This window comes from Strigops habroptila, chromosome 1 (genome assembly GCF_004027225.2).
Source record: "Strigops habroptila isolate Jane chromosome 1, bStrHab1.2.pri, whole genome shotgun sequence".
NCBI classification, from domain to species: Eukaryota; Metazoa; Chordata; class Aves; order Psittaciformes; family Psittacidae; genus Strigops; species Strigops habroptila.
Genome location: NC_044277.2, coordinates 49929558 through 50039137, shown reverse-complemented (window position 1 = coordinate 50039137; position 109580 = coordinate 49929558). Strand labels below are relative to the sequence as shown.

The window sequence follows — 109580 nt, the reverse complement described above, 5'->3', positions numbered from 1 at the left end:
ATTTTTGCAATTTTAAAATATTTTTTTAAAATCAGTTTCTATAAAGGGCTAATTTTATGATCTTAATAATTTAGGAAAAAAAAAAGTAAAAATCCAGATTTAGATCAGATTTATGATTTATGACTTACCAAAACGTTAGCATGCGCTTAACTGCATGCATGAATAGTACCACTGGTTTCAAGGAAGATGTTAATTTTATCTGGCATAAATCTTTTGTTCCAGGATAGATTTCATATCATAGGGATTTTTAACATGAAATTATGTAAAATTAATGTGTTTTCAGCATTTCATTTATCTCCTAAAATAGTTAAAACTCAAGTATCAAACTCGATGACACTATTGCAATTTTAAGGTTCGAGTGTGTAATTATGTACATTAGCGAATCTATGTGTGTTATTGAAAAAGTTCAGACTATTTGGTCACAACAGCTGCATATCAAGCAGCTTAATTTTAAAATTTCAAAATACAATCATGAGAATATCTGCAACTTGAGATAGAGCAAGATTCTTCTGAGTTTAAAGAACTCATGTAAAATTAACTGAGAATTTTGCTTAGTATGACATGAAGCCAATTCAAGGATGATAAGCAGGTGCCTCCATCTTGGCCCCAGGACAACATACACCTGAAAAGCAAGTGTCACATCTCTTTCATCCTCAAGAGAGCAAACAAGATTACGACTTGCTCTTCAAAATACCTGATAATTTATGTTTATTACTTAGTATTAGCATATTTTTACTACTGATTGCATTTTGGCAGCAGTTTATTTCTGCTACTTTATCTTCAAAAATCTGTCCTCCTGCCTCCCTCCTTTTGGGAGAATTGTGAGAGAATACAAGTGGGACATTTCCCAGATAATAGCCTGAATTCTACTTCTCTTTGCTTTGAAAGATACATGTTTCAAATCTCTGAATGTTAGAGAGTAATAGCTGCTTCTAGATATATTCCTGTCAGGGATTCTGTTGTGGTGGTTTCAAACTGAATTTGTGATGCATCCACATTTCTCGCTTGTGCCCTTTTTGTTCTTGGTTTGCTTCAGGTGATTGTGATTTCTGTGTCAGGACAGACTGACACAGTCCAAGGACACGATCAAAATAATGTAACTGTATCTAAAAAGAAAAAAATGACGACAGCAAGCAAACGGAAGGAAGGGGAAAAGAAAGGTAAGAACACTTTTATCTTTATGGTCTTCTACTCCAATGAACAAACAAGCATTATGCAGTTAATAGTCTGTGCCAATCAATATTTCTCAGATCCCAAACATCAAATTTATAGTATGTCTGTTCTTAGTCAACAATAAAAGCAAAGTTAAACCTCTGTGGAAGACATTTAAATCAACACTTTTAAATCACCTTTCTACTGGGTTGCGAGTTCTCACCTTGGCTCACCTGGCTGATAAAAGTTTTTTAAGCCATAAAAAATACTTTTAAATTTCTGGATGCAGAGGAAAGACCTCCTAAGCATGTATATATACACAGATGGTGTTATTTTCCAAAGTGAGACTTATTTCAGCAGCTAGATGTTTGACAGTTAACAAAAAAAAAAACCCCAAACTCTAAACCAAAAAGGGCCTTGCTAATTAAGGGGCCCTAAATGCCAAAGTGTTTTAGAAAACCCTGACTGTATAGCTACTATTTGAGATTAATCAATTACTCTCTTAGTTTTATGTCCATATTGAATGGTAAAGTTGGAATTATGAGTGACCATTTCTTTTGTCCAATTTAGAGAAAGGGTAGAAAATGAAAAGCTCTCTGGTGATTCAGCATTCTTGTATATTACAGAATTGTACTGTTCCTTTAGACTTTTACTATATAATTGCTACTTGGACATTGATTTATTCTGCACAATTACAAGTCCCTCATGTAGAGCATTTTAGGCTCCCAAATAAGGCTTAAATTCCAACATTATCAGAACATCTGTTTTACATATTTTTGCCTAAGTATTTTTTCTGTGTATACATGTTATATCATTGCTGACAGAACATTTTATACTTTTACTCCCCTGCCCTTTCTGCTCCTAAGGGAAGAACAAATATTTAAATACATTTCTTTCCTCTCTTGCCTTACTGGTATGGGTAACCTAGACACTTTTGAGTAGTCCCGTAAATTAGGTGAGTTATGTGAGAAACAATTATTTACACGTCTTTTTAATTAGAGACCGTAAAGACTTGCGCTTGCTTTTGGTTCTGTAAAAAGTAGTAACGTCATTTGTGATACTGAATCCCTTTATAAGGGTATGGGAGGAGGAAAAGAACATGATAAGGTCATAACCAATGTGAAAGCAAATCTTACTCTACATACCTCTGCGTTGCTGAGCATAGGAAGTGAAGGGAAATTTTATTACTTTTCCTAAATCAGATTTTATTAAGCCACTTGTAGAAGAAATTATTGCTACAAAAGAGACACCTGATCCAAATGAAATCTGCCCTGTGGAAAAAGAAAAGGATACAAAAAGCAACCAGCGAACAGCAAAGACGACTGGTGGAAAGGCAGCAGTAGCGGAAAAGGTTCCTCAGCCCATGGAACGCTTAGATAAGCAGGGAAAGAAACCACTGGAAAAAACAGCCTTGAGTAAACCCCTCTGTTCTTGAATGAAGAATGAATGGGATCTTGTGATCTGGATGACAAGTTGAAGCTGAGATTTCATGGGTGGTAGACTAGCCATAGTATCTTAACACAAAAGTTTATTAGTGTTTTTTTGTAACATTTGTAATACTTCATAACTTTAAATGTATAGTAGATGGGCACTTATGCCTCAGTACCACATTAGTTGCACTGCAGTCATTTCTAAGTATCTAAACAACGATCCATGTACTGACAAGGTGATTTTACTTACTAAAAAATGATAAGCAGAGCTTAATAGAACAAATCCTGTCCAGAGCTGGCCTATTTACTACTCTGTAAAAGAATGGTGATATCAGTTATGGGGATCTGTTAACTGATATTTGTAGGCCATCACAGCTTGAGGCAGACCCTGCTTACTGTCTCAAGGAAACCATACGTACAGTCCTCTTCAGTATCACATGGGCCATACTTTCCATCATGACCAATTTGGCCACGGGGCAAGATCCTCAGAAACAGAACCATTTTCCATGGATGCAGGGGGGTCATAAGTAGGTTTTCTTTTGATCCAAGTTTCTTTCATGCAAACCTGTTTCATCAGGTGAATCAGGATGACATCTGGACATTTCTTATCATCCAGGTTCATATGACTGCTTTTCAGTCCTCTCCATTAATTCCCTCATGGCCTTGGTGAGGTGGATATAGCATTAACCCATAAAGTATCAGCTGCTCTACATGCTCATTTCTTTCCACACTTTTTGCTACAGCAATCACACTATGCAAATCAAAATGTGATTTATGCTACACAAAAAAGTGGTGGGAGAAACTTTAAAATACAGACTGAACTACAGCTAAGATCATCCTGCTAGACTTAAGTACTGACACACAGAGGTTGATTCAGTTCTACATTACATCTTGTTCTACATCTATATATTATAGTTTAAATTAGTAGGAGACTGGAGTAGCCCAGCAGCGAACGATGTGAGCGTAGGTCCCATAAAGAAATGCAGTAAGAAGCATTTCCACACTAGACTTTTAAAATGAGAACCTTAATGCATGTAGGTTCTCATGCAACTGTTACAGAAAAGGTAAATTTCTAAAGATGCGAGATTACATCACTCTGTAGAGTTACAGTCCGGCCTTCCAAAATGTTACAAAGCTGTAGGTTGTTTCACAAAATTCTTAACTCCCCTTTGCCATGGCACTTATTTCAACCTGCCTTACCTCTGTAAAAATCCATCACTTCCTACAGCTCCTTTGGGTTGGGAGCCTATCTATCTCCCACAAACACTAATGGCAGCATGTAAGTTATATATAGAACAGCCTGTACCACTGAGAGCCTGATCCAATTCCTGCAAAATGCCACAGGGGTCTTTTCATTAGTTTTAATAGAAAACAAGATGGATCTCAGAAGAATGTTCTAAAAATGTCTCAAATCTCAGATTACAAAGCCCATTTTGCTCACTGTGAAGCCAATGGCAGATCTCCCTTTTGTGTCATTGCAGCAGAATTGGGTCTTAGCTTTTTACTGAAAAAAAAAAAAACCCCAACCAGTATTTTCCCGGTATTTCAATTAAAGCCAACTGGAAATACTTAAACTAAAAAGTACTGGGGTGGAGGTTTTGGGGGTTTATTTGTGTGGTTGGTTTGTTTGTTAAGTTTTGTTTTGAGGATGGTTCCTCAAAAAGCTGGAAATGCAGTCACATCAGTATTGTTCTACTGGAAACTATTTGCTCTCCAGAAGCACAGTGTTGTTACGCACGGTAAAAGAAATATACACAAATAAACATACCAAAGAATTAAAAACCCATTTTTTTATTATTTAAGCTGTAGTTGCTCACAAATGTATACCAAAATGATCAAAATTAGTATTATCAGAATTGTTCAGTATATTAAAGTTTAATTATATTTCCATGGTTGAATATTTTTTCTTGCAATCTGCATATATAATTTATATTTTATTCTCCATGATAACTATGAAAAATTGTTCCAGTCTCTGTCCATTACATGATGATAGAATGCAAATTATTTCTGAAGCAACAGAATTGACTATCAAACAGAACCATTTGACTACATTTAAAAGCAAACACTTGTTCCAATGTTTATCTGAAGTGCTCCTTCTGGATAATATCTTCTTTCTTGCCTACATATTCCACTCCAGCATGCATTACTCTCTATATTCAAATTTATAACTCTATTATAAATTCATATTCTTCTGTTACAACAGAAGAGTATTTAAGAGTGTGGGAAAGTGTAGCATTAAGCTAAATTATCTAATCACTTTCCAAAATTACAAAGGGTGATTTTTGAAGATGAAAGAAGATCTGAAAAAGAGGCTTTGCCTTCCACTGTAATAAAGGCATTGTGATTCCAGGTGTCCTTGAGTTCTTCTGAGAATTAGTTCTGGATTTGTGACTCAATTATTGAGGAAGATCTGTCTGTGGTCTGAGAGTGACAAACCATAATTTGGTAATACCTAAAGCCATAATCTTTGAAGCAATTAGTTGCAAAGTGAGATCATCCCTGAACTAGTGTAGCACTCTGTATCCTTGAACTGTTCAAGGATAAGGTGAATACATGAATGATATTCCACATAAGCTGCACTTACACTGACTAGACAGACATGTAAACCACATCTTTCCACACCAGTTTTTTGCCTTGCTGAAAGGACAGTAAGTTTTAAGAATTGAAGCAAAATGTTGGCCAGGCTAAAGAGCCACAAAAGCTGTAAAGAGAAAAATGTTAGAGAAAACTGTTCCTTTCCACAAGGGCTTCTGGAGATGAAGGTACTGTGAGAGAGACAGCGGGGGGATGAGACCGATGGCAAGGAGAGGAAGGAAGGCACCAGATTTGGCTGCAATCTTCTGCTGACTTCTCCCCTTGTCTCATTTCCCATTTCATTACACAAGATGTCTTTCCTGTAATCTTTCTCCTTCCACATATTTTCAAATGCGATACCTTTCCTTCCCTCTTTCCCCACCTTGCCTTTTGTACCATCCATCCAATTTGGTACAGTCATTTCCACTTCACTGTATCATCACTCATACTGACAGGCGCAGAATAAACCTTACTTAATTAGGCTGTGATTTTGGCAAGAATAAGGAGCCTCACAGTAGGAGGCCTGCAACCCTATTGTATCTATTATCAGAAAATGGTTTGTGAAACACCTGCTAATGATTGACCAGGAATGGAGAAATATCGCTCACAGGAGACTTGATCCAAGTGTGCTGACTTACTTAACCAAATATCCTAAAGCTACAAACAAGTCCATCAACTAAAGCAGGACTATTGGTGTGCTTAAACATTTTGGTGGCCCGGGGTTACAGGTTCATACAGCCCTGAATCTGGCTATTGATGTTCCTAATTTTTTTCCAACTGTTGAATGGAAACTAAACCAATTTGTTACATCCTGTCATAATGCCATTCTGATCTCTGAGAAGCTACTGAAACACTCCTGAGAGGAAATATGCTAGTTATGACTAAGATGCAGAGATAAAGAGTCTCTCAGGTTTACTAGGAGTGAGATATAACAGAGACTAAACAACAATTAAAAAAAAAAAACATTTAAGGATATCCTGACTGCTGTAATATGAGTAGGGGTGATGGTGGGTATGGAATAAATGACTGCTCCGAACAATGGTTTCTGGGTGTTGTATGCATACAAACAGGCAATATGACTCAACAATGTCTCACTGATGATGTCAGCTTTTTTTGGGGTTTTTTTGCCTTATTTGGCCAAAGACCTTTTTTTTTTTTTTTTGATACATATGTATATTTAATTGTTGTAACAACTAAGCAAAAGGCCTTTTTTTCTTTCATTGACAAATCTCAGCAACACGTTGAGCTCTCAGGGGCCGATTCAAGTTGTGGGTCAGTGCTACATCCCTACACTTACAGCTCTCTACTCTCTACAGAACCACGCTTCTGAGTCTTCACCAAAGCCATGCCTAGCACCCCGTATCCTCCCAGACCTGTGATTTACCCCTGGCACTCTGTATCCTGCTGGAGACCCCCCATCATTTCTTGCCTACCCCTAAGCGGGCTCCCTCTCTCACACACTGTTGCTGCTAGACATGATCGGGCAGTTGAACAGCCAGAGAGCCACTGATATACGTATGATTTATGCTTTCAAATTATTTCCCCTTCAGCAAAAAAAACCCCAAAAGTAAGCAGTTGCTCTTATCACACCCTCTCCTGTCCCTGATGGGGAAAATAATAGTGACATTTGTGGTGAAAAGGCAAAATGAATGTAAATGAGGTGGCAGGTTTCCTCTGGCCTGGAGGCCCTGGTTTCACTACCAGTGAGTTATGGTTCAACAAGGACTGCAAATCATGCCTAGATGTAGAGAGATCCTATCTACACCACTACACGGTGTATAACTCCACACAATCAGAGTGGAAACAAATCTCACTTGATGCAGCTGTGGAAAATGCAAGCCTTTTTTACAGCTTGATTGTAATCTATGTGTAAGTGCAAAAGAGCGGAGAACACAAAAGGAGAACACTGAGGGCTGTCTACTTTTGTAGGCTTCTGATTGTCTGCAGATAATTCTGGAATGGAAAAGGTTACCTAAAGTGAAAACATTGTCTTTTCAAATAAATGCTCTTTAATCAGAAACACCCATTCCAGGTCTGAAATAGACAAGTAAGACTTACCAATTTGTTACCCCTTTACAAGTAAAGATTTTTCTGCCACCTAAGAAGCTAGCCTGCTTTTGGATTAGGCTTAATTTTATAATAGGATCTAGCTTAGAAATTATATTTGAGGACATATGATAGATTGAGCCCCTACCTCTTATCTTCCTGTGAACAGGGCTGTCTGGTGCTGGAAAGGAGAATCCCCTCAACTAAAAAAATCACTTGCTGTCACGACCAGCAAAGAGAAGATCACGGGAACACAAAAATAGCGTTAAAGCAACTGCTGATGTGGTTGCCCCCACTAACTAAGCAATTTAGATGCCAACTAAGGAAGGGAAATGCTCTATTCGCTGAAGCGCAGACGGTGTGCTTGCAACAGACGTTACACTAATGTGGCTAGGTAATTATTATTACATTATATTCAAACGAGAGGCCTCTTCAGAAAACTACTGCAGCTGAAACATGGTTGCACTAAAAGGTAGAAAACTGCTTCATTAGGCCACGTTACATCCTTGTATTCCAATGCCTGGAGAGTGTTCCAAAACCAACTCCAAATTTCTGACATGACAACATCATCAAAATGGGCAGGCGTGAAATCTGACCTTTCTTTCTTTTTGCATATGCATAAGATAGTCACCCTACCCGTGTAATCCTGTGTTTGTGTCTTCTTCCACAAACTGCTTCCTTTAAGCGTCCAGCCTGCATGCTATGCAGGGATAGATTTCTTTCAGTTACATCTCAAAGGGATTTATGTTGTTTGCAAATAAGCAAACTCACTGACTATAATCTTTTAGGCAGCTTTGTCCCAGGAGGTACAGACAAATAAAAAGATCTGATCTCTGTGTAGGACTGGTACAAAAGATTATTAAGGATTTTTTAAAGATACATGGACTATCACAGTAAATTCTGCATATACACTGCTTTGCCAGCTAGCACAACTTTGTGTCAATTGCATTGAATATGCTGTTAACTAGCCCAATTTCTTATGTGACAATTATATTAAAACTATGCGAGAGCTGACAGTGGCTCTAGCACCCACTGAGGCAAAGCCAGTTCTTAGCAAAACACTTGTCAACAGATTGGCAGATGACAAAGTAATTGGTAGACAAATAAAAGTCCAGTAAAATAAGTCACACTGATAGTGATAAAAAACTTAATCCACATTCATGAAACCTCAACTGTATTTCCAATTATGCTACTTTTCTTTCCCGTTTTTTATACTGCAAGTTTTTTGGTGTGAGAATATTCTCCTGTTTTAGTACATACGATGTCTCAATATAATCCAGGGCCTCCGGGCAATACTGTGACTCAAGTAAATAGTAACACATAATCAAGCCAGCTTCAGTGAGCACCAGCATGAATCACAAAACCTATGGGCACGGAAGCTGCTGACCTTAAATGCATACCCGGCCCGCTGGACACGTTCTGATTTTGCAATGCTACAGTTTCACAAAAAAAAAAAAAAAAAAAAAAAAAAAAAAAAAAAAAAAAAAAAAAAAAAATACTATTTTCCAGACTCCCCCGGATACACTGATAACTTCCACCAGGATGCAGCGCAGATATATAAAGCGGCGAGCACCCTGAACGCTGCTGCTTCTGAAACATGCCAGTCACGAGGTGTTAATTCTGAGACAGCTCAGGCTGCGGCTATAAATAGCCGCAGAGCGCAGGCTGCTGCGGACGGCCTCACCCCGCGCCTCACGGAACGGGCGGGTGCCCGCGGTAGGTACCCGCGATGCAGCATCCGGGATGCAGCTTGCGATACCCAACACAGCCTCCCCTCGAGAGGCTCTGCGCCGCAAAGGAAAGCGAGGAGAGGAGCGGGTGGGCGAGCGAGTCACCTCCGCCCGCACCCCGCCGCGGATGGCTGCCTCAGTAAGGCCGCGGTCGCTACAGTCTCTGCTCCTCCGTCCCCCTTCGCCGGTTAAAACACCCGCGGCCGCCTCCTGCCCCACACGGCGCAAGTTACGCGGGACGGGCTCCGCCGGCTCACACGCCCCGGCGGCGGCTACGTGCGCCCCGGCGCGAAGGGACGGGGCCGCGCCCGCTCACCCGGCGCACGCACTGAAGGCCGCGCGCCTCCTGCGTCTCCCCGAAGGTCACGTGGCGCCCGGGGCGAGGCGAGACCGCGCCGCTGAGGTGGCGCGCGCTCGCCCGCGCCGCGGCGGCGCGCCAACCCTTCCCCCCCCCCCCCCCCGGCGCCAGCGCGCGCTCGCGCGGACGTGCAGGCGGTGCGCCAACGGCCGCCGCTTAGCGCAGCTCGCGGCCAGCCGCCGAGCGCGGCTCTCCCGTGCCCCCAGCCCCGCGTCTCCTCCCAGGCTGTTCCCTTCCCCCGCCATCCATCCATCCGCCGCCCGCCCGTCTGTGCTCGGCTGACGCCGGGCGCCGCTCAAGGTACGCGAGAAGAGGCCGACAAGTCGGCTGGGGAGGGGGCGCGCACGGTGTCTGGCTGTGTGTGAGGGACAAGCCGGCGGGGGGGGTGGGGTGGCACACGCCCGGCCAGCCCGGCCGGCTGCAGGGGAAGGTGGGTGGCAGAGGGCCCGGCCAGGCCTCGCTCCCTTTACCAGAGAGGGCTCCGAGCAGCCGCCGCTGAGCCCCCCACACCCGCCTTGACCGTCGCTGTGAAGCCGGGCCGGCTGGCCTGCCCGCCGCCGGTGCCTACGCTCCCAGACGCTGCCCTGCGATACGGTGTGCGGAATGGGGCGAGGGGGGGAAGGGGGACCATCCGCTCCCGTCCACTGGCCGCTCGGTGCGCGGGATAGTCCGGGGCTGGGGGGCTGCGGCTGTGCCTGTGCCCGTGCGGGCTGTGCCTGTGCCCGGGCAGCGCGGGGTGGCCGCCGGCGCTGCCTTCCAGCGTTGCGGTGACAGGAGGGCGGTGTACCGTTTTGAAACGTCGGGTTTACTGCCTCTGCTTGGCGGTGCGACTCTCAAATGTTAAAAATCGCGATACGTGCCTCGCTGCCCGGGCGAGCTCCTTCCGTTTGCGGATATGCATTGCTTGAACTCAGGCTGTTAACTTGCGTACCTGCGGGGCACTGCTCCTTTGTGTGTTCTGCTTATCCCCGCTGGAGCGGGGAGTATAAAGTGCTAATCACTGGAAATGCGCTGGGCGGTTTTTGTGTACGTATTCGAGTTTTTCCCAAGTGCACGTCTGAATTTGTGTGAGCTGCATGTTTCCTCTCGTTACGTGGTGGGTACTGAGTACATATAGCAGACAGGGATTTTTAAAAGATCAAGACAATACGCCGTTTAAACATCTGCATTTCCATCCAACAAAATGTCATAAATATACCTTGGTTTTGTATGGGCACATCGTTTGATGACTTTTTTTTTTCCCCCCTTCCAAAACAAAATTCCATTGTGGTCACAAGAAAATTTGTTAGCCATAGTATATGGCTATACTGCATAGCTATACTACATAGTGTATGGCTATAAACAGTACATTTGTTAGTATGTGGTATTATTTAGGATATGGTCAGAGATGATGACAGACGGTCCTACAGAACTCAGTTGTTTGGTTGTTGGTTTTCTTTGGTTGGTTGGTTTGGGGGTTTTATACTTTATAATAGCATTTCTCAGGACAATTCTGGATACTGAGTTCTTAATGTTTGCAAAATATATTGAAAAAAGGAAAATGTGTAGTGTTATACACATTTTAATGTGTATTCATTTTTAAAATACATTAGTCAGAATGAAAAATTGCAAGTCACAAAATGCCTTCTTTGTGTTACTGAAGTGCGGGCCTGTCACTCAGTAGGTACCTAACCATGCTGGACCACTAGCTCCAGCCAGGACTATCAGTTGTGGCTTCTCTCCTAGCCTCTGCTATTGTTTCTTTGCATCCCAGAACACACAGGAATGTAAACAACTTCGCCGTCTCTTACAAAAAAACAAGATCTCTACTTGAATGGAGTAAGACAATAACTGTGAGGTGCTCTGTAAAAACATATTACTATTCTATGGCAGAATATTAAACTGATAAGCCAAAGTTTAAAATTTCTAAATGAACTCAGGATGTCAGGAACTTTGAATTAAATGCTTTATTATCTGATATTCTTACTTACAGTAGGAATAACTAGATAGTGCCGAAAGGCTTTCATAAGCAGTTAGTATTCATTTTTAAGCTTGTAGCATAACTTCAGTTAAGCATATCACAATGTTTGGGTTTTTTAATGGCCTGTAAGACAGGTGGTGTATGAACTTGTCTTATGCTTAGTATGTAACATTTTGTCTTCTTACAAAACTGAGTTTAGTTCTTCATTATTATATACTTGGAAGACATACATATGAAATGTTCCAGTTTCACAGTGCAGAGAACTTTTTGTCCTTTCTCCCTACTTCCAGCATGTAAAGTCGTGATCAGTTATGGGGAAATACAAACTCACTTGACACCTCCTTATGTATCCTGAGGTCCAGAACAGCTGTTCTTTGCACTACATGCCTTGGTCTCTGCCCCAGAGAACTTGCAATCTAGATCAGATAAAGCTGAAAGGATTTCGTTCACAGCCGCATTGGGAACCTCTGTCAAAGCTAGACGTTAAATCAGGTGCATTTGTTTCTCTCTTACTGGAAGTAACCATTCACATGGTTGATACTCACAGTTTTCTTCTTTCCCAGTCTTGCATCTTAAGTGCAAGGTCACAGAATATAGGAAAACACAGTTCTTCACAGTTTGTGTGTGATCATAGAATATCTGTGCTGAATTAGAAAGCCACTTTTTTTGGTGGTTTTTTTTTTTTTTTTTTTTAATAGCTTTGGCTTGTGTATAAAGTAGCTTCTTAATCATTGTTCGTTTCATGAATTGCAAGTACGTTGTATGTAAGTGGCTGAAAAGGGATGAAAGGACACCTTTTGGTATGAGATTCAGTGCTGCATGTTACATACATCCACAGTGAAAAAGCTGTCAGGCTTATACAAAACAGTGAGTGATATGTTTGTGATCAAATTCAGATCTAAGGCATATGCATTAGATGTCTTCATCCCATCCTGCACAAATTCTGAGAACATAACGTAGTAGTATACTGTATCCCAACGATTTTTGCATCTGGCAGTGCTGATGAGAGTATTTCTTTATGAACCTTTGATCTTACTGAAGTTGCATTTTAAGGTTTTACAGTAACCCAAAAATGTCAGCTCTGTAAGTGTCTCACTGTTATATAGATAAGCAGAGATTTTAATTATTTAATTGTAAATAAAATTATCCACTTCAAGTGCAGTAAAAATTTTGCTGCTTTTGCAAAGGATGTTTTACTTAAAAAAATGAGGGTTTTATTCTGCATAGCTGCTATCTCAATCTTAGTACAGACTCTATTATGTAGTAACATTAGTGTTTACATTTCAGTTTGTGCAGGTAGGCTGATTTAATATGAAACTGTCATGACAAGTCAAGCCAGACTGTGTTTGAGGACAGAGCTTAAGCACATTCTTGGGGGATTTTTTTTTTTTTTTTTTTTAAATAGAAATTTATTTTTTTCTTGTCTACATTTCAAGGGAATTTCCAAGTAAAGGATGCTAGCTTCCCCTTCCTAGTTAAGTGTTTTGTTGTTATCAGTTTCTTTCAGCTTTGCAGTACTGTAATTTGATATTAACCACCAGAAGTTGTTCTGAGTCACTCTTTTTCCCCAAATTAAGGGACACTTCCTCATTGCAGCTTTTTGTACTGAGTGAACAGAGAAGACTTTTAACTGAGGAACTGGCCCATTTCTTTATCCAAAGTGCTTAAGTTCTGCATCAGAAATGTAAATATGCAAAGTAATAATATAAAAGCCTCCATTGTACCAGGTGACATTTTTGTGTTGGTCTGCATGGCTGAAGGCAGCACATGCTAAGCCAGTCTTAGCCCATGCCCTTAGGTTTACTTGTCTTTTTTTAGACTGCGTAACTGTCTCCTCAGGAAATGTACTTCTTCTGGTTTGATGGTTATGAAGGGCCCTTTAAAGGAAATGTTTAAAGGATTCTTTGCAAGATTCTTTGAAAGAAGCACTTCTAATAATGAATTGTAGCTGAAATTTCCATTAGAAATCGAAGTAGTTGTCTCTCACTTGGCTGACAATAACATTTAGTTTGTGCTGTGAACTGAAATACAATGATTAAAAAAAAAAGTAGAAATTACCCGATGCTGACTTAAAACTCTTCATTCCACAAATGAAAAGTGTGCATGTTAACACAAAAAATCTGCGAGGCTACTTTACAGGTTCATCATGTCCCATATAGATAGTGCAGATGTGCTATGGTGTGCTGGGGGTGAACAGATAGATCCTTCAGACAGATGTGATCTTTGTGTTCATTAAAACTCAATAATGCAAGTAGATTGTGTTTGGTGAATGAGTAAGCATATGCTGCTGTGCTCAGCTATATCTAATTTTCCCTTTCCCAGCATTTCATGCTATAAATACCTTTGTGTGGGAATTCTGTAAGACTAGCATTTTTACCCAGTTTTCTAATAAAAAAGCCAAGTCTTGTGTGCAAATCAAATTTATGGATGTTGTTCTATCTTGGTACATGTTCATCATCAGTTCGACAATAAGGACAGTCTATCAAGTAACAAAAGGTTTTTTGTTGATATACACTGTATTTAGAACTTTGGGGATATTCCATGTATCTGTTTCTCAGAATAACTATATTTCTGTTCTTGTCAACCTGAAGATATGAACTAGTTTCAGATCTTATATTCATGTATACATTCTAAAAGTAACCAAATTATACACCGGTAGTAGATGAAGATGCATTTCATGCTTAAATACATGACTGTGTTCTTTTTCTTTGACTTCTAAATCCTGGAAGGTTATCAGAAAATATAAATACACCTGGGGCAGACCAGTGCCTGGAAAGAAACCTTTTTAAATGGAGAAAATAGAAAGATAAGGGATTGCTCATTAGGGAAAGGCGTAGTGCTTTCTAGAAACATGCAGGAAAAACTTCATCTGCTTTCTCTCATCTCATGTAAAAATGAGATAGATGGAATGTCTATTCAGAAACTTTGGTTTCTGTGGTATGTGTCTAGAAGTAAGTTCAACCAAGGATGTTGTGTGGCAGTAGAAGAGCCTGTGCGGCTGGAAATAGATACATGAAGTGTGTCAGGCACTTGCGTGGGATATGCCCATGCAAATTCCAAAGTGCTGTGCTTTTGGATTAGCCACTTCTTTTAAGTACCTTGAAAGAAGTTAAGGTCTTAACATACATGGAAATTTTGCATGCATGTAACCAAACTTTTTGATTGAACTGATCATTTTAACAGTAAAATTCACTTTATGGACTCTTAAAAGTATTCTTTGTTCTTGTTGAAGTTCCTTTGCAACCAGAAAAAAAAGGTGACTTAAAAAAAATATATATATATAAAAAAATACTTAGATTAATAGAAGGAAAGGTGCCATAATACTGGAATCAGGTGATTCATCGTAGACCATACAACTATAACTGTTGACCCATTACAAAAGGACCAAGTCCAAATAAACTGCGGATTTCCTGTCTTGCTATCTCTTCTACCCCCACCCTTGGAGATTAAATAAACTACTTAAGCTGCCCTGAAAAAAATATCCTAATTTTAAGGGCTACTGACTCCACCTGACAGGAGATCTTAAAAGTATTGAATATACCATCGTGTATCTTAGGTGGAGAACTAGACATTTGATTTTATGCTATTTTCACCACCAGTTTCGTGGGCAATGAACTGCTTTTGTATTACTTGTGTTTTCTAACATCTATTAACTTGTGGGATTCTTGTACTTGGATTCTATTATTACTTGTGATAGGGTATTTTTAATTATTTTTTGTTTTTGGACAGCCTGGAGTTGCAGGTAAAAGCAGGTAACTGCCCTTCAGTCTTTTTTGGCATTTTTGAGCAGAACTTGATTTTTATAAACTTTACTAAATAACTTTACTTTACACATAACTTTACTAAAATGGAAAATTTCTTTCCAATTTACGTATTAGCCACCTTCAGCCTTTATATGGAAAATTTTATCAAGTTTGTTCGGTTTTTTTATTAGAAGCAAAGCTTGGTGGTATGTTTCCACTCTACTAGAGGAAAAGCTCTAGCTGTTTTCTCTTAGAAGAATTCTTGTGCCCCTTTCGTAAGGGATCTGAGGCAAATAGTCTTCATTCAGTATGTCTTCTGTCATTCATGTCTGAATTTATTTTAACTTGGCAAAGTTGCTAGCCTTTGGATTAGGCTTTGGATAGACTTTTGCAGTTAAAAGTAGCAGGTGCTATATTGACTATATTTTACCACAAGCTGGGATGTGCAGAGCTTTATATCCAGGGTCAGTAAGCAGATGCTTCAGACCAGGGCTAGGATCAAGAACTTGGGCACAGGAAAGTGTTTTCAGTCCCAGTCTGATTTTCATAATCTCTATAGGAGAATTAGGAACTCTTCTGCTTTGTTTGCACCCAGTAGAAAAAGTGTTAAAAAGTGCATGAAAGTGTGGTGGAATTTAGGAATCAGAGTTGAGGCTTGGGGAGAAGGGACCTTTTCCGATGTCAGGCTGGGGTGGGAAACTGACAACTGTGGTGCTTGAGTCATAGCTGACCAGTAAAATGATATGAGGCGGGATGGGGTGAAGGAAGCATAGGGGACATGAATATACTTGCTGTATCTATTAGATATGTTAATTAGAGAAGGAGTTGTCTCATTCTTTCTAATCTCCTGGCCTGAGTTTTCCATTGCATAGCTGGAAAAAGTAATACTGTGTCTCTGGGATGCTGTAAAACTAAATGATTGCAATCAAATTCATTATGAAGGTTACTATAGAAAAGTAGTACTTAAAATGGAATCATACTTCCCATCAGGGATTTTGACTAATGAGCAATGCGGTGTGTAGACCCACAAAGAGCAGAGGAATAAAAAAGAACATAGGATGGTGACTGATCTTTCTCAGCAGTATTAACTTGCATGAAACTAGTGAAAAAACTCATATGTGCTTTCTAAGGCTAAACGTCAGTAAAATCTACTCGCACCAAAGAGCTGATTAAGGTTGCATGAAAAACATTGCTTCTGGTACTTCCATATTGGTCTACTTGCTATTCAAAACTAAAGCTAATTTTCCTGTGTAAATTATAAGCAAATAACATAGAACTTAAACTTATTCAGATGGAATTATGTTTTATTTACCTTATTAATTTTGAGAAATAAAAGACAAGGAAGCTTACTAAATGTGCAAAGCTTATTACCTGGCTTAATCTTACCTTAGTGCAGTGACTGCAATTTTGTCTGTATTATAGAAAGTCTGTCTTCTAAAATGCTTTTAGATGCTTTGAAGAAAATAATATCAGTCTGAAATACTGAACAATACTGAAATAGGATAGAACATTGTACACAAAAAACCCCAACAAACCAACCAACAAACATAAAGCTAAGTAAAAAGTGTTTGAAAAGAAGCACTGTCTCACAAAGCTGGCTTCCATTCTGCTCATAACTGTGTGGTTCTTACCATATTTTAACGGAACACTCATGATAAAGAAATGATGAACAAGAAGAGGGAAATTGAGTATGTCTAGTAATTCTTAATATCCTATGAAAATATGTGTCATGCCTTCTAACAAACCCGGTAATTTTTCTTGTGAAAAGCCACATTAAACATTCAGTGTATAGAAAAGGGTCCAGAGGTGGTAGCAGCTTATTGCAGCCTTACTGCAGTTGTATGGATCCCAACGCTGAATTTAGGAGTGTGTCATCAAGGCTGGTTTAGTTTTGGTCTTGAGTGTAGGTTCTTTAATTATTTTGGAAACCTGCAAGCCATTTGGCTTCAGCTAATAAATACTGTGTTTCATTGTCCTTGCATCAGAGCCTAATACATACATGTACAAAACTTAGAGGAGAATAGAGTGAAGGTTGTAGTAGGATCCTGGGTTATTTTTTAGATTGTAATTCAAGCAGCATTCCTTCAGCATCTTCTCTAGCAGATGCAAAGTAACACCTTGGGGGTGGGGAGGAGATGCTTGGGTTTAAGGTAATGAAAATGTGTCTAAATTGAGGGAATATTAATGGTCTTGAGAGAATGTCTTTCACATTCAGGGTAGACTTATTTCCTTATACTCCTACACTCCCTCAGTTATTTCACCTATCCCTAACACTATTTTGAGAAGGACTGACATTTCAGAATTGCTCAGATTGAAAATTGATTCTTGTTCTCCGTCATGGAGCTAGGTATACAATAAGCATGTGTGTATTGTCCACACACACAAATTGTACTGCTTTAACAATTCAGTTTAAAGAAAGCAGGAATATTTCTCAGGAAAAAATACTTAATTTTGTAAGCATTGTTTTTTTGTATGGCTTAATACAAACTTGGTATCAGGTCAGTTAGCTCTTTACTATTGTAATGCGATTTCAGAAAGGGGGAAAAATAGCCCACAAATACTAGACCCTGAAATGTTGTCAAGTTTGTCCTATGAAATGTGATTAGCTAGCCCAGCGAAGCCATTAGAGGAGGGAGCAGGCACATGGAGTGGGAGCAGGCATTCTTGAATTAGGTGTGCAGCAGGCTGAACTAGGACTTTGAGTGCTGCTACAGGTGCTAGAGTTGCACCAGTGGGCAAAAAGTCTCCAAGTGAGCTAATGTAGACTTTGCTTAAGAATCATTAACTAAATCCCTGTTTCTTTCCATGGGAGCTCCAGCTAAAGTCACGTGACCTGGTGTAAAACAAGATCATTACCTATCAGCGCAAACATATGGCGAGTGTGGTCATGTTATTACTTATCTCCAAGAGCGCAAGGGGGCTGTGACATTTCAAGCAAAGCCTATTGGTGAGGGCGTTTCTGTGTGATCTTTCTTAAAGAAGTGCTTCCTTTTTAATCTTAGTACTGCATGGGAAAGTATACCCAACACTTTTCTCTGAGACCAGAAGATTTACATAGTTCTTCTGCTTCGATGGAAAGGGAAGAAATGCTGATACAACATTCTGTTATGGCTGTAAGCTTTGCATTTATCTGTACTTTGGAAAGTTAGTTTCCTGTCTTCTGAGATGCATTTCTCGGAAAAGGATGGTTTTGAAGATGACTTTAGTAGAAGAGTTGTTGCTGCCCATGAAAGGGTTCCTTCTGGAATCTTGGTGAGTTTGACAGATTTATTGTTAAGTCTGGGTATATAATTTCCTATAGCATAGTTAAAATGCATAAAAATTGACAGCCTATATTTAATAGTATGTGCAAGACTTTAATTAGGCATTGAAAAGACTTACTTTTTTTCCCATTTTTGTTCCATAAGTGCTTTGTGCAGTACTAGGAGCAACCCTAAACACAAATTAAAATCTTTACTTAGAAGCAAAGATGTTTTTGTTTGCTTGTTTTTGCCAAGTAGTCCTGATGGTACCATGGTCCTGTTTCACAGTTATTCTGGCTAAGGAAAGCTCCGAACTCATATACACATGCAAGTATAGGCAAGATGAGATAAACTGAGGGAAACAATTGCTGTGCATGTTTTTATTTTGTTTTCTACGTAATCTCTTGAAACAAATGCAATGTGTTTACTGTTTACATCATGTGGCATTAGACTATCTTCTAATCCTCTAAATGTATCTTAAATGGGATGTATAAACATCTACCCTCTTACAAGCTAAGAGCTGCATTTAAGTAACTTTTTCTTGCAGTGATAGTTGAAATTCATTCCCTCTAAAGCTGTACGTCTTTAGAGTAATCTGACAGCTTGTCTTTGAGTAACTTGCACTCTTTTTTGCTTGTTGAATTGGGTATTTGTAGTGTTCATGTTCATATGGGTGCACCTGTATAAAAGGTGTTAGCTTTCAGAACATGAAAATGTAGCTTACTTTTACTAAAGCGGTACTCCAAATGTACAGAAAAAAGAAATTTGTGGACAGACTTTGGTTATATCTCGCACTTGTATATGGATATTACTGAATAACATTAAAAATCATTCAAGAAAACACGTTGGTTTTGTAGCAGCCAAAATAACATCTTTGTTAATAGTACATAGATATAATTCCTATCCACAAAACCTCCCGCTCAGGTTATGTAAACATTTCCTGGTGATGAGCTTTGAAAATTTGGCTGTCATGTAGAGCATGTTAGATACTTAATCTGAGCTGTGTTACTGTTTGATTGTTATTTCTGAGACCCATTCTATTAATCATTTCTGTAACATGAGGAAGTCAACCAACATGTGCAGGCTTAATTTTAGTTTAACTGATTTGAGTATTTTATACATGAAGGCACATAATTTTATGTTTAGTTCTTAAACTTCTGAACTAAAGATTTTCTTATTTTATGTTTACTTTCATGCTTGCTCTCAAAAGAAAAGAAAAAGGGCAGTTTCAGTGTCTGACTTTTGTAGTGTAATGGCTTCTTGCCAGAAAAAAATCTTTTTTTGTGATGTAGGACGGAGAGGTCCTTTCCACCATTCCAATTGCCATTGCACTTACCTTTGTAGTATTTACATATTCATCTGTAAGAATTTTTGCAAACTAGGTGGTATATTAGGTATCAATAGCCTTTTAATTTGCTATCCTAGAAGAAGAAGTAATAGTGAGCTACATTAACTTTAGCAGCATTCTGGACTTTCACTGCTTCAGGTAATATATATACTCTGGATATCAAAATAAATAAAACCTAAAGAAAACCTAAATCTAAACAGTATTGTGAAATATTGCTGCATTGTCCTTTTTTAGCTTGTCTTGTCCGTCAGACTTGTCTTGAGTTGCAGAACTGGAAATTGGCATGCCTTTTAGGTTCTTCTAGCAGGTTGTGAAGGCATACTGCTCTCTCCTTTTGTCTGCTTTCAGGACAATGTTATTTAATGAATGCTTACTAAGCATGAAATAAATAGTGTTATTAAGGAAATACTTTGTCTTACTAGCTATTCTGTGATCAGGCTATTTCTATTGTATTTGCAAGAATCAACACAATAACATTTTACCCTGTTCCTCGCTATAGCTCTGTAGTCAGGTTCAGTACTGCTTAGCGCAAGTTTTCCAACAACATACAATAAAACTTAAAGCAATTTCGCTCTCCCCCATTTTAAAATCTCCTAGCTGCAATTTTATTGACATTTGAGATAAATTCAACATTTCATGTTTATCAGGTATGTAGTGGCACTTTATTTCAGTTTGATCCTTCTTAAATAACATGTTTATCTTACAAAGTGAACCCTTATGTTAAAAGCTGAACTACCACCTGATAAGCAATAATGTACACTAGTTTCTGATCTACAATTTTGTTTACTTACAATATACAAAATGATGTTTGTGTTAAGACTTGGGTCATAAAAAGCTTCTTTCCTTGTAAAGTGTTTTTAATAGTAGGTTCAAAAGTTCATAACTTCTTCACACTCTGTTTATGTATGTTTTGCGGCTGTGCGGTGAGCTACAGAAATGTAACTGAGATCTATAAAGAGAGAACTTTTGCTACATGAAAGCAAGAATATGTGAAAAATAGGTAAATGTTTCAGTCTTGTAAGGGTTTTTTTGTGATTTTCTGTGATTAGACAAGGTTGGTTAGCATGTATGTGAGGAAAACTAGATTATTTATCAACTGAACTCAATTCTTAGCAGTTGGTGTGAAATTCTGATCTTTTAAACAGTTGCTTACTGAAATGATAGAGCGTTCCTTGCTAATGTCCACTTCTCAAGTCCTAAAATGAACTATATGGAATAGAGACTCTATTAAGGACTTTATTACTGATTATGCCAAGCATTTCTTTTTAACAAATTCAGTCTCCTTGGTGACATGAAATCAACTTTTCTTAGTAAGCTGATACCATAGACTACTCTTGGAAGCAGCCAAGGTATAGCCATGAGTGATAACGACTGTGTGTTAGACAATTTTTCCTAAGATTGAAACTAAAGATGATTTTCATTGTAGAAGAAGACTAATTGCTTAAACAGTAAAGCAAAGATGTTACTAGCTTTCTGTCTTGGGATACAGTTCCATGAGATGCAGCAAATATCTCGCTTGTTAGAAGGAATGATGTTCAGTTCCCTGTTCCAGCCGTTTTTTTTTAAATCTAGCTTTCTGGTGCTACCATGTGCCTCGTGACTGATGTTTGTCATGTTCTTCTTTGTGAGCTAATCTAATTTATTAACCCACTGAAACAATAATAACAAAAACTAAGTAGACTTTTGCCAGGGAGCTAAAATCAGCTCATTAAGAGGGTCAGGTGAGGAAAGGTTGAAGTGAGACCTCTCCTTATTCACCCAGTTATGTATCTTATTCACCCAAAGGTGAGCTATTATTTCATTAGCAAGCAGTCAATTTTATAGTTATCCGCAAAACTACTTAGAGATGAAATTGAATTTTATTAATCACTAACATTGACAGGGAGTCCATTCTGCTAATCTCATTAGTCACTCAGTGACAGTCTGTTCTGTCTTCATCAACCATATTGTACAAAAGCTACAGGAGAAAATTCTCTAGCATGTTACCTAACATAGTAATTCTGTGGATAATTTCAAAACAGTTTTAAATCTATATTGTCTTCCTTTTTGAGTCTTGTAAAGAGAAAGGATTATTTATTCTTTCCAAAAGCCTAAATATGATTAGGTAATACATGTTAGGCTTGAGAAGCCTGAGATGAAGAAAAATGCTTCCATAGCTGCTCTTAAGTCTGTGAAAGCAGTTTTGGATCTCCTGCATGTTTAAAATTGTGTTTGGTACCGTTAGATGCTACAAAAGTAGCTTCCTTTTGAGTGAATGCGGTATACCCTGTATTACTGTAAGGAAGACTTTGAATTCTCAGAACAGAAATAATTAATTACCTAGATAATGAAAGCAGGATCAGGAGGAAGAACTCTTGCAGTGCAATATTGTTTTGTTTAAAGGTATTAAGAAAAACTTTAAGCCTTGTTTTTCTTGTTCAGAGACTAATAAAAATAGATTAGGAAATAGACATTCACTGCAGATTTTTTTTTTCTTTTAGGAATATTATTCCAAAATAGAATTTCTACAGTTTAAGCCTACTGTTTTTTTGCGGTGGCTGATTGATCTTCCAAATAATACCCTTAACTTCAGAGGCAAGTAATTGCTTGGATATATTTGAAATGAGCTTGTTAGCAGTCTTTTGAGTGGGAGGCAGGAGACAGCAGAATGAGGAAGGGTTGCTCTTAGGTTTCCATTAGAACAGTTTTCTCTCCTCTTTCTATTAAAGCTTAGATGTTGTGAGAAATCTTTGCACTTCATCTCTTGGCAGTCATAGTTCACATTGTATTCTTAGTCTGAAAGACTTGCAGTCATTCAAAATTCATTTGTTCAATTGAGTATTTTTATTGGAGTAGGCAGAATGTTTGAGAAGGGATTCTATGGGTTTTTTTAATCTTGTTTGACTATAACATAATCTTCTTACTGCATGCATCTTCCTTTCCTTGTATTCTGTTCTCAGCTCCTTACTCCCATCTGTAAGATTCCTTCACCTAGAGTGCACGTTGTTATTTTTCAATTTTCTGATGTCCAGAGTATGAACAATCACAAAAAAACTGTAAAAAGATTTGTTTTCTCTTAACTGAAACGTTGAGAAACCTGTGGAAAGTAGGTAGTGGGTAAGATAACTCTTTACGCTTAATGTGTTGCATGAGTGTGTAAACTTGATATAAAATTGATTTTAAAAACTTTGATTTTTAAGTTTATTTACTTTTTTTCCCCCTTCCTCTCTCATAGTCTCAGACTATGAACTACGTAGGACAACTTGCGGGACAAGTGCTGGTTACTGTGAAGGAGCTGTACAAAGGTATTAATCAGGCCACCCTTTCAGGATGCATTGATGTCATTGTGGTCCGGCAACAGGATGGTACATTCCAGTGTTCTCCTTTTCATGTCCGATTTGGGAAGCTTGGTGTACTGCGCTCTAAAGAAAAAGTGGTAAGTTCAGAAAGTGAGCCAAACCAAAGTTTTGAATACCAATGCATTCCTTTATTTCCCCCACTCCCCTTTCCTTCCTTCCCCAGCCCCCCACATACCCAGTTAGCAGGCTAATCTAGTACAGAGCAGTTTCTCATATGTGCTGCATAGAGTGATAGTTTTGGAATAGAAAACAGACTTCCTCTGGTAATCTAAGGACTCTGCAAAAAAAAATACTGTGAAAGAAAAGATTTGACAACTCTTGAGCTATGCAAAAAGAATAGTACAAACATAGATACTTCACAGTCTTAAAATGTTTACATTGCTATTTATTTAAGTATGCTGGGAAAGAAATGCTTAACGCCAATTAACCGATCCCTGATGTTGCAAGCAACTCTTTGGAATGTCTGAAGGACAAATAGAGCATATCTTAAGGGTTGGTGACCTATCATAAATATTGCTCCTTGCTCGCTCTGCTCAAGGCTGATATGCAGTAGAAAATGCAGTTATTAATATCCACAAACATTCCTATGTGGGCATGTTTGAAAGAGATCCTGGTACAATTCCGTGTCCAGCCAGTCTGAGACTGTAGCACTACCTGACCAGATTGTCCTGCCATCCTCTTTCCCTAGGCTTTAGTAATCATGCCTAGGGAGTGAGTTGGATTGGATTGTAAATATGACGGAAAAATGGGCCTATCGTGGGGGGGACTTTACGTTACTGTCAGTAGGGAGTACTGTGTATGACGGTATTGCCTGTGGGTGTGCTATCCAAGAGTGGATTGATTCAAACAGATCATAAACCCTAAGGATTATATGCTGCTTTTCTCAGAAGTGAGAGGACACTGCAGGAAACTACCCCTATCTTTATATTTTGGTTGTAAAAGGAGATTAAAGTGCAACTAAAAGAGTGGTTATGTCAGGGCCTTTTTTTGTTAATGGTCCATACTGAGAGTTACATGCACTAAACTTATAAGTTTATCGTAATAACACAGGCTAGCAGCAGTTTTCTTGTCTCATTTTTTTTTTTGTTTTGATTTCCCACTTGCTAGTGTTTTTCTTAATGAGCATGCTGATAACAGTTAAAGTACCTTTTTATAAGAATAAAAACATTCTTCCTGTGATGAAAAAGCTATGGTTGCAGAAGGATTGTGGTCCTATGTCATATCCCCATAAACTCACCAGCAGGAAAGTCTGAAACAATGTTAACTGGGTTAACTGAGTTGCAGAAATAATTGTGTCAAAACTCTATCCCTTTGAAACAAAGCCTGCCTCCAGCAGGCTTCTAGTTTCTCATCTTAAACTTTTGGTATTCAGGATTCATATTCACACCAGGCCACAATTCAGGTTGAGCTTTAAACATATGAACATGAAAAGTCTCAATCATTCTTCTCAGAAATAAAGACTAGATGAATTATTATTATTTATGTCTCTATCTCTCCAAATTAGTTGAACAAGATTCAGTCTTCAGATTTTTTTTTTTCTTGTAGGTGTTAGGCTCTCTGCTAGGAGCATGGTGGATTTTGCAGGTTAAGAAAATAAAGACCATTATGATAATAGACTTCTTTCAAAAAGCAGAGGGAGGAGAAAGAGGCATGGTCATACAGTGGAAGAAAGTTTACTCTGAGATAAGTGGGCCTTAAGGTCAGTGCTTTTCTCTTATGATGAATTATTTACATTAAATTGTCTTCTTCCACAGATTGATATAGAAATTAACGGCGATGCTGTTGATCTTCATATGAAACTGGGTGACAATGGGGAAGCTTTCTTTGTACAAGAAACTGAGGAAGAAAATGTAAGTGCTTTGTGCTTCATGATGGCTACAATGCAATATTAACAGAGTAATGTGTTAATTATTAATATAGTGTTGCCAATATTGTAACTTTTATGAAAGCTAGATTTTCTGTGACTGAATGGTAACATCACTTTCATATGCTGCAAGATGCTTGGTGCCTTGTACAATTCTGCTACCAATGGTAACAAAGTAACTACTTTTTGTTAGAGCATTATTTGAAAGGTCTGTTGAAATTTTTTTTTTTTTTTTTTTTTTTTACTTTGTTTTAGTAAATTTTTTCTTGTTGACTACAGTTGTATGGATTACGGTGCCTTATAAGAGTATTTGCCTTAAGTTCTTATAGCTTGTGCTACTGATCACCGTTTTGGCATATTTTTAATTTGTCTTATTTTTAGCACAGTTTTTCACAATTTTATCTGTGAAATCTTCTCCAGTTAACAGTAACTTCTTCAATTTGAGAATTTTTCTTGTATTATAATACAGTAATTAATTTCCCAAGAACCTATTGCAGCTGGAAGCGGGAAACCCCTGAAAAACAGGAATAATGGCTCATTTTCACTCTGATTTCGTAAGGATGTGGAACCTATGAATTCACAATATTTGTCAGTCCTGAGCTTTGGTTTTGACAACTTTTGAATCTGTTGGCGTAGTTCAGCAAGAAGAAGGAAAGAAGTACTAAATAGAACGTTCCAAACAGTTTAATGAAAATAGTCAGAGGAGAGAGGAAAAAAACTTAGTGAAGTAAAAGATGAAGTGCAAACTTCCTGTTGTTATTAGGAATCAGAGTCTTTCAAGGAAATGAGCTTGATCCACTTTTTAGTTTAGGGTGCTACTTGTTTACTGTGAAGGATTGGAGGAAGCTCATAATGTTGAAAGGAGTTAAATATAATTTAAAGTGGAAGGTGAAAATAAGCATTAAGACCCTAAATGGTAATTTAGAGTAGGGATTCATAACATCTAAGAAAGGAACGTTGGGTTCTGTTTTAGCATACATCATGATTAAAATCAAAACTGAAAGTCGTGTCAGCCATTGATGATTCTTAAGACTTTCAGAAAGAAGAGTGATAAGCACTAACTTTGTCCCCAGTACGATGTTTTAAAAGAACTATTGCACTTGCTTAATATATTTTAATTTATAACAAGAGCGTGTAATGTGTTCTGGAAAGCTAGTAGTTCATGCCAAAACTAGTTAGCTACAAAGCAGAGGACTGATTTGTATTTAGTGCTTCTAGATATTTTTTTTTTCCTCAGTATTTCTCCTTATGGTCACCTCTTGAAGCAGCGCTTAAGGTATAAATGTTAAAGCTGTCACTAGTTCCTGATGGCTTCAGAAAAGTGCTTTCAAGTGGTCAGTGTTGTCAAGATGTGAAAATAGCAAACGTTCAGAAGTAACACCACATGCCTCAATTAATGTAAATTGGGACTATTACAATGTACTTTCAGGCATCATTTTTTTGCCAGCTTTCTTCTAACTTCTCTGTGACTTTTTAAAATTTTCTCTTGTTATTCTGGCTTATTTATCACTAATTGTATATAATATTAACTTTATGTGCTATAATTTTTTTGGAGGTTTTTCACAATGCAAAATCCCTGTGCATCATTAGTGCCGTATGAAGTTGTATTTTGCTCTCCTTTTTCCACTTCTCTCTACTTTACCACCAGTGGAACAAAACATGTCTATAACTCAACTCAGTGGAAAAATTGAATTTAATATTAAATAATAGCAGTTAAGACTTTGAACACATTAAAAGTAGTATCAGTGATTTGGCTGTTTCTGATCAAAGTGTAGTTCCTGAATAATCTGCAATAGTCCTGTAAAATAACAGGCATCTTGTAATTAGTTCTGTTCTTGCCATGAAATTGGGCTCCATAACTCTTTCTCTTTCTCCTTGCTATGCAAATTCCATTCATAGAATCGTAGAATCATAGAATAGTGAGGGTTGGAAAGGACCTTAAGATCATCTAGTTCCAACCCCCCTGCCATGGGCACGGATACCTCACACTAAACCATGTCACCCAAGGCTCTGTCCAGCCTGACCTTGAACACTGCCAGGGATGGAGCATCCACAACTTCCCTGGGCAACCCATTCCAGTGCCTCACCACCCTCACTGCAAAGAACTTCTTCTTTATATCTAATCTAAACTTCCCCTGTTTAAGTTTGAACCCATTACCCCTTGTCCTACCACTACAGTCCCTAAGGAAGAGTCCTTCCCCAGCATCCTTGTAGGCCCCCTTCAGATACTGGAAGGTTGCTATGAGGTCTCCACGCAGCCTTCTCTTCTCCAGGCTGAACAGCCCCAACTCTCTCAGCCTGTCTTCATACGGGAGGTGCTCCAGCCCTGTTATCATTCTCGTGGCCGTCCTCTGGACTTGCTCCAACAGCTCCATGTCTTTTTTATGTTGAGGACACCAGAAGATTCTCTTCTAGTTTTGCTCCACTTTGTTCCCTTCTCAGTGTGTTTCTTTCAGTTTAGGTGTCAATATCTTAAGTTTCTTGTTTTGATGTAAATAAACCCCAGGCAGTCCATTGGTAAAGCTTTTCCTTCATTTGAATTGCTCCTTCAGATAATTAAAGGTTATTTGTTGGTTTTAAGGTAAGTTATAGTCAAGTTTTTCTTTTTGAAAGATACTTTACATAGATAATGTCTGACATGGATGACAAGACTGACTGCACCTTCACCAATTTTATGGGTAACACTGAACTAGGAGGAGAGGTAGACAGGCCAGAAAGAGGGCCATTGCATAGAGCCAACTTGGCAGGCTGGAAGACTAGACCAACAAGATTCGACGAGGTTTAACCAAGATGCATGTGAAGTCTAGCATCTGGGTTGGAAGAATCCCACACAGCAGTACAGGTTGGGGTCTGACTGGCTGAAATGCATCTCTGCTGTAAAGGCTGTCACTGTGGCAGCAATGAAGGCAAACGTGTCCTAGGCTGCATCACCAGGGGTACAAACAGCAGATGGAGCGATGTGGGATTGTTCCACTCACCCTAGAATATGTTAGGCCAAACCTGGAACACAGCTCTGATCTACCAAGATCTGGTCTCCCCAGTTCAGGAAAGACATGGAAAATTGGAGGGAGTCCAGTGGAAAGCCACCAAGATGATCAGGGGGTTAGAGAAGTTGATACAAGAAGAAGAGCTGCTGTAATTGGCTGTGTTCAGCCTAGAGAAGATCAAACCAGTCTTGCAATACCTAGAAGGTAGTTACAGGGCAAACAGAGGCACTCTCTCACAAGGATGCCTGGTGGTAAGAGAAAGGGCAAAAGGGGGGAATTCCAGCTACATATAAAAAAAATCCTTCACTATAAGAACAAGACAAGACAGGAATAGGTTGCCTAGGGAAGTGGTAGACTCTCCCTTACTGGAAATACTCAACCTTTGGCTTGACAAGGCCATGGATAACCTAATCTGAGGCCCTACTTTCAACAAAAGATTGGTCCAGATGAGCTCCATATGTCCCTTCCAACCTATACCTTTCTGTGAATCTGTTTCAAATGAAGTAGACAGCAGTGGATTTAATTAGCCTATTTTTGTTAACACCTTTAGAACTAGTGTGCTCGAGGGCAGATAATTTCAGAAACATTCCACTGACTGGGTTTTTTTTTTGCTAGTAAAATCAATCATTTATGTCTGAAACTGTAAGAGTACTGACATTCATTTTTCTGAGTTTTTTGTAATCGCTCTAGTGAACTTGGTTCCTTTCTGGATATCAGCTTCATACCACTGGGCTTGTTGTGTGGTTTTGTGTCTAAATATAGATGCAGGAATTAATCTGTAGCTGACAACTATCTGGTATGCAAAAACAAAGTAAAAAAAAATAAAAAAAAATCTTGTTTTATTTTCTTTTTTGTTTAGGAAAAAGTTCCTGCATATTTGGCAACATCTCCAATACCCACTGAAGACCAGTTTTTTAAAGACACTGACAATCATTTGAAATCAGGTGAAAATGAGAGGACATGTGCAAACTCTGAAATTCCACACTCTGTGGAAACAGAGATAGTATTCACCCCAGGTTCTGTGAAAAAGAAAAAAAGAAGAAGAAAGAAATACAAACAAGATAGCAGGAAGGAAGATCAGATATCTTCTACTGGGACGGAAGAGATTTTTGAAATGGAAATAAGCTCAGATGATGAAAAAAGTGTTCAACCCCTAAGGTAAACTGTCAGATACTTGCTGACTGCTTTCAGTGTTATCACTGAAAATTTAGAGTGTGACTTGTACCTTTCCTCTATGCAAGTAATGCATGTTTCAATAGGCTCAAACAAAACTCCAAACCATTATCTTCCACGTCTTTCAGAATCCTTCAAGATTGGCCATTTTCTTATGAATATGAAATCCAGTTAAGCCCATTCTGGTAGAGAAGTGTTGTCTCTCCTTCAGTATGGGTTTTCAGGGGAGTCTTAAATTTAGTAAGTACCAAAGACATAAGTGCAACAAAACCATTGAATCTGACTGTTACCTCACCTGTGACCAATAAAACACAACAAAGAAAATTTGGATTTTAACGAGGTTTTTTGTATGTCTTGTGGCTTTCTTAGTTCATATGCCCTTTTTTTTTTCACTGTCATTTTAATGACAATGAATTGTCACTTAGATATTCACTGCTCTATGTAAGCCTGGAAATGGGTATTTTGCTTAGTTTGAGATTTGTCTTTTTTTTTTCAGTTTAAGCAAGGTCTTTGTTCAGCCTTCAGTGTAAGAGTATTAAGACAACAGTAACTTGTCATAGTGAAACCATCAAAAATAAAAATAACCATCGCGTACAGGAAGAAAGAAAATATAACCCATGAATTGTTTATTCTTTAATGAATTATTACAAATGCATGAAGAATTTGGGAATGTCCCCCTAATAATGGCTGTTTTCATCCAGTGTTTAGAATGCGAACTACTGTTCTAGCAATTATCTTAATTTGACTAGAGATGAATAAAAAATTGTAGGTTTGATTGAAATGTCAAATGTTTAGTCATAGCTGAACAGACATGGTGTTTCCATAAAGGTTACTCTGGTTTTATATTTTGTACCCTTTAGAATGAAAGATTGAAAAGGCCACATTTTTTTTTACATATTTATATATGACCAGAAACAGCAGTAGAAATGCATTCTCAGTCAGAGAAGAGTGTTATGATGTGAAAGGAAGATCATTTTGTAAGAGAATGCTGTTTTCTTGTCACTAGCAAGGAGTGATAAAAATACATTGTAGTAATGGAAACCCGGAGACAGTACGTTTGTGGCTATGTATCTGTTGGTGGAGTTTGTATACAGCCAAAACATTGGGTACTAAGGCAAGAAATAAGATAGCTTGCAACAGGAGTACACTGTTTTCATAAGGTTTATTTTTGCATCCTGTAGGGATGTAAGGTGATATCAGCAGGTTTGTTTCGGTTTGGGTTCGAGTTTTTTCTTAGCTATAAATGTATGGCTCTGAGAAAGAAAAGAAAGAAAAAAAAAAAGGAAACATAACTAACTGTTATTCGATGTAGCTTCAGATTTCAAAGTGAAACTGGGAAAGGGAGGCTGATGTTCCAGCAGGAAGGTCAGAAATTCAGCCAGAGGTACCAACATGTCATGTCTTATCTACTTCTATTCTCATAAAGTAGAAAACAAGCTGTTTCCTGTTCCTTGGGAAAATCCATTTCCAAGCATTTTAAAATGCAGCTTTTTAAAAAACATGCCCTTTGTCATTCCTAGCTATGATTTAGGTATGTTAGTGGTGCTTGACTTACCAGGAGGACTGAGTTGCAGAGTGTACAACTCAGAAATTGAGGGTATTATTTCTCCAGTGCTAGCCTGTTACAGTTATCTGTCTCTAAAATTTTACATATTTATTTATACCATGTATAAAGTGGGTAAGGATGAGAAGTGATAGTGCTGTTTATAAATGTTGCAAAATAAATAGCTTAGAATTGATAATGCGACTTGAAGTTGTAAGTTGATGTGTACTGATTTTCCCCTCTTATTTTCAGTAATCTTTGACTGCATTTGGATTTTTAACCTGCAGATTCATTCACTTATGGATGAAATCTGATGGTTTTGATGCTTCACGTGAACTCGTTTGGTTCACATGCGAATAAAATCTGTTCAGTAGTGCCTGTGTGTCATCTTGCTTCCCTCTGAAGTGATAATATTGAGGACTTCTCTGTAATATTATTTTTATGTAATTTTTTTTTTTCTTTTTTTTAAAGAAGAATACCTCTTTCTTCTTTTGGAGATAGCACTGCATACAGACAAACGTAGTATGAAATATTTTTGTTATAGTTAGCTTGGTTTACAAATACAAAGGACATACAGTCTCTACAGCTCTCATCGCAAGTCAGGCTGTCATCCGTAAGTTTCATAAGAATGCTACTGATGACTAAGAAGAGGAGCTGTGAAGACATTTTTAGAGTTCAGTATTTAATACAGTCTAGACTGTCTTGCAAATGAAAGATTTGTGCAGATGAGGTGCTGCTGTAACTGCTTGGGGTCTAATGGGCTGTACTGAGTAAGCATGTAGATTCTAAATGTTTATGTAGTTTAATAGATGTCTTGGTTTTGCCTGGGATAGAGTTAGTTTTCTTCCTAGTAGCTGGTACAGTGCTGTGTTTCAGATATAGTATAAGAATAATGTTGATAACACACCAGTGTGTTAGTTGTTGCTAAGCAGTGCTTAGTCAAGGACTTCTCAGATTCCTATGCTCTGCCAGTAAGGAGGGGCACAAGGAGGATGGAGAGAGGAGGTGGTTGGTCTCTTTTCCCAAGTAACAAACGATAGGACAAGAGGTAACAGCCTCAAGCTGCGCCAGGGGATGTTTAGATTGGATATTGGTAAAAATTTCTTCACAGAGAGGGTGATCAGGCATTGGAACAGGCTGCTCAGCGCGGTGATGGAATCACCGTCACTGGAAGTGTTCAAAAAATGTGTAGATGAGGCCCTCAGTGATGTGGTTTAGTGGTGGTCTTGGCGGTCCTGGGGTAAAGGTTGGACTTGATGATCTTAAAGGTCTTTTGCAACCTAGTTGATTCTATGATTGTAATATTTCACTTTTATTTCAATTATTAAACTGTTCTTAACCCATGGGTTTTACCTCTTTTTTTCAGTTCTGCTCCCCATCCCACTGTGAGAGGGCTTGGGAGGGGGAAGTGAGTGAGCAGCTGCATAGTACTTAGTTGCCAGCTGGGGTTAAACCACAACGATAGATAATGTTAAAATCTTTTCTCCATCCATGAGAGAAATTAGTGTTATCATTCCAAAACAAGTCCAGTGCAACCGTGTTGTTAATGAAAGAAAAATACTTCTTTCTTTCTTAATGGCTTAAAATAACGTGCATTGCATTTTATACTCAAATTCCAGGCTTATCTTCCTTGTATTCTATCCACTGTATATTCATAATGCCCTTGATCTAACCTCAGAACAAGTTGTATCCTGAGAATAGCTATTTACTGAATTAAATTCAGAAAGCTGTAAAAAGATCTGAAGTATTTATGATGGTAATATTCAAAAGGGACTTCTGCGTAAAATAGAGTGCATGCCTGCTCAGTGGGTTTTGCTGTTTATTGGTTTGGGTTTGAGTTTTCTTTTGTTATAAATATTGAGTAGACTTCCCACTGCAAAAAAAACCCCACTGTTCAGGAAAGTGCAGTACTTCTAGGTACCTGTAGTTTATGCTTATTTATAAACTCTTGAGTAAATTCTGAGGCTAGTACCTCAAAAGAGGTACTAGAAAGGTTATGTATAAATCTGTATGTTCATCTTTGGGTTTTAGTAATACTAGCTTGCTGTATAGTGTAATACCATTTATGCCATTTTGAATTCTTTGATATTAAATTACTAAGAATAATTGTGTAAGAGTAGTGTTTTTTTTAAAGTTGTAGTAATTCGAGTATTAATAATAATTTTTATACACATTTTAGGTTATATAAAGGTGTGTTGCAAACAATGAATTCTTGAAGTTGTACACACCTTTCTTTTTATCTTGGATTTTTAATAACATATAAGTAACTTTTCTAACTGAATTAGTAATGCAGATTTCTTACAGCTAGCTTAATGTCTTGTGTATGTTCACAGAGGATCCTCAAATTCATCACCTAAAGGTGAAGAACAAAAAGAATCTTTGATTTATCACTCAAAGGATCATTACCCCTTATCCGATGGAGACTGGTCCCCCCGGGAGAAGTAAGTAATGTAATGTCATCGTAGTGTAATAGTGAATACTTGTTAAAAAAAAAAATGTGCCTTATAATTAATCCCACCCCACCCCCCCCCCAGTCTGTAAAACTATCACACATGCCTGACTTTTGTGATATCAAATGCAGCATTTGATACTTACTTGGAACTTTGGGAACTTTTGTCTCCATTGTATGTATTGAACAATATTTGTGTCTTTCTTTTTTTCCCTCAAATGAAAAAAGAAAACAAACACCTTTCTTGTTAAAATTCATTATTTAAAAAAAGAAAATAGAGTTGATAAGATTTCCTTAGGTTGAGAAGTGTGTGAAAGATTACTATGTTCTCTATGATTCACCCTAGCATAAGCAACACTTGATGTGCCATAAAGCAGAAGTGTTTAGTATGTAAGATTTTGCCAGGTGAGGTAATGCAAATTACTCGAGGTAAAGCTAGGTGCTAAACTTGAATCATATTCCGCTTCAGAACAGGGGATTTGCTAGTTACTGGATTTCTATACTGTTCTGATACAACAGTATTAGTTGATTGTGGATTCCTACAAATGGCATAATACAGCTAGCTCACCAGTCAGTTTTCAGTTACAGTGACTAGCACTTCTGTTTATGCATTCAAGCTCTTTAGTTTCTGATGTTCACTTTATTATATTCCTCTTGCGATCAGTTTCTAGAATTTTCAAGCCTCACCCTTTGGATTTCACCACTCAACATTAATCTCCATTTGCATAAGGAAGCATTCTGTCCATATGCAGTAGTACTTGAGATAAATTTCGTACTCTTCCCAAACCTTGGACATAGGGAAGAACTCATATATAGCACATAGCATGATGAGCAGTATCTTGATTCATCTTAACTCTTTGGTGAGTGTCTAGTTTTACTGCTTTTCAGTTTGACTGAGGAATCTGCCTCATAGTAGATACATTCACAGTGCCAGTGAGGATTACTGCTCAGCCTTGTCTGATAGCCATTGTTGCAGTTAGCTGCTCAGTGCACAAATACCTGTCCTTCTGTATCAGTAGATGGTAGTGCAGAATAGAAAAAATGAAGCTTCCGAAAATACTTTTCGAAGTGCGTATATTCTCTCTGCTTTTGGGTGTTTCCAAGACTGTGTTCTCAGTAGAGCCTGAATGTACCATACCATGCTTGGTGCCTACTAATTCCCCCAGTGCATAACTTGTTAATGAGCAGAAGCAGTTGGACAGGAAATCCCATTGTTGTTCCTGTGTATGTTTTTGGGTTAACAACCACATCCTCAATTGTACTTGATGAGATGTAGTCTTCAAATGTTCCCCAAAGGTTTGTGGTTTGTGGCTGAAAAGCAGTCAACAGTGTTTGACCCTAAGGATTGACGTGATGTTGTATGGATTATGTCACCTAGAAAATTGTAGCTTAGAGGCTGATATTCCCTTTTAGTTTATAAACTAGCTAACGTAGACTAGCAAGCTGTATCTGGGAGATATGATTCATGTCTCTTTTCTTGTTTACATATTTAGGGGATAGTCTGTCCTAACAACTTGTTTGTGCATCATGTGAGGTACCTCAGCTCTTTATAGTTTGGGGTTGTGGTTTTTGTTTGGCTCGTTTGGGGTTTTTTTTGGGGGGTGGGGGTTTGTGGGTTTTTTGTTTGTTTTAACAGGAAGCTATGCGGTACAGGTTGCAGTACCACAGAGAACTTGGCAATTTTCCTTTCCCTCTTTAGGGAGAGCGGTTGGGTGTGGGATTGTCTTTCACATGAGCCATCTAGGAGAAGAGAAATTTTGTCTGAAATTATTTCTCCTAAGCCACCAAAGAAAGATTGTATAATGTAGCCATTGTGCAGTCAAAGGGAAATGGGAGGTTTTAATAACCTCCTTTTTGGAGATCTGGAAAAGCTAACTGACTTGTAGTTGAGGTTGGTTGTCTTGCTCTTCAGAACCCTTTCCGGGAGCTAGGGGAAAGATAACAGAGTAGGTGTTTTCAATGAGGACACCTCTGTTTGTCGTATCCACTATAATAAAGTCAAAAGCAAAACCATCAGTTATTTGATACCTGATAACATCAACGTTCTTCCTGTTTTAACAAGCAATGTTAGCATGACTAGGCCATTATCACGAGCATGGACCTTTTGAGTAAAGACTCTCCCTGAGAATGATAATGGAAGACTTACGCTTTGGGGGAAGTGGAACAGGCAGGTTCTGTATTCAAACTTTTGCAGGTACTACTGAATATTAAGAATTAGGCTTAGGATAGGTTAATATTTCTGCATGGCTTCCAGTTGACTTGTGATATAGGCAGAACAAATTATTTGGCATGTAGGGAAAATGATTTCATATTATGCCTGAAAACAAATATGTATGTGTATTTTCATCAGTGTGTTTCTTTAAGCCCTTCTAGCAGTACAGAAAATGTAATGTCTGTAGAAAATTGTTAAAAGAGAACTGAGGGGGATAAATCTCTAAATCATTTCCTTTTTGTGTCCCTGGGTGATGAAAGCTGGAAGTTGACAGTGAGATGATGAATCACCACTGTAGACATGTTTAAATGTCCTGCTATCTTGGAATTTTTGGTGTCCCTCAGTAATATGAGGGATTCTTAATGTCTGAATTGTGATCAGTTTAGTCTTGTATGATACTGCAAAGCCCTGGCTCCACAAGCCTCCAGGTAGTTTCAGATATGATGCTGTATTAGATAACTAATCCCTGTAGGAATTTTGAAAGGAAATTAAAAAAAGAAAATAAAAAAAAAATCCATAAATTAAATACCTGCAGGGGTTACTGGGTATGAGTCAGCAGAGTGCTGCTGCAGCAACAAAAGCAAATGGGATCCTGCACTGCATCTGCAGTGCTGTTACTAGCAGAGATGGAGGTGCAATCGTCCCACTCAGTGTTGGTCAAGCCACACCTGGAGTGCTGTGTCCAGTTCTAGTCCTTACGGTTCAATTTAAATACTGAGGTTTATATATGCATTTAAACCAAAACAAAATAAGCAAACCCCAAACAACCCAGAATATGCTATGAGTGTCAAAGTGTAAAAAGAGTGGCATGTTTGTAATATGCAGTATAACTGCCCTGTTAAAGGATAGACTTGGACCTGTCTCAACACTAAATGCTACTTCAAAACAACCAACCTCTTGTGTTTCCTTTCCTCCCTAAGATCATAAAAGCAAAATGATTTCAAAACCACAACCTTCTAGCATTTTGTAGAGTGAGTTCTTCTGGTTTAAAAGTAGTCTTGGGTAAAGTAAGTTTCAGAGGTCTGTTTCTGATTTATTGATAATCACTACTGTAGGAAATATAGGATGGATTTTAAAAGGTTGTGTAGTCCACATACGTCTGGAGGAAGTATTCAAGTAATCTCCCTTCCCTCTCCTGAGTTATCTTGTTAATGTTGTTTTTCCTGCATCAGGAATTGGTGGTGTTTTGTGCATTTGTGAGTTAAATTTGCAGGATTTTTGTTACTCAAGTGTTGGCATACAAAGCTTAAATGCTATGTTTTAACAGAGGAAAGAAACTTAAAGCTAATTTCTGTCTTATTTTTAGATAAACTTTTTTTATTTATTCTGTTTTGTTTGGAAAATGGAACATGGGCTGAGGGGAGAGCTGCACCTACATTGCAGATATAGTGGAGGAATCTGTTTTAGGGTGATAGCTATGTAAGTCCTTTAATGTGATTTTGGTTTTAACCTATTTTCTTACTGTCTGAAAACCCTGCTGGGCTTCTTGCCATGTTGCCGAATAATTGAAGCTCTGTTAAGCTGTAGAAAACTCTACCAACAGTAGCTGCACAACAAATGCATTTTAAACACTGTAGCGCTTTTTTTTTTCTTGTTCTTGTTGATTTGCTAGCCCTTTCTCTGAGCCAGTCTGCCCGAAAAGTGATTCAGAACTAGAAGTTAAACCTGCTGAAAGCTTGCTCAGATCTGAATCTCACATGGAATGGACATGGGGAGGATTCCCAGAATCAACCAAGGTAAATTTATGTATTGTCTCTAACTTTGTGAACTGAGTTTTGGCATATCTAAAACTGTGTCCTAAGGGAGGATTGGAAATTTGCTGCTGCAGTTGGGAATAATTCAGCTGAAACAGGAAAGTAGCACCCCCTTGTGGCTGGCACATAGTCGAATTTGTGGAGTTCAAAAGCTGGTCAGCAAAGTAATTCCAGAAAACCTAGGATAAAAATCTGACATTTTTGAATTTTTAGTGAGAAACAGAAGAAAGCAACTTTAGAAATTAATTTCCTTTGTTTTAGGCTATTTTATAGTTCGTTCCAGAGGAATTGTTGCCTTGATAGAGTAAATTTGTGTCTAACAGCTGGTGACAGTAGCCCTTGTACGTCCACATTTATGCTTTTTTTTTTTTTTTTTTTTTTTTTGCTGTGGTTTGGTCAAGTCAGCACTTCCTCTATGCCTGTTTCTTTGCTGGACTTGTCAATAAGCTAGTATGTAGCTTCTGTTGCAGGGAACTTTGCTAATTAGGTGAGACATGGTTTATGTTGCTAAAATACACGTTTAAATTCTTACCCAGTTTACTTGTCACCAGGACTTGTACCAGGAGTACAAGTTTAATGTTTAGACGAGAATAAAACAAATATGTGAAATGAGAGGATTTGAGTAGAGTTTTGTTTTTCAGATAAGCAAGAAAGAGAAACTGGATCATCCCAGAACAGCTACCATTACTCCATCAGAGAAGACTCATTTTAGGGTCATCCTCAGCTCTGATGAAGTTGAAGATGATGATGATGTGAAAGATTCTGTCTGTACAGTACTGAAACCTGAGCCGAGAACTCATCCTCTGCTTAAGCAGGTGGATGTTAAAGATTCTCTTGCTTCTGCAATCACAGAACCGCAAGACCCATTTCCATTAGATGCTGATCATCATTCCAGACTGTTGGTGGACCCTTTACCAGAAACAAAGCCAACAGCAAAAACTGACTCTCCTTCAAAAAAGAAAGGTATATAATAAAGCTGTTGATTCTTTCCTTCAGTGTGATCTACTAAATTTAAGGCCATAGTGGGAAAAATATAAATGTGCCTTTTCAATGTTTCCTATTTAAAGTCTTATCTGATTAAAACTATATATAAAAATATAATTAAACTCTTGGATTTATAAATACTACAAGTAAGTCTGAATCATCCATAATTATGTTTGTATTTAATGTGTCTGGATAGCTTCATCTGAGTAATCTTAATTGTTGAAATTAACAGGGGTGCACAAACGAAGTCATCATCAGGGGCCTGACGATATTTACTTGGAGGACCTAAAGGCTTTGGAACCTGAAGTTGCAGCACTCTACTTTCCCAAAAGGTAATTTTGAATTAAGGTCCTATGGGTCTCGGGTTATATTGCAGTTGCACTGTGTGACTTACTGTTATTTGGGTATCGTTTAGGTATTTGTTTATTTCATATTGTGAAAATCTCTTTCTGATTTGACAAAAAACACATTTAAAGATTATGTGTGAGGTCATTACTGAGAGTCTTCATCTTTGTGGAACTTGTGTGTTCTGCAAACATAGAGGGCGAGTAAGTTTAAACTGCACCTTCCATTTGCACCAGTACTCTCTTTTGCTATATTGCTAGCTCTAGATAAGCACACATAAATTTATTTTTTGCATTCCCTGTACATCCCTTCTAACTTTTTTTTTTAATATCAAAAATGTCCCAACATAAAAAAATCCCATAAAGTCTTTATGCAAGGCAGCTCAGTCTCAAACTTCACTCTTGTTTGGTTTTCTTTAATGTAATTGAAGCATTTTATACTCCTAAAATACTCTCAAAAAGAATAACTTTTACAAATAACTTTTTACAAAGTCAGACCTTTGTAATAATACAGGTTAATAAGGAAGAAGTGTCTATTGGTTTAATTTAAAACTAAAATTGTTAAGTTTTTCAGTACTTACTACATTACTTGGGATCAAACTAATAACTAACGTTAGATGGCTGATTTTTTTGTCTTTTTTTTTAATTTTATTTCTTTAAAAGGCCACCTTTGTTTTCTGTTGTATTTCTTCCAAACAGAGTGTTCTAAAAACATCAAGCAGTGTCCTTTTTCCTTTTATTCTTATTCTACAGCTGTCTGGTAAAGATTGAGGAGCACAGTATTGTTCTGCAAAAATAGAATGTAAAGGAGCTTTTTCTCATTTAAATCCAGTTTTGTTTCAGGCAAGAGAAATGTGATTATTTCCCAATTTAAGGGAATGTTAGGAGAACTGGAAACTGTCAATCTGCCAGTATTATGAAGGGTTGGGGGGGTGTGCTTGTGTCTGGTTTTTGTTTGGTTGGTTTTAAATTTATGGTGTAGCACTTAAATGCAACAGCAAGATTTTTTTTTTTTTTTTGAGTAATCACATAGTGTGCTCTAACTGAAAATCTTTTTTCTTTTTTTTTCTTTTTTTTAAGTGAAATGCTTAAGGAAAATGTTGACTTCTGTGTTTGTTTTTTAGTGATTCTGATCCAGGCTTCAGACAGTGGACAGAGTCAGATACCCTTTCCGGTTCGCAGTCACCCCAATCAGTAGGAAGTGCCGCTGCTGACAGCGGTACAGAGTGCATGTCTGACTCTGCTATGGACTTGCCTGATGTCACACTTTCGCTTTGTGGAGGTCTCAATGAAAATGGAGAGATTTCTAAAGGTACGTGAAAAGCTAAAACATAACCAGTAATAAAGCTCAACAAATGAATTGGTTTCAGTGCTCTCATTTCAGCCTAGCAAAGCTTTGGCCTATTATTATGCTCCTGTTGAGGAAAGGGAATGGATAATCTTTGATTTTCTAAAATTCCCAAGAAGAGGTAGCAGAATTTAACCTCAAATTAATCAAGAGCATTTGATGTCTTGAGAAGCTTTCTGTCTCCTTTTTTGCACTACATACTGCATATCTGACCAAACCATTCTTTCTGGGTGCAATTACTTCCTTAGTCCTATATAAATCTTAACAATTCATATTCTTTCCAATTGCCTGATAATTTTTTTTATTTATTTTTTAAGTGATTAAAAAACCTTGACTGTTGTGATGTACTGTCTTCTCCTCTGCTCTATTTTTCCTATCCTAAATGTTTGTTAACCTTTAGATTTTTTACAATCGGATGCTTCTCTGTTAATGCTCTGGTTAATTTTAATACTGAAGTTGTATTCATTATCTTCATGAACGTGTACTGCAACATTTCTAGTATTACTGGTTTTATGGTCATCCAGTATCTAATGCATCAAGTGGAAATTAAATGCTTATTAATAAAGGCTCGAAACAGCTCTCTTGGTAATGTGGTGGTAGTATTGGATTTCCTTTGAAAAAATTATGTCTTCTTTGTAGGGGTCTTACACTAAATATGAATTTCTGCAAACTTGTATAGTCGCTAGTCATGAAGATGCTGTTAGGATTCAGTGATTAAACAAACCTGAAAAGCTGACAACATCCTTCCCCCTTGTTTTTTAGTGTAGTATGTAGGCCATTTACCTGCCATAATAATTTTTACAGCAAGCATGGCTCTCTTTCCAGCCTGTGAATTGAACTAGTTGCTACCTCCTCATCATCTTCCCTCTTCTAATTTCTTAATTCTCATTACTGTGACTGTTGAAGTGGTACAAGGCTTTTCCTTTTACTAAGGAAACAGTCATTCACAAGACTCTTGACAGGAAGGCCATGTTAGCATATTGGAATGATGTTGAAAGATCAGCAAAGACCCTGAAATGACAGAAGGTATTTTCCTGGATACAAATGAATTGGACATCTTGGGATTTTATATTCTAATTTTTAATTAAAATCTGTTTCTATTGCAGAAAAATTCATGGAACATATTATTACTTATCATGAATTTGCTGAAAACCCTGGACTCATAGACAATCCTAATTTGGTAATAAGGATTTATAACAGGTAAATTCTCTGTATCATGTAATTGGGTCACAGAAGACCTCATTTAAAATCTACCCCTTAAAGTGAGTGCATTTCTCAGCTTCCGTTGCAGTTTGAGTTTTTGATGGATCTGTTTCTCAGTCTCAAAGTGAATTATTTTGAACTAAAGATTTGCGTTAAATTTAGCATTAACCGAAGTGAGGGACTTTTTTTCAGCAATTCGACTGATATTGAATTGTATATATTAAAATCGCTCTGCTTGCAGGAAACTTTAGTTGTTGGCAGTAAATATATATTTTTATTAACAGAAGGGTAGTTTGCATACTGATATTTATTGACCTTTGGTCAAGTTTTGTAATATCTTAATAACATGTTTTGAAACAGGTATTATAACTGGGCATTGGCTGCTCCAATGATCCTGAGTCTGCAGGTGTTTCAGAAGAGCTTGCCTAAGGTAAGTAGATACGGGTATAGTTTTTTTAAGATTCTGTATGTAGTAACACGTGATTATCTCTTTATTTTGTTTTTCTATACAAATGAAAAACTTGCCTAATTTTTCAGGCTACTGTTGAGTCTTGGGTCAAAGAAAAGATGCCAAAGAAGTCTGGAAGGTGGTGGTTCTGGCGCAAGAGAGAAAGCATGACTAAACAGGTAACTGAAACCTATCTGGATTCTTTTTTTCTTTCCTTAGCTGTTAAAAGATTGTGATTTGTCAGAAGTGCCTCAGAATGCTGCTCATATTGCCAGCTGAAAGTTACTCAGTATTGCAGTGGCTGTAGCTGCTTCTGTATATTTAGTCTTAAATACCACATCTTTATTTGCTATTACCAGTTGCTTCAACAGAATTTATTGTATTCAGCTGTTGCACAGTACACTTAAAATTCTTTCTTCTAAGGTATAAGCAATTGTTAGAGCTACTCTTCAGTCACTGCAGTATGTTTTAGGAATGTGCATGCAAATAAATAAGTAGATGCTGTGCTGCATAATAGATGTTATGCTGAGACATCCCATTTTAGACTTGAGCTTTCTAAACCTTAAGTGTGTTCCTTAAATTTACTCCCCTCCCCACCCCCAAGTGAATTTTACAAGCTTAGAGGTTGACAGCTCCTTTAATGCTAAATTCATCATGTTAAACTAGCAGTTTCAACTGCTGGCATGCAGAGTTTTGTTTCCTGAAATTAAAAAAAAAAGCTTTAATGGATTATTTCTTCATAACCATCCTTTTGTTAAATAATTTACGGAATGAGCAATTCTGAGACTTAATAAAGCTTATGTACTATATTGATAGCTATTTGCGTAAGTGTGAACTATGAATTCACTTGAATCAGTTTAAAATACTTAAAATGTCTATATGGTTTTTATTATCGTGTTGCTTTAGATACCAGAGGCAAAAGAGGGGAAAACTGAGACGCAAAGAGCAAACGAACTGCCAGCAACTATAAAAGAGCAAGTTAATAGTAGGTGTGTTCCTGCCTGAAGACTATTTAGTGGACTGAATAGTCTTTTTTTTTTTTTCCTTCTTTTTTTGTTTTTTAATGAAGAATTCATTTTCCTCTAAACTACTGAAGAGGAGCCAAATCTGTTTAGCAAACAATTCAGCAAAATAATGTGGCAGCAAACATTGCAGGAACTACAAATACACTACAATTATTTCCTAAATCCTATTGTGTTTACTTCTTAAATAGTAACATAACTGACGGAACAACAAGACATACATGGTAACCTTTAGCAGTGGGGCACTATTTTGTAAATACAGTGGTATTGTTTCTGAGATACTGTTTGTCATTCTTTTTTTTTTTCCTTGTAAAAGCCTAATATTGTTTGAATAATATAAACTCTGCAATTTTTTGTAACATAAAATAATTGAAACAATAAAATAGCATTAATTACAGCGCACAAGTTGCCCAAGATTGTGGTTGATAATTAACAGTATTTAGCACAAAACTGTCCCAGTTTAGGTAATTTATTGTGCATATTCATATTCTCCCATGATTTTATGAAGATACTAGTGAATGTTGTTGGTGTCTTAAGGATTTAAAAAAAATGAAATAGATTGTGATTTAATGCTTCAGAGAAATTAAATGCTGCTTTTAATCTTGAAATCTCTAATTAGCAGAAAAAATAAGTCTGTGAATAACCTTAAAAGGTGAGCTACTCCACTAACTTATCACCCACAGTTTAAACTATGTAGTAACTGTGGTAGCTTTTTTAAAGAACAAACTACTGTTACTTATTCAGTATCCCTTTTCACCTGCAGTTTACCTAATTCATCAACACAGTATTAGTGACCACTTGACACTTTGTCTTTACTAAACCCATCATATGTGGAGCCAGCTAGTAATAGTGACATTTAGAGCTCCACCAATACTAGCATGCCTTACAAGTCTCACTTGCTTATTGGCATATACTAGCTTTATCTGGGCATTCACTAGACCATGGACTTTGTTAATCTGTGCTATTAGGCTAGCTGCAAATCCTCAACATAAGCAGAAATTAGTCTTGCATAGGAATCTTAAACTATTAAAGAAGGATTTTCTGTAGCTTATGTTTATTCTGGTTGATGTCGTGTTAGACCTCCAGAAGATGATTCTTCTAGTGATGAAGCATCACAGGAGTTGAAGGAATCCCTGAAAATAGATTCTGCCCCAGTAGAGCATCCAACCCATGGGAACATTACATCTTATAAGAAGTCACTTAGACTGTCTTCGGACCAAATAGTGAGTGGCATGCCTTTCTTGTACATAGGATGCTTCATAATTCCACTCTCATTCTAAGACTTGGGCTTTTTCTTTTTTTTTTTTTAATTCTTTAGAAGAGACATATAAGTACATTTAACAAAGTAAAAAATCTTCGTGTTACTTTTCTAGCAGCAGCAAAAAGGAATGGATAAATTTAAGACTTGAAAAGAAATTTAAAGTATTTTCCTGTGCTCGTGTGGGTAGCTGCAGGGAATTTTTGATTAATTTTTTTCTGTTGTGTTTTTCAAGAATCTGTGTTTGTAAGAAATTATTCGGGTTTTTTAAGCCAAAGTTCTATAATCAAACTTCTATATAAAGATGTTGCAAAAAAGGTGACATTTTTGGCTTCTGCAGTTTGGATATCCTGGGATCTGAACAGTCTAATAATGTACATTTAGATTTGTATGCAGTTTATTCATTTTAGTCTAACTTACAGGTTATTTCTGCTACTGTCTAAATGGATGATCTTTATAAGGGAAGAATTTTGGAAAGCATCCCCTAAATAGAAAACACTATTGCATACTATAGCAAACTGGGAGTTCCATTTGATAGTACTATAAGTCTATTGTAATGCTAAGAATTACAGTAGCAGAGATTTAAATAACTGCTGCTGTAAGCAGATATAGGAGCTATGGACAAATACATGTGTCCACACTACAAAACAGACCTTGCCAGCAAAACTGTGTCAGCGTTAAATCATGGTTCATTTTTTGATGAGTTAAAATAAACGAGGAACAGCATATGAGCCGTTTTCTGTAGCTCATTTATGATTCTAAAAATTTTATAGTGAGAGCAACTTACATTTTCAATTATTTTGTTTCATTCTAAAGGCAAAGTTGAAGCTCAGAGATGGCCCTAATGATGTTGTATTTAGTATTACAACCCAGTATCAAGGGACTTGCCGTTGTGCAGGAACAATATATCTCTGGAACTGGAATGATAAAATCATCATATCAGACATTGATGGAACAATAACCAAGTAAATATCTTTTTTTTCCATTGATTTTTTTTTTTTTTTTTTTAATCTTGCTTTATTGATCCTATTCTGCTCTTCAAAATAAGATAAAGAAAATTCATTTAAGAAGTCTGTTAAATAAATATTCTTTAACAGTCATGCAAAAAACCCCAAACTTGTTGCTTTGATTTGAATTTGTACTTGCATTTACAGCAGACTAGAAAATGTCTTTTAGAAGGTGATAACGTTTATCATGCGATTGCTGCCCTTTCAGTTAGACTTCTCCAGGTTTAGCAGCTGCAGGTTAACTTGTGAACCGACTTGTGCTGTATTGCACCACTAATTGCTCTGTCTGGAGTAGTTACTAATTCTCTTTTAAAATCATTAGGACCTTCTGCAGAGATATTTCTGTAAATACTCATTATGATATTCATTAGTGGTTGTCTTTACCAAAACTCAGATACTTAGCATCAGCTATCTGATTTCACTTTTAGGTCTGATGCTTTAGGACATATCCTCCCTCATCTTGGCAAGGACTGGACTCATCAGGGCATTGCAAAACTCTATCATTCCATAAATGAGTAAGTATGTAATCTATGAAATATTCTGGGTTTTCTGGAATCCAGGCATTAATGGGCAGATAATTGAATTGTTGTTAATAATTATGCAATTTATTACAATTTGTTGGTCTAAATTTTGGGAGTGAGCTACTTCTGTCATTCACAATCAAAACTAAATTCTTTCCTCAGATGTATATTTTTACAGGAATGGAAGCCACAACTTTTACTACTTCCCTTCTCAAATGTTTGATTCTGCATTTTAATTCATAAAAACTGTAATATTGTGACTACAAAAGAGAACCATAATAGCAATAATTCAGTCACTCATGCGTGCATCTGTTTCCACCAACTTGAGTTGAGCACAAAACCAATTACAAACATGATACAGTGTAAATTCAAACCTAAGCTATGTCCTTCCAATGCATAAATATTTTGTGTTTTAACATGTTTGCTACCAAACTCAAGTGAGTGCTCCTTAGGATAGATTTTGTTCTGACATAAACGTAATTAACTAGTTGCCACTGCCACGAAAGAAAGGTTGGTGGCCTGGCTCAACTTTTCTGTAGCTTTGTGCTTCTGACATAAAGCGACACAGTTCAATAGAAAAGTAATTCAGCAAAATGTCAATTTCCTCTTACCTCTCTGGGTTAGTCAACTGAACGGGCACACCTTGTGATGTGCAAGAACCTACAGAAGCAGCCCATGTACATTCCCTTTTGCAGCAGTGGTGAGGTGTTTGCTCAGTTCAGAAGTGTAATGAACTGCATCCTTACATAAATGTAGTGTTCATCAAAGAGGTTTATAGCCTTACAGTATTTCTGTCCAGTAACTTAAACCTGTGTACTTCCTCCCCTTTCAGATTTGGTCCTTTGTTTAGCAGACTTTTTTCCAGAAGTGTAGTGATGCCAAAAATAATACTTGTTATTGAGGAGGATCACAGGATGATCAACTGTTAAACATTTCATGATCCACTTAAAAATGTAGTAGTCTTTCTTTCCACAAAAATATTTGGGTTTTAGAATACATGACAATAGCTGACCTTCATTTTTGTGGCCTTCATTGTGTAACTAAATTTTGCCTGTGGTCCGTTGCAGTCCACAGGAGATAACCTGAACTTTTTTTTTTTGTGCGTAACAGAAGAGTAATTCTGGAATTATTTGCCAAATTGAATCAAGCCTTTTGTGCATGCAGTAACTGTGTACAAATCTGTGTAACAAATGAACCTGCAAAGTCTACGGGAAAAATTTACGGGCTTGATGAATGCTTCTTGTTATCCATCCTTCACTCTGTGCTACAAATTCTGATAATAACCTAAGCTGATAATTCTTTTCTAGAAATGGCTACAAGTTTCTGTACTGTTCTGCCCGTGCCATTGGGATGGCAGATATGACCAGAGGATACCTACACTGGGTGAATGACAAAGGAACAATTCTCCCCAGGGGCCCTCTCATGTTGTCCCCCAGCAGTTTGTTTTCAGCCTTTCATAGGTAAGCATGTGGGATTTCGTACATCCATTCCCTCCCCACTTCAGAGAAAGAAGCAGATTAAAAAGATTTGGCATGCTAACAATTACATCCGGAACCAAACTTAACACTGTGCTAGACTGGCTGCTGAGACTTGATGTCTCTAGTGATCATTTATAAGCTATTTATTTTGTCTGAATTTCAGTTTTAGTATACTTCTGTTTCTGTGGGCATGTGAGAAGTGGCTACAAGACACAAAACGTCAGTCATAAAGCAGCTCACTTTCCCTTTTCTTCATTCCTCTAGTCCATGACTGATGAATATTAGCTTCTATTTATATCAGTAAAATTTTGTCTTTTCAAGTATAGCTGTAAAGATTGTAATGCAGTGCTACTGCACCAGATAGAGGGAAAAGAAAAAAAGGTGGGGAATATAAACTGTCATACTAAATGATCTTGTGATAGCAGGAGTGCTTCATATATGACTACTTAAAAAGCAATATGGAGTTTAGCTGTGGTTCACCTTGGTTGCTCTTTTAAACCAGCCGTAGTCTACCCTGTTGATGGGAAGAGCTAATAGTGGAAAAGTCTCTTTGTTGTTTTTTTTTTTTCAAGTAACAACACCTGATTCATGGCTAGCAATGACAGCAACTTCCATTAGGTTTACTGACCGGCCTTTTGCAGTCTATTGTCAGAGATAGGAGTTGTAACAAGCTTATGTGTACTCGATTAGGTCCTCTAATTCAGATAGTCATCTACAGCAAAAGCAGTTCACAAATGGGAATTTCATCCCATTTACTTAGCCAATGCACAGGTTATTTAGCTATTTTTTACTATGGGTGTTGGAAAACAGTGAATGTTTTATTGTCTCTTGTATCATTCTTTAAAAACTACTGACCAATGTCTATATAACTACTAATGCTATCAACAGGAAGCAATGGGAATATAAATACCAGATAAATGGGGGAAGGATGATATCCTCTATCAAGTCGTGATTTAGAATTTGACTGTTGAAATTTTATTTTAGGGAAGTGATAGAAAAGAAGCCTGAAAAGTTCAAAATCGAATGTTTGAATGATATCAAGAATTTGTTTGCTCCCAGTAAACAGCCTTTCTATGCTGCTTTTGGAAACAGGCCCAATGTAAGTCTGCCCCTTTCTAATTGAAGGGTTAAAATGCATGAAGTACTTGGGAAGCAAAAGAAATAGGCTTTTCTTTTTGTGTCTATTTAAATTTGAATAAGGAAATGGGACACTGGTGCTTTTATAGGTCTGGTCAGGAAAACCCACATGCAGATACCTTAAATAAAAGCTGCTAGAACTGCTTGTATGAGAAAGGTTACAGAGATGTGTTTATACTCAGAATTGTATTAAATATATGATACCTTTCCATATTTTTTTTCAGCAGTTTTGACAGCTTTCTAACCTAGGGATATTAATTCAGTGCTCCTTGGTCTTGAATCTTTTTTCCTATCCTACAGTTCCTGTATTTTCTCTTCAGCTCAATGCTATTGTAATTAATTAAGCTAGAGAGAGAGAGAGGGTATTGTAAGAAGAATGTTGTCACAAGAAATGGTATTGTGTGGTACAGATTTTGTGTGTGTTTGTGGTCCCAGGCTTGGGAATGGGAATTAAGCGTTTTGGGGCAGAGGGAATATTTTGTTCTGGAGTGTGTATGTTTGGTGTTTGGTTTTTTTGTTTTGGATTTTTTGCCTGTTGTTTGGGGGGCTTTTTTTTAAGGGGCAGTTTTACTGTAAGCTTTTAGGATCAGCTTTTTTTGTTTGTTTGTTATATCACATTCAATAAGGAAATACTGAAGCATGTGCTTTTGTTCATGCTTTTTGCAGGATGTATATGCCTACATGCAAGTGGGAGTTCCAGACTGCAGAATATTTACTGTGAATCCAAAGGGTGAACTGATCCAAGAACGGACTAAGGGAAACAAATCTTCGTAAGATCACTTTTGTTATTTCAGCTAAAGAAAGTATTTAGAAATGAGATTACAGAATACTTGTATTTGTGACCATGATGATTCAATCTCCTGTTGCATATGACATGTGAAAATCTTGCAGCTTTGGATACTTAACTGAAACTTTTCAAGAAAAGTAAACTGGCAGAAGTGGTGCCTTATTTGACTGTATTTGACTATAGCTTTCTGGTCTAGACGTCTAAAGCTCCTTTTTGGCAACAGCTGAACAGTGACTAGACTGTTAAATAACGGTCTTTCTTCTTTTTTAATATAGGTATTACAGGCTAAGTGAGCTTGTGGAATATGTGTTCCCACTGCTTAATAAAGAACAGAGTTCTGCATTTCCGTGCCCAGAATTCAGCTCCTTCTGCTATTGGAGAGAGCCTCTTCCTGACCTTAACATGGACGACCTGGCCTGAAAAACACTTCTCACCTAGAGATGGAATTTCATATTCAGCTACTCAACTTCAGTTTAAATGTGAAGAACTTTCTTAACGAAGATGCTAATTTATATCCTGGTACCATAAGTCTTACTAAAGAAATCACTTTAACTCCGTTGGTTTAAAACAAAGAAAATGCAAAGCTACTGTCTTTTTTTTTTTTTTTTTTTTAAAGGTTTGTTTGTTTCTTTGTTGCTTGTCTTTGTATACCTGTTCTAAGGCACTTGAGATTGGCCTGTCATTGGTGGTCATGGTACCCAAGTGCTTCAGGGCAACTAAATGCTGAGGTAAACTATGACTTTGCATTTTCATCAATACAGACCTTATTGTAAATGTAGATGTTTTGTTTTGTGTTTTTTTTAATTAGTCTTAATACTATATTTTCTAAAATGAAGCCAAAAAGTGTATGGAAACTGCCAAATAGAATGTCAGACCTACTAATAAGAAGCGTCGTCTAATGTTTAGATGGGTAATTAGGCCATTTTTGAAAGGAGCCAGAACCTAAGACCAGTGTGCTCTTTCCCAGCTAAAATACAGCAAATGTGTAGACGTTACTAGCCTGACAGACTCTGAAGACATAAAATTCCTCTTTAAATGTAAATATGCCTTTTGTCACATGTACAAGGCTGTGCTTGTACAACTCACGCTCAGACTAACTCTGCTTACTACTTTTTTTACATGCAATGTTTCAACTATTTCATGAGCTTGTTAAAACTGAAAGGTGTCTTCAGATACTTGTATGGCTTTTGTTGTTTTCAGGCTGCACTTTGTCACGTTCAATTTCCATCAAGAAAAATCTTGAACATTTCTGTAAGAGTTGGGGAGCTGGCATTTTTATTTCCAACACAGAGATGATGCATATGTGTGTATATGCTGTGTAGGCCAGTAAAAAGTATGTACAGATTATATTCAGGGAATTGTAATACTAAAAAAATTATGTATTTAATTTTTTAATTGTCTACTGCAGGTCTTTCCAGAATTCTGTATTGCAGGTTTTCAGTAGCTGGAAGGAAATGCAGCTCAATAATGAGATTCCAGGTATGAGAATGGTTAAATACTGCAGAGCAGAATAAAACCTTTTTGTTTTTGGTTTTGGGTTGGTTTTGGTTTTTTTTTTTTTCTTTTTGGGTTGTTTGTTTGTTTTTGTTTTTTTTTTCCTTTAAGTTTGGGTTATTCATAACCATCATGCTGGTCATTCCTCAGGTTCGCATCAGAGCCCGTGAACAAATTGCATTCCAAGTCTAGTGTTTATCAGCTGTAAAAGCAGCTAGTATTTCTCTCAAAAAATACTTGAAGGCAAAAGTAGTTCTGCTTTTTAAGCTGAGTTAGTGCATTTAACCTCCTTCAGACAAGTCTATGGTGAGAATGTATTATTCTACCAGCCCAAAGGGCTTAAGGACATCATTCCTGGGCTTTCTGGGCACAGTCTTTTCTGTCATTCCTTATATGAGTTCCTGGGGCCTCGCATTAAAGATTCTTCCAGTGGCAACATCCTTAATTTCACCAGGCTCTGGGGTGAGCTCTCCCCCAACACAGCTCCCAGTGGGAGCAGGGAAAGGAGCTCTCTTAGTTTTGCTACTTGCAGAAGAGTACATTTAGAGTGTTTCACACACATACTCCCCCCCAAGGAATATTTTCTTTCCTTTATCAGGCTGAGTAGTCTTAACCCACAGCTGTGATGTAACACCAGCTAGGCAGTTGGTGAGCTGCTTGGGGGGATCATTTTTAGATCACTATATAAATGAAATTACCTTTTTTTCCCCTCATTTTAAAACTCTAGTGTATTCTTGTGCTTATAAAACAATAACTGAAGAGTAGAGGCAAGCAAAAGCAACAGGGAACCCCTCTTTCAAAGCCGGAGTATGAGACTGGGAAAGAAAACACACCTATCTGTGGCAGTGTGCCATGCATGTCAGTGAACTGAAAGGCATCCTTGTTCTTGTACAAGGAGAACAAGACTTTCTGTGACTCTTTCAGCAAATGCTTGGTCCTGTCACCAATCTACTCAGTGTTTAAGTGGATTTCACAGGATTCAACTCAAAGGATATTTTGCTCATACTGCTTTTTTTCTTTCTTTCTTTTCTTTTCTTTCCTTTCTTTTCTTTCTTTTTTCTTTTTTCTTTTTTTTTTTTTTACTGTCAGAAGCTTACAAACATCATTCCGTGTGTTCATTTTGGTTTTCTTACCTTTTATTCCATAGATTTCATTAGAAACTGAAATTTTCATGCTCACCAAGTGCTTTGAATATCAATGCGATTTGAGCTTTTAAGTCACTTACTTAAATACTTTAAAATAAATAAATAAGAGTCCAACATAATAAAGTATTTTAATTACAAGATGAAATATTCTATCTAAAGATTCTATTTTACATAAAGGGAGTGAAGCTGCCTTTCCTGAAACGGTCCTTTGCAGATGTCAAAGTTTTCTTTATCGTGCTTAGCTTATTCTTAGTGGCCCTGTTATTACATGGCTTTTCTAAAAATAAGAGCACTTAATGAAGCTGGGATGGGTTTCCAGACAGGACAGATCGTTGCCAAGCTTTGACCGTATCTTTCTTGGTTAATTTTTTTTTCTTATTATTTGGTCTTTTTTCTCTTCAGTCCCATTCATTCTTTCAGATTGTGAGCTGTGGATTTAAAGGTAGGGACTTGAGTAAATGAGTATCATGAAAAAAATGAGTAAATGAGTATGAGGAAAAATAGCATCAGGTGAATCTCCAAATGCATATAATTTCAGCTGATCTGAATATGGGGGTTGTGTGGTTGTAGAGAGCTCCTCATTCTGCTAACCAAATATTTTGCATTATAGGGATGTCCAAAAAAATGCTTAGTTAAAAATTTTTATATTCTTTTTGCTCTGTAACAGCTACAGTTTTGATATTTGCTTTTTGATAAAATGTAAAAGTGTTCTTGAGTATTCCTGATACGATTAGGGCAGAGTAGGTGTTTTGTTTCTCTTTTTCTAAATCTGGCTTATATTTGAAGCTTTTCAGATTGCTCGTTAACCCAGTTTAGGGGCAGAATATGGGGCACTGTACCTGTCACTGCATACGTGTGTAATTTGGACTGCTGGGCACTTTACTGACTCTCTAAAAGACATCTCATTGCTATCAAACTGTAGGCTTGTGCTGCAATATTAATATGAAGCAGGGTAGATAGGAGTTATGCAGTAGCCTGTCCTTTGTTACCTTAGTTGAGAGAAATGGCCTGAAACTAATGTTTGAGAGCAAGTTGTGCTATACTTATTTAAAATGAGCACAAGCAAAATCATTCTTTCTGTGAAAGAGGAACTTCTATGTGCATGTGTCTGTAGGCGCACGCACCCCCCTGTTAAGACTGTGTTGTTGAAGATGCAGATCTTCTTGGCATTGGCACCCTGTCAAAGGCTGAGTCAGTGATACCTATCTGGGAGTAAACAAGGAACATTGCAATTCAAAACTCATTAGTGACTTGAACATTACCCATTTCTATAATGATTTAAAGATCAGGAATTCAAGTGGTACACATTTCTGGGTATTTCGTTGGGATTTTTTTACTGTACCAAGCATGTTTGTACTTCGAAGGTGCGCTCATCCCTAACAGTATACAATTGCATGTGCAATCCTGGCTTGTGTATCCTTAGCTTCCCATCACCAGTATACTCCTCCTAAAACTTTTTTTTTGTTTTTTTCAACTGGAGAAGTTTTAACACTTGTGTCAACTCCATTATGGAACTTCTGAAGCAAACTCTTGAATCCGTTTATGGTAAAGGCAGAAGAGATGAGATTTCATGTTAATATTTCATACAAGTCTTCTAGAAAATGCTGTCATACGAATAAGAGTTGTTTAAAGGAGTGTAATGCAAATTTATAATGAAACATCAAAAATACATAGTGAAATAGAGATGCCTTTAAAGTGTCACTTTTGCCTGAAGAAGTTTTAATTTCCAAAGTTAAAATCTGCTGAATAGAATGGAATTGGTTTGGATTCTTTTTACAGTGTTAATTACTTCCAGATGAAAGTTAAAATGTTGGTTTGAGGGTGGGAAAACTCTTGAACCATTGTTTCATTTTTATGTTGAAGACATGGAATACCTGATTGTTAAGCAACCCAATCACTAATAAAGTCATGTGTTTAAAATAGTCAAATCTGTGATCATACCAATACAGTGATTTTTGTTAAGACTGGACTATCTTGGGTACAGTAACCCACACTTCAGTGCAATGTTTATTGATGTTCAGAACAATGTTACCACAATAAACAAACTTAAACTACAACTTTTCTTCTCTTTGTACTTTGGGAATTCCATTCTTGTACTGCTAATTTAGTAAATGTAGGGTTATTTAAATCGTGTTCAGATTTTACATGGAATTCAAGTTGTTCTTTTATCTATGATACATTTGCTCTCATACTCAGTTTACTTTTCTCAGAGTATTTATACAACTGATAAATAATTGCTGTCATCAAACTTGCATTGTGCGCCAGTACCAATACTGCGTTATAACAAAAAGCAAACATGCATTAATAATATAGTATATCGGGTAACAGATGCATGACTTGTGAATATACAAGCTGCCTTGAGGAAAATCCTGCAACTGCATAGTTTGAGCCCTTATAAGTCTGCCCTAATTTGGAGTTTTATGCTAATTCCATCAAAGTTAACTTTTTCCTTTCAAGGCAAAAAGTATTGTCTTTCACCACAGTTGCTAAATTGCTGGAGACAATTATTGTGAGACTATCCTGAAAAAGGGGCCTCAGCTTTCAGCAGAAAAATGCTCTTCCTGGTCTCCTGCTGCTGTTGGGAAGTGCAACCAGCCAGCAGCCTACCTTAGAAAATCCAGCTGCTTCAGTCACACATATGGGTATGGCAGATCTGCCTGAGCGTGTGAGCTTTTGACCCTGCTGCAGGGTGTCACTTGTGTCACTGCCCCCAGCACCCATTTGCTCTCTTTGCACTCAGATACAGCTTACTGCTGGAGTTTCTTCATCTCCTGAATTCTGTTTGGTTTCCCCTGTGGTTCTGTGCCCTTTTCTTCACACACAGGGCACTTCATTCCTCACACTGTGCTCTCTTCACTGCCACTTCATCTTTCACACCTGGGCCTCCGTGCTTGCGTGTCATATGCAGTGAGAAACTGCACAGGTGCACACAATACAAGGGTGGTGTGTCCTATGTATGCCAAGTGTTCAGGTCTGTTGCAAAAATGTTTCTTTGCTGGCGTTGTTTCTGTCTTATTCTAATGGACTCCTACCGGGGTTCTTGGTGGATGGATTTTTCTGTTGTGGAGCACCAGTCTTAGTTGTGCAATGACAGAACCACTGTTTCCAAGAACAGGCTCTTTCCTCTGTGTGTGTGCAGGGCAGTGTTTCTGCAGTCATGCCATGCAGTTGGTACAGCGAGGGCCCTGGGAGGCCGCATGTGCAGCCCTGCGCCATTGTGGCTGGGAAGCCGTTTTGGTTTGGTGCTGCAGTTGCTGGCCGAGCTCTGGGCCTGGTGCTGAGTGGGGCGGTGAGTCGCTGGGGCCTATGGAATTTTCATGGCTGGGCACAGCAAGAGCTTGTCAGGATCTTTGGACTGGCAGGGGGGCTGCTTTGGTGTAATGTGTTGTCTAAGCATGGTTGTACCCACTGCTTTTTCCCCTCTCCCCTCACCTTAGACAAATTAATCAAAGCCACATTAATGTTTCTGCCCCACACCAGAGATGCCCAAGACCCCTTGCAGGGGGCTGGAGCAAGGAACAGCGGGAAGACTCCAGCGCTGTAACCCTGTGTGGTGTTTTTCTTCACGGCTGAAGTGGTTGCCAAATAGCTGTGGTAGCAGCCGGGCTCAGTGGGAGAACAGATGTTGAACTGCATGAGACCGTGGACTTGCATTAATGGCTTCTGTGTATAGTGTTTCAACAGGGCACAATTAACTGTGCATTGGGATAATTACAAGTGATGGTAAGCCACTGCCTTGGGAGTGCTACAAAAGCCTTTGGCTTTTAAGGAAGCATCCCAGATAGGTACAGTTTTGGCTAAACATTCACGTTTAAGTCTGAATCCATCTGAATTCAGCTTTAACAACTGGGCGGTTACCAGTCTTGCTTACCCCAGCACTGAGACTTGTTTTCTTCCTAGTAATTTCTTCTGCTCCAGTCTTTCCCTTCTTTGCCTTCTCCTTCCTACCTTGCTGTTCTGTAATCTTATGTTACCCACTTCTAATGGTACTTCATGTGTACATGTTCTGATCAGAATAAGCAACATAGTCTGAACTGCTCAGAAGGGCAGAGCTCAAAGGGTTGTGGTGAATGGGGATACACCTGGCTGGTGAGGGGGCAGCAGTGGTGTTCCTCAGGGCTCAGTCCTGGGGCCAGTTCTGTTCAGTGTATTTATCAGTGATGTGGATGTAGGCGTTGTTGAATGCACCATTAGCAAGTTCACTGACGATACCAAACTGGGAGGTGCTGTTGACTCTCTTGAGGGACAGGAGGCCTTGCAGAGAGATCTAGATAGGTTGGAGCATTGGGCAATGATTAATGGGGTGACATTTAACAAGTCCAAATGCTGGATTCTGTACCTGGGGCAGAGTAACACTGAGCACAAGTATAAACTGGGAGAGGAGTGTCTGGTCAGCAGCTCTGCAGAAAGGGACATGGGGGTGCTGATCGGCAGCGGGATCAGTAGGAGTCAGCAGTGAGCCCTGGCAGCCCAGAGGGCAAACCACATCCTGGGGTGCATCACATACAGCATCACCAGCCAGTCAAAAGAGGTGATTGTGCAGCTGTACTCAGTGCTGGTAGGACCTCACCTTGAGTGCTGTGTGCAGTGCTGGGACCCATAGTTTAAGGATGTGAAAGTCCTTGAATGTGTCCAGAGGATGACAACAAAGCTGGTGAAAGGGCTGGAGGGAATGTCCTATGAGGAGTGGCTGAGGACTCTGGGCTTGTCTAGCTTGGGGAAAAGGAGGCTGAGGGGCGACATCATTGCTTTCTACAGGTTCTTGATAAAGAACCTTCCTTGATAAAGCCTCCCACTTGTCCCAGTGATATGACATGTGGAAATGGTTCAAAGCTGCACTAGGGGAGGTTCAGAGTGGACATTAGGAAGTATTTCTTAACTAAGAGGGTGGTCAAACACTGGAACAGGCTTCCTGGAGAGGTGGTCAATGCCCAAACCTGTCAATATTTAAGAGGCATTGGGTCAATGCCCTTAACAACATGCTTTAACTTGTGGTCAGGCAACTTTACTAGATCGTCATTGCAGGGCCCTTCCCACTGAAACAATCTATTCTATGTGTCAGGAATCAGGGCACCGAATGGGCAACTAAAATGGGCAAGAAGTGTGTTGACAGAACTTGCATGTACCACAAACCTAAATAACAGTGCTTGAGACTCAATAAACACTTAAAATACATTTGCAAGCTCGACAGAAGTCAGCTTCACTGAGAGACTGCAATTTTAAAGGTGGTGGTGGAGAGACCAAAAATTTTGGCTTGCAGTGCTGCTGTATTCACTGGAAAGCAAAAGAGCATCAAGATATCACACAAGAGGCAGGCTTTATTTCGACATAGCTGTAGTTGTTTTCCATCACACAGTTTTCTTCATGTACCTGGATATTTTCTCTCTACATACATGAATATATGTATACACATGCACATATAAAGCATACTCTCAAACGCACTGTTCTTTTTTGCTGAAAAATTAATGTTCCCTTTTTTTCACAATCAAGATAGCGAAATGGATAAATGCCAAAACCTGCCTATCTATGTAGTAACATGTTACAAGATGTTCTTTGAAGTCTCCTGCATACAAAGAATCAGCAGAGCTCTTGTTCCACATGTTTCCTCAACAGGGTCAGTCGCAGGAGGATTGGTGCTGGCACAAGCACAAGTCTGTCTTGTGATGACAGGGGACACAGCCCCCAGGTACTCCCTGTAACTTGACTATTGGAACTCTATGCTGGTATCTGGGAGCAACTGGTAGTTGCAGTGTTTCTGCTCCTCACGTCTGAGGAGCGCAGAGTCCTCCCGACTCCAAGCCGAGACGGTAACTGCATTCGTAGTTTTGGTGAAATGGATCTGTATTTACTACTGGGCCATAACATAAAGACTCATTCATTTATTCAGCAGCTAAAACTCACTTCCAAATGCACAATGTATCCTCAGGAGACAGTTCAGTCCTGATTTGAATCTCCTGGCTGCAGCCAGGGAGTCCTTTTCCTTGCATTCCCAGTGCATTTTAAAGCCGCCTTGGGTGGTGATGGGCATTTTGTTTCAAGTTGCATTCCTGCACTTTCCACTTACAGCTTGCTCTATTTCCTTGACTATTTGTAACTTTGCTCAACTGGCTGATTTGCCTCACTGTGCTGGCTAGAGTCCCCCAGCAGAACTGCACAAAGCTGCTGCAGGTAACCTGGTGTGCTCCAAAAGAATATGTGGGAGGATATCATAGAAAACCCCCACTGCTTGGCATGGTCAGTATGGAAATGTCTCCACTGTCTCCGAAGTCTTAATAACAAATTGAAATAACGAGGTAGGTGTTTTACATATTTGGCATTCCTGCTTTGCTCCAAGCTGTCCTGGGGAGATGACTGATTTATCTGTGGCACTGTTACATTTCCCTATGGCTGCTGTACGAGACACTTTTGGCCAGAGAGAGCCTCTCTGGCTTGTCAGCATGCTGGCATGTTTTCAGGTGGTGTTCTGCTAGTGACCTCAAATGGGAATTCACCTATCTCACACGTGATGCTGTCTTGGGGACTCTGCTCATTTTCATACTGGCATTGTTTGGTTTTCTTCCCCTTTCAATGTCAAGGGGGAAGCACCTGGCACAACAGATACTGTTTTGCCTTAGTCTTGCACTCCTCGTACACTGCATCACAAAGCTACCTACAAAGCTGATCTAAAAGGCAACACCATGATTTATGAAGCAGGCAGCATACCTGCCTTCCAGCTCCCACCTGCAGGATTATTTGGTTTTTTTAAGGCTTTCTCAGTTAACAGATGCTTCCTATTTGAACTTGTGGATGCTCTTGGATGTGGCAGTCAAATCATAACTCCACAGTGTGAAATACTGCTTTTGGTGCAGGTATTTCCTTGTTCTGTTGCAGATTCTCACCGAAGATGTAAATGCTCCATTAGTGGGTTCTGGGTGCTCTAGAGCAGGGTTTTGCTCTTTCCTCTGAAGCTGGGCTGTTCTGTATGGAGCAAACCTTCATCAGGCCCACGACTGCATCTGTGCTTCAGTCTCTTCCAGCTGCTGCTTTAATGATGTTTTATCCAAGCATTCACTGGAGCAGAGACCAGAACTTGCGTTCCCCCCTCCCTTTGCTGTTCAGGGGCTGCAGCACTGCACTCTTCCCAGCTGGGTGAATATTCCACCTTGTAAGCTCCAGGAAAATAACCTCATCAGAAGGAACTGAGCCACTTACCCTGATTACAGCAATTACCAAGAAGTGGAAATTAAGGGTCAGGTCTCCCTCAACAAAGGCAGGAATCTAAGACAGAGGTTCCCCATAGAAGGTCATAGCATTAGCCACTGCGCTGCTAGAGATGGCAGATGGGAAACTATCCTTAAAAACTCTACACATTGTCCTCAAAATACATGGCTGAGATTGGGCCCTGCTGTAACACAGTTAGGGAATACTTTATACCTGTATACAAATACCAGTTACACTGCATTACGAGGGCTCAAACAATCTCAGCATCAGCATTAAAAATTCATTCTTAAAAATGCCGGGGGGGGGGAGGAAAAAAAAAGGTTGTGTTTGCCAGCTGGGTCTCCCTCAGCGCTCAGCTCATTTTGTTTGTTTCCATGAGTCATTTTTAGAACAGGCAACAATAATCTAACAATACTTGAGTCATACATAGTCCGGGGCCAACTTCTTAGAGAACATAGCTTTCCTGAGGAGAGTGAAAAATAGCCTAAAAGGAGAAGTGCCTCTCTGGCTTTCATACGTTACAAGAAGTTCTGTTTTTTAAAAAGAAGTGGTTGATGGAACTGGCTTTTGAAAGCACAGAAAACAATCCTTCCTGTCTGTCCTTTCAAATTTGAGACCTAGAAAGCCATGGGACAGAAAGGGGCTGTTGATTTAAGACAAAGAACCCCTAAGCCCCCCTTGAACAAGCACACGGCTGCTAACTGCATGCTAATGCCTCATGCTCCAGCGCAGGTCAAGACAAACGTGAAGGGAAATGAGCTGGAGCTCATTTCTCCCTTTATCACGCTGTGAAGTGCAAGCTGGCTGTACGGCTTTGGCTGCTCTCACAGAACCAGCTTTCCTGAGACAAAATACATCCAGTCCTACCTTCTGCTTCTTAGTAACACTGTCATTTCTGAAAATCAAGTGCCAAGATATCTTCCTAAACTAAAACCCCACTCAATTTCCTTCCTGTGCTCACAGCTCCCCAGTGCAATCATAGCTGCAAGGGACTGACTCAGAGTTCCTCTGTGGAGAGAAAGCTTTTTCTGCCTGCTTTTCCCCAAAGCAGCTCAGCTTCCAGGACGTGATAGTTTGTTGTGGGAAGGCCCCATCTCATCGCCTGGAAACAGAGTTATTAGGGAGTATCAATTCCAAACTTATGCAACAAAGGCTAAGTTTTCATCTGACCTCCTCAGATGGGAAGGGCTTCAGCTAACCATTCTGTGCTGTTTCCAGCACAAGGAGTTCTTCCTTCACCTAAAAGAATTGTTTGTTCTGAAGCTATACTATAAAAAGCTGTTCTGCATTTTTAAGAAGGAAATATATTACACAATGATAAATACAACTATGATAATACAACTCTATGCAGCATGAACAGACTATTAAAAACATCAGTTGTTTATGTAAGAATATATAGGTGACAAATGAACAGTCCTGCTCTCAGTAAAGCACAGCCAGGTTCCTTTTTAAGCCACAAAAGAGATCAAAATGCTAACACAAAAGAGCCAAACCATCTTTTTTGTTATCTCCACAGAGAAATGGCCAGTATGAGAAGTAAAATACTGTTGCTCCAAATGTATTTAACTGTTTAAACTAAGAAAGTTGCTTCATCCCTATAAACAGATGCTGAGTGTTAAAACAAACCTCAGTCAAAAGCATGATGCAGGAGGCTGTTACAGCAAAAACTTGGTGCAAAATGGCTGGTTTGTGCATTTGACAATATTGGCTAATAAGACTATCTTCCTCTATCAACAACTTTTCCTCTGATTTGTCTTCTACAATGCAACAAAGAAGAAAACTTCCTTTTTAATGCAAATACGGTGGGAGTGCCAGAAACACACTGAAAGTTTTTAAACTTTTCATTTTTCTAGCTAAGCACAGGCAATTCATTTTTTTCCAACCTGTTTTATTAATTTCAAGCAGCAAGCTTTAATCTCAAGAGCACCACACTTAACTGATCATCTTTTTTACTGTAGCCATTGAAAATAACTGTTCTAAAGCTTTCAGTAGTAACACCTGCACCTTATGCTCACATCTGCTGTGGAAAAGCATGTGGAAATCCGAGGCCAGGAAAGTTTCTCCCTACACAGCTGCTTCCACTTGACTGGAATGAGTCACCTGTCTCTAAGCACTGTATTCAGGCCTCAAAGGAAAAAAGAAAACTGGTGCAGATGAGTATCCTTTCTCTCTGCACCACCACGGTTAGCGATTGCATTGAACAAACTGTTTATAAGAATGCACTTCACCCAACATAGTCTTAAATAACACAAGGAATAAGAAGTTATTGACCATGTCCCATACAAATTCACTTTCCTGGCCCTGCTTTACTGAAAACATAAAAATACCTGACCACAACTGTAAACTTCAGATGTAAACTTTGATGCACTAGGGACAATTTGAAAAAGTAGGGAGAACACTGCAAAGACGATTTAATAGGGAATAGCAAGAGCAAAGTGAAGAAGTATCTATCAAGAACGTATCAGTTGTTCTGCTTGTGCAGGTGAACAAGCACTTGGGAAGGAATTAGTTTAGCTACAGAAACATGTCTTCTGTAGCTACCTCTGGAAATAGGACAAGGAAAAGGTCTCAGTATAGACTATAAACCCATCACTGAAATCAAATATATAAACTGAATATATTAAAGCTTTGAATTTTATTACACTTAATTTCTTCTGAATATCTTACCCTTCTCTCCTGTTCAAGGTAAACCTAAACATGAGAAATAGAAGGATAAAGGAGAACTCCACTGAATGTGGAGTACATTTCGTCAGAGTCTGTGTAGGCCAGTTTGCCTCCCGTTACGACAACGTTTACTTCGTCTCCTGCTTTGAGGTGAAGAACAAGGTGGAACGTCCCAGGACCACCACAGGTCTGTTTCCCCGAGTAGGGTTTGTGATACTCCAGCAGTTCCCTTCTGTACCCAGCTGTGTGGAGCTGAGCTACACTTGCATTGGAGACAGACAATACTGCTTCTACGTACTCATCCCTCTCCGGGGCCAGCACGGCGGTGATCAGGTAGCGTCCTTCATATGGTGATGTGAAAATGCCTGCAGAAGAGTTCTCGGAGTGAGTTATTCGAAACGGAGAGACCCAATCGCTCCAAGCACAATGACAAACAAAGTGACATGGGTAACCCGTTGCTACGTACAGATAACTGTGACAAGGACAGCCTGGGTAGCAGACCAACTGACAGCAGCCATGAAAGCAAAGGGTTGCTGCTTTTATACTAAAGCCCACCAGTCCTTCAGCAACCTCCTGGCCTAAGCAGCCACCATGACTCAGAGCTGGGTGATGAGGTGAAAGGCACTCACATGCTGTGCCAGTCCCCAGTAGGTTAAGGCACACCTAACACCCTCAAGTGACACAACACTCTGTTACAGGAGAGGCAGCCCATAGGTACTACTACTGGGGAGCAGTAGGTATTGCCTGCCTCTCCCTGGGTGACCCATCTGGCTGAGCTGCAGTGAAGTGGGTTAGCAAGGAACCTCACCTCTGCTACCTGGGCTCAGTCTGAGGTGGGTGAGGAGCACAACTGTGCTGGCAGAGCTGACACAGTGGTGACTGGGCCTCAGAATTACCAGACAGCTGTGGAAAACTGGCAGTGGCAAAGTGTGTGCCTGTCCACATCCATAGAGAGCTTTTACTCCAGGTTTAGATTGACTTATTTTGTTTGCCCAATGCACCAGCAAGGCCTTAGATAGCACCAAATACTGGTCATTCATGCTACTGCCTATCCAGCATCTCTGAGAGTCCATTCTTTGGCTGTTACCTGTATTAGGGTTATAATAGTCCCCATCATTCACAAGCACTTTGTTAAAGTGAACCACGCCGACATCACTGGAGAAAGGCTTCTGTGTGAGCCCAGCAGAAAATGACACCAGAGAGGCCGCAGCAGCAGCAGGTCCTAAAATGGGTAACAACATGAGTCAGAGTCACACCAGGATGACAACACAGCCTCTCCCTGTGATGGTTTATAATCCAGTGTGTCTCTGTTCCTGCACTTGGATCAATCCTGTCACTTGAAGGATGCCAGAATTAGCGGAATACATATTGCTGGCCCAGGTCCCAGGTGTCTCACCATAAAATTTACTAAGCACCATAAAATTCCAGCCTTGGCCACAGCATCCCTGGTTTTGGGGTTTGTTTTTTTTTTTTTCCCAAGGAAAAGGTACATGGCTTGTAAATGCTGGCAGTGGAAATCCTGCCACCTCTCAATACAGCAATGCTTCTGCCACAGGCCTTCTTCAGGATTGAGGCTGCCCTTGGACATCTCCACTCTCCATCACTATCACAATGACAACAGGAGTGCAAAGGTGTATAGCTCATGCCAGCTTTCCTAGTCACACTGAGAAGCTGCACACAGCTTAGACCTCTCCCCTTCTCTGCTGAAGTGTAGTGAAAATAGCTACAAGAAGACACACTTTGGCATTATAGCAAAGAGAACCATCACTGGGGCTTTTCTCTCTCTCCGGCACTTCTCTTTTCGAGGACTTCCCATTCCACAGTTTTTTCTTCTCTTCTCAGCAGACCAAACAGACACTTCAGTATTTTATAGTGGCTACCTGCTTACTAGCTAAACACTGCTGCTAGACTGCTGGTGGATGAAATACAATTTGGACACTTGAGACAGATTTTTACTTTTAACAGGCTGGCTTAATGGCATTTAGTGATTGAACTTATTAGTCCCATTTTAGTTCCTTTCCCTCTACACACTTCCCCTAAATTAGGCCACACTGTAGAAGTAGTCAACTATAGTTGCTTTGTTTGGGCAATTAGGTAAACAACAAATACACTCAAAGTTGCCCTCAGTTGCTCTTTCTGTTCTCCCCTGTTCAGGTTAGGATCCATATCTTCTTTGTGCTCTCAATCTGAGATGCCCATCAGCAACCAATGTTCAATTAAGATTATATCCCTTAAAAATTTAAGTTAAAAAGTGACAAAACTTTATCTAAAATGTGGGTATGCAAATGCCCTGCTATCCTTTTTTGTCTGAATAACTTGGCATGGGGGGTGGGAGGGTAAGGCAAGGTGAAGACATGCCTGCAACTTCAGAAATGGCAAATAACTATCCTGATTTCCCTGAGGGGCTGGTAACCAGCTGCCTCACGTATCTTTGGAAATCTCTTTATGCAGTATTTTGTCTCACGCTCTGACAGACGGAAGCCCTTTTTCATTACCCCTACCTGCCAGTGTGCCTGCAGGGGCTCCTGTAGGCTAAGATGAGGTGATTTGAAAAGACCAAAATTAATTGCAGGAAGTCTACTTACTTCAGAAACTTCTGTACAGCTCCTTTACTTTAACACCACACTACTTACAGAAAGCATCTCTTTGTATTCTCAGTTTATCCTGAGATTCAGATAAACTAAAAATGCACTTCAACTAACTTCTTGTTAGTTTCTCTCCCCTGCAGTCATACTGCACAGATGACACAAACTATTTGTTGCCTGCCCAGAAACACTGTCCTCTCTGTTTGGAGTAACTCCAGTTCTGTTTGGTTTGGTGTCATGTGAAATCCTGCCCTGGCTCACCACAGCTTCCTTCAAGATTTTCCTACACTAATTGCTAGAATAGTTATTAGAGTTTGCTGCCAAAATGGCTTCATATCTGCAGCCTAGTTGAGCATACCAGCTGGGTTTGTCCAAAGGAGAAATCTTAAGCCTAAGTATTTTGTAGATCAGTTCAGAGGTCAATGTAGATCAGTTCAGAGGCGCAGTAAAGATGTAATGTGTCCTCTTACCTTCCTCTCTGCCGCCAGCTGGAACTGTGCCTGTTTAAAGCTTTCACAAGTGCTACCAACACCTCTCAGCAGTGCTTTTGCAGAACCTTACAGAGAGGTGAACCACCTTCTCTTACATGTCCTCGCTTGCAAACACTGCTTCATGCAAAGATCAAAGTTCAGCTTTTCTAGGCAAGGTCAATGCTTGGAAACTTCACTTAAGCAGTTAAGTGTCGTGGAATTATGAAAATCAGGAAGAAAAGTTTTAAAGCACTTAAAAGCTGGAAACCACACGCACAGCTCTGATAAAGAAACTGCTAGACAGACAAAAAGTTTAACAGTAGATTCAACCACAGTTTTACAGCTTCTGGGGGAGGAAAAAACTCTTGGACTTTAGATGTACTCAAGAAGGTTTCACTTGAGATATATTTAAATATACTCCAGCAGGAGCAGGTATGCATGTTCATGGCAATTTAAGCTAGTGTAATGCATTCTGGGGAGTCAAAAGACCAGAGAAGATAACATGGGTGGCCTTTGTTAGGTTACATCTACTTCCACCCATCTGCTAGCTGTATTTCTGGTTCTCCACCTCCTGTTTAACTTCCCAGCACAGTTCATGCCTCCCACAGAGCCCAAGAGCCAGAAGGAGAAAAAGAAGAGGAAAAGCAAAACCCAAGGAAAACAGAACAGTGCACAGCACACGCATCTTCTATCAAGATGAAAGGAGAAAAAAATAACAGTGTAATGGTGCTGCTGACAACTGCTCAGCAACTGGAATGAGGACTCTTCAAGAATCTACACCGAAGAGAGACCATAAGTACATAATTCATTTGTCAGTATGCACTTACGACTCCTTTGCATATGGCAGGAGTAAGGAGGGTATGTCAGATTTCCTCTGCTTGGCCAATACTCCTAAATCCAAATGAGGGCAAAGTGCATTATTTCAGTCAGAGCAAAGAGGACAAAATATCAGCAATTTACCATCTCCCTGCTGCCTTTTCCTGTTGAGTTTTTAACTTTTCACTTTGACCCTAACATCCTATTTCCATGAACATTCCTTCTGCTTATGGGAAAGCCATGTAAAGCAGCACAGTGTAACACCGATTTCCATTAGCCAGTGCTCAATGAAGTTGGGCCCATTATTTCTGCTCTGCTAAGTCACAGCGGTTTTGATGCCGATGATAACTCACTCAGTGCATTAGGAAGACACAGCTACTTTTCTCCTGAGCCTGTTAGTAACAGCTCTTTCTGCTCTAACAACTCCTACCTCAGCTTGCAGCATGAGAAGGTTTTCCCTAGCACTTATCTACTGCTCCTTACACAACCATCCACCTTCTACCCCATCCTTCAGCACACTTCTGTGAATTGCACTGCTCTTTCATGCAAACAGCAGCAAAAGACAACCACTGGTGTAACGGCAAGTGATCACGTTCTTTACCTCAGAGTCAGCAAACATGCCCTCCCCTGTGCTAGACCACTGATGTTACTAATGAGAATAGTGCTTCCTGTCCAATGGTCGAAAGAGCTAAACATGCAGCAGAACCTGTCACAAGCACAACAAGTTAATTTATATATTCAGTAAACTCTTTCTTCAACTCAAGGACTACCTACAACAATATAAATATTACATTAACATAACATTGTGCCTTTATATTTGAAATGTGTCTTACACGCTTGCTGCCTGGAGTCACATGGAAAAAGTAAAGATGGTTAGTATCAGACAAGTAAAAAGAATTAAAAAGACCAAATTAGCCCTTTTCTGCACAGATACCTACAGCAGCATTCACACAGCGGTGGGACTCACTAGATCAGCTGTTTTCTTTATTACACTGCACAAGGAGTTTTCTTTTAGAGAGGTGCAACAGCCTCCACTGAAGCTGCAAGGTTAAGGACACAAGCAACACTGCAGGCAGCATGAAGGGGAAGGGTGGGAAAGCAGTTTGTGCTTTCAGTGATTTTTTTCATTGTGACCCTCTGTATGTTAATCAGAATGTCCAAATCCTCTTCTTGGCTCTGTCCTTGCCTAGTTGTGTGACCTGGGATTCTACAAGCATTTTATCATCAGATCCTACACCAGTTTATCAGCCAATTCACTACTTCTGCCTCTGCAATTTTCTTTGCTTCAGCAAACAGAAATTCTCATAACTGTAGAACTGCCACGCTTCAATAACATTTCCTGCTGATATTTCTTTAAATAACAATTGGTTCAACTCTTTCTGTATTAAAAGGGATTAGGTGGATGCACTGAGCTCCTGACACTTAACTCACCTTTGCCATAAACTCCTTGCCCATGAAAATAGAGCTAATATGTAATACTGTACCTTGTACTCCCTCACTAATACTTGTTAGGTCCTCGAAAATCTTTACCTACCACGTCATATTGTCAGATGCATGCAAACAGATAGCTAATGCATCTGAAAATCTCAAGAAATACTTTGCTATTTAAAGTATGCAAATTATGCTTCAGCATTCAAGAAGAGCGCTGAAGTGGGCTAGTTCAATCCCAGAGGAGAGTTGGAGCCCTCAGCTTCTTCCTGAGCAGTGCTTTTTGTATAACAGAAGTTATTCAGAAACAGAAGTGAAAGGAAGTACTCAGAAGGCCAATTTAATAGTACAAGCTGCTTATTTTAGGAATTATTGTACAAGAACATCTGATCTTCTTTCAAATTTGAATTTCACTACTACAAAATGCACTGGGTGAAGACTTGCAAAGACATCATAAACTGGTCCCGCAGTTTATGCAGTTTAATAACAGATTAGATATTAAGGATTCCTTGATGCCTTATTTAAGCATTAAGTTCTTCCTCCAATAAGCCAAAAATCTTCCCTTCCCCAGCTGTTCATTTCCACCACAACACTGTTAATTGCTGAATGCTACCTCAGAATGCTCTCTTTCTTTGCTGCTTATAAGCAAACACTGATGATTAGGGACAGTGGCTGCAAATGCTCTAACCCCACAGGAAGTCCAACAGTTATCTGCACCACCCCTACCTCCCTGTTTTCTACGACTACCTACCACTAGGGTTTGCAAGACATTTTGGGGAAAGTTAAAGAAAAGACCAGAAGGTATATCTTAGATAGGTCTTCAGGGGCACGGATCAGGAAAAGGAACACCTTGGTCAAGCCCACCTCTCTCTGGATCCCAGAGTGATAACATTACTTTCAACATGTTCCACCAAGCAGCAACAGGCACGCTGCCTGCCACACCCTGCCTTTTCAACACTTAACATCCACCTACTGTTTCACACAGTTTTAGCATAAACTGATTAAAATACTGCTGTTTGTGAATGGCACAGATTGTACAAAGTGGAAGAAAACCCCCAGGAAATCCATTTATCACAGAAATCTAGACATCTATATTGGCTTTGCTGGCATCAAGATAAATGAACATTTCTTTACTTCTTATCCTCTTCCAGAAGCCTCATCTTTTGCTGCTTGTTCTTACCACCACAATCCTCAAATGCAAAAAAAGACTGCTTTAAGGCTATGACAGGTTTTTAGTTAGAAAGTATGCATATCAAGATTTCAGTGTGAAATCTTTACAACTCTTTTTGTCAGTACCCGCACCAATCTTTATGATGTGCATCTGTGATTTCATTAGGGCAGTCAAACTAAGTCCCAAGGGTAGGATTTTGGATGCCATAAAGCCCTAATGTTTTATTTTCATCTATTTCCCATATTTCCTCAAACAAATTTAGATGAAATCATTCTTTTTGAAGAGGGTGTGGGAATATTCACTTTGATCCAGGATATCAGATAATATCTTGAGTATGAGGTTGTAAGGCAGGCAGCACCCAATCAACACGTTTATCAAGGCCAACTAGCATGTCCCACACAAGATTTATACCTGTTTATCATACAAATCCATAAATGAGCTTATTTATAATTAACAATTATAAAAAATAAAAATTAAACACTGAAGTAAGAAAACTGCATTTTGAATCTTTTTAAACTGTGGTTGTCTGTAGCAGCACTTTTGCTTTCACAGAAGTCAGGAACACGAGTCCTTGTGATTCTAACAAAGACAGAAACTGTCCCACGAGGAGGACTAACACATGCACTAGCTCAGATACTAGCAGTGCTTCAAGATCTTAGTCTTGGCTTTATTCGTATCTTATTAAAGAAATATTAAAATTTTCAGAAAGAAATACATATTTTAGCATTTAAAAGGAAAATAAAAAGGTCAGTACTGACATTTACTAGGACATAGAAACCCTCTGAATTTAAAAAAACCCACTGAAGTAAGTAACAATAACCCAAATGAATTATTTTTCAAAACCTCCATATCTTCCAAGGATGCAGATTATGTTTTAATGCTTAGGCATAGCAAAAATCTGACAGATCTTCCTCAGTGCTAAACTTGAATACTAAAAATCAATGTTCTCTCAACCATGACCTTCCAGGGACCGAAATAAACATTAAGTACCTGTGTAAAGAATTTCTAGAAAACAACTGCCTTACCTTGTGAGTCCGTGGTAGGAGCAGATAACTTTGGATATCCTACAAAGGAAAAGTAGTATGTGTGACACAGTACAGAATGTAATGGCATACATTATGACAAAATATCACTGCAGTCTTATAAAAAGCATCCTTTGTTACCTAACAGCAATCTACCGAAATAGCTACTAAATAGCACCTCTTATGAAATGCTCAATTATCGTTAAATTGGAGTGGTCATGGTTAAGAAAACCAAATTCTTAGTACAATGTACTAAATCCACTGCAAGCACTATGGCAAGAAAAAAAACCCATTTAGGTTCCCGTAGTGGCAAAGCTGCTGTAGTTACCAAGGATTTTACATTAGCCCTGTTGACCTCATACTTTATGCAGCCTTGGCAAAGGCAACAGAAGTGGCACTGAATCTGTTTCCCTTACTTCTGTAGCCAGCTGGAGGCTGCAAAGGCCCGTTCACAATACCTCTGCCATAAGCCCATGCCCAACTGCAACAGCTATAAGAGCATCCACTAAAGGCTGAAAGGTGACTGGTAAAGCACAATAGATCTCAGTGCCACCCCTCTAGCAAGACCTGGCTTGTCCATTGTACTTAGATGAGAATAATCCATTGTCAGTTTGGTTCTCTCACCTGGTGCTCCAGCATACCCTTCAGCAATGGGCATAGTACTTTGACCAGCCTGACCATCCACGCTTCTAAGGCGCCCTCTTCCTGACATTAGGACAGTGCCAGGAGGCCCTGCCTCTCCAGTCTCCAGGATGATCCCCGTTGTTCCAGGCAGAAATGGCACAACTCCTGACCCTGGCAGTGCTGGGCGTGGAAGAGGTCTTGGCTGTGGTGGCAGGAGGGGGGTCCTCTGTCGCGGGGGTTGTATTTGTATCCTTGGCCTTGATGGCAGCAAGGATATACCAGGCTGGGGCTGCAGGGGTGGTCTTGGTGGCAATGGCTGCCGTGGTACTTCTGATCGCCCTTTGAAATGATGAAAGAAGAAAGGAAGATACAGAATTATTCACCTAAAATAGTATTTTAAATTGCCTATTTTTTGTAAAAGAAAAAAAAAAAAAACCCAAACATAAACCAACTTTAAAATAAAACAGGACTCAATTTGAGGCCACCTTTTCCCTCAGACCCAAGACTGCAGTGATAAAACTACTTTCCACTCCTGCGATACTATAGACTCCCCTCTTTCCCAGCCTATGACACAGGGAAAGGAATGAAGACAGCCTGGAAATGGGACAAGCAGCAGTCATAGAATCATAGAATAGTTAGGGTTGGAAAGGACCTTAAGATCATCTAGTACCAACACACTAGACCATGTCACCCAAGGCTCTGTCCAACCTGGCCTTGAAAAATAACCTGGCCTAAGTCAAATAACCTGTGGACATTCACCTGCTTGTCCAGCTTGACTTGCTGCACACCAAGTGGGCTGTGTATCCCACCTATTCCCTCCGGTGCCTTCATCTCCATTGCGAGCTCTCTCTCTACCTTCACTTCAGTGTTCCCTCCCGCCCATTGCTTCTACTTTTGACTCTGTACTCACGCAACACCTAGCATAAGGCTGACCCTTTAGCACTACCATAAAGAAAAGTATCCACAGAAAAAAACTGAGTAAAAGAACACTGACTTAACAGATTTTTTCCCCTACTTTGAAAAGCAATAAACTTTTAATTCCAAGTATTCCCATTACTAATATTTTCTGACAAAGGCAGAACCCTAGGATATAATCCACCAGAAAAGCCTTTATTGTTTAAAGAGAAGAGATACCATTAAAAGACTTTTCCAGTAGGGCAGCCAACGCGTATGACATCAGGGTTTAACAGCGCTGACATGGTTACTTTTGTGTATCATCTGCTCCAGTTCTAAGCCCTTTATAGGAATTACAGCTTATTTATAAAAATGAAGTCCTATATGACATATAAGGATGCAATGTCCTCCCAAGAATGAAGTTGAATTACACCAAGAACAGGAATCTACAAGTGTGTAGATTTCAGCAATCTACACATTTACAGATTAATTTGTCATGTCAGATGCAATGTCAGCTTTTACACGGAATAATTAGAATTTCATTCTAAATTAAACATTAGCATTGGTTGCATTTTGAGACTATAGCTTTAGGTGCAGGGATGGAAAGGAGTTTCTGGGGAAATGGACAAACATCCCCTTGCAAATTTATCTGATGCAACTCATCACACAAGAGATGCTTGCGATGGTCCACAGTGGAGACCACAGCTTTGCCCTTTGTGTGAGAGCCTACAACCGAGTCATGCAGATATCGTCCATGACGCATGGCTGGGGCCAGATATTGTCGCTGGCAACTCACATGCTGTTTCGTGACTACTCAACACCTGCATTTTACCCTTGTGAGTCTTATTCCTTGTTTTCAGTCTCATAGTAAGTCCACATAAGCCTTCTGGAGAGGCTGTCTGAAGTCATAGTCTCGCACCACCTGCATTCATTTACTAGATATGCCTGCTAGAAAAAAAATCTTCCTGAGCTTTGCTGGCTGACTTTAACTGTCATAAGAATCGAAACTAACACAAGCAATGCACTGATAAGCTGCACTGAAGCTTACTCCATAACTCTACCCACAAGGCAGACAACTAAGGAGTGAAATGTTGACTTTATACAGATTATAGTTATCTTCATAAAAATCCCAGGATTAAAAAAATCTTATTAAATAAAAGGCTTAAAGAAAGTGAATTGCTTAATGGTGTTATTAACTTGGTGAGACATCTTCTGTCCACAGCAGCACAGATTTAGACCCTCAACTAAGAGCTTCAGATTAACCTCATTCAAAACACAAACTGACAAAACACTTTACCTTGGGATGCGAGTACTTGTCATTGCTCCAGTCAATGAAGCTGAGCTTTATTAAGACAATGACTTGAGCTGACACAGAGAAAATGAATACATTGCTCTGCTTCCTTTTCTAAACATTCAAATAACAACTGCTTAAACCTCATATCCTGTGCAGATCACTTCCTCACATGCAACATCAATATTCAGTGCAATATTCAGAATTGTCCGCTACATCTCCATAAAGCTAAATCCAAAATCAGCTGCCTAAAGCTCAACTTAAAGTACCAGTAATCAGATATGTGTGGACTGAGAGGGATCTGGTCTGCCATCTTTGCCAACCTTTTTGGCCTCTTCTACTGAAGATGCGTCATAGCAAGACCCTACCAATAAATCACTAGACAAAGATGATAACACTGGAGCCACCCTATCCTGATGCTGAATTCGACACATGTTTTCAATTCACAAGGCAGTGAGAAAATGAAGCTCTGATGAAGGCTGGGGTGAATCTAGCTGGATCTGCTTAAGCTTTGCTGAACGAGAGACAAAACAGAAATCTTCCCTGTCATCTTCCCGTCTATCTGGGAAGGCAAAGAGCATAGCTGAGCTCATTACACAGCTGAGAACAGTAACACTGTCCTCAGCAGTGGCGTCCTGGCCGCTCTGGTTGTCATCACTGGTGTGACAATTCAGTTACCATGTCACACAACAGCTTCTGCTCTCAGATGCCCATCCACAAGTGAAACAGAAAGAAAGGTTTTTCCTCCTCAGCTGAAAATTTACTAACTGAAGAAGGAATGATTTACGAGCAGTGACCTGGATGCATAAGGCGGGTGGATCTTCAGGACGCATCTGTTTCTAGTATCATTCTGCCCCAACCATGATCTCTGGAGCCCCCAAAACACATAGAAACGAAGTGCAAAAAACAAACTAGTGAGTAAAAGAATCTGTGACTGCACTCAGAGTAAGCCAAACAGACCTTACTGGAATTTTTTACGGATACCAAAGGGATTTGACAATTGAATTACAAAGTACAAGCTCACAGGGAGCCTAGAGGAATCGACCATAGCTATTTGCACTACAACGCTAGGATTTTACGTTGCCCTTTATCAGTGTTGTAATGCTGAGCACACATTTGGTGTCTTAGACCACAACTTCAGTAGACGGCATTTTGCTGTTGCTTTCAAAGCCCGGCTACAGACAAAATTCCCAGAGGAATTGCAGTTCAGGTCAAATAACCGTAACCAAAGCAAACTGCACTCCCAGCATGGTGTCTGGCTGCATGACCACAGTTGGGATTCCTGGAAAACTTAACGAAGCTGTACAAATAGGCAGTAAGTTAAAAGAGACCACTAACTAACATGGCTTTCAGTTTTGTGCCATGTGAAGAGCAAACGTACCTGCAGAGAGGTACAGAGTGCAGTGAGAACAATTTATTCTACAAGACATGGAGCTGGAGATGGTCACCATCTAATGTGGACAAAGAGCTGCTGGACTGCATTACCTTGGTGAGCACATGCATGGTTCCCTACACTCTTAGAGCAAACCACTGCCTGCTGCCCCACCACCTTGTGTATGGCAGGATGTACTATCTTCATCAGACATTATGACAAATAAATTTCTGGCCCTTGGGTCCATATCTGACATACAATAAATCACTAACCTGGCTTGTTAGTTTGGACTGAGGCACTTGAAACCCATTAATTAAAAATTTGGGAAAAAAACACAGGCACATTCCTAAGATCAGGGTCATTTGACTTTGCTCAGGTTTACAGTGAGCCAGGCTTACACTGCTCGATAAGATTTTATATGGTATTTCTTGCAACATATCCTTGCCTTACTGCCCTCTACAACTGTTATTAGCAACAGCTTGTTTCTGTTTCGGTCCTTCTGAGGTCAAATGACATCATCTGAATGCTACGATACACTGGCAAACGGTGCATAAGAAATTCTACACTGATCTAAGGCCAGGACTGACAGTCTTCCTTTCAAATGTTGGTATTGGTGATGATGCTGCAGATCACAGATACATAGTTTAAGCCGTACCCCAACTCACATAACTGGGTTCCTAAACTACTTCCAAAAACGTCTCTTTTGCCAAAATCTTTCTGCAACTCCAGCCATCAAAACACTTAGACTGCTGTGCCAGTGTTATTTTAATTGGAAACATTTGGGGACTGAAGTGTGTGCTTCACCTATCCTTCAGAGGCACTCCATCACAGGGAGGTTTGCTCAGAGTGCCTGCTCCCCAGGTCCAGCAGCAGCATCCTTCCATAGGCTCTCAACACCCAAGGGTGGATGGAGAGCGCTGCCCTGAAACAGCATTATTTTATGGAAACCCAGGCACGCTGAGGCTTGTTAATGCATTACAACATTGTGAGAGGGCTGATAATACCACCCATGAGGCTGCTCAAACACCTGATTTAAATAGCACACAAAAGATTACTGTGCGTTTCTTGGACCTTTCTCCAATGTTGGTCCCTACTGCAAATTTATTTTGGGCAAGACGGATGAGAAATAGGATTACACAGGTACATCATAATGCATTTTAATGGGGACTGGGTCTGCTTCTGCAAGATCTAGGGGTGAAGGTCCTAACCCTGTTGAAGTTCAGTCAAGATTTCACCAAGTGAATTATCTGAGAATTACAGACTCCCTCCACTCCCCTTCACTTTTTCCTTTAAAGGAAAAGAAATATTTATTTTTTTAATCTCTCACAAGAGCTTCTCATCTCAGAAGGATTTTTGTGTCAAGTACTGCAATACATTTGGTTTTAAGCAATTAAACACTCAAAAGAAACACATCTATCACAGGCTTTTGAGTCTCCGCCTCAGAATGAGAAGGATATTCTTCACTAAAGAAATTACTTTTAGACCAACCCTTCATGAAGCACAACTTGTCCATTCAAGCAAGAGCACTCACAGTCCTGCATCTGATCTCCCCCAACCACCACCAGCTGCAACAGCCCATAGCCTCTTCCCTCAGCACCTCTCTTCTGATTCAAGGCCAGTCGCAGAAATCAGCATCTTATTTCTCTCATGCGTGCACAGAATTAAAACCGGAAGCATCAACCAACCGAAGAGTGCAGTTTCAAAATAGTCTCCAATTCCTGTGTTTTTGCGTCATGCTGACAGAAACAGGAACTCAGCTTCCTTCTGTAAACTTTGACTCTCTCAGAAAAACCACCCTTTGCTGAAATTTGGAGGAAGAACTACAGAGTTCTTGCAAGAACTACACCCTTCTTCAGAGGGAACTGAGTGGCATTTGGCAAGGTCTCTAAACCTTCATGGCAAGGTTCACCAACATGTGAAGTTACCATTTCACAGCATTTTGAGCCAAAGGGAATGTGCCTTTGCTTCTCAGCCACTCTAATGCAAACTTCAAACTACCTGCAGAGGTAGATTTGAGCTAACATGTTGGACTACGAACAAAAGTGGCTGAGATGTGAAAACACTGCCAGGTGGGGTGTGCATCTATTGCCAACCTGCCAGCTACATTGTGGGAATGCAAACTTCTGGGAGAACTATGAAGAAGTCTTATATTGCCATACCAAGATCGGCCAGAGCTTGTTTGTGAACGTCCTAAATCAGAGAGTTGGTGATGAATTATAATCATTAACTCATGCTAAGAGTAAAGCTTACAGGGAATCTTTCTTATCATAAATTTAAACTCCTTTGACTTCTGTTTTCTCCACTTACTTTTCAATTTCCCCTGAGGAATCAAGAATAATATCATACAACAAAATAAACCAAAACAAAATAAAATCAAATTAACTGGAATAACACCCACAGATAATTACTACTTAAAACTCACTTTAAACTCACTATCCAGTAATATTAGTTTTCCTACTCTCTTTATTCTGGCTCAAAGTAAACATGAAAGCATATACTACTTCTTTTTTTTGAGAATACTTTTATAAGCACTCAAAGTCCTTTACGGTGTTCTAGAGCAAAGAGCCAAAATTAGAGTCACTGTAAAAACAAAGTAGAAGTTGTGTAATATTAAGTTTTTCCTCCCTGTTTAGTTCCTTTCTAAGTGATTCAGAAAAGACAGCCAGTTGAAAACCAACCAAACAAAAAGCATTTAAAAGAGCAAAAAACTTACCTGGGTCAGACTGAGATTTCAGCATGCCTTCAATGTCTGTGGTAATTTTGGAGACCTGTCTATGAAAGTGTTGGACAGAATTTTTGAGGCCAGAAATATCAGTTGAATGAGATACTATAGTTCCATTCATTTCACGGATGCAGTTCCATAAGCTGCTCACATGCTTATTCAGACCTTCTTTTATCTTCTGCAAGCTACCTGAGACAGAGTCCAGCTTGCCGCAAACTTTTTCAACATGCGAGACTCTGCTCTCAACATCCGAAACGCCCTCCTGGATACCTTGGGTCTTCTCTTTGCACTTGCTAAGATCATTCAGGATATGGTCATTCAACTGTTCTAGTCTCTCTTTCACTTCACCACAGCAATTATCACTGGGATGAGCAGTTTGATTTGCAAATGTCCTCTGCATTTGATCGATTTTCCGGAAGACACCTCGTTGTGTTTTTCTACAGGTAGAATTGACACCCAGAAGCTGCTCCTTGCAGCTACTCAAGCCATCCTGAAGATTTTTCATATCTTTATCCATGACATTTAGACTATACCGGAATACACGTACATCTCTCTGCATTTTCTGGATGTCACGTTGGTTACTCTTAATTAAGTCGAGTTTCTCATTAAGAGAGCTATTCAGAGACTGCAGGAGAACAGAGTTATTCTCTGTTTTCAAAAGCAAGTGATTGTATTTGTTGCTACAGTTTTCTAGCTCTTTCTGAATGTCCTCCGTACCCTGCGGTGCAGACTGACATTTCTGCCCACAGAGGTGTTCAAGTGACAGTAGTTTGTTCTTCAGGAAATTTATGTCTTCCGTAAACTGTTTATTTGCAAATCCTGCATCACTGGGCAAGATGGGCCCAGGATTAATAAACATTCCATCTGGGTCTGTGGTATTAGCAATTTCTAATATAGTGCCACCTAGCCTATCTTCTAGTGCCCGCAGCTTTTGGTCAAACAAGTCTCTCAATTCATCTACCTCAGCAGCTATAGCACCACGGAGAGTTTCCTCAACGTAAAAGCAATGTTCTTCAGCATTTCGTTCTGTAACATTCATCCTTGCATCTAGCTCCTCCAACCTCTCACCAAACATGTCTTCTAGATCTGGAGTTGACAATCGACTGATCTCATTATCTATTCGGACGTTCAAGATCCTGTGCGCTTCCGCAACTCTCTCAATCTTCTTATCTAAATCCTTTATCTGTCGGTCAAAGTCATTTCTCTCACCCTCCTTGCAACAACTGGACTTGTTTGATGGAATCTGAGTTCGAAGAGTATTTATTTCTTTCCTCAAGTCATTCTCTTTTCCCTTTATAACATCAATTATTCCTACACAGTTACTGTCATTGTCATCACACTGCTGCTGGATATCCTGTAATTTGTATTCACAAGAGTTCTTCAGATCTGCCATTTTCTTTTCAAATCCTTCCAGTATTTCCTGCCTGAGGGACTCAAATTTTGAGTCTATATACTCCTGATATATATTGTCACTGGGCATTGTTATTGTAGGTCCTTGTGCTGCCTCCTGCAGTTGCTTTAATTGCCCTTCATAGTCTTTTACTTTTCCATTCAGTTCCTCCAGCTTGTCATTCCTCATTTTCAAGGCTTCTTTGACATCAGCTAGCTCAGACTTTAGATCTTCCATTTCAAAATCAATAAAAGGGTCTTTCTGATCCTTATTATTGAGGAGTCCAGGCAGATGAATAGTGTCTGTTTCACCACCAACCGCACTATCAGGCTCTGGGCGGTCATAAAGGTTGTTCAGCCAAGTGACCAACATCTTACTAGCATCTTCTTGGACAGTCAACTTTAGATTTTCATTCACACCTGCCACAGAGGACTGAAGTTCAAGCACTGATCGTGTAAGCCTAAAAAGTTCATCCTCGAGAAACTGCATTTTTTTCTCATATGGTGGAGGTTCTGGCACTTCTGTTGGTTCTGCATCTGTTTCATGGAAATAACAGACAAAGCCTGGATGTAAATATTCCCAGTGGTATCTGTTTTAATCACCTGAGGCTAATTTCACTTTTCTTTAAAGCCAAAGAATGACTTAAATTGCATAATGCTTGTTCCCTTTTCTATTCTTGTTTTCAGTAGTTTATAATTAAAATGTTATCAGAACACTCCAAACTAAAAATTTTAGCACAATAATTCCTGCCAAGATAAAATGGCAATAAATTAAAAAACTAGCAAGCAGAATCCCTCTTCTTGTTCAGCAATCTAAGCTATAGCATATATAATACACCATTATAGATCCATAACATCACAACACAATCACCTATAATAGTAATTTGGGAGGTACTGCTCCTGAATTCCCACTGAAAAATTAAGTGGCAATAATTTCTGTGCCTAAAGTGAGTTTATGCTTCGGTGTTTTGCTGAACTGGGATCCAAATGCATATACTGGATGGAGTTCCACAAGATATTGCAGTTATCAAATTGCTTCAAAAATACATAATTATTTGATACATATTTTAAGCAGGCAATAAAAATTTGTATAAAAGCATAAGCTTCACACATCCAAAATCATTAGATTAAAATAACACCAGCACTCTCCTTGTTGAATGAAAAAAGGTAAAAGCAGACTTTTAGCTGCAATCTACTTTTTACTTTGCACAATTCAACTAATGAATCCGAAACCATCCATCCAATCCATCTGTCATTGGTATCACCTCATCTGCAGAGCCACATACAGTACTGGATGTTCAGTTTCAAGCAAAATGTGTAACAATTCTAGAAAATCCCAAAGAAAGAAACATTATCAGAGGTCAATAAAGTATGAACTGCAGGAAAAGTGAAAGTAATTTGTTATTTTGGCTAGAGGAGAGAACGAAGAGTGATATTCTGAAAGATATCTGCAAACTGGTAGGGAATAAACTGTTTCCGTATTTGTTACTGATGGGGACAAGATGAATGGGTTTCATAGAATCATAGAATCATAGAATCATAGAATCGTAAGGGTTGGAAAGGACCTTAAGATCATCTAGTTCCAACCCCCCTGCCATGGGCAGGGACACCTTGCCCTAAACCATGTGGCTCAAGGCTCTGTCCAACCTGGCCTTGAACACTGCCAGGGATGAAGCATCCACAACCTCCCTGGGCAACCCATTCCAGTGCTTCACCACCCTCACTGTAAAGAACTTCTTCCTTATATCTAATCTAAACTTCCTCTGTTTAAGTTTGAACCCATTACCCCTTGTCCTACCACTACAGTCCCTAAGGAAGAGTCCCTCCCCAGCATCCTTGTAGACCCCCTTCAGATACTGGAAGGCTGCTATGAGGTCACCACGCAGCCTTCTCTTCTCCAGGCTGAACAGCCCCAACTTCCTCAGCCTGTCTTCATATGGGAGGTGCTCCAGCCCTCTTATCATCCTCGTGGCCCTCCTCTGGACTCGCTCCAACAGCTCCATGTCCTTTTTATGTTGAGGACACCAGAACTGTACGCAGTACTCCAAGTGGGGTCTCACAAGAGCAGAGTAGAGGGGCAGGATCACCTCCTTCGACCTGCTGGTCACGCTTCTTTTGATGCAGCCCAGGATACGGTTGGCTTTCTGGGCTGCAAGTGCACACTGCCGGCTCATGTTAAGCTTCTCGTCAACCAACACCCCCAAGTCCTTTTCTGCAGGGCTGCTCTGAATCTCTTCTCTGCCCAGCCTGTAGCAGTGCCTGGGGTTGCCCCGACCCAGGTGTAGGGCCTTGCACTTGGCTTGGTTAAACTTCATAAGGTTGGCATCGGCCCACCTCACAAGCGTGTCAAGGTCCCTCTGGATGGCATCCCTTCCCTCCAGCGTATCAACTGAACCACACAGCTTGGTGTCATCGGCAAACTTGCTGAGGGCGCACTCAATCCCACTGTCCATGTCACCGACAAAGATGTTGAACAGGACCGGTCCCAACACCGATCCCTGAGGGACACCACTCGTTACAGGTTTCCAACTGGACATCGAGCCATTTACCACAACTCTTTGCGTGCAGCCATCGAGCCAGTTTTTTATCCACCGAGTGGTCCATCTATCAAATTGATGTCTCTCCAATTTAGAGACAAGGATGTCATGTGGGACAGTGTCGAATGCTTTGCACAAGTCCAGGTAGATGACATCGACTGCTCTGCCGCTGTCCATCAGTTCCGTGGCTCCACCATAGAAGGCCACCAAATTGGTCAGGCAGGATTTCCCCTTAGTGAAGCCATGTTGGCTGTCACCAACCACCTCGTTGTTTTTCATGTGCCTTAGCATGTTTTCCAGGAGAAACTGTTCCAAGATTTTGCCAGGCACAGAGGTGAGACTGACTGGTCTGTAGTTCCCCGGGTCTTCCACCTTCCCCTTCTTGAAAATGGGGGTTATATTACCCTTCTTCCAGTCATTGGGAACTTCACCTGACTGCCAGGATTTTTCGAATATGATGGACAGTGGCTTAGCAACTTCATTCGCCAGCTCCTTCAGGACCCGTGGATGGATTTCATCAGGTCCCATGGACTTGTGCACGTTCAGGTTCTTAAGATGGTCTCGAACCTGATCCTCTCCTACAGTGGGCCTAAGGTCTTCGTTCTCACAGTCCCTGCATTTGCTTTCCAAGACTTGGGTTGTGTGGTCAGAGCATTTGCTGGTGAAGACTGAGGCAAAGAAGTCATTAAGAACCTCAGCCTTCTCCAAATCCATGGTAGCCAGTTCTCCTGATAGCTTCTGGAGAGGGCCTACATTGTCCCTAGCCTGTCTTTTATTTGCTACGTATCTATAGAATCCTTTCCTGTTATCTTTTACATCCCTTGCCAAACTTAATTCTAGCTGGGCCTTAGCTTTCCTAACCTGGTCCCTAGCTTCTCGGGCAATGCTCCTGTATTCTTCCCAGGCCGCCTGTCCTTGCTTCCACCTTCTATAAGCTTCTTTTTTCCCTCTAAGTTTCCAACTGGAACACGTGAAGGTGAGGCCTGATAGCTGTACAGAAAGTGAAGTTCAGAAGGCATTTCCACACAAGCAGCAGAATTTTCACCACTGGAGGATGGACAGACATAGATAATCCCAATTTAAGGGATGGATAAACAGACCTCTTAAGATCTCTCTAATCCTATTTTCTGGGATCATAGAATTGTTTGACAAGGCACTAGTAAGTCAAGATACTAAGTGTGATCCCAAACAATCATCTAATATTAACTAAATCTGCAACTAGACTGCCAATTGTTTTACTTTAACAAACATTTAATACCACTCTAATTTGTAGATCCACGTGACTGTATTTATTTGCATACTCCCATATATCTTTGCCATTATGCACAGAGGGGTACACTCTATAAATACTTCATGTATAATCCTAACTGGGATTTTGCATGATACTTTCTATGCAATGCATAATCCAAAAACATTTGCACACTGAAAGCATACTATTGCAGACACGAAAAAAGTAAATGTAGTTAAGAAGCAGAAGCTAAGAAGAAAATACACTTCTTAAAATATTACAGAAAATAGACACACAAATTGTTATCATTAGAATAACTCTTTCAAATGACAAGTGGCGTTAACAGTTAAATCTTCAGACAAAACAATTTTAGTACTGTTTCCAAGCTAGATATACAGTAGAGAGCAACACTGAGATACGGTCTGAAGGACACAGAGTTAGATTTTTTTCCTAAGTTTTAAACTGGATTTCGTCTTAAAGACATTACAAAGCAGGTAGGAAGTCACAGATGTACTCTCAAGACTGGCAGGGTGGCAGATTCCTTTAATAATAAAAAAGCACACAGAGTGTAGCTATTACCTACACACTGGTGTATTTTTGCATTGAATTACGGTTATTTTAGGGTCAGAGCAGAAAGAAAATCTCTAGACATAAACAGTGTGCAAGTTACTTAAAGATATCACTGTGGTTTATTATTATCTTCTGGAAATAATATTTTAGGTGGGCTAACAAAATATTTTAAAAGCTTATTTTTAAAGCACGTATATAATCTATAGGACTGGTCTGACACAATGTATTCAGTCCCAATCCATTCTACTACACAAAACCACAAGTGGAAATCTGACTAAGCACCATACGTGGCACTAATCTCCAATGATGTTGGAAAAAGTCCTTCAGAAGGAAACATCTGTTTGTCATCTTTTGTTAATGCAGAAAAGGCTTAGGACTGCAGTAACAGCATTCCTTCTTACCCTTTAGAAGACATTATCTTACACAAACAAACATCATTCGTTCTTTAAGGTATTTTTTCAGAAATCAAGGTTTATCATTCCCCTTTAGTATTAAGGTAGGTAATCTAACATGAATCTGTAAAATTTGCACAAGCTCCTGAACAAAGAAAAAACTGCTCTAGAGCATTACATATCATTAAAATTAGTACCTGTTCTTTCTTGTTTCAATAATAGTTCCTCTCAAATATATCTTCTTTGCTGAACATTGAAGAACCCACAAAAAACCTCCTGTAAATTCTTACACAAACCTCAACCTTAACCCAAAGGTTTTCCTGAACCACGAGTAGGCAGCTGGTATTTATGGCCAGTGATCTACAGCCACCCCTCCATTCTTCTTCAGGAAATTCTCTGTATCAAGGCTGTTATTGCCTGGCTATTATTTTCCCACCGTGCCATGTCTTCCATATGGCTTTTGTACCTGCCAGTTGTTGAGTTTAATAGAAACCATAATGGTTCTTACACTTAAAAGATGAAACAAGAAACCAGACATGACCATGCATACCAAAATTCAAACAAAAAGTTACCCAAGCCTTTCTTCACAACAGCTTTTGCTGGTGGTGTGGGACGACGAGCAGTGTTTGGCTTTTCTGCTGGGCCTTCTTTGCAGTCCTCCCCTTTGTACCCGGGACAACATCTCCATTCCAGCTCTGTTACTGTCTTATACGCAACTGTGTACCGAGGTCTGAAACTTGTTCGGTATCTGCCAAAATAGAAGCAATTTAAACAATCCATAACTTTATCTGCTATTTAGATTAAAACCAAAATTAAAAGTTTTGGTTTAGTTTGGTTTTTTTTTTTCAATTAAAACCAATTATTTTCATCTGTGATTTTATCCTTCAAATATCAAATGAACAAATGTTTCTGCCTAGGTTTTAAAGTTACCTGCACTAAAAACAGTCATGTCAGGGAGAGCAAATATGGCCATAGAAAAAAGGCTTTCATGTATGAGCAGAGGGGTAATATGATGCAGGAAGTGAATTTTCAACTCATCAGACACTGCTGAGAGTAACAGTGACCACCAGTGTATTACTCCTTAAATTCAAAACCTTTTTCCTCAAACTAACTGTTTGTCATTGCAAACCCACCCACAGAGCTGCTCTGGCAGCAGCTCTTCTGGACATCAAAAATTGTTTCTGCCTTTGTCCATTTGCCTTTCCAGAGTCTCCACGTAAGTCATTCCTCGGAATCCATATGTGAAGAGCAGTCAAAGCTAGGAGGAATTATTACAGGAAAGGACAGAATGGTGAAAGCATGAGTCAGATAAGGACATGAAAGGAGTCAGATGAAATGCCACAACCAACAAAGGAATCAAGTCTTTCCTACTTCACTAGTTAAGATGAAAAGGGTCTTGCAGACAAACCTATGCACACATAAAGTACATAAACCTTAAGTTTCCCCTACTAATCACTCAAAAGTTAATAAATGGCAAACTGATTCTGATTGTGCGACTTTCTTTAACCATAGGCTTACTCTGTAACTTTCCTTCAGCACAGGTACCCCGTGTTCAGCTGCAGTCAGACACTAAGGTATCCCACCAGACCATAAGCAGAGGCTGTGCTATTTTAGAAAAACTAAATCAATTTAAAGTTCCATTTTGGGTTGAGAGAGGAGGAAAATAAGCAAAACAGGAATTTGCCACCTGAGTTCTATTAATTGGTATACTTGGAATAAATAAGAAACAAAAAAGTTATCTCAATTTCTCATATTAATTCCTTTCTTTTATAAAATTAGTATCATACTACTAACCTTTCTATGGTATTTTCAGACCTTCTTTTCTTAAGATTATTTCAGATTAGACAACAATTTGAATGCATTAATGAAAAACAAGCTCACTTCACAGCTGAGGTGTCTCTAAAGTAGTGATACCAGCAGAATAAATACAGGACAGCAGCAAAGGACTCAGCTCTGCAACAGATTTCACTCCTAGCCTGGCCGGGCTCATAGGGAGTGTATTTTGGGACAGAGAATACAGTACAGAATGGGCACCAGAAGCAGCCGTGCTATCACACAAAAATCAAGCACATGTTTCATTAAACACTGCCTTGTATTAATATGCAAAATTCCTTATTGCTTAAAAATAATTAGCAATCAGCTACCAAATGTAAAGAGTTACATCTTACACTGACTGTGAAACAGTTTCTATTAAAAGTCACAGACTTAAACTGCTACTCTTCCAAGCTTTTCTTGCCATGCGTGTAAATAATTACTGAAATAATTCTGTATATTTTTATTCAGCTCCTTTCACCTTCAGAGACATAATTTTAATGTAATGTCCCACATCTGATAGCCATTATTACTTTATCTATGATTTTTCATATAAGGGGGAAAAAGTTACTTTAACTAGAGACAATGCCATATTTTTTCCAACTGTTTTTGGGCCAAAGAGTAGTTTATTCTAATAATCCTCTCTGCATTCCCTTCTCCTTGTGAACCTTTACAAGGAGGCAGGGGCAGGCTAGGCTGTAGCTCTGTCTATTAGATGCTTGTAACTGCTGTGGTTTGCTGTGATTGTCAGCTTTTCAGATTCTGACTTGGAGCACATAAAACTCAGAGTGGGTTTGCAATCCGTTTTTACCTTCACAAAACCATATATGAAATGGCAGTAGACTGCACTCCGGCTCATCATTTCTTTTACAGTTTTCACGAAACATCTTCTGAATCTGTTTACAAATGTGAAGTACAGACATCCCCAAGGTCAAGTGCTTTAAAAATTAAGTAGATAAGTGCAATGTAGAGGGCACCACTGGGAAGGACAACATCCCGGCCACCCAGGAACTTCCTTTTCCTTCTCCCTTATCTAAAGTATTAAACCACATCTTGTGTAGGTAATTTGGGTTTGATTCCTTTCTCTCCAACTAGCTGCCAGAGTCAGAGGAGTGAAAGGATTAGCTAGATGCTTTAGTGTTTTGAAGTGGTTTTGAGAGTCATTACAAGCTCTCACACACCACCACATTACTGAAATGCAAACTTTGAACTTCCAGATCAATTTTCACGTGCCGGAAATGGTCGTACATACTTTCTTCTGATTTCCATAAAATACTTAACTGCTCCAAACTTTGTGTGTGTTCCTCTCTATACTTTCAGGGCCAAACTCCTTCCTGAAAATTACAGTATTTTGGTTATCTTCAAACACCATTACGCTTCTCTATGTTTTCCTAACAAGGTTTTAAGAATATAGCTGAAACATTTTAAAAAAGGAGTAAGAATTACTTTTATGCAAATTGTGCACGTCTATATTCAGATTACAGAATGAGGTTTTTCCTTGTACTGTCTCTGCCATTCGTTGTATACCTTCTCTATAGTCATGTTTTTCAACATAGACACCTTCAGATGATACAACCAAATGCAAAAGAAGAATATCAACAAATTAGAAGAAATCAAGCTTAGTATTTTCCATATGGGCAAATTATAAAATTTTTCCAAACTCCATCTTAAAAATAAAAAATAAGCAAGCTTGACATTCTCACTCTCTTTCTTATTTCATAGTTTCATAATCCTAAAAGGAGTAAATGTTTTAATATGATTTAATACAAAAATTATTTGAAATGCAGAAGAATTCTCATGTTCTAAATTACAAAGTATGAACACAGTGTATCTACAACTTTAAAAATGTTGTAGCAGTCTATTCCTTACAAATTCTTTCAAGTCTGAGAGCTCAAGCAAATACATGAATTGGATCTGTTTCAATTTCAGCTGTGGCACATCAAATACAGACCGACTTGAATCCTAAACCACATTTCTCCTAGAGAAAAATTAAGCTAGAATCAAAATGATTCAAAATCTGGATGTACAACAGCTTTCACATTTTACATCTTGAACTGTGGTCACAAGACAGCTATGCTTATGGATGGCTCAGAAATTAAACTGGCATTTACTTACCAAGAACTACTGCTCCTTTATACTGCCAGTCCAGCTGAATGGATCACACAGGTAGTCCCATTTACTTCACCAAGGCTAGTCATATAAGGTTGGGCACAAGGAACTTGTCCTAACGCTTTTCTAATTTGAATCCAGTCATAGAAAAGTTTCTTAAAAATCACAGGTTCATAGATACAGCTTCTGTGCTGATGATATGCTTCATACACAGCTATGGATGTCACCCATGCAAGGAACGGTGTCACTGTGCCAGCAAGACCCAGATGCACTCATAAATGACAGTCACCAGCACTCATCCAGCCCAAGCGAGATTCTCAATCTTACAAGTTTTTTAAAGCCAGAACTTTTCTCACTCAGTGGATTTCAGTGGAGGAGCTGGAGACCTCCAGGATTTTGCCAGGATGTAAGAGTCTATCAGCAGTGAACAGTTATATTCTTGGTTACAGTTCGAACAAAACAAACCAGAACGTTCTGCTAGGGACCACATCCTGAGAATAGTTTGTCATTCTACATGTTTTAATGACATAGGACTGTATGCTACTAGAATATACAAACCAGACATGTCTTTATATACATTTGCAGTATTCTGGATCCAATTGCTCACTCAGTCACAGCAAACATGCGACATACAAGCACAAACACACAAAACATAACATGCCCAGGTTTCACATCTTTTTATATCTTGTAGGTGTGAATCTTCACACAGTTTCCTAGTGAGGCAATTTGGTCAAAAGGGTTCACAAAAGTCTTTTAAAGAACTGAGGATCCACTTTAGTGCCTGTATATGCTAGAATATATGTAATTAGAATATGCTGTAATTAAAAAACAGTAAAAAATTATATCATCCTCCAGCTGACTTGGAATTCTGCTATTCAAGTAAGTGTTAATTCACACAATCATTTTTACAAGTGTCTCAAAAACATGTCAAGGAAAAATTTCTTATGTGGTTAAATGTTACATACAATACACCAGCATTTATTGTGCCTCGTCACCTCACCCTCTTGTGGACTTCTAGCCCAAGATGATGGTCATATCTTTTTGGTGAACTGAGCTAAATACTACAAATGAAATCATTCTTTTAGAATGCATGAATTAAGGGTGATTTCAACAGTCTCTAATCTTTCCTTGCAACAGAGAAAATAAGAACAGCTGGGTTTTAGGAATCTTTCCACAACAGCCCTACAACTACCAACACCTACTACCTTCACCATGAATTCAACATGCCGATCAAATGAGAAAACACATTCAGAACGCTATGCAAATCTCCACTTTTAATATCCAAGTATTTCACAGCTGAAATAAAGTTGTATAGTGTGGAAAAAGCATTCAAACATTCCTCCTCTTTGAGAGAAAAGTATTTTCTTAGGAAAATGCTTAATTAAAAATACATGTTTGCTGCAAATGCTAGACATTTTGACTAGGGAACGAGCTATAAATTTCTCATGCTAAACCACAGAAGGAAGCAGTTAGCACTGATATTTGGAATGTCACCTAATAGCGATAAAACAAATCAGAAACATTTGGACAAAACTGGTGGGAAAACATATGGCTCAGTTCTGTAACTAGATATTAACATTCAACCTTTTGGGAAATGCAAGGAGATAAGTGCCACCACATCCTCACTGTGAGCAAGGGACTGCAGAATCAGCATATGTTTCTACATAAGCAGTGTATAAAATGTTTATTCTGAGCACAAAACCTCAAAGTTGGTCCAAAATTCTGTAGTCACTGGAACAGGTCCATAACTTCAGCAGCCTGCAAATCACAGGCTTATTGAGTAGAAGATAACAAATTGTCACTATTTATTGCTCTAACTACTCTGGATCCATTCTTTGTAAATTATATCGTCTGCTCTTGCATGTCCCAGACATCCAAATCTTCAGTATATTGCAATGGGAGTGCTGAAGTAGCACACAGACCCCCCCCCAAAATACTACCTAGAAGATGTAATTAAATACAATCATATTTTGACCAAGCATTTTTTATTCTGCAGACTGCAAAGGCTTGCACTGAAAATATACCTGTTGGCCATTTATACTACACAGTTACTAAACTAGAAGCAGTTGATCCCAAGTTTTCTGTTTCCCAAGAGTACAGGCCTAATTCCAACCCCTATAAACAGCAGCAGAAATCCTAGTTCTACTGAAATCAGGGAGACTTTTAGTGATTGTCTCTAACAATGAGTTTCAGGACACCTCAGTTTCAGGTGCCTACTGTGTAGGTATGGACAGGCATTAGTTCTCTGTATTTCCAATATGGCCAACAGAAATATAGTCAATACAGCCAGTAGAGTCAAAACAGGGCTACATCTCACCCTAAAGTCATTATATCTACCCAGTTACCTAAAGAGCATGCAGGACAACACTGCATTGTGTTTCAGAAGTGTAGGTGTTCAGTGAAAGCAAACTGTGGAATCAGTAATAAATCCCAGTTATACGCTGCAGCAAAAATCTATTTAAAAAGAGTCCTAGTGAATCCCAAAATGTTTTTTGGTTTTGATCTGACATTAGAGGCACTAAGCTGCTTCTTATAGATAGACTTAAGACAGTCTCACCTTTCCACTTCTAATCTTTCTTTAGCTGGCATTTTTGCTTTCCAAAATTTGTATAAAGAATGTCAGTACATGTGTTTGCAGGCGTTGGGGTCTGGGAAATACTTTTTCTTCCAAAAAATGCCAGACTTTACCCACTAGCCCTACACCTGGCCCAGTCACAGCCATCTCAACTGAAGTTCCCAAAAGACCATGGTCAAGTCTTTATATAACATAATAATCAGGCTCTAACACACATTATCAAAACCAAGCACAGTGTTTCAATATTGTTTGCACTGGGAAAAACACAATTTTGAGGCACCCCTGTGGCATACATAAAGGTATGATGACCTCCATTAGCACATACTACCAAGAAGGCTCAGCTTTTCTGGGCTCTCACAGGCACATAAGGGTGCTTTTAATAAAGTTTGCACTAATACATAGTATGGCCAACATTCGCACCATATCTATTCTGAGCTAAATCCTAAATAAAATCTGCTACTGGCTGAAAGCATTAACAGGGTCTGAAAGAAAACAAGAGAATAAGACAAAGCACTATGCATCTGCAGGAACACAACTGCCCGTTGTGTACACAACCAACAAATCACCCATCCAGATCCCTGCAAAGAGTGCTTTAATATCAGACTATGAAAGTACTGGTTTTTTTACTGTGTCATAAATTAGGAATGAGCATTAGAGACTAAGTACTTTTCCAGTGTTTATTGTTTATTCTGTGCCTGCACACCACCTGGGAAGCACAATGGGGGCAGATATTGCCTTCCGTATGGAAGAAATTACTAGGGGGCAGAGACCTGGCACAGGTGATTGTATTCCTCCCTCCTGCTACATCCCCAGCATATAACTCTCAGGACAGAGGGAGAAAAGTTGCTTTCCTCTACCCCTGAAGAACACTGTCCCCTCATCTGCTGGTGCCAGAGAAGGAGCAGAGAATGATGGTGCCCAAAGGAGCTCAGTACAGCTTGGTCTCTCTTTAATGCTGAACATTAGTTCAATACACCTGAGAGAATCTGGCTGAATTTTACTGCAGAGTTCAGTTTTTTGTTTTGTGTTGGGGTTTGGTTTTGGGTTTTTTTTTTTTGTTAGTTTGTTTTGGCTGGTTGGTTTTGGGTTTGTTTTTTTCTTCAGCAAGAGGGGCAGAAGATTACAGGAACTGGGAGAAGACAAAAATGTTCAACTCAGACAACACCACAGGGTTTCACTTAGAGCTCCATTCAAAATCACCAGAAGTGACCTTGTTCATTATTTACACAGTGAATTTTGATGCCACTCATCTCAGATAGAATTCTTCTATCCAAAAAATGGGATTCAGAAAACAATTTTCTCTCTTGGGAGAGAAGTGTTTCTTCTTGTGAAGAAGGAACTCTGAAACATGTCCCCATGTCTCATACTAGTTATTTCTAGTTGTTGTATATACATACACACACATCCACAGATCTATCTACCTATCTATCTATCTATTTATCTATCTCTCCCTCCCTCTCAGCTGCCAAGGATTTAATTTTTTAAAAGCTGACAACCAAAGTCCAGTAGGAAATGCCAAAACAAAAAAAAAAAAGTTTCAGGTTTAAAATTTTAATAGTCTTAGTGTTAATGAATTACCACTCCTGAATGCTAGGTAAGCATCTTCTCATGAGGAGAGAAACCAAGATGTGGGATGCCCTTAAGCAACTTCGAGCCACAGCCAGCCTGTGGCAAGGCTTAAAGCACAGCTTCTTCATTGGGATTTAAAATCCTGAATTATCATACATGGTTATCATACAAGATAAGCCTATGACAGTCAACCACACGTGGATAGACCAACAGTAAGATTCTAAAACCCCACTAAATAAAACAGGATAGAAGAACCTTGAAAATAGGTCCTTTCGAAAGAATCTCAGAAGAATTTTGTAGAGCAGCACCGTGATGTAGTTAGTCTAACAGTGATGGAACAGGAGCAACTTTGCAAGACATTACATGTAACAACATCTTCACCTGCCTCTTCTAGCAGCAGGGACCAAGCTTCTCATCATACAACAGTGGAAAGGTCAAGTGCAGATGCAGAGCACTATGCCTAATAAAGCTGCCTGAGAAAAGGAGCTCTTCTGGTTCTCTGTCCATTAAATAAGTTTATTTCTAGGATCATTCCAAGAAAGAGCTACTGCTGACATATTATTTAAAATATACATAGACAAAATAGATAACCAATACTCTCACGATTGCAAGAGCTAACCTGTGGGATTAGCTGGGACCCCAACTTTCAGAATAAATTGCAGCATTTTTTTGAGAGCTGGTACTTTTCAAGACACCAGGTCAAAAGTGAACCAGAAGGGAGAGAAAAGGTGAGATGTCAATGCAAAAAAGAAGTCAGATGGGAGCAATAATCTGCAATGTACAAAACTGGCACTGCCCACTTTCTAACGGTGCAAAATGTTCCTTGACTATTTGGGTGATTTATGACAAAATAAGCTTTAAACAGGTCAGCAGCTCCCTAAAATTAACAACTTCTTGTTTTGGCAACAGTTTGATGCCTAGTTTCTCAAACCAGAAAAGCACAAAAACTCTCATTATTTACATTAATGTGAACTGAGGAGCAGTTTGTGATTTTTCTATTTTTTTAATTACGGCAACAAACTCAAATGATGTGTGAAATGAAATGTCCCTGTCTGCTTCACAGAGAAGAAAGACTCTGGAGGCAGAGATGCACAATTTCAAGCTCAGGGAGACAGCCAGGAAAGTTTACCACACCCAGCAGGCGCTCACAGATTTTCAAACAAGCACTCCAGGAAACTGAAGTACATTCTGAAGGTTTTTAAGTTCCCTTACTGTTTTCAACGCACAACCCCTCAGGCTAACCTCCCTATGCAGTCAGCTAGCTGGAGCCTGTACAAAGAAATTCTGCTTCATACAAAATACACTAAGGGAATAAAAAATTCCTGAAGATCTTTCTAGATATTTGGAGGGGGAACATTAAAACAATCCTCACTCTCCCTTCAAGTTTTTGTGCATCCTGAAAGTTTTTCTTATGAGATATGCACTGCTAGAAGCCAGTGGCAAGCGTAGGCTCTAATGTGTGCTGACTTGTATATCTTAGGTTTGATCCTACCCAGTGCTGAGCACTCTGACACTGGTCTACATGTTTAATTTCTAGCAACTGAGTAGCCTCAGACAAAACTACATTGGGAGTGTTGAAAGGTTGAAAACTACATGTGGATCTCCTATATGTTCCTAGACTGGGGCTGATGTGCTCCACCCAGGTCATTCTGGGGTTTTCAGAAAATGGCAAATCGATATAGCCATTTAACAGGAAGTCTGATATGCTCTTTTGCAGTAATAAAATTTCCACTTTTACTCCATATTATTTTATTAATAAGCATTGAATACTGCTTACTAAGAGTTGTGTGTTACTCATAAGTATAGTCATCTATCCTGGTATTTATGATTGCAGAAAACTAGCAGTAACAGCCTCTAAAGTTATTTCAATCTTTTCCCTTAAATCTTCCTCTTGGCAGTGATTAAAACTGTGATTAGTTTGGCAGTGGGCTTATTTACGGTCATTTGAAAGTATTAAATGACAAGAAGTTGGAAAATATTGCTCAATGAGAGATTTGGAGAGGCTTGCTAATTTAGCTATTGATTCATTCATCACTTTCCTGATCATTTTCTAAGCATGCACAACATAGTGAAATAATGGGTTTGCTTGTTATACATTTGTCATTAGTGTTGAGAAGCTCACACTATATCATGAAATCCACACCCCACAAGCTAAGGACAGGTGACCTGACTTATTACACACTTGAGCGCACAGATATCTTTACTCATATGAGCAGAATTAATGGGGGCTGGTACTTGACTTAGGGGATCTGACAAAACATCTTTTCTTCAAGTCCCTGAGCAACCTGATCTAACTTTGAAGCTGGCTCTGTTGCTAGCTGGGGGCTATGGGGGTTTACATGACCTCCAGAGGTTCTTCCCAATCTAAATCTTTTTCTGTTTGATTTACTACCTTGTACAGGGAAGCCCCATTTGCAGTTCTGCGGCAAAGATGGAAACCCAGAAAACATCTCTCTGCTTCACCCACTTCAGTTCACTTCAAACTTTACAATTAAAACCTTACTAGTGAAAGCAGCTTTGCCCAAAAATGCTGCGCCATAAACTGGAGCACCTATGGTACAGCCAGGTGGCCTAACATACTCTACAGTACTAGAGGCAAAACAAGCAACTGGTATAATAACATCCTGCCCTGAAGCATTGACCAGAGGATGCCCAAAAGAAGCCACAACTCTAAAGAGTGTGTAGAATCTAGCCAAAACGGCAATACCTTTTTCTTTTAACATCAGACAGCACTATTAGTTACAAATTGCTAATAATGCTAATTAAGTTAGCAAACCATTCTCAAGAAGACTAGGAAAGGAAATTCACAACAAAAGAAGTGGGCAGGGGTCAGCTATTTATGAAGCAATATTAGATTTCAAAACATACAAGTTCTTTTTAGTGGGTAAAAACCCCAGTATTTTTGTGTAAGTAACCTTCAGTCCAATGACCCACTAATAAAAGCTCCCTCTCCTTTGCTAGTCACAGTTTTAAGAAAAATAAATCAGGAGCCCCCCACACTTCAAAGGGAACATACTTCAAAGGGCCTTTCTGCTTTTTCTTTCTACTCCCTCTCTTCCTATCTCTTAAGCAGCCACACTTCAACTCACATTTATCCTTGACACCTTAATCAGCCAAAGCATTCACTAACTTTTCAGCGAGGAAATGCACAATCAAGCCCCCATACTTATAAAACAGTTAAACAATGAAGTGTAATAATTTCCTGAATTTCAACTTAACATTTCAGGAAATATACCCTGTAGCCAAACTGAAATTACAGTTAACACTCCTAGAAGTGCAGTCATTCCAACAGTGGGGCTTTATTTCAGACAAATGATATTTTAATGGGCCCTAAGGGTAGGTAAAGAGGGTTCATGCACGCATATGATTTTTAGGCTTGATCACCAGGGATTTCTATTTCTAAAAACAATAAAATCAGTGCTGACTACAATCCATATCTGCAATATACACTCTCTTGTATGTGAAGAGCATGTGGAACTCAAGAGTACACTGTATGTTTAAGGCAGTGAAATGCTCCCATATAAAATGCAGTGAGCTTTTTAATGTAAGTAATTTGTCATGCATAACCTAGACTGAACCTAAACATTAGAACGGCTCTTTAAACCGAGTCTTCAACTAAATCAGATCAACAATAAATCCACTGACTGATAAAAAAGCCCTAACAGTACTTAAGTACTAATAAAACCAGTACATCTATGATACAGTTAACAAGCTCTTTGTTTGATTTGGATCTCACTGTCTGCACTGTGTGCAGCAGAATGAGCTCTTAGATGAACCATGGGTATCAGAAGAAGACTACACAGGGACCGCAGTTTGTTCTGATGAATATCTACTATTTAGTTCATTTTTAACTTGTCTATGTAAGTGCATAAAGGAAAAAGAGAATAATTTCAGAGAGTGCTCACAGTCATTTCTTTGTTGCTTTTGTATCTCTTTCCTGTCCTATTTTTGTCAACATTAGCTAATAAATATATATAAGCACATTTTGTTATTCAGACCACTATTCCTACTGAATTAAACAATACTTTTCACAGGACTAAAGTTGGGGGTTTGCAGGATTTGAACCATATATTTCAAATGCTTTGGATTAGTTCCTTTCCTACTCTGCCACTAAGAAAAGGTATATACCAGCAACAGATAGAAAAATGAAAGTCACGGCCTATACATAGAGAGTTTTGAACACAATAAAATGTAAAGATTTTGATATTCCAGCTGCTTTCAGTATTAATCAGCTGGTGCTGTGGTAGGTACTGAACATATTTTATGTGAGGAACAAGGAATGATTTTACAATTGCCATTACGGCTATGAAGAAAGAAGTAACAGTGATTTCACCAAAGAAAGTCAAATTGAGGAAACAAAGACTTATGATATCTACTTCCATTCTCAAAAGAACGAAAAAACCCCAAGAGATTGGCTACAGCAGGCGAGACCAAATGTCTGTTCAGCCCCATATTCTCTCTCTGACAGCAGCCAACTCCAGATGTTTAGAAACCAAGGACAGACAATGCCATTTCACAGAACCACAGAGTAATCTGGAAGGGATGGGACTTCTAGAGGTCATGAAGTCCAGCCCCTTACTGAAGCTGGGCTTCCCCATCTGGCTCCTGCCAAAGATCTCACCCGCTCAAGCAGTTCTCAGACCAGGAATTTCCTGGGCTAGAAGCAATGCCTTTGCACTTTCTTCATTATCTACTAGCAGACAATCCAAGAAAATCCTAATTTACTGCCTCTGAGATTCCTTATCTTAATGCTTGGTAATTTATGTGTTCGAAGAGCTTGGTTTCAACCGCTCCTCGCTCCTCTGTGAGACTCTGCACAACAGAGGGCACACCCCATTACACAGCCCATAAACTCAGTCAGAAGTCCAAAATGGCCAGTTCAACACTCCAAAGAGAAACAAGGGAAATTACACAAGACCATGTTACTCAGCTGTCTGCTGCCTTTGTTATTTCCCTCAAATTCCAGTGTTTATATACTCCAATAGAGAAAAAATTGTGTTTTTAACAAAAATAACAACCCAAACAAACAGCAGTGCATTTGAATGCCAAATGCCCGACACCTATTGTCACAGGCCCCGGTGTCATCAATGTCTGCAGTCTTGTTTCAGTAGCACCCAGGACCTAGCAATATCAGTCTCATCCTCACCATTTCATGTCAAAATAAAACCTACTATTCTTTGTTGTAAAAGAATCCTCACTATCACCTCAGCCCAACTCTGAGCCTAATTCCACAGAAATCTCAGGTGTCCTTCCGCTGACTTCTGAGGGAAGTGAAATGGTTTTAGAAAGTGCTTATCACCTACAGCTTTCAAATAGAAGCATGTAAATATTACTGATTTTCAAACGGGAAACTGAGGAAACGGGATTTGCCTGAGATTAGTCTGAAGATACAGCAAGATACAGCCATTCCCTGACTCCTGCTGTACCCGCGGGCTCACACAGCCCTGCTACAGCACACTAGGTGGTCACTCTACAGACTGCCATATGGTCACACTCAACAGCATGTAGCTAAAAATCAAACCAGTAACTTTGTATAACCCCCTGTAAAAATCTGTGCGTTGGCTGCTCTCCTTGCTGGACGACTGACAGGGATACACAGATTGTAAATGTGCTGGCACGCATTCCTGGCTCTCCTCGCTCTTACGCACCGATCCAGCAACACAGAGCAACTATAAAACCGGTTCTGAGCGCCGCCGTACCCTACCAAACCTAGAGCAGGGCGCATAGGTGTGCTCCCAGCAGGTGCTGGCGTTCCCACCGCCTATGGAAGGCAGCCTGCGGGCCTACCACCACCCCGCAAGCCCAGCCACGGCGCGCAGCTCAGTGGGGTGCCAGCGCAGCTCCCCTTCGGCTGCGCGCAGCGCACTGCCTGTGCGGACAAACAACGCGCTCAGTCTGGCTCTAATTAGCTCCGGCAGCCTTATGTTCGCAATAAAAGACAGCGCTTTGTTTGGGGCGTGCTGGGGACCAGGAGGCGGTACGTGCCCTCCTGCCCCGGTTGAGCGCTTTCTGGGATGTCGAGAACAGCCCAAGCGCAGCGACAGCGATCGCTTCCCCACCGTGGCTTGGCAGTGGGTGGCCAAGCGCTTTCCCGCCCGAGGTCGCCTTCTCGGCTACTTACACCAGGGTGGGCTGGCAGGGGAACTGGTTCCAGGCACACTTGTACTGGGCCTGGACGTAGCTCTCCGTCCCGTCCAGCACCGAGCAGCTCACGTTCTTGTTCACTATGTAAGCGCACCAGTTCCTGGGGCGAAAAGACAACGGCCGTCAGGGTCGGGCGGCGGCGTAAGGGCAACCACACACCGCCCCAGCCCGCCCGCCGCAGCACCCCGGCTGCCCCAGCCCGCCCCGGCTCGCCCCGCCGCCGGCAGCGGCTCCCGCAGCCCCCTCCGGGGCGGGCGGTACTCACTTGCTGCGGGAGCCCGGCCGGGTGTACCGCAGGTGCGGTGTGGCGTGGCTGAGCCCGGCGCCCAGGGCAAGGAGGAGCGGCAGCGCCCAGCCCGAGGGCGCCGCGGGCCCCGGGCACAGCTCCATGGGGCTATGGGCAGCGGCGGCGGGCGAGCGGGTGCCTGTCCGCGGGCTCCCTCCGTCCGTCTGTCCCTCCGTCCGTCCCGCCCGCCCTCGCCCGCTCCCAGCTCCCTCACTGACGCAAATCCCCCCCACCCCGTTTCCGCCCTCCACGGCAGCTCCGCACCCCCTCCGGCCGAGGCGCCGCTCCCCTCCACCCCCAACCGCCCGGCCCCAGCCCCGGCCCCGCTCTAGCCACCCGGCCAAGGGGGAGCGGCGCTGCGCGCAGGCGGAGGGGCAGCCGGCGGCCCCACATGGAGTCCGACCGCCATGAGCATGGTACCCGGGGGGCAGACCCCGCTCTCCGGTCCCTTGACCAAGCTGGCCGGCGGCTGGCCTCGAGCCTGATTTTCCCACTGGCAAGCGGAGAACGGGGCAGGCAGGGTGCTGTGCCCTCCCCCTGGGGTCCTGGGGGAGAGGGCAGCCCACAAACCGCAGGCAAGTGGGGCACTGGGTTCACCTTCCAGTGGTGTTGGACTCGTGGTGCACTTGAAGAGCACACGGTGGGCACACCACCATGCAGTGGCTCTGCGGTCCTGCTTAATAGTACTACCTTGGCATGGTTGGCATTCCTGTGTGTGGCCCCATCGCACATACCTAACCTTGGGCCTGGGAAGGCTGCTGGTGGCCGCCTCTGCAAGCATTGTGCAGCAGGCCATTATTCATAAAGAAAATGTTCACTGGGCAGAGAGAGCAATGGGCATTCAGATTCATTTGGGTGTTCAAATCTAACTTAAGATCCTTGATTCTGTGACCTGCCCATGTGAGGCTGTCTGCAATTGGTCCCACCACAGTCTGGACCACAGGGAGGCTCCTCCATCCTCATCAGCTCCAGCTCTTTTGAAGAGGGTGCTTTGGAATCAGGCAAAGGGGGAATGGCTTTAAATTGACAGGGGGTAGATTTAGATTAGATATTGGGAAAAAATTCTTCACTGTGAGGGTGGTGAGACACTGGCACATGTCGCCCAGAGAAGGTGTTGCTGCCCCATCCATGGCAGTGTTCAAGGCCAGGTTGGACAGGGGTTTCAGCAACCTGGTCTAGTGGAAGGTGTCCCTGCCCATGGCAGGGGATTGGAACTGGATGAGCTTTAAGGTCTCTTCCAACCCAAACCATTCTGTGATTGTGATTCAAAACCGAACAAAGCTTCGAGGCCAGGCCAGGCCAGGCCAGGCCAGGCTGCTCCTACCAGAAGGAAGGGAAGGGAAAGGAGAGAGCAGTGCTTGGGTGGAGAAGAGGTGGGGTGGGAGATTTGGGAGCAGTACCTGCTGCTGCTGCTGAGTCTGACCAATCCCAACACTACCCAGGCACTCCCAGGCCTCCCATGGCCCCAGCAGCCACTCAGGCTGTCTAGGTCTCACATGAGGGCAAAGCAGGGAGCAAGGGCCGGACCCTTTCCTCTGCTGTTGACCGCAACCTGTTTGAGCTGAAGCTGGACCTCAGCAGCTGCCCTGACCTGCTGAAACAGTTAGGTTTCATCTGCCAAGCTTATAGCTGGTCTCGCCCAGTGGCCTCACTCAGCCTTCAGATCTGATGGGGAATTAAAGTTTAAATGCTGGGGTCAAAATTATGCTTTCAGACTGCTTTTTAGTAATTGTTTCACTGGAAATGCACACTAAAGCTTTCTGCCCCCAAGAGAGATGTGTCCCATTACATATGTGTAGAAACACTTTCCTGGGGATAAGTAGCAATAGGAAAATATGATATTGTCTCTTCAATCTGTCCAGTTTCAGTTGGAAAAATGGCACCCTCCTAACCCTCTGCAGCTGCTCTGGAGAGGTTAGCACCTCGCTGTCTAAGAAATTATGCTTCAGGCAAAAGTTAAACAATTTGCTGTGCCACTGTTTACATCTGCGAGAGCGTGCCAGTCAGACATCATTATTAGTGTCAGCAGAAATGATTTGGAGTTTCTCCAGCCTTAAGAAAGCAAGTCTACAGTTGAGTCTCTAAAAAGCAACAAAGAAGGCTCGCTCTTCCTTTTTCTCCTCCTCATCCAGTCAAGGAACTCATGAAGTTGGTCCTTTTCCAAAAGTGATGAGCTATATGGAAGAGCTGTATGTTGTCCCACAAAGGGAAAGTCATTAAATAATGAAAGACTGAGGTCATGCCCAGCTTGAAAGTGACTGCATAGTACAAAAAATTAATAGACGGATTTAAACAAAATGAGCAGGAAGCAACTCTATGTTTCTATATGCAAAACATTGACCTTATATTTTGGTGAAGGGACACAAAGCAGGTGTTACCTGATTTGCCATGAGGGCACCCTTCTCACCTGTAAACCACAGACTTAATTGCGTGTTCAAACATAACATGGGGCTCTATTGGAAGGAGAGTGGTTACAGCCTTTGCTTGCCCCATGGATACAGCAGATAATGAGTCAGCAGTTGCCTGGAAATTCAGGACCCTATGAATGTTTTTTCACTCAAGAGCTGTGCAAGAAAGTCTCTCTCTTGATTTCTGATATACAGGAGTTGTCTCTTTGCTGTCTGGATCAACTACTTTGTAAATATTATGAAAAAGGACTTTGGTATTATTCACTGCCATTTCTTTAAAAGGGTATGTGAGACTTCTTCCCCTGCAAAGCACAGCGTATTGTTGAGTTTGTTTAAATTAGAATAAACCATAATGATGGAAAACAAAATCCTGCAGGACCATTCGCTTCTTCTTGCTGAAACCAGAGCTCTGTGGGAACTGTGGGAATGCAAGCACTGCTGCAGGGAGTAAAGTTAAGTTTTATGTGTGGCTGTGTGGTGGCTCAGTAAGGAGTAACAGCAGAGGATGACTTGTGCTGAGAAGTATTGAGCTGAATAGAAACGGATGAATTTGGGCAGATGCATAGGGCTGATCTCAGCTACTCTGATATTCACACTGGGCTTATGATATCAGCTAATTCAACAACAACCAGTACAGAAACTGGGCTGTGCCAGGAGAATCTTCAGCTCAGGTGCACATAACATATGGTCCAAGCTCTGCTCTTGGCTGCATTTTCTCTGATTTTATTTCAGAGTGTAAGTATGAAGGTTAATCGTGCTCTCAAGGAGACAGCAATGCTCACACTTTACTTTTCTGTGCTACATTCTCTCATCTCTAAAATTCACAGAAATCCCAGGACAGATGATTCTTACAGTGCATGGAAAGCATCTCTGCGCCCCTCCCTCCCAATGGAGCATGTAGTCTGTGTGTGCACTGAGGAGGGCTTCGATGACTGGAGAGGTCAGTACACACATCCTTGGGGACAGAGATCACAGATGTGAGTCCATAAATCCTTTTAAATTGTGTTAAAGTTCTGCTTCTTTGCTAAGCAGTCTGGCTGTGTTTTCAGCACCAGAATCAACTGCACTTTCATACTTCATTACAGGATAATGATGGGGAAACAACTAAGGCCATGTGCAAAGGTCAGCCAGAGAAAGGCGCACAAAACAGGCAGGCAGAATAAATAGAAATAGTATTATCAGAGTATTTACTGCAGAACTGCAGAAGAGAAATGTGCCTTTAATGGTGTGGTGCCTGGAGAGGAAATGGTGTTCTCCCTGCAGTTTACCTCTCTTATGTAGCAGCTCAGATTTCAGCAGTAAATTGCTTTTTGAATTCTGGGTTCCTTTCCTTCAAGTTCACCTCCTCAAAAAATTGCCAAAATAACCTGAGGTGAGTGGTTTTAGAAAGGTGTTTGTGCTCTCTTGACACTTCTCTTTTACAAAAATGCTCCCTTGTCTAGAAATATTGTCTGTGGCACAGAAGGTCTTTCAGGTATTTCTAACCTGGACATCAGACATGAGAAGCCAGCCTACAGCCAGTACATAGTCTGGCTTTACATTTGGCACTGTATTAACTCTGTCCATGAGTCAAAGCAGGTCACAGTGTTCCTCTGGAAAGATGAAACTGGTAACAAAGAAAAGTTTGAAAGGAAGCTGTAGGAAACTCCAGGCTAACAGAGGAAGGCTTGAACTGAGGTGTATGACGTGTGCTGGTTTGGATATACCAGGAAAAGCAGTCCATGGGGAAAGAGGAGTTTGAATACTGTTTTTCAAAGGCATGAAACAGCTCTGTCCTGCTTATTTGGCCTAGCGTATATGTCACTACATAGTAATCTTTGCATTAATATTAACATTTCTAATTCGAGCCTAGGATTGGTGTCCTCCAGCTTCCCCCCTCTCACATCAGATCATGAGTTTCTTTTGCAACATCTTTTCAAAAATAATTCCCCACTGCAAGATTCAGGTTTTGGTTTTGATTTTTTTTTTTATGTGTAATCACCTCACTGAAGTCAGCGAGACATATATTTAGCTGTAAATGTTTAACGAAAATTAATGACCAAATGAAAAGTCAATAACAAATGTTAATAGAATTACTATTTATAAATATGTTGAAGAAAAAAATAAAAGCCCTAGTGAGGTGTGAGTAAATAAGCAAAGGAGAGAAGGGAGAGCAGAAGATCTTGGTTCTATTTTTATTGGAAAGCCACTTTGGAGGGCCATAAGTATAAAGCTTCTGTTAATTCCACAACAAATACATCCACTCTAGCAGCTATGGAGTATGCAGAGAAATAGTCTGTGTGTTTCTGGCCGGTGCTCAGGTCACATGTTCACCTAGCTGAAGTACCATATTTGCCTATCTAGGCGCTAACGGTGTGGTGGTATAGGAGCTCTGTGGAACAGGCTCAGGGATGTTTCAGTGCATGGGTGGGCAACCTGGCAACTCCAGCCTTTCTTTTACTGGTGTCATTTCCTTTTTGATGGAAAATGTTTGTGCGAAGTTTACTTATTTAAACAGAAAAACAAATCAGTATATTACAAACAGCCCGAATATTGCTCAGTTGTGGCATGCATGAAGTGTATTGAAACTGGTGCTCTTTATTGTCATAGTTATGGTTTTGGCTACAGAACAAAATAAAAAAAGGCTAGTCCCTGGGAACACTTACCTGAGTGCGCTATTGCAATCTGCTCAAGGCTTCAAGGCAGGACAGTGGCGATCAATGTACATTATTATCCACCAGAAGGAATGATCTAACTGCATGGTGGACTGTCGTAAACCACAAGTGTGCCACGCTTGTGGAACGTCGTATCTACTTTGTGCTGAATGATCATGACAACTAAAGAAATAGTGATTAAGGTCTACACTGTTTCCATAGGAAAGATAAGCACTCTCTCATATTACTGACTATATAATGTGGGAGGACTGGATGACATGCTGTTACACACAGTTACCGTGGATTTCCGAGCACAGCAAGTCTAGAACCTGTGCAGAACGAAGGCATCAGTGTATAGGATGACAATCAGAACAAAACATTTTACTGCTCTGCAGAATCTTTCGGTGAAGAGCCCGAGGCTGGCTGACACATGAGCAAAGGTGGAAGAAGCTGGAGTACTGGAAAGAAGATCAGACAACATCAGCATTTCTTGGCAGATGGGTTGGGGGTGGAAGGGTGGAAGAGGTATGGGGAAGAGATTTTGTCTGTGTCTGCTTGTCTTTGATTTGGTGGAATTGTCAAATGACTTCACTACAGAAGATGCATAATGCTCTTTCATTCTTTCCACAGCTAGTGCTGCTCTAACCTGCGCACACAGTAGTAGCACAAAGGTGGTTCAAACAAAGCTACATCTGCTACCTGTGCACAGACCCTTCAAAAAACCTACAGGCAAATTGGTGAAACGTACTTAAAAGACTGAGTCTGAAACTGTATACGTTGTTTACCCTTGCTGTAAAGAGTTTCTTCCATTCATGCCTGTTATGAAATTGAATTGTCATGTTGGTTTTGATGTCTCACGTCTGATGCAATATTTCAGGATAAAGAATAAATCTGAGGGTATTAGTTTTTGTGTGGCTTTTCCTTCAATACAGGACAGCTTCCAGAGTTCCATGGTGTGTGCTGCCCTTCTTAATGTGCCTATTTCTTATTGAATGTGTCAGATTTCAGCTTTCAAATTTTTTAGACATGAGCTGGAAAGAAGAGAAAGGGAGTGGCACATGACTTTGTAGTGTTTGGGACAAAGTTGTCAACAGATTTTCAAACAAACAGTTACATTGTTCCTGAGAGAAAATTACATGGTTCTGGAGCTTTAATTCCTTTTTCACCACTTTATCCAGTCTCTTGCTGAAGCTCCTGGCGTTTTAACTGAGCAAAAGAGTTACCTGAGTTTAACCACAACAGGTCCAGACATTATAATCTCAGTTTAGGCATAACAGATGATGGGTTATTTCAAAGAATTGATTAAAAATGCAGCAAGTCCACCTAAAGTTGAAATCAGAAGCTCTTCCTGAAAACAAGAGGTGGAAATTCTTGGTGTCATTAAGACCTAATACTTTTTTCATAACATCGTTCTTGCTTCCTTGGAAAAAATAACTCCTGGCCTAATTATTTCCCAATAAAAAATCTGACTGCTGGCTTTAAGGAAGCCTTCCATATGTTTCTTCTGATTTTTATCTATTTTGCATTCAGAAGCAAGGTCAAATTTAACTTCTGTTCAACTTGCACACCATAAAGAAGATTTAGGGTTCTTAAAGAAATTTTTTGTTTCAAAGTGAGCTGATCAAACACAAAAATGCCAAGAATATTTTAAATAAGACCTCATTAGGTAAAGACCATGGCTGCAAATATTTCATGCTTCTCTGCAGTCACATCATGTTTTCAGAAGAGGATTTATATAGGCTAGTTCATTTTTCTAATTCAGCCATCTGGACACTGAGCAAATTTCTTCAGCTTCTGTAGTTTCTCCCTGTTCTTTCCTTGGTAGAAGGTGCTGCTCATTATTTGTCCTTCAAATTCTCATTAAGGTTACGGCAGCTCGAAGGTGCAAAAACCCAAATAAAAGACAAGAACAAACCCAAATTCTCTTTTTTCATCTGCCTTTTCCGATCTTATATTTTCACTAGAAGACAGTGGTGTGTGGCTGTCCTTAATCTCAAACACTGTATCTCAAAACGTATGACTGCAGCTGCTGGTGAACAAAATGAAATGACAGCTCTAGGCCTGCAGCTAGTGAGATTGCTCATGAGAAATACAAAACTGTGGGGAGGGTGGGAAGGAAAGAGTCCCTTCTAGCAGATCACTCTTTTCACCCTTCCCCAAGGCACTTTTCTCCCTCTACTCAGTCCCAAAGGTGCTTTTGTGTGGAAGGACATTGGCAACCTCCTGCAAATACAGGATGAGGTGCTTTCATGTGCGCAGACATTCTGGAGGAGCAGGATTTCCTATATACGTAGTAAGGCTAATTCATACAATCTAATTCATAAAAATGAACACGTAGGTTCTACTCAAAAGAGCTCACAGTCAACTCAGACTCAGGCAGCAAATGATATAGTGTCAGTTTCTCAGCACACCTGTAAACTCCACTATTGTATTGTGACAAATCATATCTTATGTCATAATGTGAAATGCAGAGGAAACTATCACTTGTATTGAATTTCCCAGGGCTTCAATTAAATAAACTGGTCATAACAGTGCTCTGGTTTGATCAGTTAGGCGATCTAAATGAGCCAAGGCCCACATCCTTGAAGCAGGTAAGTACTTTACTACCACTAAGTTTGATGAGAGTTAACAGTCCACCTCAACTAGAGATGAAGCACCCAAGATTTGTCTCAGTCAGACCTCTGCTGGATAACATCTGTGTGCATTGTGTGCCTCATTCTGCCACCTTCTTTCAAAAATCTCAGGCAAGAATCAATAGTTTAATTAAAACCAAATATTTTTTTTGTTGAGACATGCTGGACTAAAGGAATTCCATGTCTTGGACAGCAAAGTCCATGGAGAATGGGAAAGTACAGTAGTGTTTTCCACAGACAATGGCCCTATTGTTTGTTTCTTTTCAGTACTGGAAGAGATGAATAGGTAGGTTTAAATAAATGCCTCCTAATGAGCAATAGCCATGTAGTTAATTGCAATTAGTAGACAGTGAGGAATATTTAAATATATATTTAAACTCTCACTGCTGACATTTCCATTCTGCAGCTTTATATCCTTTAGTTAAGTATTTATAAATATTGATTAATATTTAGATTCTAGAACATCTCGGAGATTTTCAGCATCTATGAGATGAGTCTAGCTCAGTCTTGAATTTCCTTTTTCCCACCTGAGATCAAAGCCTCCTCGTGACACCATTTCCTCTGATTCTTTCAGACACATCCTACACTTCAGCATCCTTCCTGCTGCAGGCTATATGGATGAGTGTTCTTGATCAGCCACAGACTTGTATCCTTTTTAATTTGTCTTTTATTGTTAAAAGGAAATATCCATTGCCAAAAGAGGGTGTGTCTTTATAGCATTTTGGAAGAGCAATGGCTCTGGGATGATGTCTGAGGGAGAAGTAGTTAAAAATGGTGAATGTTGCTGGTGTGTTTCCTGTGTGGTGGACTGAAAGATGGTGGATCAAATGACTGTAATACTTTCACTGAACAACAGGACTGTAGGCAGTAGTGGTAAAATGAACTCATAGTTTCAGAATTTACTGAGGAGAACATAAGATGTGAAAAATTTATGTACAGCAGCATGTGTTTAAGAATGAACTCAGTCATGGACTTAGTTCAGGGCATCTGGCATTATTTACAGCATTCGCTTTTACATTTAGTAGCACAGAATTTCAGGCTTGTAGAATGTTATTTAAAGTACTTTTTTATGACAGTCAAAATTGAACCCAAGCTTTCGGATGAACTCTGTCAGGGACTGTTAATACTCTCTGTGCCTGTCAGTGTTAGATTTTTCTTTTTATTCCCGTTTACAGAACAACATGGTGGGGTCATTACTGCTCCAAGATGAGAAATTATTAAGGAAGGAATCCTGTTGTTTTATAGGTACTCATCAGTGATGCTAGGGGATATGAACAAAACCAGAGCTCTGTTGTCTTTAGTGTTACACAGCTGCAAGTTTTGTGCCAAGGCCTGGTCTCTACAGAGAGTTTTGCCACTTCAGTTATACTAACAGTGTTAAAGCCAGGAAAAGATCTGTAGATATAGATATGGTTATCGCACATAAACTGATATAGCCTGTTTCAGTTTGGGAAGTGGTTAAACATCTGTGCCAGATGAAATTCCCTGTATTCTAGTAATAACAGCACCCACACTAAGTGTTGTAGGCCAGCTGAGGCGGGGATGGAGGTGGAGGCAGTGGAAAGAAAGTAGAGAAGAATGGTTAGAGAGTTTTGGTCTTTTCTACATTGCGTAGCCCTTTCTGAAAGAAATTAAAAGCTTACATTCATCGTTGTTCTTTAGAAATACACTGGCTATCGTTTCTCTCCTTCCAAATTCAATTGGAGAGAAACAGGACAATCTCTGCTATGAGGTGGTGGCTTACTTCATGTCAGTCTCCACATTCAGTTTGAACAGTTTTCTAACATTGCCAACAATACGTTACCACTTGAAGGCAAACATTCAATTAATGAGTCCCACCAGCTCATTCCTACTCTTTCCCTGAAGTTTGCCATTAATAATGAAATAACATCACAGAGGCTGTAGCTGTAGACATATTTTTAAACTGCAGTAGGGGAAAAGAAATTGTCTGAAGCACATTAGGATGTTTCCTAATTGGAAGTCAAGGAAGTCACTGAAAATGATTACACTGTGATTTTACTGCAAATAGCATACTGCAGAAGATTAGCACAAATTTTGGGGACAGTTCTCTTTCACGGAAGACGACATCTATGTCCAGAGCAGACACAGTAAGCCAAATGTCTAGAAACGTCAACTGTGTATTATTGAAGAGGTTTAGACTAGTTTTAGATAACTCACAAGAACCACTTCGCTGGCTGTATTCTGAGACAGCCAAAACTTCCTGCCTCATGCATGAGTTGTTCTTTTTGCCCTGAAAAAGTGGGCATGCTCCCAAGACCTTTATTCCTAGAGAGGTCTGATTAGTTCAATGGACTTCATAAGTTACAACAGTGAAATCCTGATGGAGGAGGAGTGTCTTATCACTGTTAGATTATGGGATGTATTTTGTTACATCAGTCTTCTCTTTAGAAAATGAGGCAGCGAAAATAATCTCTGCAACTACTGTGCTTCATTTGTCTTTACATTTTTTTTTATAGTATTGCAGCATCTCATCCATTTTGCTTTTTCATTCAAGCTCCAGTTCCTGGAATTCCAGTGTGATTTGAGCACTTCAGATTGTATTGCAAGAAGAAGTTAGTTCTGGCATTCCTTCATGGAGATTAATTTGAAAACCTGACTCAAAATCATCCTACAGACTCAGAAACAAAAAGGCAAGTACAAAGAATTGTATACTTTTTAAATTTTCTGATTTTTAAGCCAGTCTCCTGATGTTTTTTATTGCTAGAACTTTGGAATAACTTGGTGTCTCTATCCAACTGCTTCTGACTTTCAGCAGTCCTCTGGAGTTGCTGTTCTGGAGTCGGCAATGCAGATTATCTTAAAGCACCATTTGTTATGTGACATTAAAAGGCAACAAATACTTTAATTAGCTTCTCTAGACAATTACGGAGAGTCATTCACTCTTCTATTTACTTACTGTAACTTAAAGTAAAAGACGCTTTCCCTTCTTTTACCTCAATTCAGGCTGTGGTAACTGGGTGTTTATATTTCAGCTGCCCCTTAAATCTACAGACAGCTCTTCATGCCCTACTCACTTCTCGGTGACTTGCAAAACTCTTCTGAAATGAGTAAGTGTTCAGGCTTCATAATTGCTTCCAGGCTTTAGTGCTTCTAAGTGTGAGGATCTCAGCTTAAAATTCAAGCCTCGATCCTTTGCATGGATAGACTCCTTTGGTTTTAGCAAGTTAACAAAAGAAAAAAAAAAGACAAAAGTCCACAGCCAAACATTGCAACATAGGTTGGACACACATCCAGGGGTGGAAACAAAACAATCCTTTTCTACAGACTGTCTCTAGGGTCTGGTGCTGTTTTGCAATTGGCAAAAAATAGTTCTAAAAGATATTAGACTGACAACACAACCTCCCTGCTGTTAAGGACAAGGTTGGCTTGGGCCTTTTGAAGGCAAGGGGCCTCTGTGTGAAGCATGCATGGCCTGTGAAAGTGAGCAAAAGCAGTAAGTACAAAGTTGCTCAGCGCATGTGCAGTTGGTGCTGTAGCTGAGATTGTTGATAATGCAGAATGTATCTATTTGTGGTTCTTAGACCACTAGCAGACTGGTCTGCACGGTGTTGAGAAAAGTGAGCAGTTGCTGTGAAACCAGGCAAAGCACCACAAAAAACGTTTTAGTTTGTTTTTCCTAATGGAAAATGCATTTGATTGTACAATACAGGGAATTAATTTGTACAGAGTATGTCTTGGCAGGTAGATCCCGAGAGCCACTTCAGATGGGAAGCCTGAATTCTGGCCCACTGTGTTTGTGCTTTAAGGTATTAACATCTGATGTAGCTGCTGCTGCTGCAAATACAGACTTTTGGAACATTCAAAATTGTACATGTGTAAATGAATAATGGCTTCTACCTCTGGTCAAGACATTTATCCAGTGTAGTAGAGGACTGGACTGTTGAAAAAGACAAGATCCATCCGCAGCTGCTCTCCTGTAATTATTAGAACATTGGCTCTTTTTCTGATATTTTAAACAAAGAAAAAGGGAGAAAATATTTGGTTTTAAAACCTTAACTTTGAGTGCAGATTACTAAATGACAGTTACACCATCCAAAACAGCCAGATTTTGCAGTTCTAACAGTCAGCGATGAGCAGATCAAGTATACTTGTATCACCATCATGTACACAAATGGGTACTGAAAGAAAGTCACTGTATTGTGTTCTGAGGGTGGAAATCCAATGGCTTGATTTTCAGTCATACAGAATAGCCAGCAGCTCCCACAGAAGTCTACTGCATCACTGCCTATGGGAATGAATCCTATTTAATCATCTTTATTTTCCATCCTGGAGGAATTTATATCAGCAGACTTAACCTGAAATTTAGGACAGAAAAGAATTAATCCTCTGAAGTGATATCCAACACTTCATCTTCAAAGTCTTTTGGAGTCTTTGGCAGAGATAATCTGAGTGTTCTTTTTTTTTATCCTAAATATTCTGGTTTTCCTTTTTTCTCTTGAGAGGAAATTTACATTTACCACTTTCTCAATCTTTACTAAATATACATATGACGGGGTTAGAAAACAGTTCTTTTTTAAAAGGTAAGCTGACAGAGGAAATTATGCAGATGTAAGCTCTAAATGTTATGGATTCTGAGATGGCATTATTTATTTTTCACCTAAGTGAATTTCAACAGGATTTGACTACTTTTATATCTCTGTGTAGTTACTTTGTCAAAGTGTTCCAAGAGCAATAATGGGCATTGCCTAAAGCCTAAGGAATGTTCTCACAAATTTCCTGCTTTCCTAGGAATCAGGAGCACTGCTGGATGGAGTGAAGGGAGATATACAGTCAGCATGCACGCAAAATATCGCAAATAGATTCCAGAGACAGGGCAGACTTAAAAGCAATAGCTGTGATTCTGAAATTCAGAAACATTCTGAAAGCCGAGAACAAAAGAACTAGGTAACAATTAATAAACTTGATAATTTCCAAAGTTCTAATTGTATTGTAATTGTTTTGCAAAATTGCATTTTAATGTAGAACATTGAACTGTTTTCTGCTTTGCCAACTTGAGAAAAAGAGCCCAGATTTCTTTCCAGTTCTTACACCCCCTGGAAGATGGCATATTTTTCATTATTATTTTTCATATGCAATCTCTGCACATGCAGGAGTTTTTCAACAAAGGAGAGGCTCACAGTTTGAGTGGTGCTGTGGAAAATGTTCCATATCATCAGGTCCTTAACATACTACATAGATGTGTCAGCATGTCTTTATAAGGACCTGGAACAGTCAGTCTTGGCAACAGAGCTATCCAGCAAACTCTTTGACCCCAAATTCCTCTATTTTGATAACGTTATCATGCATTTGACAAAGGGTCACTGTTACTCTCTTACATATTGGAAACTTTCAGAAGAGAAAATGGGTAACGCTTATTCAAGAGAAGTCCAGTTTGAAGTGATAAGCTGGATCCCGAAGCAAATACACTGCAAATATCTTTTGGTTTATGGCTATGCTAGTTTTCTTATCTGTGGAGGGCAAGAGGATCTAAACTATGGAACAATTCTGACAAATCACTTGAAAACATAGTTCTGCCACTGAGAAGATCCATCTGAAAAAAAAACAAAGACAAAAAAAGGTGTGAAAATATTCCATTTGATTCAACACCATGAAGCATGAAAGAGGTTTGAATTTCCTTAGTAGTATCCCAAGAGTAAAAGTTGGACTATAAACAAATCTGAATAAACCATGTTGATTCCAGATAATTCTATTTGCCAAAATTATAATAAAAGCATCCATGTTCTGCTCTTTCCTCAAGCCTGGCAGAGACCCTTTGAGACCCTCATAGAACGCAAAAGAGTTCAAAAGTTCACTTGTTATTTGCACTTCAACACGTTTGGTTAAAATGTCTCCAATCTTTCTTTACAGCAGAAGTCATATTTATTACTATTCTAAGATAAGAGGAAGTAGAGGAGAAAAAAATTCAACACGAACATTTAACATATAATTATGGGATT

General features: G+C 39.8%; 2 protein-coding genes across 5 annotated transcripts; one reads left to right on the top strand and one right to left on the bottom strand.

Moving 5' to 3' along the window:
* Positions 1–9342: 9342 nt before the first annotated feature.
* On the top strand, positions 9343–49974 carry LPIN2 (lipin 2). 4 transcript variants are annotated; one of them, XM_030496252.1, is made up of 20 exons: positions 9343–9590; positions 22798–22998; positions 24676–24771; positions 28632–28930; positions 32822–32929; positions 36762–36885; positions 37545–37866; positions 38120–38219; positions 39356–39543; positions 40686–40779; positions 41143–41212; positions 41320–41409; positions 42137–42219; positions 43331–43475; positions 44327–44475; positions 44946–45032; positions 46346–46498; positions 47501–47615; positions 48320–48423; positions 48716–49974. In XM_030496252.1, the coding sequence occupies exons 2-20, from the start codon at positions 22807–22809 to the stop codon at positions 48858–48860; spliced, it is 2664 nt and encodes an 887-aa protein (XP_030352112.1). In that variant the 5' UTR covers positions 9343–9590; positions 22798–22806; the 3' UTR covers positions 48861–49974. The 4 variants fall into 4 exon arrangements, with proteins under 4 accessions (XP_030352112.1, XP_030352103.1, XP_030352131.1 ...); XM_030496243.1 differs by lacking the exon at positions 9343–9590 and adding an exon at positions 17652–18245; XM_030496262.1 differs by lacking the exon at positions 9343–9590 and adding an exon at positions 22134–22157.
* A 6403-nt stretch (positions 49975–56377) lies between these two features.
* Positions 56378–96142, bottom strand: EMILIN2 (elastin microfibril interfacer 2). Its single transcript, XM_030496232.1, has 8 exons — positions 95929–96142; positions 95641–95763; positions 82027–82202; positions 75330–77264; positions 69060–69398; positions 68439–68477; positions 62031–62165; positions 56378–61308 (listed from the first exon to the last, which is right to left on the bottom strand). The coding sequence occupies exons 1-8, from the start codon at positions 96051–96053 to the stop codon at positions 60971–60973; spliced, it is 3210 nt and encodes a 1069-aa protein (XP_030352092.1). The 5' UTR covers positions 96054–96142; the 3' UTR covers positions 56378–60970.
* Positions 96143–109580: the final 13438 nt, after the last annotated feature.

Excerpts from the sequence above, each read along its gene's own strand:
- LPIN2 (XM_030496243.1), top strand. The coding sequence starts at position 18,159 with ATGCATTTCTCGGAAAAGGATGGTTTTGAAGATGACTTTAGTAGAAGA. Across the intron at positions 38,220-39,355 it reads GCACTCTACTTTCCCAAAAG|TGATTCTGATCCAGGCTTCA; the intron begins GTAATTTTGAAT and ends TTTGTTTTTTAG. Across the intron at positions 45,033-46,345 it reads CTCTATCATTCCATAAATGA|AAATGGCTACAAGTTTCTGT; the intron begins GTAAGTATGTAA and ends ATTCTTTTCTAG.
- EMILIN2 (XM_030496232.1), bottom strand. The coding sequence starts at position 96,053 with ATGGAGCTGTGCCCGGGGCCCGCGGCGCCCTCGGGCTGGGCGCTGCCG. Across the intron at positions 95,764-95,928 it reads CGGCCGGGCTCCCGCAGCAA|GAACTGGTGCGCTTACATAG; the intron begins GTGAGTACCGCC and ends TTTTCGCCCCAG. Across the intron at positions 62,166-68,438 it reads TCCTACCACGGACTCACAAG|GACCTGCTGCTGCTGCGGCC; the intron begins GTAAGGCAGTTG and ends TACCCATTTTAG.